The sequence below is a fragment of the Impatiens glandulifera genome, unplaced genomic scaffold (genome assembly GCF_907164915.1).
Source record: "Impatiens glandulifera unplaced genomic scaffold, dImpGla2.1, whole genome shotgun sequence".
Classification (NCBI taxonomy): Eukaryota; Viridiplantae; Streptophyta; class Magnoliopsida; order Ericales; family Balsaminaceae; genus Impatiens; species Impatiens glandulifera.
The window spans coordinates 1,212,505-1,356,683 of NW_025919138.1; the positions used below are offsets into that span (position 1 = coordinate 1,212,505).

A 144,179-nucleotide genomic window follows, 5' to 3' on the forward strand; every position below is an offset into this window, starting at 1 on the left:
TGGTGAGTAAGTGCGTCCTTTAAATACTGGTTTTGGGGCTAACCTATTGTCCGGGCATTAAATGAGATGATATGTATTAACCGCAGGATAAGAGTCTTTGCATAAAATAGGCAGTTTTGCAGGTCTAGGTGTCGGTCATAGGCCTGGACTGTGAAAGATATCAAAAGATCTTCACGTCTTTTTAGGCGCGACCAGGTTTACTCTGAAAAGGCAATGATGCAGAACAGATACCTTTAACCTCTGATAACTATTCCTCTTTTGTTTGAAATTCAAATAATCTGGGGTAGCGTGCTTCCGAACCGGTCAGGTATCAGTTGTTCATCCTGATACGGTTATTTGATGCAAGCACCAAGTAGCCGGTCGGTTTACTCTATCCGATAAACTGGGCGGTTCTTCCGCAAACACCCCGAAGATTCAAAGTTCAACATCTTAGGAAGAATTACCGGTTTGTCTGTCTGAACCGATTTCCCTTTAAGTATCCTTTGTAAGGATTTGGCTAATATCGGTTAAGCCGAGAGTAAGTCTGAATTGAGAAAACTTAGCTTCCTGCAGCGGCTTCGTGAAGATATCGGCTACTTGTTGATCGGTCGGTACGTATTCCAGCCGGATATGCTTCAGCGTGACATGCTCTCGGATGAAGTGATGTCTGATGTCGATGTGCTTGGTTCTGGAATGGAGAACCGGATTGTAGGTGATCGCAATGGCACTTGTGTTGTCACAGAAGATCGGTGACTCTTCGGCTATAATATCGAAGTCCTTCAGCTGCTGTTGGATCTAGAGGAGTTGAGAACAGCAACTTCCGGCCGCCAGGTATTCAGCCTCCGCGGTTGATGTAGCCACCGATGTCTGTTTCTTGCTGTGCCATGAAACCAGTCGGTCACCTAGGAACTGACATGTTCCACTGGTGCTTTTCCTGTCGATCTTGCACCCTGCATAATCTGCGTCTGAGTAGCTTGTTAGATTAAAGGATGAGTCTTTTGGGTACCACAGACCGACGTCAGGAGTGCCTTTCAGATACTTCAGTATCCTCTTTGGGCTGTGTAGTGGGATTGCTTTGGATTTGCTTGGAATCTCCCACACACACCAACTGCAAACAGGATGTCCGGTCTACTCGCTGTCAGGTACAGCAGGGAACCGATCATGCCTCGGTATGCAATCTGATCTACCGATTGACCTTCATCATCTCTATCCAATTTAACGGATGAGCTCATTGGAGTGGCCGCCGAGGAGCATGTGTCCATACCGAATTTCTTTAGCAACTCCTTGGTATATTTAGGTTGACTGATGAATGTTCCTTCCTTGAGCTGTTTAACCTGAAGACCTAGGAAGAAACTTAATTCTCCCATCATACTCATTTCAAATTTGTCAGTCATCATTTTTGAGAACTTGTCACAAAGCTTTGGATCGGTGGAACCGAAAATAATATCATCTACATAAATTTGAACAAGTAGGATATGTTCCTTCTTTTCAAACTTAAACAAAGTTTTGTCCACCGAACCGATGGTGAAATCATGCTCTAATAGAAATGCGGTTAGCGTATCATACGAGGCTCTAGGTGCTTGCTTTAGACCGTATAAAGCTTTGTTCAGCCGGTATACATGGTTTGGAAATGCAGCATTTTTGAAACCGGGTGGCTGTTCAACGTACACTTCTTCACGTAGATCACCGTTCAGAAATGCACTTTTAACATCCATTTGAAAAACCTTAAAGTTTTTGAAAGCAGCAAATGCAAGAAAAATCCTAATGGCTTCAATTCTGGCTACAGGAGCAAATGATTCTTCAAAATCAATGCCTTCTTCCTGTTTGTAGCCTTGAGCCACTAATCTGGCTTTGTTCCTCGTGACCAAACCGTCCTCATTGAGTTTGTTTCTGAATACCCATCTTGTTCCTATGACCGATTGATCTTTCGATCTGGGAACTAAGTACCAGACTTTACTACTCTCGAACTGGTTTAGCTCTTCTTGCATTCCCAAGATCCAATCCGGATCTGACAATGCTTCATCTATTCTTTTCGGTTCAATCTGGGATATAAAAGCAGAGTTAAAATATCCTTCCAGAAGTTGACTCCTAGTTCGAACAGGTTCTGAAGGGTCACCTATAATTTGCTCAGGAGGATGTTTACTATTTCTTCTGAGATTCAGTTCAGGAGTGTCTACCAGGTTACCGTTTGTTTGATCAAGGCTAGACTTGTCGGTAGGCTGAACGAGGTTGTCAGACCGACCGACTCCCTCGGATTGGACCGAAGTGTCAGGTTCCTGTTGTGGAACAGCTTGATCCGGCTGGGTATCAATATTACCCATTAGGTCATGGACAAACCGCCTGAAGACTGGAGTCTCATCTTCACTATCAGAATGAATATCATTATTTTCCAATCTGTTGTGTAGATCAAAGCATGAAGCAGTATTGCTTTCAACCGATTCATCGAAAACAACATGAATTGTTTCCTCCATGGTTGCAGTTCTATTATTATATACTCTATATGCTTTACTTACTGCCGAGTATCCAAGCATGATGCCGGTATCGGTCTTTGCATCAAAAGCGGTGAGTTGGGTTTTACCATTTATATGAATATAACATTTACAACCGAAAATCCTGAGGTACTTGAGTTTAGGAACTCTGTTAAAATAGACCTCATACGGTGTTTTGTTGTGAAATCTGTTTATCAAAGACCGGTTTTGTGTATGGCATGCAGTATTGATAGCCTCAGCCCAAAATTTCTGAGCAATGCCGGAGTCGGCTATCATAGACCGTGCGGCTTCCTTGAGAGTCCGGATTCTTCTCTCGGCCAGGCCATTTTGTTGAGGAGTCCTAGCACTAGACAACTCGTGTCTAATGCCGGATTCATCAAGATATGCAGTTAATGTACTATTAGTAAATTCGGTACCTCGATCACTTCGAATGCTATTGATACGAGTTGATTTTTCATTTTGCAACCGCTTAAGAAGTGTGATCAGGTTTGATACAGTTTCACGTTTAGATGGTAGAAATATTACCCATGTATATCTGGAATAATCATCAATAACTACCATGGTGTAGAGCATACCTCCTAGGCTAATGACCTGAATCGGTCCAAATAAATCCATGTGAAGAAGATCTAGGCATCGGCTTGATTGAATATTTCCATTACTCTTAAAAGATGACCTAGTTTGTTTACCCATCTGGCATGCTGAACAGACCTTATCCTGGTTAAATACTATATCAGGAATACCTTCAACTAGCTTTTTACCGCGAATGTAGTTTAAGGTTTTCATGTTTAGATGGTTTAGTCTCTTATGCCATAGCCAGGTTTGATCAGTCTTAGCTATCATGCATATAGGATGTTCTACTCTTGTTTTCCAGTCTACCTTATAAATGTTACCTATCCTATTTCCGGTTAGTAATACGATGCCTTGAGAGTCCTTAACTAAGCATGCATGTTTAAGGAATTCTACCGTGTATCCGGCATCACACATCTGACTAATACTAAGTAGATTAAAGCGTAGGTTTTCAACTAGAAGTACATTATCAATAGTTAGATTTCCATGGACAATCTTACCCTTGCCCACAGTTTTACCCTTTGAGTTGTCACCGAAGGTAATTAGAGCGCCGGTTACTGATCTGATGTCTATTAGCAAATTGCTATTTCCGGTCATGTGCCTGGAGCAACCGCTGTCCAAGAACCATTCGGAATTTCCTAGCCGTTTCTTTGGATCCTGCAAAATGTACATATTTACAACTGTTTGGTACCCACATTTACTTGGGTCCACATGCGATTAGTCCCTTAGGTATCCAAACCTTGATGAACCGGACAGTCTTCTTTGCTAGGGTTTTAACTGTCCTTTTGGCACTCGGTCTCGTGTATTTCGGTTTTCCTTCAAATGTCCTAAATGATGGTGGTCTTTGGTTCGGTGATCTATAGTTTGACCTACGTGGTTCAGGAAAGTCTTTCTTATATTTGAGAATTTCGGCTTTTCTTTTCTCAAGGTCAAGCCATGAATCGGTTGGGCCAACATAATCGTATTTTAGCTTCTCTTCCCTATAATATGCGGTTTCCTCTTCTTCGGCTGTCCAGGTGCTCTTAAGGAATTTTATAAAGGGGAGGTTTCCTTTTGTAAGCCTTGCTTTCTCTATGGGTTTTCGGTCTTTGGAGCTATTCCCTGTGTATCCTAGACCACGCTTACAACGAGGATGCCTATAGTGTTTGTTCATATCCTTTACTATATCGCTAGATCTCTTATATGCGGCCATCGTATATTGAAATCGGGCATTCTCTTCCTCGGTTAGTTCTATAGTCGGTTCACTAGGTTGTTCGATCTTAGGATCTAACTCGGTTTCTAGGGTGTGGGCATCATCAGGTTGTATAACTTCCGGTTTGGTTATGATAGGTGCTTCTGGTTCTATTGGGATAGGTGCTATGGGATCAGTCTTGATGTTGAGGTGTTTAGGTAACATGGTCAATAGGTTCTTATATTCTTCTACCATGTCATTTAATGCTTCATATAGCTCGTCTTTAGTAAATTCATCATAGGGAGAGTCAAATACCTGTTCATCATTGGCCATGAGGCACGTGAGTTCATCGTCACTGTCACTGCGAGCCCATAGACTTCCTCCATCGTCGGCTATCAGTGCTTTCAGTACCTCACTTCCTTCACCGGCTTGTTGATAGTTGTTTCTGTCATTTTGATAGTCCGGTTTCTGGGTATCCCTCCTTGGTTTCCTGCATTCCCACTTAAAATGTCCCATACAGTTACAGTTATAGCATCTTATATTGGATTTGTCACCATAGTAGTTGTTTGTCGGTTGGCTCCTTTTCATGAACCTCCCAAACTTCTGTGCGAGCATGGCCATGGCGTCCTCAGTAAACTGTTCGGCTGTTCTGATAGGTGCGGGTACAGGAACCGGTATCGGTGCGGGTGTGGGTACAGAAGCAGGTACAACCGGTTCTGTAGATGTGATTAGTGCCCTGGTTGACGTTGAGGCCGAGACTTCCTCTTCGGTTCTGGATTTCATTTCGAATTCGTATGCCTTTAGATCTTCAAATACATCGTATAGTTTCATCTTACGTAGGCTCTTTGACTCCCTCATTACCATTGTCTTTATATCCCAGGCACTTGGAAGAGATCTCAAAGCCTTCATAACTACTTCTTTGCTCTCATACTTCTTGCCCAGAGTTGCTAGTTCATCTAACACACCAGTGAACCGGTCACTGTATTCCTTCATAGTTTCTCCTGGTTTCATTTTGATGCTTTCGAACTTCTGTGTGGCCATCATTATTTTGTTCTCCCTTGTTCTTTCATTTCCTTCAAAGATCTGGATGACCGTGTTCCATGTCTCCTTCGCTGTTTTGCAATCTCTGATCTTGCAATAAGTGTTTCTGTCTACGCTGTTGGAGATCCGGTTTCTTGCATGGTTGTCCAGATTGTTCCTTCTCCTATCTTCAGCCGTCCATTCTTTTCTATCTTTATCAATGAATATCGGTCCTTCGGTTAGAATGGATTCCATTTCATCATCCAAGGTGACTAGGTGCAGGTGCATGCGTGCCTTCCAGTTGGCAAAGTCATCACCTTCTAGCATTGGAGGCCTATCCTAATACATGTTTGCTTGAGTATTGAAACTAACCGCTCTGATACCAATTGTTAGGATCTAGGTCGCCGCTGGTGGACCGGGGGTTGGACCGGTTAGCGGTTCTCACTCGTAGGGTGGTGGTTAATCCGGTTAGAGATTAACACCGGGGTTTCAATACTACACAACCTGTCACAAACCCTTGAACTAGGTTCAAGCGCGGAAGAGGTTTGCTTTCAGGTTGAAGCGGTACACTTGTATGATAGGCGCGGTCGGTTTCGGATGATGAAGATTTGGAGATGGTGGGTCGGTTTCGGTAATCTGGATATTCGGTATGGTTAGTATAGATTCGGTTTGGAGCGGTATGGTTAAGTTAGTCGGTTATATAATGAAGCCTGCAGAAAGTAAATGACACAACAGATTTTATGGATGTTCGGAGATAAAACTCCTACGTCACCCCTTCCTCTCGAAACCGCGAGAAGGATATTCACTAAGGAATACAAGTACAAGCCGATCGAGACTTATTTTCTGCTCGATAATACTCTTACAATTTACACCGAAATTGTAGAACACACTTTGACTTTCAACACTTAGGCTTTCTAGAATAGCACACTGTTATCACTTGTAATAAATGCTCTTAGCTTTCGTTATCCCAATGTATGTCCCGCATTTACTCTTCTGCAACTGCCTCCTTTTATAGGTGAAATATGCCAACGGTCATATTTCACTACCTTGAATCTGATTGGCTGATCAGAGATGCAGTGATTCAGTGTCTCAGAGTTTCAGACCTGCGGTCGTCTCAGACCTGCCGGTCTGTTCTTCCGGTTTGCAAGACAGACCTGCTGGGTTTGTCTTTTACTCAATGTAGGCACTGTCTGTTTGGACAGTTGTCTGTACTTTGAAGATTTCCTTTCTGGCTTATCCCGAAGTAGAAGGATCCGGTAGTACTGTTTTCTGCAGCCTACAGTCTTTCCTCAGACTTGCATGGATATGGAAGTATTCAGTCTGTTTCTTTGGTATCATTCTCAACAGATACCCGAAATGTCTTCTTGTACTGGTCGGCCTCTTGACTTGGCCGAGTGTCTTTTGGTAGTGAGGTAACCGGACTTCTTCCGGTTATTCTTGTCTTGTGGATAATCGGCTGTTTGATGGATCCAGTTTAGAGCTTTGGCCGATTCTTCCTTTGTGCGGTCACGTTCCGAATACTCTTGATCGGTTTGGTAGCTTGACCGGTTAGGTTTCTTCAGTCGGTTCTCTTGTTCATCCGGTCCGGTTCCTTGTTCCTGCATGGAAAGTTTATTTAAGTTAGGTTTGTTCGAACCGGTCTAAATTTATCTAACATCCCCACTGAAGGATTCTCTGAATTCCTTCCATCCCCGGATAATGGCATACAAGAGATGTCCTTCTTCTCGAACTTTCTAATTCCGGTAGAAACTCATGGAGTCAAATCCAAGTTATGCTCTCACATCCAGATTCTTATCGACATAGTCAGTATATCCATCATAGCAAAGGAATCTACTCACTTCTACACAAAGAGAATATTTGAGATGATGATCGCCATAGTCAATGGTATTCCAATAGACTAGTCTCATGTAATCTTTGAAAATCTGAAGAAAATGGTTTCTTCACCAAGAACAACGATCGATTATATTCCACAAATCAGCAACATCCTCCTTTCCTTCAATATCAATCTCGGATCAAGAACATACATGAGATCATCCAATATTTTGACCAAACAAAAGGTCAAAAGTTAGATTCACAGGATAGAGGCAACATAAATTAAAAGGTATAGAATCTAGGACTCTCAAGTTTTACGTTATTTTAGCCTAAGTAAATGTAAACCGGTTATTTTGCCCTAAAAACTGGTTATCTTCTTTGAATCGATATTTTATTAATGAAGTTATTTACTAAATTGCATTTAATACATTTTTTTAAAGGTTAAACCATTAAATGTCTTTGAAATGGCATGTTTAAAACAGTTATTAAGATGTAGTTAATAAATATCTTTTGGATATTAATTATAATCTAAACGGTTATATTCATTTAATTATTACCTTGGGAAAAGACCAATTTTCAAATAAGGCGCCATTTTTGCCGATTTTGGGGGGACGTGGGGTCACATGTTATAAAGTGACGGTTCATTACCTGTTTTGGAAATAAATTATTCAACCGGCACAATATATCATATATAAGGAAGACATGCCGGATTTCAGGATCATATCTTATTTGCTAAACCCTAGAATATCTCTAAAGATCTAAGTTCTCTCTAAAACTATATTCCTTCATTCTCTTCGTTCAACTGTAAAATGGGAAGAGATAATGCCCTGTTTAATCACATTGTTCAGGTGAACTTCAAATGCATAAATCGTGCAAGATCGGTCGAGATGCGGGCATTAATCTAGTCTATTGAGGAATCCAACTTGAGGAACTTTCTGGACGGACCAGAATTCTATTATCCGGATGCGGTTCATGAGTTTTTCAACATGGAGAGGTTAGTAGATGGTTCTATCAAGGCCAAAGTTAACGATGTAGAGTTCACTATCACCGAAAGTCTTTTTGCCGAAGTTCTGAAACTTCCAACAACGGGCCGGGACTTCTCGAAAGAACTTTCTCACACCTCAATATCCAAACTTCAAATGCTATTTTCTGATACCGATATGCATGTACAATTTAACAGGAAGAAGAAGTCCCTGAAGTGCGAATACCGGGTCCTATGCGATATAACTTCTAAAGCGCTTCAAGCAAAATGGGGAAATTTTGACAGCCTAACTCGATCCAAGTTCGACATGATGGGCGCTATTGTGAGAGGAGACCGGATAAACTAGGGTCTTGTTATTTTTGATATTATATGCAAGATGGACACTCCTAAGTCCACCAGAAGTCTTGGCTACGGAATGCAGATCGACTGGATTCTAAATCATCTGAACGTCCCCACCGGTCCAGGTACTCCTTTACCCCACAGTATAATCTTAACCTCTGTTAGCACAGGGAGATATTTTGTTCGAATAAGCAAGACTAAAGAATCGATGTCCGGAGGACCTACAAAAAACCGACTAGCGCAGAAGCCACTAGTGAGAAGACCGATACTGGATCTAAGCTTCCTAATCTAGAAAACCGATCGGAATCAATGCAAAGACTTCAGACTGCCTCCGAGTCTACCGCCAACGCTGGTAGCCTAGCCAAGACAAGACATAAAGAGACAAATGAAATCTCCTCAACTAAACCGAAAACTCAACCTAAGGTAAATATTCTAACTCCACCTCATTTTAATTCCACAACTATTGTTCACTCTCAGAAGGAAGCCTCCGTACTTCCTAATACTCCGATTGAGCCTGTGGTCTTAGAAGCTCAACCGGTAGTATCTGATATTATACAACAAGTTGTTAATGAATCTGATCGGATGGCTGAAACCGATCGGATAAATGCTGTTGATGAAACCGGTCGGATAGCTAAAACCGACCGGACAAATATTATTTATAAAGATGGTCAGATAGCTGAAGGAGATCAAGAAAATGTTGATAAAATCGGTCGGTCATCTCCACCTAAAACCGATTGTCCACCATGCCAGAAACCGATCAGCTAGAAAAGGCATATATCGGTAAAACCAATGTGAACCAAAACAATCAGGAGAAGATCCCAACCGATATTATGGACACTTCGATTTTAACTGAGAAGACGGTCAGGACAGTTGTTCCAAACACCGTCAAGCCAATCAAAGACGATGAAATCCCAGTTCTTCACAAAGATGATGTAAATGCTGAGGAAACTGTTAAACTTATCCTCAAGGTGGTTAATGAGAAAGCAAGTGAAACTATCGATCTCTTCTATGCGTGGGCAAATGCGAGGCTGGAAACGAGTTTCAGTGAGTTATTTTCTAAGATTCCAGAAGAGAAGAAGTGGTCTGCAACAAGTGATCATTTCCTTAACAAACACCTCATCAATGACTGAGGCGTTGCTAAGAAGCAAACTTGTTGAGGTATATGTTAGAAGGAAGGTGTTTCTCCCGATTATTGAAAAACGCGAAGAGGAGTTTAACCTAAAAGGGGCTACGACGAGAGAGGATAAGAATGTAATTATATTACTAAAGGCTGTCATGGAGGATTTTCTAGTAACTATCTCTAAATTTGAAGAAGTGCCCGTAATGGTTTAAGAAGTACCAACGCCTGTACCGGTTGTAGAGGGGCCTATTATTTAAAGTGAAATTAAAACTATTGAAGCCGAGCAGCCATCAATTGAAAAGGTTCAAACATCTAAGCCTATTTCGACTCCATCCGTGGAACGAGAGCTGTTTAATGGGTATGATGTCAAAGGATGATGTATGAAAGAACAATACAATGGTTTCTCTAAACAATCTTCGGAGGAAGTTATTGAAATACAGAAAGTCACTTAAGCCTACAAGTTAGATTCCTATTTGCTAGGGTCAACCTCTAAAGAAGAAGAAAATGAGGATGGGAAAGATACCGCCAACTTAAACCCACTACTTGCCGAAAAAGAAACTGAAATTTCTACCAAATCTTTATCGGGTAAGTCCTCTAATCATAATAACAAAACGAAAGATGATAGTGATGAAAGACTGGCCTACACAGAACGGTCTCTTCAAATCAACTCTCACGGTGTACTACCCTTAAATCTCGTGCTCTTAGCTCAACTTGATCTACCTCTGAAGAAATCCCAAGGCCGGACACTAAGTAGATACTCCAAAACATCTTAGCTCCATGGCAAGCATCTATTGAAGCCCGATTGGCTAAATCAGATAGAGAGCGACATCCTCGTCAAGATCTCACGGTCAGAAATTAGTAAGTGTATGGAAGGAAGTAGGACAGATAAAGCCCATAGTCTGTAATACAGTTTTGCCGTTGAAGTCGTCTCTTCACAACTCTACGAACTTGTTAAGTCTCAAAGTTCCACACAGTGCTCGGTCAAACCGAAGAATACGAAGAAGTGGCAAGAGCTCCGTTGATCACAATGCTGAAACCAACACTAGCAGTCAAACAAATAAGGGCTTCATGTCAAATGGATAGAAGAAGATCTCTCACAACCGGTGGAAAAACTGAAAAGAGGGAGACACTAAATCCTTATCTTTCATCTATCCCTTATCTATTATGTTTTACTTTATATACTTTTGAGATTGAAACATCTAGTTTAAGTCACTAATTCTATTTATCATTATGTTTATTAAACAGGAATGGCTCATGATAAATTTGTTTTTAAATTGCTAGTTTTGATAATTTTAAAATTAAAACAATCAAAAGGGAGAAATTGCAAGAAATAAGATCACTGTTTTTCATAAAACCAAACTAGCTTTGATAATTTATTCTAAACTATCAAAGAGGGATAAATTGTTAGAATCAAAATTAACTTAATATAGTGACCAACGATTACAAAGTTTTGAATATTTAGATTAAATAATCATAAAGGGAGAAATTGTTAGATAAATTAGATAATTAATTAGTAGTAATTAATTATCTAAAGAACTTAACCAAGTTAACTTTGTGCAGGATAAAACTGGAAAATAAAGCTGCTTGGCTTTTCCTTAAAGACAGCTGCAAAATTCGGCAAACCGATATAAAGGAGCGCAACCGGTGTTTCTCTTTGGTTTCATAAAATAGGCGCAACCAGTAATATGATCTGTTATCTACTCGGTTATTTACTTAAAGAAGCGCAACCGGTATTATATCTTCGGCTTTATAAAGATGGCGCAAATCGGTAGTCTGATCGGTTTTATGTTCGGTCATTCACAAGAAGCGGAAACTAGAGTGGATCAGTTCGGTAGTGGAAATCAGCTCTACCGCTCAACAAGTTGATCGGTAGACTTATCAGTTTTATGTTATAAAGCTCAACCGTTAGTATGTCCGGTAGTTTAATCGGTAGTATCTTCAGTCTCTTATACATGAAACGAAATCGGTAAAATGACCAATTTTTACCCTGAGAAGCGGAACTGGTAGTATCCTCACTTCGGTATTATTACATGCAGAATCGGTAGTATCCATCCAACGGTAGTTTGACCGATTATTCACAAAAGGCGCAACCGACATAATGTTTGGTAGTTTGCCCGGTTAGATCCAAGAAGCAGAACCATTTTTATGCTAAAACAGTTTTATACGAAGCGCAACTGGTAGTTTCCTATTCAGTGTTATGCGAAAAAATCTCGGTAATTACGGTGGACAGTGTTCAAATGCTCAGACTGTATTATTTCCATTTTAATATAAGTTTGATGAAACCTTCTTGGGAGTAAATGTTTGCCAGTTTAACCTTAATTGCCATTTCAGTGCAAGTCTGATAAAGTATTTTGAGAGTAATTGCTTGCCATATTAAACAGATAGCCAAATCATTTGAAGACAAATCTACTTGCTGATCCCCTCCTCGGAAATCATTAATCAAATTAATGCCATATTGACTTATTATCAAACAAGATCAGAGGATATCCCAAAGCTATACTACCCCGATCCTCAACCAATCAAATTCAAGAAACGAAGTATTATCAAAGAAATATATCCGTTGAAGAAAAAGAATATGACCGTTATCATATTTCTATTTAAGAGAACAAAGCTCAACCGAATTGAGCACCTTGTACCATTCGCACAAACTTGAAAACCAATGATAACCTTTTGCTCAAGCTTTCAACTTTTACAACTGTGCTCACTTTCATTTCTTTGTGTGTTAGAAACTCAAGTGTATTACAATTTCATCTATTTTGTGTGAGTGATGATTATTGTAAGTTGACATAATCTGTTTCTATTCAATAGAATGAACTTATTAAAAGATCGAAAACGAGTAGTAAATATGTTGGGTCAAATTATTTTGACTAGGTGTTGAAATAATTTAACCACTGAGATTTTGATGATGAAATAACTTATGAGTTTTGATACAGGTGTATTGAAACAATTTGTCATAAGACTTGGATCAAATGAGGGTCATTAGACTGATTTTGGCTTTCATTGCATAAAATTAGACTTACAGTCTAACTCATCGGAGTTAGACGTGTAATTAGATGGATGGTCTAATAGATACACGGAATTAGACGTAAGTCTAATATGTTTGCAATTAGATGGGTAGTCTAATTGATATTCGGAATTAGACGTATAGTCTAACTCATCGGAGTTAGACGTGTAGTCTAATACATTTGTAATTAGACGGGTAGTCTAAATTAGTGGAGTTAGACGTGTAGTCAAATAGAATGTGAAAGTTAGACGTGCGTCTAACTCATTCAGACAAGTCTGAGGTAGAACCGGAATTAGACGTGCAGTCTAACTTAGTGGAGTTAAACGTGCAGTCTAATGGTTATTGAATAATTAGACGTGTAGTCTAATTAATGAAAGTTAGACGTGCGTCTAACTCCTTTAGACAAGTTTGAGGTAGAACCGAAATTAGACGTGCAGTCTAACTCAGTGGAGTTAGACGTGCAGTCTAATGGTTATTGAATAATTAGACGTGTAGTCTAATTAATGAAAGTTAAACGTGCGTCTAACTCCTTCAGACAAGTCTGAGGTAGAACCGGAATTAGACGTGCAGTCTAACTCAGTGGAGTTAGGCACGAGTCTAATGGTTATTGAATAATTAGACGTGTAGTCTAATTAATGAAAGTTAGACGTGCGTCTAACTCCTTCAGACAAGTCTGAGGTAGAACCGGAATTAGACGTACAATCTAACTCAGTGGAGTTAGACGTGTGGTCTAATGGTTATTGAATAATTAGACGTGTAGTCTAATTAATGAAAGTTACACGTGCGTCTAACTCCTTCAGACAAGTCTGAGGTAGAATCAGAATTAAACGTGCTTTCTAACTCAGTGGAGTTAGACGTGCAGTCTAATGGTTATTGTAATTACACGCGAGTCTAATTCTATTAGACCAGGCAGTCTAATAGACATTTTTCTATTAGAAGGAGATGACTTATTTCATTAGTCTGATTTTCACAATCCGTCTAACTGAAATACGTCTAATGCTCAGTTTAAGTAGTACACTTATATCTAGCATTTCACCTACCCACGTGCTATAAATGTACCCTACTTATGCTCCACTCTCTAGTAAAGATTAGTAGAACAACTATATGCATCCAATCAAGGAATGCCACGTAAGAGAATTTTCCTCACATTCTTGTTTTGCAGGTACATCCCTGATGGAATATTCGGCGCACTACCAGTGATGTACGGCCACGATCCTTGTGCTTAGAACCTGCCTTGTACAATGGAGGCTTTCCAATGGAAGAGTTCCACGTATCATTCTCGAAGATTTGACCGTTAACTCCTGCTCAGTATTTAACAAATCTCAAGGACAACGGACAATTTGCCTCACGAATTAGCAAAAAACGAACAAGCAATCTGATTTCGTAGAGAGAGAAACTACTCAATCATCTTGCTTACTGAACTCATACTGTGAAGCTTCTTTCTGATTGTACTGTGTGTGAATCAAGAGAGAGAGCTAGAATCAAAACACCTTTAGCTGAGTGATATTCTTCATCTGGTAATTGAACAGAAAGTGTTCTTTTCAATAGTGAGATAAGTGTGTGTGTAAACTGTATTTGATTCGAACCATATTATAGTGAATCCTTCCGGTGGTTGGAAGAAGGGGTGACGTAGGCGAGTTTCTCCGAACATCCATAAACAAATTGCTGTGTTCTTCATTTCTGTCATCTTTTCATATTTCATCTTGTGCTTCAAACCCAAGTAAACAATTTCGCCTTGAATCTATTTCAAGTGTTTACACAAGTTTGCGTAGAATAGAAAGCGAATTAAATTCCTAACAGGATTTCTTTCAAACTTTTTTTCATAAGCCTTCATCCTTAGCCAGACCCCAATCTCTATCAATAAAGCCGATCCTATCAATTGGTATCAGAGCCCTGTTTCTATTCTCAAGCCTTTCCTGAAATATGTCGACCATACCCAAAGATGCAAGTTCTACAGCCATTCCAACCTTCTCTCGTGAAAACTACATTGTTTGGAAGAAAAGAGTTCGTTCTCATTTCTCTTCTCTTCATGATGACATGTGGAGCGTTGTTATAGAAGGTCCTATCAAGATTGATAAGGAGAAGGCTGACTGGACCGCTGATGAAAAGAGGCAGAACAACCTCAACAACATGGCTCTTAATGTTCTGTACAGATGTCTTGATGACAATATGTTCAACTACATCATCGAATATGACACTACCAAAGAGGTCTATGACAGACTCACTCAACTGTGTGAGGGCACGAGCAAACCAAGGAAAACAAGATCATGGTTGCTACTCAACAGTTCGGCAGCTTCAAAATGCGTCCTGGTGAAACAATGAACGATTTCGACACCAGATTCAGCAAGATCGTCTCCTCTTTGTCCATTCTAGGCAAGACCTATAGCAACCGGGAGCTTGCTATCAAGGTCATGCGTGCTCTTCCAAGAGAATGAGACATAAAGACTATGGCGATGAGAGAATCCAAAGATCATAACAAGATCTCTCTCTTTGATCTCTTTGTTGACCTCAAGGCCTATGAGTTCGAGCTGAACTGTAGGATGGAAGAAGATTAACCCACGTCCGTTATCATTGCCAAGGCGCTAGTGACTTCTGAAGAGCCACCAACCACTCCGGACGTGAAGATGGCAGCTCAGCAGCTGAGCAGCGATGCCATGTCTCTCTTTGTGAAAAAGTTTGGCGACTTCATGAAGAAGAGAAACTCTAACTCAAACTCTTCAAATTCTAATGATAATAGAAAATCTAAAGCTAATGATACTTATTTTAACTGTGGTATTAAAGGTCATTATGCATCGGAATGCCGAAGCCAAAGCGTGAAGATGCCAAGAATGATGGAAAAGAGTTGAAGGCTCTTATGGCTGGTGACGGAAAGAACAGAAGAAGCAACCGTGGCTCGTACTTTTCATCCAGTGAAAGTGATGAAGAAGACATGGCTGGCTTCATGGACACAGAAGATGAAGAAGGAACTCAGGAGACTGAGGTATTTGATTTCTCTTCCGAACGGTTTTCAAGGGAACAACTGGAAGCTGCACATGATGACATGGTCATCGAGTACAGAAAGCTAGCAGAATCTTTAAATGAAACTAAATCTTCATCAGATTTAAATAAACTAAATCTCTGTAAAAGGGAAGAGTCAAATGATTTTGAAAAGAAGATTGAAGAGATCTCATCTGAGAATGAGATAATCAAGGAACAAATTCAAATTATTTCATCTGAAAACAAGAGATTAAACTATATTGTCAGTGCATGGACAAGATCAGGAGATGTTGTTAAATATTAGATCAGCATGTTGAAACCTGCTAGATCTAGATCCGGATTGGGATTTGATAGAAATGATCCTAATCTGTCATGCAAAAAGTCAAAATCAATTGACAAACTTAAGCCAATAAGTTTTGTTAAAGGAAGTGTGACTGATATTGACTCTGATCCTATTCATGAAGAAGTTTCTTTCAAAAATGAAATAGTTTATGTCCCACCAACTGTTAGTTGGCTTAAAAATAAGCTAGAAAAAGCTAATAAGTCTAGTAATTCAAAACCTGACTCTAAGTAAAGGAATTTTAAAAGAAAATCTTCTTCAAAAGTCAAAGGATTAGTGGCTAGAAGGAAGTCATCTGCTAAGACAAAATCTTATGCATTAATTACAATACAAAATGGGAAGTCCATCAGAATAACTCAAATATGGATTCCTAAGGGACTAATTGATCGATGACCCAATTGAGTATGGGTACCAAAATGTGTAAATAGTTTATTTTGTAGATGATGCAGGAGGATCTCAGGAAGGAAGCTAGAAGAGTACTCCTCTAAGTACACAGCTTGGAAGATCAACAATGGCATATGTCATTCTGGAAGAATAAATGTTTTTATTTGTTAAAAATGTTTATGGTCTTTGGACCACAAAAATTATTTATTAAACTCTTAATGTCTGTATTCATAATGAGAGGGAAAAATTTCTTTGGAAGTAAAGATACTCTCTAGACGAATATCCTTAATCAGTCTAATTAGACAAGGGTGTCTAAATGAAACAGTATGTACTTAGACGTATTTTTACTCATAATCTATACATCTAAGTCTATATGTTGAGGTGTTATACCTACGCAATTAGACGTACACATCTAATAGACGTTAGATGTTTTTACGTCATGAGCAAGAGGATGCTCACGTCTAATAAACACACGTCTAACACGTGGTGTTTATGCGGAATTAGACGTACACGTCTAATAAATATTAGAGGATTTTTATAAACACGGAATTAGACGTATGCGTCTAATAGACTCATCCGTCTAATAGACATATGTTATATGGATTTGTGGAGTAAGAAAAACGTCTAACTACGTGCTGATTAGACTGATTAAGGACAACTGTCCCACGTTGAGAGCTATCTGCTTTTCCAGCTCAAAACATCAAACAGTCATCTCTTAATAACATGAAGACACGTGTCTATCAAATTAGAGAAAATGACTAATATACCCTCATTTTTAATGATGACTTCTTGAAAAAGGACGTCTAACATTTATTAATGGGCCATACCCCTAGAATAGACGGTTATTCTGTATTTCCTTCTTTCATCTATATAAGGACATTACTGCATGAATTTGAAAGTTTTCAATCCTTCAAAATTCCTAAGAACCCTATCTTTCTTTGCATTTCTCTCACTAAATCTCTCTGAAATCCTGTGTCGATTCATATTCTTTCGAAAATGGTGAAGAAAATCACTCTCGGTCACTGTACTTTGCTGGTGGATTTTCCATCGGTGTATACGTTTGATCTACCGGAGGTGGTGAAGATGTTCTAAACCCTAGAATATTCTGGGTTAAGGAAGTATCTAGGCGGACCTTTCATCTTCTACGAAGACGAAGTTCACGAGTTCTTTAAAACGACAACTATGGTGGATGATTCCATCGTAGCAACCGTCTACGGAACGGAGTTTTCTTTCAACGAAGCAGTTTATGCGGAGTTCTTTGAACTGCCGACGGAGGGTCATCTATTCGACTTGGTTCTCTCTTCAGAAATCATGGAGGAGATGAAGACAACTTTCTCTGCAGACAGTTCGAAGATCCATGTGAATGGATTCAAAAAGGTATTCAAACCACATTTCATTCTTCTGAACGACGTGGTGGCGAAGGCAATTCAAGGGAAAGCTGGTTTCTTCAATCTCTATAGTCAAGACCGTTTTGACTATATGTGTGCTATCTCAAAAGGGATCTAGGTAAATTGGGCTCTTACCCTTTTTCAGAACTCGTGCTCTATCAGTCAGACGAACAAAGAAAGTATTACATATGCGGCTCAACTAAGTCATTTGTTGAAGCATTTGGGGGTTCCCGTTGGTGAACCGGTGCACATCAACTCTCCAAGAGTATTTACTGCTCTTACAGTGGCTAGCACGCTGACGAGGTTGAAGAACAACCTTGAATCTGCATCTGGTTCTTCCAGTTCCAGACCGGTGGAAAACCTTCCACCTGATCCAAGGCTTCTGCTTCTGTTATATCAACAGGGGCAAAGAGAACCAAAATGGTGAACGAATCGGAGGCCAGTTCCTCCAGTCTGAAAAGTCCAAACCAGAAGGACTCTGAATCTGTTGATTCAAAGTTGAAGCAAGGTCCAGGCGTACTTGCTGTAAATCCAATGTCATCATTATCCACTCCCTCAACCTTTTTGAGGAAACCTTCGAGGTCTTGTGCCTCAAAGGAGAAGAAAACAAGGGCGCCCCGAACGTCTAAATCTGCAAAGGTGAAGTCCTCTAAATCTTTGGCCGCTGTGCCTAAATTTGATGTTCCCATAGTGGAACAAGCTGAATCTATATTCTCTCCTTTGAGAGAATCTGCTGAAGGGCCTGCTATTGATTCAGCCGGTCCAAATGATGAAACTGTTGACAGGATTGAGTCTCCTGTTGTTCGAACTGATCTTGTAGCCGCCGGTGCTACAAAGTCATCGCAACCAGAACAAGGTGCTGTTCTTACCCTTGTGGCTGGTGAACCCATTATTCCAGTTCCTAAAGATTCTTTGGTAGCTGAGAAAGTTGTTCGTCTGGAGCTTCCTGCTGAGCTTTGTAAGAAACCACAATCTGCGTTCGAACTGATGCGCTCCAGAAAAGGGACAGGTGGAATCGTGATTGGTGAACCAAGACCTGTTCTAAAACCTGTAGAGGTTGTTGGAAAAGGCAAAAAGATAGAAACTCAAGTTCCTGAAAAGGTATCGAAGGCAACATGAATCGTTGACCTCATTTTAGATCAAGTTAAAGTTCTTACTGCTGAAAATTGGAAATTTATGAATCTTGGTCCATGGAGAGATTGTCTTCCAAATACAACGATTCTTTGTCAAACGCTGCCGTAACTAAAGAATGGAAGAAGAGGGTGGCAAACGAGAAAAAGTCTTGAAATGGGCAAGAACTTCAGAAGTTGGTGAGGCTCTGAAGAAAAGAGATATGGTAGAAGCTTGCATATTTGGAAAAGCTCTTTTTCCAATTTTCGAAGCCAAGAAAGCTAACTTCAATCCTGATGTGAAAGGAGCTGATGTTGAAATGAAGGTATTGAAGAAGTTGAACGATATATTGGACAGTTATGTCTCTGTTGGTTCTAACACATTTATGGCGCCGATTGCTCTGGCGCAGAACCTCTCAATGAAGAAGAAGCTATGGATATTCCAGATGCTGACAATGATGCTGATGAGCTAGATGCTGCTCTCTTGATCGAATTCGGGAATCTTTCTGCCGAAGAGAGACGCATTCTAGATCAACCCTTCCAAGAAGGTCTTAATGAAGAAGAAGAAAATGTGAATGTCCAAGAGCCTGAACAAGCTCTTGAGATAAATGAAGAAGAAGTTCTTGTGGAAGATGTGACTGAGGAGGCTTTTAAAGCTCTTATTGAAGAAGATGTGATATTAACCCCTGTTGTAAGAACAGAGGGTGTTCAAGAGAAATTGGCCAAGGATACCCAGCCAGAAACTGCCAGAACTGAGGGGGAACCCTCTAAAGAGAAAGTCGATGAAGAAAAAAGTTCCTCATCTGAGGAGGAACAGGATCAGCAAGCAACTTTTGTGAAGCCCCGTCTATTTCCCGACACCATTGTGGGAAATGTTCACGAATACCTTAATAATCCTATTCACTACTCTAGAAATCTGCTTGACAGATTTCAAAGAGCTGAAGATGAAATCTTAGAAGAAGAGCGAGAAGAAGCTGCTAAGAAAGCCAAAACGAATCAGCCAGAGCAATCCTTACAGATTCATACAAACTTTGAGCCTATTCAAAGCATGGCAGTAGAATCTGAAGAAGTCTCGTCTCATGAAGAGTCATCTACCGGAGGAAACAAAGTGTTAAGATCTAAGAGGTCTATGCTCTCATCAATTTAGAAGACCATGTCTTAGACCATGAACTCTAGGGAAGAAGAAAGAGAGATCTTTAACAAGATTTTCACGGTTCTCACTGAGCTGGATAACACTTTGAAGAAGAACACATATGAGACTCATATCGCCAATGTAAACTTTTCAAAGTTTGAAAAGCAACTTGTCAATCGTCAAACCGAATTCTTTGATATTGAAAGACAATTCAATGATGAATGCCACAAGGAAACCTTGGAAGAATTCAGTCTGGTGATGAATCAGATGGTGGAAATTCAAGGGTTTTGAGTAGGAATGATAATGAACGTCAAGAATTTGCTGATTCCATTGTTAGGAAAGGAGGATGCAAAGGCCAATGCTGAATGTGCTCAACCTCGACCAGTTCAAGGAGAGTCAAGCAAAAGAAATGATAGTGTGTCAACTGGTACAAGATCCAGGCGAGCTCCAAGCACTGATGACAATCCTAGGCCAACCAAGAGAGGTGGAGGTCGAAGCGGTGGTGAGCGTGGAAGTCGAAGTGGTGGTGGCCGGAGTAGGATATCCAATGTTGATCAAGGTGGACGTGCAAGTGGTGGTGAACGTGGTGGAAGATCAAGTGCAAGGGGTCGTGGTAGTCGCGGCTATCCTCCCTTCTTCAACATGCTTCCCGGGCAAGAGATGAGTCCAACCGATCCTCGAGTTAAAAGGGAAGAACAATGATATCTCTTCTTTTAATTTATTTAACTTTTCTGAACAATTGTCTTTGATGGTTTTTCGAATACTAGTTTTTGGATGAACGATGTAAGTGAACAAGGGTATTGTTTATTTATATAATGAATGCATGTTTTGATATATGTATGCAGGTTTGCAATTTCTTCATCAAAAATGGGGAAATTGTTGGGTCAAATTATTTTGAATAGGTGTTGAAATAATTTAACCACTGAGATTTTGATGATGAAATAACTTATGAGTTTTGATACAGGTGTATTGAAACAATTTGTCATAAGACTTGGATCAAATGAGGGTCATTAGACTGATTTTGGCTTTCATTGCATAAAATTAGACTTACAGTCTTACTCATCGGAGTTAGACGTGTAGTCTAATAGACGTGTAATTAGACGGATGGTCTAATAGATACACGAAATTAGACGTAAGTCTAATATGTTTGCAATTAGACGGGTAGTTTAATTGATATTCGGAATTAGACGTACAGTCTAACTTATCGGAGTTAGACGTGTAGTCTAATACATTTGTAATTAGACGGGTAGTCTAATTTATGCGGAATTAGACGTGCAATCTAACTTAGTGGAGTTAGACGTGCAGTCTAATAGAATGTGAAAGTTAGACGTGCATCTAACTCTTTCAGACAAGTCTGAGGTAGAACCGGAATTAGACGTGCAATCTAACTCAGTGGAGTTAGACGTGCAGTCTAATGGTTATTGAATAATTAGACGTGTAGTTTAATTAATGAAAGTTAGACGTACGTCTAACTCCTTCAGACAAGTCTGAGTTAGAACCGGAATTAGACGTGCAGTCTAACTTAGTGGAGTTAGACGTGCAGTCTAATGGTTATTGAATAATTAGACGTGTAGTCTAATTAATGAAAGTTAGACGTGCGTCTATCTCCTTCAGACAAGTCTGAGGTAGAACCGGAATTAGTCGTGCAGTCTAACTCAGTGGAGTTAGACGTGCAGTCTAATGGTTATTGTAATTAGACGCGAGTCTAATTCTATTAGACCGGGCGGTTTAATAGACATTTTTCTATTAGAAGGAGATGACTTATTTCATTAGACTGATTTTCACAATCCGTCTAACTGAAATACGTCTAATGCTCATTTTAAACAGTACGCTTGAATCTAGCATTTCACCTACCCACGTGCTATAGCTGTACCCTACTTCTGCTCCACTCTCTAGTGAAGATTAGTACAATAGCTATATGTATCCAATCAAGGAATGCCACGTAAGAGAATTTTCCTCACATTACTTGTTTTGAAGGTACATCCCTGATGGAATATTCGGCGCACTAATAGTGATGTACGACCACGATCCTTGTACTCAGATCCTGCTGTGTATAATGGAGGCTTTCCAATGGAAGAGTGCCATGTATCAATCTTGAAGATTCGACCGTTAGCTCCTGCTCAGTATTTAACAAATCTCAAGGACAACGGACAATCTGCCTCACGAATTAGCAAAAAACGAACAGGCAATCTGATTTCGCAGAGAGAGAAACTACTTAATCATCTTGTTTACTGAACTCATACTGTGAAGCTTCTTTATGATTGTACTGTGTGTGAATCAAGAGAGAGAGCTAGAATCAAAACACCTTTAGCTGAGTGATATTCTTTATCTTGTAATTTAATAAAACGTGTTCTGTTCAATATTGAGCTAAGTGTGTGTGTAAACTGTATTTGATTCGAACCATATTATAGTGAATCCTTCCGGTGGTTGGAAGAAGGGGTGACGTAGGAGAGTTTCTCCGAACATCCATAAACAAACTGCTGTGTTCTTCATTTCTGTCATCTTTTCATATTTCATCTTGTGCTTCAAACCCAAGTAAACAATTCCGCCTGGAATCTGTTTCAAGTGTTTACACAAGTTTGCGTAGAATAGAAAGCGAATTAAATTTCTAACAGGATTTCTTTCAAATTTTTTTCATAAGCCTTCATCCTTAGCCAGACCTTAGTCTCTATCGATAAAGCCGATCCTATCAAAATAAGCCTCGGGTGTTCGACATAAGCATTTTAAACGATATGATTATTCTAGTGAATATCCTTCTCAAAGATTTGAGAAGAAGGGGTGACGTAGGACTTTATCTCCGAACATCCATACAATTAAGTGTTGTCTAAATCGAATACGTGTTGCTACAAGTTGAAACAAACACTTCTGCGCTTGAACTCGGTTCAAGAGTTTGTGATAACTTGTCAAGTATAGAGACCGATATTAATCTCTAATAGGGTTATTATCAACTGGCGTGTGTGTAATCGTTCACCTTAGCGAGAACCCCAGTCTCCTTTTGGCGATTCGATCCTAACATAAGGGTTGAAAGGGATAGGAAAAGACATAAATTTTATAGTTTATGGGCAATCTCTATTAAGTTGTTTATCTTCCCAAATCTTTTGTTAATATATATATAAACTTTTGTTGTTCATTGATTATGTTTATTTTCCTAATCTTCTAAATAAGTTTTAACATCATAAAAAGAGAGAAATTGTTGAGTCAAATTATTTTGACCAAAATAAACTAGGAATTAAGTTTATTTAATGCTGAAATTATTTTGATGATCTATGTTAAACTTAGTTGTGAATAAAGATGAGTGGTCTATTAGTTTTGTGCAGGAACAAATATAAGACAACGCTACATTAGACGCGGTCTAAAGAAAGCTGTATTAGATGTCTTACGTAGTTAGACGAAGTCTGAAGGGAAACATAATTAAACGAAGTCTAACTCCTTCAGACGGAGTTTGAAGGGATACGTTGTTAGACGATGTCTAACTCCTTCAGACGGAGTCTGAAGGGATGCGTAGTTAGACGAGCTCTAACTCCTTCAGACGAAGTCTAAAGGGATGCGTAGTTAGAAGATTTCTAACTCCTTCAGACACAGTCTAAAGGGAAACGTAGTTAGAGGAGGTCTAACTCCTTTAGACGGAGTCTAAAGGGAAGCATAGTTAGACGAGGTCTAACTCCTTCAGACAAAGTATGAAGGGAAGCGTAGTTAGACGAGGTCTAACTTCTTCAGATGGAGTTTAAAGGGACACATAGTTAGACGAGGTCTAACTCCTTTAGACAGATTCTGAAGGGATATGTAATTAGATGAGATCTAACCCCTTCAGATGGAGTCTGAAGGGAAACGTAGTTAGACGAGATCTAACTCCTTCAGATGAAGTCTAAAGGGAAGCATAGTTAGACGGGGCTAACTCCTTCAAACGGATTTTGAAGGGAAACTTAGTTAAACAAGGACTAACTCCTTCAGACGTGGTCTGAAGGGATACGTAGTTAGACGAGGTGTAACTCCTTCAGATGGAGTCTGAAGGGAAGTGTAGTTAGATGACGTCTAACCCCTTCAGACGCAGTATGAAGAAGAACGTCTGATGCCTTGGTTTAGCAGTTGTCTAAAGGAAGCATTCATTTACCCACGATCAATTAGTTGCCCGCTCCATTTCCTTCTTTTCGACTTCTTTCAGCAGTCTGACAAACCAACTAATTCCATCAATGAATGAACACCACGTATGCGAATATCTCTCAACCATATTTCCACTACAAGACAAGATTAGAGGATATTCGGCGCACTACTCATTCAGTACGACCACGATCTAAACATTTAGAGCCTGTTGTACTCTCGTACTATAGGCGGCCTTCCAATGAACACATTCCATGTGTCCTTAAAGAATATTTGAGCGTTGGTGTATCTGAACTATATACGGAAGCAAAAAGACAACAGTCGAAATATCTTACTTCTTCACACATTCGATTCAAGAAATTTTCTGAAATCAAACATCTTTCTTACTACCTAGCTGTGAATATATAGTAATTACATACTATCTTTTCTGTTAGAATTGTCAGTGGTGTAAGTTGAACAAATGTTGCTTTGTTCAACAAAGAGTTAGCTAGATCAGTGAGCTGTATTTTATTCAAAGTATTTAGTGGATATCCTTCCGGTTGTGGAAGAAGAGGTGTCACGTAAGAGTTTTATCTCCAAACATTCATAAAACTCCTAGTGTCTTACTTTCTTCCATTTACATTGAGTTGTTTAAAGATTCAAATCCGATGAACACTTCCGCACTTGAATCCATTTCAAGAGTTTGGAGGATTTTTGAAGAATAGAAACAAATATTAATCCCTCACAATATTATTATCGAAGAGTTTATGATAAGCTGCTAACAATAGTTAAACCATAGTCTCTATTGGTAGCACCAATCCCAACAAATTTTCTCCAAGATTTGAACTAGCGAAATTTCAATAAAAATTTACTTGCCAATGTTTTTTGAAGTGTCTAGTCTTGTCGTACCTGAAACATTTAAAGGGATTCTTAGGAGTATTTGAAGAATCCTAACATGTTTCTTCCTTCTTCAATTTTCCTTTTTTCCAGCTTGATTTCTTCATGAACAATGCAATATCCGACTCCTCCTTTATACTTGTTCAATCCATTTATGCGACCAACGACTCTTGAGATGACAAGAGATTTTCGAACTCATCTTGTGAAGGTTATTGAGCCCAACCTTGAATCGATGTGATGAATGGCATATACTCGGGTTGAAGTCCTTAAACAATATACCTTTTAGTTCGAGCCTTTGAAATTTTCTCATCTAGGTTTAGTTAAAAAAATTATAAGCATATGTTCTTTACTTTATGAAAGAACTACGAGACAATTCTAATTTGCTTCACAAATGACAACTCATATTCAAGAATCTGGAGACGAGCGTCGTTCTTCTTGTTGAAAATATGATCAAGCATTTCCTAGATTTCACGAGTAGATCCACAACCGATGATGTGCTCGAACAAATTGTGGGAGATTGACCTATTCAACACAAATTATGCCTTCGCATTGAGTTTCTTCCACTTATTCGATGTTTCATCATTTTCAGCGACATTTTTAGGAGCTACATCATCGTCGTCTACGAAGAGGTCCCACAAGTCTTCCTCGACTAGGTACGATTCCATACAAGTCTTCCATATTCGGTAGTTTGACTAATTTAAAAACTCCAAACCGAGTCGAGCTATACGACCACCACTTTCCATATCGAATAACAATGATACCTTCTTCACGAATATAACATAAGCTCTGTTACCATGTAACGAACGCACAATCAAGACTTCGATAATCGAACCGTGAAGAAGCTTATTAGAAAAGTGAAAAAAATTTAGAGAGAGAAAAAAACTTCAATGAAATTATTTCTATTAAACTTGTGAAATAAGGACACGATTACAACTTATATATAGTAAAACAAAACCTAGACATTAAATAAGAAACTTGAAGAGTCTCATTTATGAGAGATAATTCCAAGAGACTTGGATAATCCAAGAGACTCTTGAATAATGAAAAGACACATTTATTATTATTATCACTTTAGTTTCTAACATTAATCGAATGAATAAACATACCATAGTTGAATATCGATCACAAACGAAGATGAAGTTGAAATTTCAAAAGAGATAATAGAGAGGAAGAAACCAAAGAATATTTTTTGTTATTATTTATGGTTTTGTTGATGGTGACCTAATAGATGTATATATATGCATGATATTAGGAAATATTTCTAATTTTCAAAAGTATAAAACTATCATAATATTCTATACTTTGAATAAAATATTTCATAAATAAATCACATCTCAATATTCTTCCCTCAAGATAGACATCTTGAAAAAAAGGTATAGATCAGAGATGTTCAAATGGTGGGAAATAAAGAGGTTTAAAAAAATTACTTATTCGAAGTCGATGTTCTTTTCTTTGAAGTTGATGTTTTCATAGAAATCATCTAAGAATTTCTTATCCTTTCTTCAATTGTGTTCATTATCCAAGTCTTTATTGTTGCATCAACCATCCTCCAAAGCATTGTTTCATTAAGATCCTCAAGAATCTTTTAAGGGTCATCGATGAAACATGTTTTCATCTTTGATAGTTGACCAAGACTAAGCTAAATACTAGTACACCATTTGAATTAGTTTAGTTGAGTAATAATTATTGATGTGTGAACAATTGACTCTCCTATATGTAGACAAAGGATCGACTCGATCACTGTTTTTACAATATGTCGTTGATCGCTAATTAATCATGTTGATTTTCGTTCAAATTGAGCTAGGATTTCAGCTAACTATTGTTCGACAACAAATTCCATCTCAAAAATAAATAAAAAAATCTTGAGATTATTAAGCTAAAGAGTTGTTCTCACATTATAGAGTACAACTTTTCATTAAATTATAGATGATTTATTCATGAATTGAGATTATTGTTGTACAATATATGCAATATTATACTTGTTCTAATTTGGATAAAATCATCTTTCAATAAGTCTCCTCAACTTACTCGATTCATTGATAGATTTCAGTGATTTTTCATTTAGTTTGATTCCCATATTTATTGATACATAAATAGATTTCTTTAATTTTTCATGCATTTTGATATCCCTAAATAGGTTCATGGTTAAATTTAAACAACTTTTTTTTTCCAGTTTGATACCCCTTAATGGGTTCATAATTAGATTTCTGCAATTTTTATGTTGATCTCTTTAATGGGTTCATTATTAGATTTATGCAATTTTTATGTTGATCTCTTTAATGAGTTCATAATTAGAATTTTGTAATATTCAATATAGTTTGATACTCCTCAATGGATTTATAAATAAATTTATATAATTTCTCATATAGTTTGATATCATCCATAGGTTCATAGTTAGATTTATGCAATTTTTTATTCAGTTTGATACCCATAACTAAAAACAACATGTATTAACTGCATCTTAAATAATCGTTTTAAGCATGCCGATTCAAAGACATTTAAAGATAATATATATTAAATGCAAGTTTTTAGGAAATAACTTTAATTAATAAAATACCGATTCAAGAAGATAACCGGTTTTTGGATCAAAATAACCGATTTACATTGAAGCTTAAAGGTCCTAGATTCCATCCCTTCTGATTTTCGCTGCCTATATCCTATGAATCCAGCTTTCAACCTTTTCAATGGTCAAAATGTTGGATGGTCTGATAAATGTTCCCGGTCTGAGATTGATGTCGAGGGAAAGAAAAAGGTTGCTAATCTGAGGAATATAACCGATCATTGTTCAAGGAGAGGAAACCATTTTCTTTAGATTCTCAAAAATGACTTGAGACCAGTTGATCGGAGTGCCACAGACTATGGTGATCATCATTTCGAAAATCTTTTTTGTATAAAAGTGGGTAGATTCTTTTGTCAGGATGCTTCTACCGACTATGTCATTAAGGATCTAGATGTGATGACATAGCTTGGATTTGATTTCATGCATTTCTACTAGAATCAAAGAGTTTGAGAAAAGAAAAGACATTTCTTGGATGACATTATCTAGGGATGGAGGAAAATCATAGAAGCCTTTGGTAGGAAGATCAAATATTTGTTTGAAGTCTTCCTCTCCAACCGTGATGGATTTTCCTCTTACCCTAGATACGATTGAATCATTAATGACTCTAGCGTTTGTGAAGAACTCAATGACTTCTTCTTCAAAGATCCTTCGAGATCTTTTAAGAAATTTTCGCAATTCAGTGCTTTCAGAAGTTCAAACACAACTTCGCGAGTTTCTTGGTTTTCAAGAGTTAGGACTGAGTCGAAATCATTAATGAGAGAGGTGCGAGCGGATGTTAGATTCATTTTGAAGGATAAATTTTGAAGAGAGAGTTTTTAGACTTTGTGTCGATCTATTGTAAACTTGTTGTGATTTATTCTTAGATGAGTCGGGCTTTAAATAGGCATAAAAAAACCGATTGAGGGTTATTCGAATAGATCTAGCCGTTATGATGATCATTGAAGAGACATGTCTTTTTACGTTACCTGAGGAAAAACTTTTAGAGCATTGAACAGTAATTGATTTTGTGAAATTTCTTTTCAGAAAATATTTCCAAAAGGTTCATAAGAGTAACTAACCGGTCAAGGTGACCGGTCAATTATCTAGGTGAAGAACCGAACCGATCGGTTTTATGAGAAGCGACCGCTTTTCCTTGAGAGTATGCCCGAATTTCATGAAAATATAGATCATAAATGAAAGTTCAATTTCTTACTTAATTTCAGTAATTTCATTACTACTAATGAAAACAATAGTTAAATAAAGACATTTGCACAATCGGTTTATGAAGAAAAATAACCGGTCTGCTTTCTAAACGAAGACAATAGATAGATTTGAATCCTAACACTACTGATTTGGTGATTCGAAATTCATTTCTTTTCTGATTCTTGCTCTTCAGACCCTTTCGATATACGCTTGTACTCTTTCTTTTATGAGAAGTTGGGATGGATAAAGAATAGCTCCATAACCGAGATAGAGATCGATGTCAAAGAAGAAACCACATAGCTGGGGTGCATAGCCGGTCATTATCTTACCTAAAGAGATTAATTTCTTCAGATTGTCGAAGATTACTTTTGATCAATTTATGGGAATGCCTTTTGTGATGGCAATCATCATCTCAAAGGTCTTTTTAGAGTAAAGATTTGTTGATTCATTGTCCAGAATGTTTATGCCAATAATCTCACTAAGGATCTGGAATTCGGTTTGTAGGAGCGATTTGGCTCCGTGAGTTTCGATTGGTTTTATCGAGTGAGAAAAGTATGGAAGCATTTCATTGATGACCTCACTTGAGAATGAGAAATTAGATAGACCTTTAGATGGAAGCTCGCATCTTCGTGAAAAATATTTTTCACTAAAGACAAATTACTTGCCTTGAACCGTAGCTAGGATAAGGTCTTCCTAAACCACCTTGGCGTTTTTGAAGAATTCAAGAACTACCTCTTATTTAGAGAATAACGATCCTCAAGAAATGGTATTATACCAGTTGCTTCAAGGGAATTAAACATAGAGGAGATCACTTCATCTCCACCAGATAAAACTAATTCGAAGTCTACAAGGAGACTGCTATTGGAAAGAGCTAGATTCATCTTTTCGAGGGTGATCTTTTGAGATATGATAATTTGAAGATTGTAAGTTGTTCGGTGTTGTGAGAACATCATTATATAGAGGAGTGGCAGTTTGGAATACGTCTTAGATATCGTTGGATAAGAGGGGATTTCATTTAATGCGCTAAGAGATGTGTTCATTTTATTTCCAGAAAAGTGATTATTACTAGGATGTTATTCTTTCCAATTTAAACAATGATAGACATAGGTCTTCACGTTGTTTGAGGAATGATTGTTTACTTTTTCACAAGGAATATTTTGAAACAAATACAAATAAACGTTGACCAACTGTCCTATTTTGACTAGAAAACGAGACTACCGAAATTGTCATGTAACTAACCAGTCGATTATCTGTAACTTCGGTTTTAATAAGATCAGTAATTTGATCTTGAAGAAAAACCGCTTCTCCTCGAAATTGGAGAGTTTATCGGGCGATAGTTGTTTAATTAGAAATAACTGATCGGTTCACCGATTTACTTAAGTAGTTCGATTTTGTTTACATTTGTTTCGGTAGAATAATTTACCGATTTCAAAGGAGGCTGTTGACCAGTTTTTTTTGTCTAAGACTTTTTATTCTAAATTTATGCACATAAGAGATAAATGTAAATGTCCGACCGGTTTTCAAAAAATGTTGAAATTTGAAGGAGTCAATCGGTTTTATGAAAAATACCAAAATCATGGTTTTTCTACTAAAATGAAATGTTTGAGAAGCGAGAGCTTCTCCCTGAGATCATGCCCGATTTTTCATGAGTGCAAAGAGAAAAAAGTTCTTCTTTTTGAGGAAGTTTCTCCCTAAATGCATGCCGGTATTTAAAGGAAAAGTTTATTCAATAACAACAAGACCTATAATATTTATAAAAGTGAGTAAACTTAGCCTCCTGGAGTGACTTGGTGAAGATATCGACAATTTGTTGGTCGGTTGACACATATTTCAGTTGAATGTGTTTCTACGTCACATACTCTCGGATAAAATGATGTCGGATATCGATATGTTTTGTCCTTGAGTGCAGCACTGGATTATATGTGATTGCAATGGAACTCATGTTGTCACAGAATATTGGGGACTCTTCAGCTGTAATGCCGAAATCCCTTAGTTGTTTTTGGAAATAGAGAAGTTGAGCACAATAGATACTAGTTGCAAGGTCCGCTTCTGCCGTTGAAATTGCAATAGACGTTTGCTTCTTGTTGTACCAGGACACGAGCCGGTCACCTAAGAACTGACAAGTCCCGCTGGTACTCTTTCGATCTACTTTACATCCTGTGTAATCTACATCAGAATAACTTGTTAAGCTGAAACTGAAATTCTTCGGATACCACAGTCCCACATCTTAAGTGCCTTTAAGATATTTCAATATTCTTTTAATAGCAACGTAATGAGATTATTTAGGATTAACCTGAAATCTCTCGCAAACTCCAACCGCAAATAGAATGTCTGGTCGACTTACTGTTAAATAAATAAGTGATCCAATAATTCCACGATATGCTTTGATGTCAACACTTTGACCATCTTCATCCTTATCCATTTTGATCTAGGAGCTCATTGGGGTTGAGGCAGCATAACAACTTTCCATGCCAAATTATTTTAGTAGCTCTTTTGTGTATTTGGCTTGATTGATGAAGGTTCCTCCTTCAATCTGTCGAACTTGAAGCCTAAGAAGAAGCTCAACTCTCCCATCATACTCATTTCAAATTTGTTAGTCATCATTTTAGAGAATTTATCACACAGTTTTGGATTAGTTGAACCGAAAATGATATCATCTACATAGATCTGTACAAGTAATATGTTCTCATTTTTCTCAAATTTGAATAAGGTTTTGTCTAAAGATCCTATAGTGAAATCACGATTAAATAAGAACTTCGTTAGTGTATCGTACCATGCTCTAGGAGCTTGTTTAAGACCATAAATCACCTTTTCCAATCTATAAACAAGACTAATTAAAACATGATTATTAAAGCTAGGAGGCTGTTCAACGTATACCTCTTCACTTAAGTCACCGTTAAGGAAAGCACTTTTGACATTCATTTGAAAAACTTTGAAACTTTTGAATGCAGCAAATGCTAGAAAGATTTTAATGGCCTCTAGTCTGTAAACAGGAGAAAATAATTCTTCAAAATCAATACCTTCTTCCTGTTTGTATCCTTGGGCCACTACTCTAGCCTTGTTCCTCGTAACTAAACCGTTTTCATTGAGTTTATTTCGAAAGACTCATTTAGTTATAATGACAGATTGATTAGCTGGTCTTGAAACTAGATGTTAGACTTTGTTTCTCTCAAACTGGTTTAGGTCCTCTTGCATTGCTAAAATACAACCGGGATCCAACAATGCGTCATCCACCTTTTTCGGTTCAATCTATAAGATAAATGCAGAGTTTGCATATTTTCCAGCAGTTGATGCCTAGTTCTGATGGGTGTAGAGGGGTTACCTATAGTTAGCTCAGGAGGATGATCTTTATTCCATTTAAAGTTCGGTCCGAAAATGCTTTCTGGCCGACTGATTATTTTATCAAGGTTAGACAGACCGGTAGGTTGAACAGTGTCAGACCGACCAGTTTCCTCAATAGTTTTTGAGGTGTCAACTTCCTGCTGTGAAGCAGCTTGATCTTGCTGAACTTCAGCGTTGTTAACCGGTTGATCATAAACGAATCTTCGGTAGACCGGAACTTCATCTTCACTATCAAATTGAATATTCATATTTTCCAATCCGTTTTATAGTTCAATGGTTGAGGAAGTATTACTTTCAATAGATTCATCAAATACAACATGGGATGATTCTTCAATAGTAAGAGTCCTATTGTTATAAACTCTATATCTTTTACTAACTTTAGAATATCCTAACATGATGCCAACATCTGATTTAGCGTCAAAAGCGGTCAAATAATTTTTACCATTGTTGTGGATATAACACTTACAACCAAAGATCCTAAAATACCGGATATTAGAAACCTTGTCATGATAAACCTCAAAGGGCGTTTTATTAAGACGTTTATTTATCATGGACCGATTTTGAGTATAACATACAGTATTGATAGCCTCTGCCCAAAGATTTTGAGAAACACCCGAATCGGCTATCATAAATCTTGCACCTTCCTTGAGGGTTCAGTTTCTCCTCTCGGCTAGTCCATTTTGTTTAGGAGTTCTAGCACTAGAAAACTCGTGTCTAATACCGAATTCCTCAAGATATGCAGTTAGAATCCTACTAATAAATTCGGTGCCTTTATCACTTCTGATTTTGTTAACACGTACAAAATTTTCATTTTGTACTCTTTTAAGCATCTTAATCAGATTTGGAGTAGCTTGATGTTTGGAGACTAAGAAGATACCCAATTATATCTTGAATAATCGTCTATAATTACCATAGTATAGTTCATTCCTCCTAGGCTAGTTACCCTAATCGGTCCAAAAAGATCCATGTGAAGAATTTCTAAGCATCCGTGGATTGAATGTTTCCCTTACTTTTAAAAGTTAATTTAATTTTTTTGCCCATTTCACAAGCAGAGCATACTTTATCTTTTGAAAATTTCATATTAGTAATGCCTTGAACTAGTTCCTTAGTGCAAATATATATGATTATCTTAAAGTTCAAGTGATTTAATCTTTTATGCCACAACCAATTTTGATTATTTTTAGCAATCATGCATACATAGTTAGAACATTTAACTTTCCAGTCTACTTTGTAAATATTTCCTATCTTATGCCATGTTAACAAAATACTACCCTGTTGGTTCTTAACTAGACATGCTTATTTGTGAAATTCGACGGTGTATCCTATATCACAAATTTGACTAATACTAAGCAGGTTAAAACATAGGTTCTCAACAAGTAACACATTATTTATAGTTAAGTTGCCATGGATAATCTTACCCCTGCCCACAGCCTAACCCTTAGAGTTATCATCGAAGATGATCTTTAAACAGGATTCTTTCACAATATCAGTTAACAACTTGCCGTTTCCTGTCATGTGCCTTAAGCATCCGCTATCCAAATACTATTCCGAGTCCTCCAAGTGTTTAATTTATTTTCTCTGCAAAATACATCATTTACACCCTTTTGGTACCCACATTTAATTGGGTCCACGGTTAATTAGTCTCTTGGGAATCAATACTCGAATTAATCGAATGAATCTCCCTGTAATAGTCTTAATAGTTCTACTTGTATCATGCTTGACATTTCTTTATCTTCCTTTGAATACTTCATTGTATTGTGGTGATGATATTTGGTAAAACTTTTGTGACCTTTTGTCGTTTTCTTGCCCCACCGGCCGGTTGGGTTTCCGTCTCTCAAGGTTAAGCCATCGCGACTTATTAGTTAGTCCTACATACGTTGGTTCCTTTGCCAGTTGTGAATCGTGACTTGCTTCATTGTCGATTGATGTACTCTTCACAAAGCTTATAAATGGAAGTTTGTGTTTACTGAGTTTCAACTCTTTCCAGTTAGAAGAACTAGACTTATTTGGATTGTTGTATTCGTAGCCTAGACCGAATTTGTAATTATAAGTTCATTGATGACTAGTCATCTGGCTCACATCATCTCCAGATTTCTTCCATGCAGCAATAATGTATTTAGTTCTTTCATTTTCTTTAGTCAACAATTGGACTGTCTCCTTGAGCTTCTCATTCTTAGAGGATAGTTCAATCGTTCCACCAATCTGAGAATTTAGATGAGTTGGTACGAGATTAGATAGGTTCCTGCACTCAATGACCATATCATTGAGTGTAGTAATCAAATCTTCTTGGGTGAATTCCTCAAAGGCAAAGTCGAATACCTTTTCCTCGTTTGTCATAAGACATTTGATTCCCTCATCATCACTATCCGAGTCGCTATGAGCCCACTAGCTTCCACCATCATCAGCTAGTAATGCCTTTTGGATCTCCTTGCCTTGACTACTTGACTGGTGATCTTCCCTTTGATTCTGATCGGTTGGCTTTCTATCGTCCCTTCTTGGCTTCCGACATTCCGACCTGTAGTGACGTAAGGTATCACAATTAAAATATCGAACATTAGCTTTGTTACCGTTAGAGTAGTTATAGTTGTATGAGTTGGTGGGTTGGTTCTTCTTCATGAACTTTCTGAACTTCCTGACAAGCATGGCCATTGCATCATCGCTGTACTATTCAGCCAATTTGACATGTACTAGAGCTGTCGGATCCACATAGGTCACAAGAGCTCTAGTAGCTATTGAAGCTGAGGTTTCATCGTAATTTCTTGATTTCATTTCGAACTCATATGCTTTCAGATCTTCAAAGACATCATGCAACTTCATCTTGTGAAGACCCATGGTTTTGACATCCCAAGCGCTAGGAAAAGATCTTAGAGGTTTGACAATCGTCTCTTTGTTGTCGTATTTCATTCCAAGAAGTGAGAGTTCATTTACAATACTTGTGAAACAGTAACCAAATTCCTTTATTGTTTTATCGGGGCGCATCCTTATATTTTCAAACTTTAGAGTAGCTACCATGATCTTATTTTCCTTGGTTCACTCGTTTCCTTCATGAAGCTGGATGACTGTCTCTCACACTTCTTTTGCAGTAGTGCATCCTCTGATATTAGCAAACGTGTTCCTGTCCAAGGTTTTGTAGATGACATTTTTGCTGAGATTATCAAGGTTGTTCCTTCTTCTGTCCTCATCTGTACATTCGCTCATTTTCTTGTCAATCTTTATTGGACCACCAGAGATGATGAACATCATTTCATCGTCTATGGTGGTTAGGTGTAGTTTCATGCGTAACTTTCAATCAATGAAGTCTTCGCTTTCGAGTAGTGGAGCCTTTTCAATGTAAGACATGCTAAGTCTGGTTGCTTGAGTATTTAAAGACCAGCTGCTCTGATACCACTTGTTAGGATCAGGATCGCCGAAGGAGACTAGGGTCTCACTAGGGTGAACGCTTACACACGCGCCAGTTGATAATAACCCTATTATAGGTTAATATCGGTCTCTATACTTCGCAAGTTGTCACAAACTCTTGAACTAAGTTCAAGCGCGGAAGTGTATGTTTCAACTTGAAGCAAATAAAGCACAGTTTAGTTAGCGATAATAGGACAAAGTAAGAAGAGAACAGGACATAGTATTTATGGATGTTCGGAGATAATACTCCTATGTCACCCCTTCTTCTAAAACTTTGAGAAGGATATTCACTTAGAATATTCAGATCATTCATAAATAAAATTCATATGTCACCCCTTCTTCTCAAACATTGAAAAAGATATTCACTCAGAATATTCAGATCATTTACAATGTTTGTCAAACACCTGAGGCTTATTTACTACTCGTTTTCGACTTCTCACTAAGCTTACTCTGTTGAACAAAAACAGATCCTGTCAACTTACAATGCTCACCACTCACATAGAATAGATAAAATTGTGATACACTTGAATTTATAACACACAATGGTTTTAAAGTTTAAACAATTTGATAGTAATAGATGGAAAATAGTGAGCACACTTGTGGAGATTGTCAACAGGATTGCTCTGGTATATCAAGTGCAAAAGATGTTTTTCCAGGTAATTAATCTGGTTGAGCCTTCATCTCTTAAATAGAAAATATGACAACAGTCATATTCTTCTTCAACTGATATATTTCCTTGATGGTACTTCGTTCCTTGAATCTGATTGGTTGAGGATCAGTATAGTACAACTTTAGGATATCTTCTGATCTTGTTTGATAATAAGTCAACATGAAATTAATTTGATAATGATTTCCGAGGAACAAATCAGCATGCAGATTTGTCTTCTACTAATTTGTCTTGTCTGGGGTAATGTGATAAATATCTTCTCCAAGTGAACTGCATTTGACTTATACCGAAAAGGTGGTCTGACTTCATTTGGCAAGCTTCTGCTTCCCAAGAGATTTTATCAGACTTGTACTAAAAAGGTAATAATACAGTCTGGACATGTAAAGGATCCCCTCTGTATTATCGAAATTGTTCTTCCTAACACTAAAAGGGAAACTATCGGTTGTAGTTAGTGTAAGGCTGTCTTAGCATAAAATGGTTCCGCTTCTTGATTCTGACCAATAAAACTACCGATCGGATTACCAATTTCTCCCTTTGTGAATAACCGGTCAAGTTGTCGTTAGCTGGAAATTACCGGTTCCGCTTCTTGGAGTAGAAACTGGTAAACTACCGATTTTGTATAATACCGGATAAATTACCAGGCAAATTACCAATTGCGCCGTCTTTTATGAACAGAAAATACTACCGGTTACACTACTGGTCGGTTTACTGATTCTTCTTCTTGACATATTGTCGATAATTTTTGCCGAACAACTTGCTGAGTGGTAGAGCCGATTTCATCTACCGAACCTATCCACTACCGGTTCCGTTTCTTGTATAAATAGCCGAATATAAAGCCGATCAGATAATACAGATTTGCGACGTCTTTATAGAACCGATGCAATATTCCCGATTGCAATTCTTTAAGTAGATGACTGAATGGATAACTGATCATAGACTAAGGATAATATTGGTAAACTGGCTGAGCGGTAAAACCGATTTCCATTACTGAACCGAACATATAACCAGTTGCTCCTCTTTGATAGATAGTCAAACATAATGCCTATTTGCGCTGTCTTTATAGAACCGAAGGGATAACACTACCGATTGTGGTTTTACCGAATTCTGCATTTGTTCTTTAAGGAGAAACCAAACTTCTTCACTTTTCGGTTTTTCTTTCTCCTGCACAAAAATGAACTTAATTAAGTTCTTTAAATAATTAATTACTTACTAATTGATTATCTAATTTTTCTAAAAATTTATCCCTTTTTAATTATTTAATCTAAATATTCAAAACCCAGTAATCGCTGACGCTCAAGTTAATTTAATTTCTAATAGTTTTCTAATTTATTTAAATTATTTCTTGTGATTTTTGTCTAGATTTTGATTAATGTCATTTAATATAAATAAAAATAAGATAAATTTTGTAAGATAAAATTATTTCACAAAATTGAAATTATTAGAAATCTTTTTCGAACATCATATTGTATTATTTTATGTTAGATTTGTTATTAATACATAAAATGTTTCTCAACTCATTACGATTCATTATATGAACACCTTCTTCATTTTAGAATATTGTAAGAAAATTGGATACTTTTATTTATAATTACAGTGATTTTAGGGTTTAAAAACCAATATTATCGTATACGAAATTACATTTAGTTTTGTTAATATATTTTGGGATATTTCATGTAATTTATATCAAATTGTATTATTAATTATATTTATTTTATTTAATTTAATCTAAAATAATATTTATTTTATAATATAAATGTCATCTTAATTGAATCAAAACTATTACAAACCTTATTATAATATTATACATCATAATTTATTATTTTATGTTAGATATATTTATTTTTAATAAGTAAACTCCTCACAACTCAATATAAATTATTTTAAGACATTTTTATTTCAGTGACCTCTATCAAAATTAGGTACTTGTATTTATTATTTGAGTTTATTTAGATTTAAAAAATTATATAATCTTATTTGAAATTACGATAAATTTTCTAAATTAATTTAAATTATTTCTTATGATTTTTTTTGTCTAATGGAACGATTTTGATTAATGTCATTTAATATAATTTAAAATAAGATTAATTTTGTAAGATAAAAATTATTTCAACTAAATTGAAATTATTGGAAATCTTTTTGGAACATTATATACCATATTGTATAGGAAATTACAATTAGTTTTCTTAATATATTTTGGGATATTTCTTCTAATTTTATGTCCAATTTTAGTATTAAATATAATTATTTCATTTAATTTAATCTAAAATAAGATTGATTTTATAATTTAAAAAACATCTTAATTAAATTAAAATTATTGTAGCATTATTATAATATTATAAATCATAATTTATTATTTTATGATAGATATATTTGTTCTTAACAAGTAAATTCATCTCAACACAATATAAATCATTTTGAGACATTTTCTTTTTCATTTTAGGGATATTATATAAAAATCGGTTACTTATATTTATTATTATATTTTATTTGTGTTTAAAAATTATATAATCGTATTTGAAATTACGATGAATATCTAAATTTATTTAAATTATTTCTTGTGATTTTTTTGTCAAATTAAAAATTTTTGATTAATATTATTTAATTTAATCTAAAATAAATTGAAATTATAAGAATTCCTTTTGGAGGTATATTGTATTATTTTATGTTAGATTTTTTTTATTAATACATAAAATGTTTCTCAACTTATTATGATTCATTTTATGAAAATCTTTTTCATTTTGGAATATTGTAAGAAAATTGGGTACTTTTATTTATAATTACAGTGATTTTAGGGTTTAAAAACCAATATTATCGTATACGAAATTACATTTAGTTTTGTTAATATATTTTGGGATATTTCATGTAATTTATATCAAATTGTATTATTAATTATATTTATTTCATTTAATTTAATCTAAAATAATATTTATTTTATAATATAAATGTCATCTTAATTGAATCAATACTATTCCAAACCTTATTATAATATTATACATCATAATTTATTATTTTATGTTAGATATATTTATTTTTAATAAGTAAAATCCACACAACTCAATATAAATTATTTTAAGACATTTTCATTTCAGTGACCTCTATCAAAATTAGGTACTTGTATTTATTATTTGAGTTTATTTAGATTTAAAAAATTATATAATCTTATTTGAAATTACGATAAATTTTCTAAATTAATTTAAATTATTTCTTGTGATTTTTTTTGTCTAATGGAACGATTTTGATTAATGTCATTTAATATAATTTAAAATAAGATTAATTTTGTAAGATAAAAATTATTTCAACTAAATTGAAATTATTGGAAATCTTTTTGGAACATTATATACCATATTGTATAGGAAATTACGATTAGTTTTCTTAATATATTTTGTGATATTTCTTCTAATTTTATGTCCAATTTTAGTATTAAATATATTTATTTCATTTAATTTAATCTAAAATAAGATTTATTTTATAATTTAAAAAACATCTTAATTAAATTAAAATTATTGTAGCATTATTATAATATTATAAATCATAATTTATTATTTTATGATAGATATATTTGTTTTTAACAAGTAAATTCATCTCAACACAATATAAATCATTTTGAGACATTTTCTTTTTCATTTTAGGGATATTCTATAAAAATCGGTTACATATATTTATTATTATATTTTATTTGTGTTTAAAAATTATATAATCGTATTTGAAATTACAATGAATATCTAAATTTATTTAAATTATTTCTTGTGATTTTTTTGTCAAATTGAAAATTTTTGATTAATATTATTTAATTTAATCTAAAATAAATTGAAATTATAAGAATTTCTTTTGGAGGTATATTGTATTATTTTATGTTAAATTTTTTTTATTAATACATAAAATGTTTCTCAACTTATTATGATTCATTTTATGAAAATCTTTTTCATTTTGGAATATTGTAAGAAAATTGGGTACTTTTATTTATAATAACAGTTATTTTAGGGTTTAAAAAATAATATTATCGTATACGAAATTATTATTAGTTTTCTTAATATATTTTGGGATATTTCGTGTAATTTTATGTCAAATTGTATTATAAATTATATTTATTTAATTTCATTTAATCTTAATTAAGATTGATTTTATAATTTAAAAGTCATCTTAATCGAATCAAAATTATGCTAAACCTGACGGCTCATTGGGATAGATGTAGATGAACAATACCCCAGAAACGTATAGGAAGTTTTCTCTTTGTACGGCTCGATCAAAATGAATTGAGGCTCTATTTATGTATAGAATTCCTATGGAAAATAGGTGTAATTAGACTATGATTTAAGTCCCCTTCCGCCTTTATCCTTCCTTTCTGAAAGGGAAAAACCATTTGTACTCATAACTCAAGTTGGATAATTCTCAAAAAAACTAAAAAAAAAAAAAGAGTTTTCAGATTTCTTTTATTGAGTGGTCTTTAAATCCCTTTCTTTTTACTAAAATTTTATTAAAATTGGAATTCCTCATTCTGGGTCAGTTATTAATACAATAGTAAAGGGTGTTTTCTTGTTCTGGTATCCTTTATCCTTATTTTTAATCATTGGGTTTAGACATGACTTCGGTAATTTTGAATCCTTTCAAAATGGCAGCAACATACCCTTTTTTGTGACCTTTTTCAAAGAATCAGCCAAACATTTGATTCCCTGTGATACACTTTTTGTACCGAAAGCGTTTTCTTAATTCCAAGAATTTTTTCTTTTGGATTGGAAACTTTGGAACCTTTCATTTCTATATCAAAAATATACTTACGAAGTTCTTCTATTTTATAGATTGATATTAACCCTAGATCCTTGCCCTAAGAAATAAGTCAATACTTTATACTCGAGCTCCATCCTATCCTATTTACGCTCCAACCCAACAAAAAGGGTAGTTTAGCAGAACAAGTGATGTCGAGTCAAGAGCACCTTCATTTTGATAATATTATACATTATAATTTATTATTTGATGATAGATAGATTTGTTTTTAACAATTAAACTCATCCCAACACAATATAAATTATTTTGAGACATTTTAATTTTAATTTTAAGGATATTCTATAAAAATCGGTTACTTGTATTTATTTTTAAAGTTTATTTGGGTTTAAAAAATTTATAATCATACTTGAAATTACAATGAGTTTCTAAATTTATTTAAACTATTTTTTGAGATATTTTGTAAAATTGAAAGATTTAAATTAATTTTATTTAATATAATCTAAAATAAGATTAATTTTTTAAGATAAAAGTAATTTCAACTAAATCGAAATTATTTGAAATTACATACTACATTGTATTGTTTTATGTTAGATTTATTATTAATACATAAAATGTTTCTCATTCATTATGATTCATTTTATGAACACCTTTTTCATTTTAAAATATTTTTAAAAAATTGGGTACTTTTATTTATAATTACAGTGATTTTAGGGTTTAAAAAAAATAATATTATCGTAAAGAAAATCAAAATTAGTTTCTTTAATATATTTTGGGATACTTCGGGTAATTTATGTCAAATTGTATTATTAATTATATTTATTTCATTTAATTTAATCTAAAATAAAATTTATTTTATTATATAAAAGTCATCTCAATCAATCGAATCAACATTATTGCAAACCTTATTATAATATTACACATCATAATTTATAATTTTATGTTAGATAGATTTATTTTTAAAAAGTATACTCATCACAACACAATATAAATTATTTTGAGACATTTTCTTTTTCATTTTAGAGATATTCTATGAAAATCGGGTACATGTATTTATTATTAAAGTTTATTTAGATTTTAAAAAAATTATTATCTTATTTGAAATTACCATAAATTTTCTAAATAAATTTAAATTACTCCTTCTAATTTTTTTTGTATAATTGAATGACTTTGATTAATGTCATTTAATATAATTTAAAAAAAGATTAATTTTGTAAGATAAAAATTATTTTAACTAAATTGAAATTATCGGAAATCTTTTTGGAACATTATATACCATATTGTATGTTAGATTTTATTATTAATACATAAAATATTTCTCAGCTTATTATGATTCATTTTATGAAAATCTTTTTCATTTTGGAATATTGTAAGAAAATTAAGTACTTTTTATTTATAATTACAGTGATTTTAGGGTTTAAAAAATAATATTATCGTATACGAAATTATGATTAATTTTCTTAATATATTTTGGGATATTTCATGTAATTTTATATCAAATTGTATTGTAAATTATATTTATTTAATTTCATTTAATATTAATTAAGATTGATTTTATAATTTAAAAGTCATCTTAATTGAATCAAAATTATGCTAAACCTGACAGCTCATTCGGATAGATGTAGATGAACAATACCCTAGAAACGTATAGGAAGTTTTCTCTTTGTACGGCTCGATCAAAATGATTTGAGGGTCTATTTATCTATAGAATTCCTATGGAAAATAGGTGTAATTAGACTATCATTTAAGTCCCCTTCCGCCTTTATCATTCCTTTCTAAAAGGGAAAAACCTTTGTACTCATAACTCAAGTTGAATAATTCTCAAAAAAACTATTTTTTTTTCAGATTTCTTTTATTTAGTGGTTTTAAATCCCTTTCTTGTTACTATAATTTTATTAAAATTGGAATTCCTCATTCTGGGTCAGTTATTAATACAATAGTAAAGGGTGTTTTCTTGTTCTGGTATCTTTTATCCTTATTTTTAATCATTGGGTTTAGACATGACTTCGGTAATTTTGAATCCTTTCAAAATGGCAGCAACATACCCTTTTTTTGTGACCTTTTTCAAAGAATCAACCAAACATTTGATTCCTTGTGATACACTTTTTGTACCGAAAACGTTTTATTAATTCCAAGAATTTTTTCTTTTGGATTGGAAACTTTGGAACCTTTCATTTCTATATCAAAAATATACTTACGAAGTTCTTCTATTTTATAGAATGATATTAACCCTAGATCCCTTCCCTAAGAAATAAGTCAATACTTTATACTCGAGCTCCATCCTATCCTATTTACGCTCCAACCCAATAAAAAGGGTAGTTTAGCGGAACAAGTGATGCCAACTCAAGAGCACCTTCATTTTGATAATATTATACATTATAATTTATTATTTTATGATAGATAAATTTGTTTTTAACAATTAAACTCATCCCAACACAATATAAATTATTTTGAGATATTTTATTTTTTATTTTTGGGATATTCTACAAAAATTTAAAACATTTTTTGAGATATTTTGTAAAATTAAAAGATTTTGATTAATTTTATTTAATAAAATCTAAAATAAAATTAATTTTTTTAGATAAAAGTAATTTCAACTAAATCGAAATTATTCGAAATTACATACCATATTGTATTATTTTATGTTAGATTTGTTATTAATACATAAAATATTTCTCATTATGATTCATTTTATGAACACATTTTTTATTTTGAAATATTTTTAAAAAATTGGGTATATTTATTTATAATTACAGTGATTTTAGGGTTTAAAAAAAATAATATTATCGTATAGGAAATTACAATTAGTTTCTTTAATATATTTTGGGATACTTCGGGTAATTTATATCAAATTGTATTATTAATTATATTTATTTCATTTAATTTAATTTAAAATAAGATTTATTTTATTATATACAAGTCATCTCAACCGAATCAACATTATTGCAAACCTTATTATAATATTACAAATCATAATTTATAATTTTATGTTAGATAGACTTATTTTGAAAAAGTAAACTCATCACAACACAATATAACTTATTTTGAGACATTTTCTTTTTCATTTTAGAGATATTCTATGAAAATCGGGTACTTGTATTTATCATTTGTATTTATCATTAGAGTTTATTTAGATTTAAAAAATTATATAATCTTATTTGAAATTACGATAAATTTTCTAAATAAATTTATATTATTTCTTGTAATTTTTTTTGTATAATTGAATGATTTTTATTAATGTCATTTAATATAATTTTAAAAAAGATTAATTTTGTAAGATAAAAATTATTTTAACTAAATTGAAATTTTCAGAAATCTTATTGTATAATTTAAAGTTAGATTTGTTATTAATACATAAAATATTTCTCAATTCATTATGATTCATTTTATAAAAACTTTTTTCATTTTGGAATATTGTAAGAAAATTGAGTACTTTTATTAATAATTACAATGATTTTAGGGTTTAAAAAATTATAATATCGTATACGAAATTACAACTAGTTTTCTTAATATATTTTGGGATATTTCGTGTAATTTTATGTCAAATTTTATTATTAATTATATTTATTTCATTTAATTTTAGAGATATTATATGAAAATCGGGTACTTGTATTTATTTTTAGAGTTTATTTGGATTTAAAAGATTAGATAATCGTATTTGAAATTACTAAAAGTTTTCTCATTTATTTAAATTAGTTCTTGTTATTTTTGTCTAATCGAATTATTTTGATTAATGCCATTTAATATAATAAAAAATAAGATTATTTTTGTAAGATAAAAATTATTTCAACTAAATGGAAATTATTGGAAATATTTTTCGAACATTATATACCATATTGTATTATTGTATGTTAGATTTGTTATTAATATATAAAATATTTCTCAACTCATTATGATTCATTTTATGAAAACCTTTTTCATTTTGGAATATTTAAAAAAAAAAATGGGTACTTTTATTTTAATTACAGTGATTTTAGGGTTTGAAAAATAATATTACCGTATACGAAATTACGATTAGTTTTCTTAATATAGTTTGTGATATTTCGTGTAATTTTATGTCAAATTGTATAATAAATTATATTTATTTAATTTTATTTAATCTAAATTAAGATTGATTTTATAATTTAAAAATCATTTTAATCGAATCAAAATTATGCTAAATCTTATTATAATATTATACATTATAATTTTATATTTTATGATAAATAGTTTTGTTTTTAACAATTAAACTCATCTCAAAACAATATAAATTATTTTGAGACATTTTATTTTTCATTTTAGGGATATTCTATGAAAATCGTTTACTTCTATTTATTACTAGAGTTTATTCGGGTTTAAAAATTATATAATCATATTTGAAATTACGATGAGTTTCTAAATTTATTTAAAGTATTTTTTTGTGATTTTTTGTCAAATTGAAAGATTTTGATTAATTTCATTTAATATAATCTAAAATAAGATAAAAATAATTTCAACTAAATTAAAATTATTCGTAATTAGATACCTTATTGTATTATTTTATGTTAGATATTTTATTAATACATAAAATAATTCTCTTCTTTTACGAATTCCTTTTTCATTATAGAATATTATAAAAAAAAATTGGGTACTTTTATTTATAATTACAGTGATTTTAGGGTTTAGGGTTTAGGAAATTACAATTAGTTTCTTTAATATATTTTAGGATACTTCGGGTAATTTATGTCAAATTGTATTATTAATTATATTTATTTCATTTATTTTAATATAAAATAAGATTTATTTTATAATATAAAAGTCATCTTAATCAAATTAAAATTATTGCAAACCTTATTATAATATTACACATCATAATTTATAACTTTATGATAGATATATTTATTTTTAATAAGTAAACTCATCACAACACAATATAAATTATTTTGAGACATTTTCTTTTTTATTTTAGAGATATTCTATGAAAATCGGGTACATGTATTTATTATTAGAGTTTATTCAGATTTAAAAAATTATATAATCTTATTTGAAATTTCAATGAATATCTAAATTTATTAAATTATTTATTATGATTTTTTTTTTAAAAAATTGAAATTTTTTGATTAATTTTATTTAATAATTTCAACTAAATTGAAATTATCGGAAATTTTTTTGGAACATTATATACCATATTGTATTAGTATAGGTTAGATTTGTTATTAATACATAAAATATTTCTCAATTCATTATGATTCATTTTATAAAAAAAATTTTCATTTTGGAATATTTTAAAAAAAATGAGTACTTTTATTAATAATTACAATGATTTTAGGGTTTAAAAAATTATAATATCGTATACGAAATTAAAATTAGTTTTCTTAATATATTTTGAAGTCAAATTTTATGTCAAATTTCGAGTAATTTTATGTCAAATTTTATTATTAACTATATTTATTTCATTTAATTTAATATAAAATAAGATTGATTTTATAATTTAAAAGTTATATTAATTAAAAATAGGGTACTTGAATTTATTGTTATATTTTATTTGGGTTTAAAGATATACAATCATATTTGAAATTACAATGAATATCTAAATTAATATAAATTATTTTTTGAGATTTTTTTTTCAAATTGAAATATTTTGATTAATATCATTTAATATAATATAAAATAAAATTAGTTTTTTAAGATAAAAATAATTTCAACTAAATCGAAATTATAAGAATTCTTATTGGAGGTATATTGTATTATTTTATGTTAGATTTGTTATTAATACTTAAAATATTTCTCAACTCATTATGATTCATTATATGGAAATCTTTTTCATTTTAGAATATTGTAAGAAAATTGGGAACTTTTATTTATATTTATAGTGATTTTAGGTTTTAAAAAATAATAATATAGTATACGAAATTACAATTAGTTTTTTTAATATATTTTAGGATATTTAGTGTAATTTTATGTTAATTTGTATTATTAATTATATCTATTTCATTTAACCTAATCTTAAATAAGATTAATTTTATAATTTAAAAGTCATCTTAATCGAATCAAAATTATGCTAAATCTTATTATATATAATCATAATTTATTATTTTAAGATAGATATATTTTTTTTAACAAGTAAACTCATCTCAACACAATATAAATTATTTTGAGAGATTTTATTTTTCATTTTAGGGATACTCTATGAGAATCGGGTACTTGTATTTATTATTAGAGTTTATCTGAGTTTAAAAATTATATAATTGTATTTGAAATTACGATGAGTTTCTAAATTAATTTAAACTATTTTTTTTTGTGATTTTTTCTCAAATTGAAAGATTTTGAATAATGTCGTTTAATATCATCTAAAATAAGACTAGTTTTTTAAGATAAAAATAATTTCAACTAAATCGAAATTATCGGAAATCTTATTGGAGGTATATTGTATTATTTTGTGTTAGATTTGTTATTAATACATAAAATATTTCTCAACTCAATATGATTCATTTTATGAAAACCTTTTTCATTTTAGAATATTTTAAGAAAATGGGTACTTTTATTTATAATTATAGTGATTTTAGGGTTTTTCATTAGTTTTCTTAATATATTTTGGGATATTTCGTGTAATTTTATGTCAAATTGTATTATAAATTCTATTTATTTAATTTCATTTAATCTAAATTAAGATTGATTTTATAATTTAAAAGTCATCTTATCAAAATTATACTATTTCTTATTATAATATTTGTTGGGTCAAATTATTTTGACTGAGTGTTGAAATAATTTAACCACTCATATTTTGATGATGAAATAACTTATGTGTTTTGATACAAGTGTATTGAGATAATATGTTATAAAACTTGGATCTAATAAGGGTTATTAAACCGATTTTGATTTTCATTTGCATTGAATTAGACGTAAGTCTAATAGAATTAGACGTACAGTCTAACTCATCGGAGTTAGACGTGTAGTCTAATAGATGTAAAGAATTAGACGCAAGTCTAATGAATACACGGAATTAGACGTAAGTCTAATAGAATTAGACGTACAGTCTAACTCATCGGAGTTAGACGTGTAGTCTAATAGATGTAAAGAATTAGACGCAAGTCTAATGAATACACGGAATTAGACGTGAGTCTAATGGAATTAGACGTAAGTCTAATATATTCGGAATTAGACGTACAGCCTAACTCATCGGAGTTAGACGTGTAGTCTAATATATTTGTAATTAGACGGGCAGTCTAATTGATGCGGAATTAGATGTGCCAGTCTAATGATCATTTAATAATTAGACATGTAGTCTAATTAGTGAAAGTTAGACGTGAGTCTAACTCCTTCAGACAAGTCTGAGGTTGAACCGGAATTAGACGTGCAGTCTAACTTAGTGGAGTTAGATGTGCCGGTCTAAGGGTTATTGAATAATTAGACGTGTAGTCTAATTAGTGAAAGTTAGATGTGAGTCTAACTCCTTCAGACAAGTCTGAGGTAGAACCGGAATTAGACGTGTAGTCTAACTCCGTGGAGTTAGACGTATTGTCTAATGATTATTGTAATTAGAGGCGAGTCTAATTATATTAGAGTAGGCGGTCTAATAGACGTTTTTCTATTAGAAGGAAATGACTTATTTCATTAGACTGATTTTCACAATCCGTCTAACTGAATACGTCTAATGCTCAGTTTAAGCAGTACGCTTAAATCTAGCATTTCTCCTACCCACGTGCTATAGCTGTACCCTACTCCTGCTCCACTTTCTAGTGAAGATTAGTACAACAACTATATGCATTCAATCAAGGAATGCCACGTAAGAGAATTTTTCTCACATTACTCGTTTGGCGCACTACCAGTGATGTACGACCACGATCCTTGTGCTCAGAACCTGCTGTGTACAATGGAGGTTTTCCAATGGAAGAGTGCCACATATCATTTTTGAAGATTCGACCGTTCTCTCTTGCTCTGTATTTAACCAATCTTAAGGACAACAGACGAAGTATCGGTTTTCAAGCATTAACAAGTCGAACGAATAAGCAATCTGATTTTGCAGAGAGAGAAACTACTCAATCATCTTGCTTACTGAAATCATTCTGTAAAGCTTCTTTCTGATTGTACTGTGTGTGAATCGAGAGAGAGAGATAGAATCAAAACACCTTTAGCTGAGTGATATTCTTCATCTTGTAATTGAACAGAAAGTGTTCTGTTCAATATTGAGATAAGTGTGTGTGTATACTGTATTTGATTCTTATCATCTTATAGTGAATCCTTCCGGTGGTTGGAAGAAGGGGTGACATAAGAGAGTTTCTCCGAACATCCATAAACAAAATGTTGTGTTCTTCATTTCTGTCATCTTTTCATATTTCATCTTGTGCTTCAAACTCAAGTAAACAATTCCGCCTTGAATCCGTTTCAAGTGTTTACACAAGTTTGCGTAGAATAGAAAGCGAATTAAATCCCTAACATGATTTCTTTCAAACTGTTTTTCATAAGACTTCATCCTTAGCCAGACCCCAGTCTCTATCGATAAAGCCGATCCTATCAATTGGTATCAGAGCCTTGTTTCTATTCTCAAGCATCAAGAACCCAAAGCATGTCTTGCATCAATGAAATTCCTCTTCTGTCAAAGGATAACTACGTGTTGTGGATGATAAGGATGCAAGCTCACTTGGCTGCTATTGACTATGATATGTGGAGTGTTATCACCGATGGTCCCATAAAGATTTCAAAGCCAAGAAGTGAGTGGACCACTGAAGATAAGGTGACCAACAACCTGGATAATGTTGCTAAGAACATTTTGTTCCAGTCACTCAATACGAATATGTTTTGTGAGATCAAGTCCTGTTTCACTGCAAAAGAGATATGGGATAAGCTCAACCAGATCCACGGGGTGAATTCTCAAGCAAAGAAGAACCAGAAAGCATTCATTTGCAGTCAGAACAAGTCCAGATGGGCTGACAGTGATTCGGAGGAGCCTCCTGCTGAAAAAGAGAATGACGCTGTAACATGTCTGATGGCAGATGACCAATCTAAGGTAAATGTTATCTCTGCACCAGAATTTACAAATGAGGAGTTAACTAATGCACTCAATGAAATGGCTATTGAGTACAAAAAGTTAGCTGACTCTTTTTATGAAATGAAAGTTAAATATGAATCAACTGTTCTTTCTCCAAACCAAGAATCTGAACCAAAAGTTTTTGATGAAAACTTAACAGAGATCTCATTTGAGAATGAGATGCTCAAAGAACAGATTCAAACTCTTTCATCCGAAAACAAAAGACTGAACTATATTGTCAGTGCATGGACAAGATCAGGAGATGCTGTCAAATATTAGACCAGCATGTTGAAACCTGCTAGATCAAGATTCGGTTTGGGATATAACAACAATGACCCTAATCTGTCCTGCAAAAAGTCAAAACCAAATGACAAGTTTAAGCCTATAAACATTGTCAAAGGAAGTATGACTGATATTGAATCTGATCCTATTCATGAAGAAGTTGCTTTCAAAAATAAAATAGTTTATGTTCCACCAACTGTTAGTTGGCTTAAGAATAAGCTAGAAAAGGCTAATAAATCTGGTAATTTAAAACCTGACTCCAAGTCAAGAAGTTTTAAAAGAAAATCTTCTTCAAAAATTAAAGGATCAGTGGCTAGCAGAAAGTCGTCTGCTAAGTCAAAAACATACGCATTAATTACAACTCAAAATGGGAAGTCCATCAGAATAACTCAAATATGGATTCCTAAGGGACTGATTGACCGTGGACCCAATTGAAGGTGGGTACCAAAAGATTGTAAATATCTATTTATGTAGGTACAAATAAATGAAGGACTGGAGGAATCGGTATGGTATCTTGATAGCGGATGTTCCAGGCATATGACTGAAAACAGACGGCTTCTCACTGATATATCAGACTGCTCTGGACCTAAGATCACATTTGGTGACAACAAAAAGGGTAAGACCATGGGTAAGGGTAAGATTATCCATGGTAACCTAACTATTAATGACGTGCTGCTGGTTGACAATCTCTATTATAACTTAATCAACATTAGTCAACTATGTGATAATGGTTTGTCAATAGACTTTCAAACTCATGCATGTTTAGTTAAAGACCAAGATGAAAGCATTTTATTAACTGAAAGTAGAGTAGGAAACTCATATAAAATAAATTGGCAAAAAGAGACATCTGACTCTATGTGCATGATTGCCAAGAATGACCAGAAATGGTTATGGCATAAACGTTTGAACCATTTGAATTTTAAAACAATCAACAATATTTGTTCAAACAATTTAGTTATTGGTTTACCCAATCTTCAGTTTTCAAAGGACAAGATATGCATTGTTTTCCAGTTAGGCAAACAGGGCAGATCATCGTTCAAAAGCAAAGGGAAATCACAATCTAGTCGTATCCTAGAACTCTTACATATGGATCTTTTTGGTCCAATTCCTGTAAAAAGTATAGGAGGAATGAGATTTGCCTTAATTGTTATTGATGACTTTTCACGTTTTACATGGGTTGCATTTTTACCATCAAAAGATAAAACTGCTGAAAACTTGATTAGGATATTTAAAAGGATTCAGAATCAGAAATCTTTAAATATCACATGCATCAGAAGTGATCAGGGAACTGAATTCACTAACAGATACCTATCATCTTATCTCGAGGAGACTAGAATTAGGAACGAGTTGTCTAGTGCCAGAACTCCACAGCAAAACGGCATTGCTGAGAGAAGAGTGAGAACTCTAAAGGAAGCAGCGAGGTCTATGCTTGCTGAATCAAATGTTCCTTAGAGGTTTTGGGCAGAAGCCATTAGTACTGCTTGCTATACTCAAAACCAATCAATAATCAACAAACGTTTTGATAAAACTCCCTATGAACTATATTATGGGAGAATTCCCACAGTTTCTTACTTTAAGATTTTTGGTTGTAAATGTTTTATCCATAACAATGGAAAGGTTTATTTAACTGCTTTTGATGCTAAAGCAGATGAAGGATTCATGTTGGGATACTCATCAGTAAGCAAGGCTTACAGAGTATACAATAAAAGAACACAGACTGTTGAAGAATCCCTTCATGTAGTTTTTGATGAGCCTGTTGAGAGAAAATCCAATGAACCCATTGATCTTGCTGACAGACTGCAAGCGGCTAGTCTTGAGTCTATAAGTGAAGAAAAAGAAACCTTGGACAAGCGGATGGCTCTATCTGATCCTGTGGCTGATCCGGTTGAAGCTCAACCAGATGTACAAACTCCTGTTCAACAAGAAGTTGAGAGTTTGGATGTCGCGGTGTCACCGGTTCAGATGACTAATCCCCTTGGTTCCAACTTCAGATGGAACAGAAATCATCCACCAGAACTGATAATCGGAAATCCTTTTTCTCCTCGAAGGACAAGACTTCAACTGATGGATGAAATGGCCAATTCTGCATTTATTTCTCAAATTGAACCAAAGAAGATTGGTGAAGCTATAGTTGACCCAGATTGGATCAATGCTATGCAAGAGGAGCTAAACAAATTTGATAGAAATAAAGTGTGGTATCTTACTCCTAGACCAACTGATAAGTCAGTCATAGGAACAAGATGTGTATTTAGAAACAAGCTTAGTAAAGATGACTTAGTCATTAGAAACAAAGCTCGTTTAGTTGCTCAAGGATACAGACAAGAGGAAGGTATTGATTTTGATGAGTCTTTTGCACCAGTTGCAAGACTATAGGCAATCAGAATCTTTCTAGCATATGCATCATTTAAGAACTTTAAAGTCTTTTAAATGGATGTGAAAAGCGCATTTTTAAATGGAAAATTAAGTGAAGAAGTATATGTTGAGCAACCCCCTGGTTTCGTAGATCATGTTTTGCCAAATAATGTTTATAGGCTTAACAAAGCATTGTATGGTCTAAAACAAGCTCCTAGAGCTTGGTATGACACTTTAACCAATTTCTTATTTGATCATGATTTTGTTGTTGGAACAGTGGATAAAACCTTGTTTAGATTTACTAAAGATTCTCACATATTACTTGTTCAGATATATATGTTGATGACATTATTTTTGGGTCAACTAACCCCAAACTGTGTGAGAAATTTGCCAAGCTGATGCAGGATGGGTTTGAAATGAGCATGATGGGAGAACTTACATTCTTCCTTGGGCTTCAGATCCGTCAGCTGGAAAACGGAACTCTCATCAACCAGGCCAAATACACCAAAGAATTGTTAAAGAAGTTTGGTTTGGAGAACTGTTCTGCTGCAGCTACTCCAATGAGTTCTTCAGTTAAATTGGAAAAAGATGAAGGTGGCCAAAGTGTCGATGTAACAGCATATAGAGGACTCGTCGGTTCTCTGCTATATGTAACTGCTAGCAGGCCAGACATTTAATTTGTTCTTGGTGTTTGTGGCAGATTTCAGGCTGATCCTAAACTCTCTCATTTTACTGCTGCCAAACGTATTCTTAAATACTTAAAGTGAACTCAAAATGTGGGACTGTGGTATCCGAAGGATTTCAGTTTCAATTTAATAGTTTCTCAGATGCAGATTATGCAGGATGCAAAATTGATAGAAAAAGCACAAGTGGAACTTGCCAGTTCCTTGGAGATCGTCTAATCACATGGTTTAGCAAGAAGTAGACGTCAGTCGCCACGTCTACAGCAGAAGCAGAGTATCTCGTAGCTGGTAGTTGTTGTTCTCAAGTTTTGTGGATTCAACAACAGCTCAGAGACTATGGGATTGAGGCTGATGAATCACCAATTTTCTGCGACAACACAAGTGCTATCGCAATCTCCTACAACCCAGTTCTGCATTCTCGGACAAAGCATATTGAAATCAGGCATCATTTCATCCGAGAACACGTCAATCAGAAGCAAATCCGTCTTGAACATGATCCTACAGATCAACAAACTGCGGACATTTTCACGAAATCTCTACCGGAAGCTAAGTTTTCTCATTTTAGAAACATGCTAGGTCTTGTTGATCTTGATTGATGCGATTACATGCATAAATTAAGGGGGAACATATTGTTCAAAACACAATTGAACAGATATGAAAGACTGAGGTCTTAATTTGTCCTAAGGATTCAGAGTTTTAAGAAACACAGCTACTTAGACAATCGTCTACTTTTGCAGTTTCATCTTCATCTGAAATCATCGTCTTGGTAATTTTAACCTGCATGGTTAGACGGATACGTCTAATAGATGATTATACATTTTTACGTCATGAGCAAGAGGATACTCACGTCTAACCAGACACGCGTGTCTCACATGCTGTTATTGCATAATTAGACGTACACGTCTAATAGACTGATTTTCAAAAAGAAGTTGAAAATGTTAAAAGGAAAATAAAACGTCTAACTACTGGTGTAATTAGAATCTTCATCTTCTGGCTTTTCGGACAGCTGTCTTTTAATGATTTCTGTTTAAGTCTTCTTTCCCGCCGAAAAATAAATCAGTCATTCCTCAAAAGAATTGAAGACACGTGTCTCTCAATATACAAGGAATGACTAATATTTCAGACAACTTTTGCTTGTACACTTAGTATTAAATGTTCTGTTTCATGCTAACATTAAATGCTGTGTTTATTTGGAATTGTCTTTTGAAATTCTTGACGGTAGGAGCAATCATTAGTTTTCTTCTACATGATTAAAACCCTGATATTGTTAGGATCATTCACTCTAAGAAATAGAAGATCCTCGAAATCAATCTCTCTTTCTCTCTTTAGAAGTGGAATCGTTCAAACCCTTGTTCATCAAATCAAAATGCAGCCCTTTCGACCAAAATCGATTCAAGTGGACTTTCAATCCTTATCCACTCTTCAATCTCCGGGCATGCATAGGATGTTCGAATCATTAAAAGCTTATGGGCTGAGAAGATTCCTCACCCCTCATGAAACCTATCATGAACAGCTAGTCAACGAATTCTTCGAAACCGCTAGCTTCTATCAAGAGTGTTATTGTTGGAGCCGTAATGGGCCAGATGGTCTGGATCACAGAAGAATCTTTTGGTGCATTTTTTCATCTCCCAAAAGAAGGTATTGATGATTTCTCAACCACTTCTCCTAATCTAATGATTACGATGATGAAAGTCTTTTCCGATTCCCCTGAAGTAGATATTCATGGAAAGAAAAAGCTCATGAAGGTTGAATATACTCTCTTAAGCGATATCATATCTAAATCCCTTCTGTCTAAAGAAACCTCATACAAGTATTGTACAAAAGTCTTTCAAATAATGGTGGCTATCACCAGGGGTGTTCTGGTGAACTGGACAAGCTTCCTCTTCGGGAATCTTGTCAAAATGGTTGTCGCTAGGAAGAATATTTTCGGATTTGACGGTCCTCTCAACTCCTTTCTTTGTTCTCGTCTGAACGAACCCGGTTAGAGGTAGATTACATTCAAAGGGTGGAAACGCTTAAGTCTAAGAAAAGGAAAAGTGAAGACTCCAACTCCCCTCTAACTGCAGTCTTAGAGATCTCTTAGGTTGAAGTCTATCCTTTCCAGAAGTCATGACCAGGAAGAAGAAGAAGACTAGTGATTAAATGTCTTTTTGAAGTTATTTTGAATATTTTCACGATGTTTTTGGTAAACTTATTTTGGTTATTTTGAACAATATCTTGAGTGTTTCTTCTGAAAACACTCACATGTGATTAATTTGGATGTTTTTGAATGATTACTTGCATGCTTTTTGTTTATTTGATGAATGCATGTTTTGATATAAGTATGCATGTCTGTAATTTCTTCATCAAAAAGGGGGAAATTGTTGGGTCAAATTATTTTGACTGAGTGTTGAAATAATTTAACCACTGATATTTTGATGATGAAATAACTTGTGTGTTTTGATACAGGTGTATTGAGACAATATGTTATAAAACTTGGATCTAATAAGGGTTATTAGACCGATTTTGATTTTCATTTGCATTGAATTAGACGTAAGTCTAATAGAATTAGATGTACAGTCTAACTCATCGGAGTTAGACGTGTAGTCTAATAGATGTAAAGAATTAGACGCAAGTCTAATGAATATACGGAATTAGACGTAAGTCTAATAGAATTAGACGTACAGTCTAACTCATCGGAGTTAGACGTGTAGTCTAATAGATGTAAAGAATTAGACGCAAGTCTAATGAATACACGGAATTAGACGTGAGTCTAATGGAATTAGACGTAAGTCTAATATATTCGGAATTAGACGTACAGCCTAATTAGACGTAAGTCTAATAGAATTAGACGTATAGTCTAACTCATCGGAGTTAGACGTGTAGTCTAATAGATGTAAAGAATTAGACGCAAGTCTAATGAATACACGGAATTAGACGTGATTCTAATGGAATTAGACGTACAGCCTAACTCATCGGAGTTAGACGTGTAATCTAATATATTTGTAATTAGACGGGCAGTCTAATTGATACGGAATTAGATGTGCCAGTCTAATGATCATTGAATAATTAGACGTGTAGTCTAATTAGTGAAAGTTAGACGTGAGTCTAATTCCTTCAGACAAGTCTGAGGTAGAACCGGAATTAGACGTGCAGTCTAACTCAGTGGAGTTAGACGTGCCGATCTAATGGTTATTGAATAATTAGACGGGTGGTTTAATTAATGAAAGTTAGACGTGAGTCTAACTCCTTCAGACAAGTCTGAGGTAGAACCGGAATTAGACGTGCAATCTAACTCAGTGGAGTTCTACGTACCGATCTAATGGTTATTGAATAATTAGACGTGTAATATAATTAGTGAAAGTTAGACGTGAGTCTAACTCCTTTAGACAAGTCTGAGGTAGAACCGGAATTAGACGTGCAGTCTAACTCAGTGGAGTTAGACGTGCCGGTTTAATGGTTATTGAATAATTAGACGTGTGGTCTAATTAGTGAAAGCTAGACGTGAGTCTAACTCTTTCAGACAAGTCTGAGGTAGAACCGGAATTAGACGTGTAGTCTAACTTAGTGGAGTTAGACGTACCGTCAAATGGTTATTGTAATTAGACGCGAGTCTAATTCTATTAGACCAGGCGGTCTAATAGAAGTTTTTCTATTAGAAGGAAATGACTTATTTCATTAGACTGATTTTCACAATCCGTCTAACTGAAATACGTCTAATGCTCAGTTTAAGCAGTACGCTTGAATCTAGCATTTCTCCTACCCACGTGCTATAACTGTACCCTACTCCTGCTCCACTTTCTAGTGAAGATTAGTACAACAGCTTTATGCATCCAATCAAGGAATGCCACGTATGAGAATTTTTCTCACATTATCCATTTTGCAGGTACATCCCTGATGGAATATTCGGCGTGCTACTAGTGATGTACGACCACGATCCTTGTGCTCAGAACCTGCTGTGTACAATGGAGGCTTTCCAATGGAAGAGTGCCACGTATAATTCTTGAAAATTCGACCGATATCTCCTGCTCTGTATTTAACCATTCTTAAGGACAACAGACGAAGTATCGGTTTTCAAGCATTAACAAGTCGAACGAACAAGCAATCTGATTTTGCAGAGAGAGAAACTACTCAATCATCTTGCTTACTGAACTCATTATGTAAAGCTTCTTTCTGATTGTACTATGTGTGAATCGAGAGAGAGATCTAGAATCAAAACAGCTTTAGCTGAGTGATCTTCTTCATCTTATAATTGAACAGAATGTGTTCTGTTCAATAGTGAGCTAAGTGTGTGTGTAAACTGTATTTGATTCTTATCATTTTATAGTAATTCCTTCCAGTGGTTGGAAGAAGGGGTGACGTAGGAGAGTTTCTCCGAACATCCATAAACAAACTGTTGTGTTCTTCGTTTCTGTCATCTTTTTATATTTCATCTTTTGCTTCAAACCCAAGTAAACAATTCCGCCTTGAATCCGTTTCAAGTGTTTACACAAGTTTGCGTAGAATAGAAAGCGAATTAAATCCCTAATAGGATTTCTTTCAAACTGTTTTTCATTAGCCTTCATCCTTAGCCAGACCGCAGTCTCTATCGATAAAGCCGATCCTATCAATATTATACATATAAATTTATTATTTTATTATAGATAAATTGTTTTTAACAAGTAAACTCATCTCAACACAATATAAATTATTTTGAACCAAGAGTTAAGGAGTGGAATATTATTATTTCTAAAACGCACCTAGAGAGAGAAATTTTCTCAAGAGATTTTTTTTCTCACATCGGGCACGACCGACACATCAACGCCGTCGGAGCTTCTGACGTCACAATGATCTCAAATTTCTCCAACAGGTGCGTCTCTTTCCTCCCTACAATCTGACCGAAGGAATTTCAATTTGAACGGAGGAATCAGGAGAAATCGCGATAATAGTTTCTGAATTGGATATTTAGGTCGTTGTTGGTACGATCAGCACAATCGGTACAATTGGCACGATCGACACATTTGGCACGATTGGTACGAACAACACAAACGACACTGATTCTCGCCGCGACCGCGCTTCTACATCGGATGTCGGCCGCCATCCTCCAACACCTTTGATCGGTTGTCGTGCGCCCTTTGGAACGTGTTCTGTTGTGCAAGAAACGGTCACGGTCATCTTCTCTTATCATTGACCGGAGTATTTCGTCCAATCCCCTTCTGCAGAGACTTGATGTCGAATCGGCGTCGGTCGCCCTCCTCTTCTCAGTTTTCGTTTATAGGTTAGTTCGAACCTCGGTCGGGACATCAAACCACACCGCGAGGCGCAGGTAGGTCTCGATTGAACTTCTTTCTCGCCGTTTGAATCAAGTGTTCGGTCTGGAGGAAGCTTTCGTAGATACAAACTATTCCAAAATTGCTTAAACCCTTTCTTGTTTGAGCAATTATCTTCAAGCCCCTGTTCTGGTGCGATTGGTTTCCAATCTTGTTGTTTGCGCCTACCCTTAGCTTTAGAATTCTAACCTTTGTGGCTCCTTTGTGATTTTTTGTCTAATTGAATGATTTTGATTAATTTCATTTAATATAATTTAAAATAAGATTAATTTTTTAAGATAAAAATTATTTCAACTAAATTGAAATCATCGGAAATCTTTTTGGAACATTATATACCATATTATATTATTTTATGTTAGATTTGTGATTAATACATAAAATATTTCTCAATTCATTACGATTCATTTTATTAAAACTTTTTCTATTTTAGAATATTATAAGAAAATTGAGTACTTTTATTTATAATTATAGTGATTTTAGGGTTTAAAAAATAATAATATCGTAATTTATTAAAAACTATATTTATTTCATTTAATTTAATCTAAAATAAGATTTATTTTATAATTTAAAAGACATCTTAATTAAATCAAAATTATTGTAAACATTATTATAATATTATATATCATAATTTATATAATTATCAAAAGTCATCTAAAGGGAACCGTAATTGGACGTGTCATCTAATCCCATTAGACCAGATGGTCTAATAAATCTTGCTATTAGACGTGGGTGTCTAGTTTTATTAGACTTGTCAGTCTAAGTGAAAAAACGTTCAATGCCATTCTTAAGTAGTTGCTTGAAGCTAGCATCCGTCTACCCACGATCAACTAGTTGTTTGCTACTCCTACTCCACTTTTCAGTGCAGATCAGTATGACAGCTAGTTGTAACCAATTAACTAATGCCACGTAAGCAAATATTCTTCCCACTATTTGTTTCTTGCAGGAATATCTTAGAAGAATATTTGGCGCACTAACAGATTGATACGGACACGAAACTAGTTCTTAGAGTCTGTTGTACCTGTGTATTATGGAGGCGTTTCAATGGAAGTTTGCCACGTGTCATTAAAGAAGATTTGACCGTTGGTTTCTGCTCTCTATTTAAAGATTCTCATGGACAACGGAAGAGCGGCGAACTAGAGAATTACAAGCGAACAAACAAGTTAATACACGAATGGACTTCTTTCTTGCTTACTGTGTGTACATCAAGAGAGAGAGATAGAATCAAAGTTGAACAAAGTTTGTTCTGTTCAACAGTGAGCTAGTCTTGAAACTTTATTTGATTCTATGAAACGTATAGTGAATCCTTCCGGTGGTTGGAAGAAGGGTGACGTAGGAGAGTTTTGCTCCGAACATCCATAAACAACTCTTTGTGTCATTTACATTCTGTCATCTTCTCATTCTTTGGTTCTTAACTTCAAACATGAGCAAACGTTTCCGCACTTGAATCGTTCAAGAGTTTGCAAGGGTTTGTGAAGAATAGAAAGTGATATAAATCCCTAACAGGACTTCTATCAACTCATTTATCCGAAGTCGTCATCAATAGTCAGACCCCCGTCTCTATCGATCACGCCGATCCTATAAATTGGTATTAGAGCCCTATTTCTATTCTCAAGTTTTCACTAAGAATTTCGACCTTAACCAAAGATGCTAGTGCTACCGCAATCCCCACATTCTCAGGGGAAAACTATATTATATGGAAGAAGAGATTTCGTGCTCATCCCTCTTCTCTTCATGACGACATGTGGAGTGTTATTAGAGATGGTCCCATCAAAATCGATAAGGAGAAATCTGAATGGACTAGAGAAGACAAGAGGAAGAATAACCTGAACAATATGGCATTAGACGTTTTGTATAGATCTCTTGATGATAGTATGTTCAACTACATCATTGAGTGTGATACTACTAAGGAGATCTGGGACAGACTTACTCAACTGTGTGAGGGAAATGAGCAAACAAAAGAAAAGAAGATCATGGTTGCCACTCAACAGTTCGACAGTTTCATAATGCGTCCCGGAGAAACGATGAACGAGTTCGACACAAGGTTCAGCCAAGTTATCTCCACTCTATTTATTCTCGGCAAGACCTATAGAAACAGGGAGATCGCTATCAAGGTCATGCGTGCTCTTCCAAGGGAATGGGACATAAAGACGATGGCCATGAGGGAATCCAAAGACCTCAACAAGATCTCGCTCTTCGATTTGTTCGCTGATCTCAAGGCGTATGAGTTCAAGTTGAACTATAGGATTGAAGAAGATCAATCGACATCCATTATCATTGCCAAAGAGTTGGTGACTGCTGAAGAGCCACCAGTTGATCCTGATGTGAAGACAACGGCTCAGCAACTGAGCAACGATACTATGTCTCTCTTTGTGAAGAAGTTTGACGACTTCATGAAGAAGAGCAACTTTAACTCAATCTCTTCAAATTCTAATGATAATAATAAATCCAAAGTTAATGTTAAGTGTTTTAACTGTGGCATTCTAGGTCATTATCAATCAAAATGTCTAAAACCAAAGCGTGAGGAAAAGAAGAAGGATGAAGAAAAGGAGCTGAAAGCTCTTGTGGCAGGGGATGGGAAGAACAGACAAAACTATAGTGATTCTTACTTCTCATCCAGTGATAGTGATGAAGACGAGGTTGCCTTTTTCATGGCAAGAGAAGAAGAAGAGAATCAAGAAACTGAGGTATTTGACTTCTCTTTTGAAAAGATTTCAAGGGAACAACTGGTAGCTGCACTAGATGACAAGGTCATGGAGTACAGAAAGCTAGCAGAATCATTAAATGAAACAAAATCTTCACCCAAAGTGTCTTAACCGGTTTTATCTTAAACTCATGAATCAAATGTTTTTGAAAAAAAAGTAGTAGAGATCTCATCCGAGAATGAGATGCTCAAGGAATAAATCCAAACATTCTCTTCTGAAAACAAAAAGATTAAACTATGTTGTTAGTGTTTGGACAAGGTCTGGAGAAGCTGTCAAATATCAGATTAGTCTGTTAAAAGCTATTGGATATAAATCCAGTTTAGGATTTGATGGCAATGACCCAAACTGGTCCTGCAAAAAGTCAAACTCAGCAGTTAACAAGCTTAAGCCAATAAGCTTTGTTAAATGGAATTTAACTGATATTGAATCTGACCACATTCATGAAGAAGTAGCTTTGAAAAATGAAATAACTTATGTTACGCCGACTGCTAGCTGACTGAAAAATAAGTTAAAAAGCAGCCAACAAGTTTGGCAATCTAAAACCTGACTCAAAGTCAAGGAGTTTCAAAAGAAAATCATCTTTAAAAGCTAAGGGATCAGTGAATAGCAGGAAGGCATCTGTTAAGTCAAAATAATACGCATTAATCACAACACAAAATGGGAAATCCATCAGAATATCTCAAATATGGATTCCTAAGGGACTAATTGATCGAGGACCGAATTGAATGTGGGTACCAAAGTTTGTAAATATTTTCTTGTGTAGGTGATGCAGGAGAGCTGCAGAAAGGAAGCATGGAGCATACTCTTCTGAGTATATATTTTAGGAGATCAACAATGGCCTTTTCCATTTTAGAGGACTAAGTCTTTTATGTATTAAAAATATTTTTGGTCTTAAGGACCTCAAAACATTGGTTCATTAATTTTGTACATGCACAAAATGAGAGGGAAAATTTATCTTGGAAATAAAGATACACTCAGACAAAAGGCCTTAATCGATCTATTAAACGAGGTCGTCTAAGAGAAAAATCATGTACTTAGACGTATTTTTACTCACACTCTATGCATCTAAGTCTGTGTGTCTTGGTTGATAACCTGCACGATTAGACGTATACGTCTAATAGACGTTAAACGTTTTTATGATAAGAGCAATTGGATGCTCACGTCTAACCAAACACACGTCTAATATGTGTTGTTCATGCGTAATTAGACGTCGACGTCTAATAGACGTTAGACGTTTATAAGACACGTGATTAGACGCTTGCGTCTAATAAACCCATGTGTCTAATAGATGTTTAGATTTCATAGATTGGTGTAGTAAAAAAACGTCTAACTACGTGTGTATTAGACCAATCAAGGACAGTTGTCCCACGTGATGTGATATTTAATTTTCCCGCTCAAACAAAAACATAGTCATCTCCGAATAACATGAAGACACGTGTCTCTCAAGTTAAGAGATAATGACTAATATACCCCCAAATTAATGATGAATTTTTGGAAAGGACGTCTAATATTAATTGATGGGCCATACCCTAAGAAAATATGACAGTTATCCTATGCGACTCTTGGGAGTCTATATAAGGACATTCTACATGAGATTGAAAAATCTTTTTCTCTCTCAAAATCTCTTAAGAACCCAAGATTTGTTCGATTTTTTCTCTAAGAAACTCTTGTTTATCTTGTGTTTGTTCGTATTCTTTCAAAATAGGAAACAAGAGAATCACACTTGGTCATTGTACTCTGCAGGTTGATTTTCCCTCCGTCTACATGTTCGATCAGCAATATGTGGTCGATATGTTTAGATCCCTTAAATATTCCGGTCTTTGGAAATACCATGGTGGGCCATTCATATTCCACAAAAAAGAAGTGAAGGAGTTCTTCAAATCGGCGACAATGGTCGGCGATTCCGTTACTGCAACGGTGAATGATACATAAGTCTCTTTCAACGAAGCATCCTATGCGGAGTTCTTCGAACTTCCATCGGAGGGGCACACTTTCAACTTGAATCTGCCATCTGAAGTCACTGCATAAATGAAGAAGGTTTTCTCTGCCAATGGCTCGGAGATTTGACTAAACGGGAGTAAGAAAGCTCTCAAACCCCACTTTATTTTTTTGAATGAAGTGGTGGCTAAAGCGCTTCAAGGGAAGGCGTGTTCTTTCCATCTGTATAGTCAAGACCGTTTTGACTATATGTCGACTATTTCCAAAGGTATTCAGGTCAACTAGGCATCAACTATGTTAGATAAATTAGACCGGTTAAAATAAGAACTTAACAAAAACAAATTTCCTGTGCAGGAACGGTCAAGAACATTGAACGGTCAAGAATTTGACCGGTCAAGAATCCAACCGTCAAAGAATCTAACCGGTTAGAAGAAGAAGCACATGATGTATCCAAAACCGGAAAGCTATCTGGTTAACCTGAAGCTATGAACAACCGGTAGACATCCTAAACCGAAATGTATCCAACCGAAAAACCGATGAAGAGACTACTTAGAGAAAGAAACCAAGAATATCAAACTAAGTACAGCTTACAAATCAGTGCAAACAGATACTTTGAGTATCTGCGGAAGATGATACCAAAGGAACAGACTGTGACAATGCCATATCCATACAAGTCCAATGATACTCTGCAGGCTGCAGAAGATTGCCTGAAGAGATCTTTCCACTCTGGGATAAGTTAGAGGCGCAACCTTCCAGGTGCAGGCAACTGTCCAACCGACAATTACTATATTAAGTAAAAGACAAATCTAGTCAGTTTGACCTACGCCTTGGAAGCTTAAACCGCCAGTACTGCAACACTGAACCTCTGCTCAACCAATCAGATTCAAGGATTACCCTGAAGGTATCCGTTGAAGAAATGTGACCGTTGGCACATTTTACCTATAAAAAGAAGGAGCTGAAGTGGAGTAAATACAATTTTTTGAAGATACAAGAAGTTACAAGTGACAACAATTAAGAGTTCCAACAACCCAAGTTACAAGTTGTGTTTATCTCTCTAAGATAAAAGCTTAAGTGTGCATTTGAAGTGGAATTACAATTTCTGTGAGAATTGTACGAGTGTTTATCGAGCAGCAAATAAGTCTCGATCGGATATTGTGTTTGTGTATTCCTTAGTAAATATCCTTCTCGCGGTTTCGAGAAGAAGGGGTGACGTAGGATTTTTATCTCCGAACATCTATAAAAACCTGAGTCTTGTTCTTTACTCTCTACCGGTTCTACGTTCTAACCAACTCACTCTAACCGACTTACATTATTCTAACTGATTCACTAAACCTTAAACCGACCCCCTTAATTTCCAAACCGATACCATCCAGATTCTATCTTTATTCATCATGTGTGTGTGTTGCTTCAACCTGAAACAAACCACTTCCGCACTTGAACTCGGTTCAAGGGTTTGTGACAGTTTGTGTAGTATTGAAACCTGGTGTTAATCTCTAACCGGATTAAACACCAACCGTTCAGCGTTGAGTGAAAGTAATAACCGGCCAGACCCCAGTTCGCCAGCCCTGACCTAGATCCTAACAATTGGTATCAGAGCAGTTAGTTTCAATACTCAAGCAACCCGAAGCAAGCAAGCATGACTTTCGAGAAGCCTCCAATGCTAGAAGGTGATGATTTCGCCAACTGGTAGATATGCATGCACTTGCACCTAATCACTATGGATGATGAGATGCCGCTCATTCTGTCTGAAGGACCGGTAATAATTGATAAGGATAGAAAGGATTGGACAGCTGAGGATAAGAGGAGAAACAATCTGGACAATCACGCTAGAAAACATATCTTCAACGGTTTGGACAGAAACACCTTCTATAAGGTCAGAGATTGCAAAACCTCAAAGGAAGTATGGGAAACGGTGATTCAACTTCATGAGGGAAATGAAAGAACTAGGGAAAACAAGATAATGGTGGCTACCCAAAAGTTTGAAAACATTAAGATGAAGCCAGGAGAAACCATGAGGGAGTACAGTGACCGGTTTAAAAATGTGATAAACGAGCTATCAACCCTTGGAAAGAATTATGATAACAAGGAAACTATCATCAAAGCTTTAAGATCTCTTCCGAGTGCATGGGACATAAAGACGATGGTGATGAGGGAATCAAACTACCTAAGCAAGATGAAGCTACACGATGTATTCGAAGATCTGAAGGCATATGAGTTTGAAATGAGATCTAGGGTTGAAGATGAAGCATCAGCCTCAACCGCTACTAAGGCATTAGTCACATCCATGGAACCGATTGCTCCTGCACCGATCAGAACCGCTGAACAATTCACTGAGGATGCTATGGCAATGCTTGCACAGAAGTTTGGTAGATTCATTAAGAAAAGCCAACCGATAAACAACAACTATAACTACGGTGATAAATCTAATATTAGATGTTATAATTGCAATTGTTTGGGACATTTCAGGTGGGAATACAGAAAACCAAGACGGGATGACCGGAAACCGGATGATCAGAACCAAAGAAACAACAACTACTCACAAACCAGTGAAGGAAGGGAAGTTCAGAAAGCACTGATAGCCGATGATGGAGGATGTTTATGGGCTCACAGTGACATCGATGATGAACTCACCTGTCTCACCAATAGTATTCAACCTAATGAAATCTTAGAAACCGAGGCAGCACCTGAACTATCCTCTGAGACTGAACAGCTCAAAGAGTCAGTTCAAGAGTTGACCGAAGAGGAAGATGCACGAACCCGGTATCGAATAGCCGCATTGAAAAGATCCAGTAAAATGGTGAACCAGTTGTCTAAGTATAAAAGACATCCCAAGTGCAAATTTGGTCTTGGATACAAAAACAATAAATCTGACAACCGGAACCATTCTGACAAGATGAAGCTCACAAAAGACAATCTTCCCTTTGTAAGATTTGTCAAGAGCTCTTCAACCGACGAAAGTGACTCAAAACCGGAAGAAGAAGAAATAACCTATGTAAGTCCAACAGAATCCGAAAAATGGCTTCATCCTGAGAGAAGGAAAGCCAACCGGCCAAAAGGTAAACAAACCGATCCACGACCACATAAAATAAATCAAAGGCCACCACAAAACAAGGCACTCTTAGGAAAACAGAAAGATGTCAGACCGAATACAGGGAAATTAGTTAGAACCATAACCGGGTAAATTGTACGACTTATTAAAGTCTGGATACCCAAGGGACTAATCAATTGTGGACCCAAGTAAATGTGGGTACCAAATAGTTGTAAATATGTATATTTTGAAGGATATGAAGAAACGGCTAGGAAAATCTGAGTGGTACCTGGACATCGGTTGCTCCAGACACATGACTGGAAACAACAACCTTCTAACTGACATCATAATAGAAACCGGTGTAATGATTGTCTTCGGTGACAGCTCAAGAGGTAGAACTGTGGGCAAGGGTAAGATTGTCCATGGTAATTTAACAATTGATAATGTACTTCTAGTTGAAAATCTACATTTTAACCTGCTAAGTATTAGTCAGATGTGTGATGCTAGATATACTGTAGAATTTCTTAGGCATGCATGCTTAGTTAAAAACTCTCAGGGTAACACACTACTAACCAGAAATAGTTTAGGAAATAAATACAAAGTAAACTGGAAAAATGAAGTGGAACATCCTGTTTGCATGGTAGCTAAAACCGATCAAACCTGACTATGGCATAAAAGGCTAAACCATCTAAACCTTAAAACCTTAAACTATATCCGTGGTAAAAAGCTAGTTGAAGGAATTCCTGATATAGTATTTAATAAGGATAATGTGTGTTCAGCATGTCAAATGGGTAAACAGACCAAATCAATCTTTAAGAGTAAATGACACATTCAGTCTAACCGATGTTTAGATCTTCTTCATATGGATTTATTTGGACTAATTAGGGTCACCAGCCTAGGTGGTATGATTTACACTATGGTGGTTGTTGATGATTACTCTAGATATAATGGGTCACATTTTTGGCATCTAAACGTGAAACTGCATCAAATTTAATTACATTGCTTAAGCATTTACAAAATGAAAAATCAACACGCATAAATAGCATTAGAAGTGATAGAGGAACCAAATTTACAAATAGTACTCTAAATGCATTTCTTGATGAATCTGGCATTAGACACGAGTTGTCTAGTGCTAGAACTCCTCAACAGAACGGCCTAGCTGAGAGAAGAAACCAAACTCTCAAGGAAGCCGTAAGGTATATGGTAGCCGATTTAGGTGTTGCTCAGAAATTTTGGGCTGAAGCTATCAATACTGCATTTTATACACAAAACCGGTTTTTGATTAACAAATTTCACAACAAAACACCATATGAAGTGTATTTTGATGGAATTCCTAACGTTAGGTATCTTAAAATTTTCGGTTGTAAATGTTACATTAACATTAATGGCCAAAACTACTTATCTGCTTTTGATGCAAAATCCGATATTGGGATCATGCTAGGTTACTCAGTAGTTAGTAAAGCATATAAAGTATATAACACTAGAACTTTAACCGTGGAAGAATCTCTTCATGTTGTATTCGATGAATCGGATGAAAGTAACACTGCATCATCCTTTGATCTACACAACAGATTAGAAAATAATAATATCCATTCTGATAGTGAAGATGAGGTTCCAGTTTTCAGACGGTTTGTCCATGACCAAATGGGTGTTGTTGAAACCCAGCCGGATCAAGCTGCCACACAGCAGGAAGCTGGCACCACGGTTCAAATTGAGGAAATCGTTCGGTCTGACACTATTGATCAACCTACCGATATGTCTAGCCTTGATCAAACAAACGGTGATTTGGTAGACACTTTTGAACCGAATCTCAAAAGGAATACAAATCATCCTCCTGAGCTTATTATAGGTGACCCTTCAAAACCCGTCCAAACTAGGCGACAAAAACTGGAGGAATATTTTAATTCCGCCTTCATATCCTAGATTGAACCGAAAAGGGTGGATGAAGCATTGTCGGATCCGGACTGGATCTTGGAAATGCAAGAAGAGTTAAACCAGTTTGAGAGTAATAAAGTCTGGTACATAGTCCTTAGACCGAAAGATCAACCGGTCATAGGAACAAGATGGGTATTCAGAAATAAAAGAAGACGGTTTGGTTACGAGGAACAAAGCTAGATTAGTGGTACAAGGATACAAACAGGAAGAAGGCATTGATTTTGAAGAATCATTTGCTCATGTAGTTAGAATTGAAGCCATTAGGATTTTTCTAGCCTTTGCTGCATTAAAAAATTTTAAAGTTTTCCAAATGGATGTTAAAAGTGCATTTTTAAATGGTGACCTACGTGAAGAAGTATACGTTGAACAACCACCCGGTTTTAAAAATGTTGACCTGCCTAATCACGTATATTGTCTAAATAAAGCACTGTACAGTTTAAAACAAGCTCCTAGATCTTGGTATGATACATTAACCGCATTTCTAATACATCATGATTTTACAATAGGTTCAATGGATAAAACCCTATTTAAATTTGAGAAAAATGGACACATACTACTTGTTCAAATTAATGTGGATGATATCATTTTCGGATCAACCGATCCTAAGCTGTGTGATAAATTCTCAACCTTGATGACTAACAAATTTGAAATGAGTATGATGGGAGAATTAAGCTTCTTCCTAGGCCTTTAGGTTAAACAACTCAAAGGAGGAACTTTCATCAGTCAGCCCAAATATACAAAGGAACTTCTAAAGAAATTTGGGACTGACACATACTCATCCGCCGCCACTCCAATGAGCTCATCAATCAAGCTGGATAAAGATGATGACGGTCAGGGAGTAGACTTGACCGCCTATCGTGGAATCATCGGTTCACTCCTATACCTGACAGCAAGTAGACCGGACATACTATTTGCAGTCGGAGTGTGTGGAAGATTCCAGGCTAATCCAAAACAGTCTCACTATAAAACCGCTAAACGAATTCTAAAATATCTAAAGAGAACCCTTGAAGTCGGTCTGTGGTATCCAAAGGACTCATCCTTTAACCTCACAAGTTATTCTGACGCAGACTATGCAGCTTGTAAAGTTGACAGAAAAAGTACCAGCAGAACATGCCAATTCCTAGGTGATCGGCTTGTTTCATGGCACAACAAGAAGCAAACATCGGTTGCTACATCAACCACAGAGGAAGAATATCTGGCAGTCGGAAGTTGTTGTTCACAACTCCTATGGATTCAACAACAACTGAAGGACTTCGGTATCACCGCTGTAGAGTCTCATATTTTCTGTGACAACACAAGTGCTATAACAATCACGTACAATCCGGTTCTACACTCTAGAACCAAGCACATCGACATAAGGCATCATTTCATCCAGGAACATGTCATGCAGAAGCACATCCGGCTAGAATATGTATCAATCGATCAACAAGTAGTCGATATCTTCACAAAGCCTCTGTAGGAAGCTAAGTTTTCTTACTTCAGAAACATCCTCGATTTAACCGATATTAATCAACTCATTTCTTAAACCTTTAACCTTTAAAGGGAAAAATCGGTTCGGACAGACAAAACTGGCAGTTCTTCCTAAAATACCGGAAACCGATTTTTACCATTGTATTTATTGAAGATCCGCTTTGTCTATCAGTTATAGTAAACCGACCAGTTACTTAGTACCTAAACTAATTAACTGCATTGGGACCAATGAATGAAAACCAACCGGTTTGAATATAAAATATTCTGGAATATTTGGCTTCCTTACAAAAATGGAACAATTGTCTGTGTTTAGACGTATCTGTTCTGAAAAGATACCTTTTCAAAACAAAGGAGTCATGCGTCAAAAGACGTGAAGATATGATATCTCTCACTGTCCAGGCCTACGACTCACACTCTTAGGCTGTAAACACTCATAATTCATGCAAGATGTTTTATCCTATAGTTAATAAACTAAATTACCTGTTACCCTCTGGATAATACTGATCACCTATATCACCTTCTAACTAATATATAAGTTAGATGAATCTCAAACAAATATTCACAATATGAACCTGTCATATAACTAAGACAAAAATATCTCAGTTCCAAAACATCCTTCAAGTTGATTTTAACACGACAAATGGGACACAAGACTACGAGTTATTCAAAATGATTAAGTCCCTAGAAAGCATCGGTCTGAAGTCTTTCCTAGATGACAAACATGTCATCTTTCCTGAGACCGTAATCGAATTCTTCCATAATGCTAGAGTCTTTCGTGGTACGCCATTTTTTGATACTCTTATCCAGTCTAAGGTAAGAGGAACGGTGTTTGACTTCTCCGATAGGGATTTCGCTCGGTGCTTCGACCTTCCGAAGGAAGGTCTTACTGACCTAAATGTTTCGGCTGAACAGAAAGCTGAGATATCTCTGGAATTTTCTCGCTCTAACTCTCCAGTCGATGACCACGGAGCTCGGTCATCATTGAGGGATGAATATCATCTCCTCAATGACATCATCAGTAGGGCCATCCTGGGAAAAGGATGTCACCAACACCTACTACACCACAATTTTCAACATCATGACCGCCATCACAACTGATACTCCGGTCAATTGGTCTAGGCTGTTGTTTGACATACTGATCTGGATGATCAATACCCGTCATACAGGCTTTATTTCTCAAATCAGCTCTCTACTCAACGAACTCGGGGTTTCGCTCTGTCTAGGCGAAGGGCTGAACCAATCCTAGTTTTTGACCAGGGATTCCGCTGATTCCTTCTATGTGCGGTTCGAGAAAGCTTGGAAGAAGAAGAACAGAAACATCGCCTCTTCCGGTCATTAAAAAGTCACTCCTTCGGACAACCGGTCATTTTGCTTCACGCACCGGTTGTATTTTTATCCTACTCAATTATGTCTCCTTCCGGTCTAATTCATGTTTTCTTCGGTCTAATGTAATCCACTTTTCATTAATGAAAATCTAGTAATTTTGAATTCCAACAACATGGGAAATTACACAAACTTAGTTAGTTCCCAACTAGATTCTTAGCCTCGGTCTCCGTAACCGGTCAAAAGTGCCACTTCCCAAGGCGTTTTGAAAACATAAATATTCCCCAGCATTAATGAGACAAAAAGGAATATTAACATTAAATGCTCCTACTTTCCCTCCTATTTCAAATCTATTTAAGAAACCTCTCCCTTTCATCCCAACACATCTCAAAACAACATACCTTAATTCTCTATCTCTTTAAGCAAAATCTGAAAAACGTCTCATCGCACTCTTAGAAACTATCTATACATCGATTTCGATTATGTACTCGACATGGAAGACGTCGAAACAAGGGAATTAATCTTTGAATCCCTAGTCGAAACCGGACTTCGTGATTTTCTAGAAGAATCCGGACCTTTATTTATTCAAGAGGTACTGGAATTTTTCAACAATGCATATATGTTCAACGGTGCCATTGTCTCCACCGTGAAAAACAATGTCATCGTTCTCCCTGAGAGCGGACTCGTCGGGATGTTTAATCTCTCAACTAGGGGGTTCTCGGACTTTCCTTCAAGGGTGGGCAGGGCAGCGATTGATTACGCTGAACTGTTCTCCGGATCCGAAATACCGGTGGAAAATCACGGCCTTAACGCCAATCTTGCTCCCCACATCCAACTCCTGCATGAGATCGTTAACCGGTCGATCATCTGCCAATCTCCAAATCAAAACAACTCTAGAAGAGCTTTCGACATGATGACCTATATCGTCAGCTCAACCCCCATCAACTGGGCATCGGTCATCTTCAACAACTTGAAGACCATTGTCGAAACGAAGAAACAGTTCGGCTATGCTCCTCACTTGAGCCGGGTCATTCGGGCCTGCGTCCCAAATCTTGGACCGGGTACACCGATAAACCTCTCAAATGTCCTCAACGAGGAAGTGGCGAAAGACAAACTCTCTAGAATGATTTAGGTTCTATGATGGTTAATCTTACCCTTGTATTTGTATTTCAAACCGATTTTTATATCGGTTCTATCATGTCCTTCTTCGTTAATCGAATATGAATTTAAATTATAAAGTTCAAAAATCGGTTCAAAATTACAAAGTTCAAATATCGGTTTAAACTCTTCACCGGTTAAATCGCTTACCGACTTATTATTTACCGGTTAAATTAAATCATCGCTTCCTTAATTATCGGTTAAAAGATTAACCGCTTTAATAACTTCCCGCCCAAAGGTTGCCGCCCAAAGGCTTACTGCCAACACATTTTGGAGGGAAAATTGGCACCCTTTCTTGATGTGACGGCTCGCGTCGGTTCGCAATCCAGGGCGCAGCCTATAAATACCTTCATTCGCATTTTTATTTGAGAGGTAATCGAGGAATTTTGTTAGGATACCATCATGGTGTGGCAAAAGAAAATGAAGGAAAGAGCAAAGAAATCCAACTGGTTGATTGAGTGAAAAACTGAACTCTACGATCCAACGTCTTACAGCCGTTGAAGATAACTACGGCCTGACCGATCAACTGTTCAGCTCCACAACACAAAGAACTAGAAATCTGGAGAACGGTCTTGCTCAAACCGACCAGCGACTCGTTTTAATGGATCAGAGGCTAATGGCTCTTGAAGAGGGTCACAACAATACCACCCAACAACTTACGACACCGGATCAAAGGATGGCATTTCTTGAAGAGGGTTTGTTCCAATCCGGCAACCAGGCCGATTCAATGCTTGAAAGAATGGCATCGCTTGATGAAAAGCATGCCTAGACCCAAGCCAAGCTACAAGCGATCTCCGAATAGCTGGCGGAGATGATCGCGGCCAAGCTAGCAGCCGACGAAGCGCTTGAGAAAGCAAACGAGATCGCGGCTCAAAAGATACAACAAGTCGAAGATGAGAAAATACGGCTTCAGAAGGAAAGGGAACAGGCGGATGCAGACCTGGCCAAACATGTTCAGGTGATAGAAGATGCCGCACCGGAACAAGCGGTTCAGGCGATTGAGGACGCGGCTCGGCTAATTCAACAACACTTTATAATAGAAGATATCGCCAATGCAAATAAGAAATCAAAGGCGGGTGCTCCATCAACCGGTCCGACAACTAGAAAGAGAAAGATCTCCAAGAAAGCAGCAACTAAACACACTAAACAGATGTTGGATGACATTGCGGAACCGACCAATGCTCCCCCTTTCAACCCGGCTCTACCAGAAGATGAAGAGGTTGAGGAAGAAGAGATACCGCTGAACAAAAGAGCGCGAGGTCTTGATGTGATTCCACTCAGATCAGTTCCCTCACAAGAATCACCATTCACCGGAACCTCGAGCGGTCAAACATCTGCCTCCGGATTTTGGCGTCGATCCTTGCAATTCGGGAAAGGGAGTGATGGCTGAATACCTACTCGAGAGATATATGCATAAGAAGAGGGAATAGAGTTTTTATTTATCTGTTTCTAATGTTATCTTTATTATATTTCCTACTTTTATATATAAAGTATTTTTGGAAACCGGCCTACGTTTTACTTCTTACATGGTTTTGAATATTTTAAATAAAATAATCAAAAAGGGAGAAATTGATAAGATAAATTTTTTCTAAAAAAATTTTTTTTTTCTAAGTCTTTTTCAAAAATCCGGTCAAACAAACTTTAAACAACCGGCCTACGTTTTACTTCTTACATGGTTTTGAATATTTTAAATAAAATAATCAAAAAGGGAGAAATTGTTATATAAATTAGACCGGTTAAAATAAGAACATAACAAAAACAAAATTCCTCTGCAAGAACGGTGAAGAACATTGAACGGTCAAGAATTAGACTTGTCAAGAATTTGACCGGTCAAGAATCCAACCGATCAAAGAATCTAACCGGTTAAAAGAAGAAGCAGAGGATGTATCCAAAACTGGAAAGCTATCCGGTTAACCTGAAGCTATGAACAACCGATAGACATCCTAAACCGAAATGCATCCAACCGGAAAACCGATGAAGAGACTATTTAGAGAAAGAAGCCAAGAATATCAAACTAAGTACAACTTACAAATCGGTGCAAACAGATACTTTGAGTATCTGCGGAAGATGATACCAAAGGAACAGACTGTGACAACGCCATGTCCATACAAGTCCGATGATACTCTGCAAGCTGCAGAAGATTGCCTGAAGAAATCTTTCCACTCTGGGATAAGTTAGAGGCGCAACCTTCCAGGTGCAGGCAACTGTCCAACCGACAATTTCTATATCAAGTAAAAGACAAATCTAGCCGGTTTGACCTACGCCTTGGAAGCTTAAACTGCCAGTACTGCAATACTGAACCTCTGCTCAACAATCAGATTCAAGGATTACACTGAAGGTATCCGTTGAAGAAATATGACCGTTGGCACATTTCACCTATAAAAAGAAGAAGCTGAAGAGGAGTAAATGCAGTTTTTTGAAGATACAAGAAGTTACAAGTGACAACAATTAAGAGTTCCAACAACCGAAGTTATAAGTTGTGTTTATCTCTCTAAGATAAAAGCTTAAGTGTGCATTTGAAGTGGAATTACAATTTCTGTGAGAATTGTACGAGTTTTTATCGAGCAACAAATAAGTCTCGATCGGATATTGTGTTTGTGTATTCCTTAGTGAATATCCTTCTCGCGGTTTCGAGAAGATGGGGTGACATAGGAGTTTTATCTCCGAACATCCATAAAAACCCGAGTCTTGCTCTTTACTCTCTGTCGATTCTACGTTCTAACCGACTCACTCTAACCGACTTACATTATTCTAACCGATTCATTAAACCTTAAACTGACCCCCTTAATTTCCAAACCGATACCATCCAGATTTTATCTTTATTCATCCTGTGTGTGTGTTGCTTCAACCTAAAACAAACCACTTCCGCACTTGAACTCGGTTCAAGGGTTTGTGACAGTTTGTGTAGTATTGAAACCCGATGTTAATCTCTAACCGGATTAAACACCAACCGTTCAGTGTTGAGTGAAAGTAATAACCGATCAGACCCCGGTTCGCCAGCCCCGACCTAGATCCTAACAAACTTTGTACCTAAACCTATGCTCTGTGATCAATCAAGAGAATAAAGAAAGTGTAAACTTTGCTGTTCAACTGAGTCGTCTGTTAGAACATTTAGGGGTCCCCATGGGGGATTCTGAGCCGATCAACTCTACCCGGGTGTACAATGTCTTCAATATTGCTCACACCCTTGTCCGAATGAAGAATAACAAGGAATCGTTCTCGGGAGCATCAAACCAACAGACAAGAAGAAGGTCTGTTACTCATTCCAAACATCCAGCGGCTTCTATCTTGTCTATAGGAGCCAAAAGATAAAAAATCGTCAATGAATTAGAGTCTAGTTCCACTAGTCTTAAGACTTCTTCGAAGAAAGACTCTAGAATAGTCAATTCTAGAGTTAAGCAAGGTCCCGTCGATCTTGCTGCTATTCTCATGTCTCCCCTGTCTCCAGATGTGAGTCAGTTAAGAAAGCTCTCCAAGTCCTCTTTTCAAGAGGAGATAAATCAAAGGCGCCCAGGACGTCTATGTCTGTAAAAGCATCATCGAAGGTAACCCCTTCCCTATCTCATGTCAAAGTGCCTAAATTTAATGTTCCTGAGTTGGAACAAGATAAGTCTATTTTTATTCCTGTTGAGGAATCTTCTACCGGGCCAACTGTTGAGCCAGTTGGTCTAAATACTGAAAATTTTGACAGGACTGCGTCTCCTGTCCGTCAACCCGATCTTGTAGCTGCTAATGCTACAATGTCTTTTGGACTAGAGTAAGGTGCAGTTCTTACCCTTATTACTGGTGATGCATCTGAAAAGACCCTTTCTATTCTAATCGAATAACCCCCTATTTCAAATCTTGTCCCAACAGAGTCCGTAGTGACTAGAAAGCTTGTTTAGTCAGAACCCACGCCAAGACTCTTTTGTAGACCCCTTTCTGCTAATGAGTTAAGGTGTTCCACAAGAAAGTCTGCTGGAATCACGTTTGGGGAACCAAGGCCTACTCCAAAGCCTGTGGGGTTATTAGAAAAGGGAAGGATGTTGCAACCGATTTTAATGAGGAGGTTTCTGAAGCAACCTGCATTGTTAATCTTATGTTGTACCAGGCCAATATAATTGATGCTGAAAAGATTGAGATCTTTGATACTTGGGTCTTGAACAGAATGTCTATTAAGTATGATGAGGTCATCAAGGGTAAAGGCATAAGCAATCAATGGTTGAAGCTAGTCAACATTGAAAACAGAGTCCTAAAATGGGCTAAGACATCGGGAGTTTATGAAGCTCTTAAAAGAAAATAGCTAATTGAATAAAATTTGACAGGAAGAGCCCTCTTTCCGATTCTTCAAGCTAGAAGATCTAATTTCAATCCTCTTGAGTGGAATACTAAGGCAGAGGAGAAAGCTCTGAAAAGACTACACGAGATTATGCAAGATTTCATTTCTACCATTGTTATGTACGTTCATGGATCAAATTGCTCAAGGGTTAGTCCATTTGGAAGTTCCTTAGATGAAGATGAACTTATGGATCTGTCCGATGATCGTGATGTTGCTGAAGATGAGCAAGCTACTATTCTTTTTATAGAATTGGGAAAATTTTCAGCTCAGAAAAACATCTAATGGCTCAACCCAGAATTGAGCAAACTGTGGAACCTGTTCAAACCAACCCTATTTTCGAAGAAGAAGAAGAAGTCATCAAGGAACCCGTTCAATCTCTTATTACCCATGAAAAGGAAGTGTTGGAGTCCCCTATTCTCGAAGTAGAGGAATCTCTAGAGAAGGAGGTTGAAGTTAGTCAGCCTGATGTAAATTGATCTGAGGGGGAACCCTCAAATGAAAAGGAATCATAAGAGAGTTCTTCATCTGAGGGGGAACAAGCTAAAAATGATGAATCTTCAGAAGGACTTCCATTGTCTCAATGTTTCCTCTAGGATCTCCCAAGCCTCGACCATTTCTTGATATCAATGCTGCGAATATTCATGATGATATTGTCAACCTTCCTCATCATTCAGGCGATTTGTTAGATAAGATTCACAAGGTATGTGAAGAAATTTTGGATGATGAAGAAGAAGGAAAGTATGAAAGTGATTCAGAGAAGTATGGACCCGAGCAATCAATGCAAGTTCACACCCATATCAGTCCCATTCAGACTACTCTAGAAGATTCTCAATAGATTTCATCTAATGAAGGATCATCTGATGATGGTACAAAGCTTATGAAGTCTATGACATCATTGATGGGAACTCTTCAGAAGAATATGGCTGTAATGGAATCCAATATGGTGAAGATTATGAAGACTTAGAAAGAAAACAAGAAGGAATTTTCCAATCTTATTAAAAACCATAATGAGATGGAGTAGACACTAAAGAAGAACACGTACGAGATTCATATCCTCAACAAGTCATACACCAAATTTGGAAAGAACTTCTTCAAACAGAAAACCGATTTGCTCGACTATGAAAGGGAAAAGGTCGTTGAACTCCATAACGAAGTTATGGATGGAATTAGCTTGCTTCGTGATCAAATGGTTGAAATTCAAGGCAATATGAGCAGAGCTGATGCTGAGAGGTTGGAACAGAATGATTCCTTTGCAAGGAAGATTCAAGCTGAAGAAGATGCTAAATCGGCTACCGAGAAAGAGAAGAATCTCATTACTCAAGGCGATGACAATAGCGGTAGAAGAGGTGGTGGTGTTTCAACAGGCACCAGATCAAAGCGAAAGCCAACCGGTGATGATAACATTAGGCCAATCAAAAGGGGCGGAGGACATAGTGGCGATCGCAGTGGTAGAAGTAGTGGAGGTGATAGTGGTGGCAGAAGTGGTGGAAGTGGTCGTGGTGGTCGTTCTCTCCCTCTGTTTCGAAACCTTCTAACTGGTAAAGAATTCAGTTGTCAAGGATCTCGCTACCCAATCGAACCACTCGTGAAAAGGGAAGATAAATAATCTATTTTCTCTTAAACTATCTTCTGTTAGTTTGTGAACTTGGTTCTTTAAACTTGGTTTCTGAATATTGGTTTTTGGAAATTGTTTCTGTAAGATTGGTGAACAAGTTTGACTCTTTCTTTTATATGATGGATGTTCATTTTGTTAACTATGCAAAGTTTTAACATCATCATCAAAAAGGGTCAAATTAATTTGACTAAGGGTCAAAGTATTTTGACTAATGGAATTTTGATGATGTGTTGGTATAAAACTTAATCTAAGCCGACAAATTGTTTTTGGTGCAGGTGTATCGAAAACATGTTTTATTAAACTAAGTCTGAATGAGGTTCATTAGACTGATTGGCTATTAGACGCATAGAGTTAGATGTGTAGTCTAATAGACGTAGTTAAACGTGCATTCTTACGGATAGGTAGTTAGATGTGTAGTCTAACTGATACGTAGTTAGACGTGTAGTCTAACAAATACATAGTTAGACGTGCATTCTAACGGATACGTAGTTAGACGTGCAGTTTAACAGATACGTAGTTAGATGTGCAGTCTAATAGACATAGTCAGACGTGTAGTCTAATGGATACGTAGTTAGACATGCAGTCTAACAAATGTAGTTAGACATGCAGTCTAACAGACGTAGTTAGACGTACAGTCTAACAGATACGTAGTTAGACGTGTAGTGTATAGACATAATTAGACGTGCAGTCTAACAGATACGTAGTTAGACATACAGTCTAACAAACGTAGTTAGACGTGCAGTCTAACAGATACGTAGTTAGACGTGCAGTATAACAGATACGTAGTTAGACATGCAGTCTAACAAACGTAGTTAGACGTACAATCTAACGGATACGTAGTTAGATGTGCAACGTAGTTAGACGTGCAGTTTAACGGATACGTAGTTAGACGTGCAGTCTAACAGACGTTGTTAGACGTGTAGTCTAACAAATACGTAGTTTGACGTGCAGTCTAAGGGATATGTACTTAGACGTGCAGTCTAACTAACGTAGTTAGGCGTGCCGTCTAACAGATACGTAGTTAGACGTGCACTCTAACAGATGAGAGTTAGACGTGTAGTCTAACTGTTGTAGTTAGATGTACCGTCTAACATATACGTAGTTAGACGTGCAGTGTAACAGATGAGAGTTAGACGTGCAGTCTAACTCATTCAGATTAGTATAAAGGGAACCTTTTTCCCCAAAAAAAAGGGAACCTTAATTAGACGTGTTCTCTAATAACATTAAACTAGGTGGTCTAATGGGTCCTGATATTAGACGTGGGCATCTAATTTCATTAGTCTTGTCAGTCTAAGTGAAACCGTCTAATGACATGCCTAAACAGTTGCTTGAAGCTAGCATCCGTCTACCCACGATCAACTAGCTGTATGCTACTCCTGCTCCACTTTTCCGTGCAAAGCAGTACGACAGCCAGTTGCAACCAATTAACTAATGCCACGTATGCAAATATTATTCCCACTACTTGTTTCTTGCAGGAATATCCTAGAAGAATATCTGGCGCACTACCAAATTGGTACGGCCACGATCCTGGTGCTCAGAGTCTGTTGTACTTGTGTACTATGGAGGCGTTCCAATAGAAGTTTGCCACGTGTCATTACAAAAGATTCGACCGTTGGTTCCTACTCTCTATTTAAAGATTCTCAAGGACAACGGACGAACTGCCGGAATTAGAGAGATATCAATCTATCAGTCGTTGAACACTGAACTTACTCAAGAATTGCTTTCTTGCTTTACTGTGTGTTTATCAAGAGAGAGATAGAATCAAAGTATTGTCTAGCTGAGTGATATTCTTCAATATACTGTAAGTTGAACAGAGTCTATTCTGTGCAACAGTGAGCTAGCCTTGCAACTGTATTTGATTATAAGAAACGTATAGTGAATTCTTCCGCTAATTGAAAGAAGGGATTACGTAGGAGAGTTTTGCTCCGAACATCCATAAACAAATCTTTATGTCATTTACATTCTGACATCCTTCCTTCTTTGGTTCTTAGCTTCAAACATGAGCAAACATTTCCGACTTGAATCGTTCAAGAGTTTGTGAAGAATAGAAAGTGATATAAATCTCTAACAGGATTTCTATCAACTCGTTTATTTAAAGCCGTCATCAATAGCCAGACCTCCATTTTTATCGATCACGCCGATCCTATCACGTGTCTCATAAACGTCTAACGTCTATTAGACGTCGACGTCTAATTACGCATGAACAACACGTATTAGACATGTGTTTGGTTAGACGTGAACATCCACTTGCTCTTGTCATAAAAACGTCTAACGTCTATTAGACGTATACGTCTAACCGCGCAGGTTATTAACCAAGAAACATAAACTTAAATGCATAGAGTGTAAGTAAAAATACGTCTAAGTACATGCTTTTACTCTTAGACAACCTCGTCTAATAGACCGATTAAAGCATTTTGTCTTCGTGTGTCTTTATTTTTAAAATAATTTTTCTCTCTCATTTTGTGCAAGAAAAAAATGAACAAACAAATGTTTTGAGGTCATTAGGACCAACAAAATTTTTAAAACATAAAAACACTTAATCCTCTAGAATGGAAGAAGCCATTGTTGATCTCCTAAGATGTATACTCAGAAGAGTATTCTCCATGCTTCCTTCTTGCAACTCTCCTGTATCACCTACACAAGAAAATATTTACAAACTTTGGTACCCACATTCAATTGGGTCCTCGATCAATCTGTCCCTTAGGAATCCATATTTGAGTTATTCTAATGGATTTCCCATTTTGTGTTGTGATTAATGCGTATGATTTTGACTTAGCAGACGCCTTCCTACTAGCCACTGATCCTTTAGCTTTTGAAGATGATTTTCTTTTAAAACTTCATGACTTTGAGTCAGGTATAGATTGCCAGAGTTTCTGGCTGCATCTAACTTATTTTCCAGCCATCTCACAGTCGGCAGAACATAATTTATTTAATTCTCCAACGCTACCTCTTCATGAATCGGATCAGATTCAGTATCAGTCACACTTCCTTTAACAAAATTTATTGGCTTAAGCTTGTCAGTTGCTGAGTTTGACTTTTTGCAGGACGGTTTGGGTCATTGCCATCAAGTCCTAAACCGGATCTAGATCCAGCAGGTTTCAACAGACTGATATGATATTTGATAGTTTCTCCAGACCTCGTCCAAGCACTAACAATATAGTTTAACCTTTTGTTTTTAGAAGAAAGAATTTGAATTTGTTCCTTGAACATCTCATTCTCGGATGAGATCTCTACTACTTTCTTTTCAAAAACATTTTATTCTTGGGTTTGAGACAAAATCGGTTGAGACACCTTAGATGAAGATTTTGTTTCATTTAGAGATTCTGCTAGCTTTCTGTACTCTATGACCATGTCATTTAGTACAGCTACCAGTTGTTCCCTTGAAAACTTTTCAGAGGAGAAGTCAAATACTTCAGTTTCTTGTGTATCTTCTTCTTCTTCTCTTGCCATGAAGCAAGCAACCTCGTCTTCATCACTGTCGCTAGATGAGAAGTAAGAATCACGATGGTTTCGTGTATTCTTCCCGTCTCGTGCCATAAGAGCCTTCAGCTCCTTTTCATTGTCATTTTTCTTCTCTTCACGTTTCTGCTTCCGACATTCCGATTGGTAATGACCTAAAATGCCACAGTTATAACACTTAACATTAGCTTTGGATTTCTTATTATTATTAGAATTTGAAGAGATTGAGTTATAATTGCTCTTCTTCATGAAGTCGCCAAACTTCTTCACAAAGAGAGACATAACATCGCTGCTAAGCTTCTGAGCTACTGTCTTCACATCAGGAGCGGAAGGAGGCTCTTCAGCGGTCACCAACGCTTTGGCAATGATAATGGATGTGGATTGATCTTCTTCAATCCTTGAGTTCAACTCTAACTCATAGGCCTTGAGATCATCAAACAAATCAAAGAGCGAGATCTTGTTGAGGTCTTTGGATTCCCTCATGGCCATCGTCTTTATGTCCCACTCCCTTGGAACAGCACGCATGACCTTGATAGCAATCTACATGTTGCTATAGGTCTTGCCGAGAATAGATAGAGTGGAGATAACTAGGCTAAACCTTGTGTCGAACTCGTTCATCATTTCTCTGGGACGCATTTTGAAGTTGTCGAACTATTGAGTGGAAACCATGATCTTGTTTTCCTTTGTTTGCTCATTTCCCTCACACAATTCGGTAAGTCTGTCCCAGATCTCCTTGGCGGTATCACAATCGATGATGTAGTTGAACATACTGTCATCAAGAGATATGTACAGGACATCTAAAGCCATGTTGTTGAGATTGTTCTTCCTCTTGTCTTCATTGGTCCATTCGGATTTCTCCTTATCGATCTTAATGGGACCATCTGTGATAACACTCCACATATCGTCATGAAGAGAAGATAGATGAGCACAAACTCTCTTCTTCCACACGATATAGTTTTCTCTTGAGAATGTGGTGATTGCGGAAGCACTGGCATCTTTGGTTATAGTTGATATTCTTAGTGAAAGCTTGAGAATATAAACAGGCATCTGATAAAAATTGATAAGATCAGTGTAATCGATATAGACGGGGGTCTGGCTATTGATGACGGCTTAGGATAAACGATTTGATAGAAATCCTATTAAGGATTTAAATCACTTTCTATTCTTCACAAACCCTTGCAAACTCTTGAAAGATTCAAATTCGGAAGCGTTTTCTTAGGTTTGAAGCTAAGAACCAAAGAATGAGAAGATGACAGAATGAAAATGATATAACTGTTTTTTATGGATGTTCGGAGCAAAACTCTCCTACGTCACCCCTTCTTTCAACCACCATAATGATTCACTATACGTTTCTTAGAATCAAATACAGTTGCACGACTAGCTCAATGTTGAACGTAACAGACTCTGTTCCACTTATAGTATATTGAAGAATATCACTCATCTAGACAATACTTTGATTATATCTCTCTCTCTTGATGTACACATAGTAAGCAAGAAACCAGTTCGTTCGTGTATTAGCGTGTTTGTTCGCTTGTAATTCTCTAGTTGGCCTCTCTTTCGTTGTCCTTGAGAATCTTTAAATCAAGAGCAAGAACCAATGGTCGAATCTTCAATAATGACACGTGAAAATCTTCCATTAGAATGCCTCCATAGTACACAGGTACACCAGACTCTGAGTACTAGGACCGTGGCCGTACCAATCTGGTATTGCGCCAAATATTCTTCTAGGATATTCCTGCAAGGAACAAGTAGTGGGAAGAATATTTGCTTATGTGGCATTAGTTAATTTGTTGCAACTGGTTATCCTACTGCTCTGCACTGAAAAGTGGAGTAGGAGTAGCATACAACTAGTTCATCGTGAGTAGACGGATGATAGCTTCAAGAAACTGCTTAAGAATGGCATTAAACGTTTTTTCATTTAGACTAACAATTCTAATGAAATTAGACGCCCACGTCTAATAGAAGGATCCATTAGACTACCTGGTCTAATGGGATTAGACGACACGTCTAATTACGCTTCCCTTCAGACAAATTTGAAGGAGTTAGACTGCACGTCTAACTCTCATCTGTTAGACTACACGTTTAACTACACCTCTTAGACTGCACGTCTAACTACATCTCTATTAGACTGCACGTTTAACTACGTATCTGTTAGAATACACGTCTAACTATGTATCTGTTAGACTCCACGTATAACTACGTATCTGTTAGACTGCACGTCTAACTACGTATCTGTTAGACTGCACGTCTAACTACGTATCCGTTAGACTGCATGTCTATCTACGTATCCGTTACATTGCACGTCTAACTACATATCCGTTAGACTACACATCTAACTACATATCTATAGACTACACGTCTAACTATGTTTGTTAGACTACACGTCTAACTACGTATCTGTTAGACTGCACGTCTAACTACGTATCTGTTAGACTGCACGTCTAACTACGTATCTGTTAGACTACACGTCTAATTACGTATCTGTTAGACTGCACGTCTAACTACGTATCTGTTAGACTGCACGTCTAACTACGTATCTGTTAGACTACACGTCTAACTACGTATGTTAGACTTCATATTTAACTACGTCCGTTAGACTGCATGTCTAACTATGTCTATTAGACTGCACGTCTAACTACATATCTGTTAGAATGCACGTCTAACTACGTCTCTTAGACTACACGTCTAACTACGTCTGTTAGATTACACGTCTAACTACGTATCTGTTAGACTACACGTCTAACTACGTCTATTAGACTGCACGTCTAACTACGTATCTGTTAGATTGCACGTCTAACTCAATGCATCTAATAGCAAATAAGTTTAATGAACCTAATTCAAACTTAGTCTAGTATAACATGATTTCGATACACCTGCACCAAAAAACAATTAGACGACTTAATTTAAGTTTTATACCAATTCATCATCAACTTTCCATTAGCCAAAGTACTTTGACCCTTAGTCAAAATAATTTGACCCAACAATATGAGATCAACATTCTCATCAAAACCTACTCCAAATTCGAAAAGAATCATTTCAAACGGCAGTCCAAAAGGTTTGATTGCGTAAGGGAATTCACCATTGAACTTCATCAAGAAGTTATGGCTGGAGTGAGTTTGATTCAAGGTCAAATGGTTGAGTTCACCAATCATATGAATAGAGCCAATGCCGAGCGAATGGACCAAGTTGATTCCTTTGCAAGACAGATTCATGCTGTTGAAAATGCTGAAGATGCTGCTAATAAAGAGAAGAGCCTCATTTTCCTTGACGTTGATAATGTTAAAAAGGGGGAAGGAAGTTCAAGAGGCGGTGGAAGCCGTAGAGGAGATGTTTTGACCGGCACAAGATCCAAGAGAAAACTAGTTGATGAATGAGGTTGCAGACCAAACAAGAGAGGTGGAGATCGCAACGTTGACTGTGGTGGTCGAAGTGATGGAAGAGGTGGTCGTGGTGGCCGTTCTCTCCCTCCATTTCAAAACCTCTTGTCCGGTGAAGGGTTTAATTACCCAATCGTGAAAAGGGAAGACAAATAATCTCTTTTCTTTTAAATTATCTTTTGTTGGTTTTTGAGCTTGGTTTTTGGAATATTGTTCGTTGGAACTTATTTGTGTAGTTTGCGAACAAGTATCACACTTTCCTTAATTTGATGGATGCATATTGTTGGGTCAAATTATTTTGACTAAGTGTTGAAATAATTTAACCATTGAGATTTTGTTGATAAAATGACTTTTGCATTTTGATGCAGGTGTATCTAAATCATATTTCATAAGACTTGGCTCTAATGAGGGTCATTAGACCGATTTTGGCATTAGATGCACAGAATTAGATGTGCAGTCTAACTCAGCGGACTTAGACGTGCAGTCTAATGAATACATAGAATTAGAACGTGTAGTCTAACTCGTGGAGTTAGACGTGTAGTCTAACTCGTGGAGTTAGACGTGCAGTCTAATAGATCTTGGAATTAAAAGTGCAGTCTAACTCGCGGAGTTAGACGTGCAGTCAAATGGATCTTGGAATTAGACGTGCAGTCTAACTCGCGGAGTTAGACGTGCAGTCTAATGGATCTTGGAATTAGACGTGCAGTCTAACTCGCGAAGTTAGATGTGCAGTCTAATGGATCTCGGAATTAGGTGTGCAGTCTAACTCGTGGAGTTAGACGTGCAGTCTAATAGATATCGGAATTAGACGTGCAGTCTAACTCAGCGGAGTTAGACGTGCAGTCTAATATATTTGGAATCAAACGTGTAGTATAATGTATACGGAATTAGACTTATAGTCTAATGTATATGGAATTAGACGTGCAGTCTAACTCAGTGGAGTTAGACGGGCAATCTAATGGAATGTGAAGGTTATACGTGAGTCTAACTCCTTCAGACAAGTCTGAAGTAGAACCGAAATTAGACGTGCAGTCTAACTCAGTGGAGTTAGACGTGCAGTCTAATGGTTTGTGTATAATTAGACATGTAGTCTAATTAGTAAAGGTTAGACGTCAGTCTAACTCCTTCAGACAAGTCTGAAGTAGAACCGGAATTAGACGTACAGTCTAACTTAGTGGAGTTAGACGTGTAGTCTAATGGTTATTGGATAATTAGACATGTAGTCTAATTAGTGAAAGTTAGACGTGTAGTTTAACTCCTTCATATTAGTCTGAAGTGATTGTAATTAGATGTAAGTCTAATTCCATTAGACCAGGCGGTTTAATGGATTCTGCTCGTAGACAGGGATGTTTGATTTCATTAGACAAGGGCGTCTAATTGAAATACGTTTAATGCTCAGCTTAAGCAGTATGCTTGAAGCTAGCACCCGCCTACCAACGTGTTATAGCTGTACCCTACTCCTGCTCCACTTTTTAGTGAAGATTAGTACAACAGCTATATGCAACCAACCAACGAATGTCACTTAAGAGAATTTTCCTCATATTACTTGTTTTGCATGTATATCTCTGATGGAATATTCGATGCACTACCACTGGTGTACGACCACGATCCTTGTGGTCAGAACCTGCTGTGTACAATGAAGGCTTTCCAATGGAAGAGTGCCACATATCATTCTAAAAGATTCGACCGTTAGCCCCTTCCCAGTACTTATCAAATCTCAAGGACAACGGAAAATATGCCTCACGAACTGCTAGATTTTACAAAGAGTCAATCTACAATTCTACTTGCTATTCCAGAGAGAGAAATCAAGCCCCTTACCGTGAAGCTTCTTTCCTGATTGTACTGTGTGTGAATCAAGAGAGAACTAGAATAAAAAACACCTTTAGTTGAGTGATATTCTTCATCTTATAAATTGAATAGAGTGTGTTATGTTCAATAGTGAGCTAAGTGTGTGCAAACTGTATTTGATTCAAATCACATTATAGTGAATCCTTTCGGTGGTTGGAAGAAGGGGTGACGTAGGAGAGTTTCTCCGAACATCCATAAAAAACTGTTGAGTTCTTTCATTTCGGCCATCTTTTCATCTTTCATCTTGAGCTTCAAACCCAAGTAAACAATTCCGCCTTGAATCTGTTTCAAGTGTTTCCAAGTGTTTGCGTAGAATAGAAAGTGAATTAAATCCCTAACAAGATTTCTTTCAAACCGTTTTTCACAAGCGTTCATCAATAGTCAGACCCCGTCTCTATCGTTAAAGATGTGTAGTCTAATAGACTCGTAATTAGACGTGCAATCTAACTCGTGGAGTTAGACGTGCAATCTAATAGAACCGTAATTAGACGTGCATTCTAACTCATGGAGTTAGACGTGCAAGTCTAATGAATTGTGAAAGTTAGACGTGCAGTCTAACTCCTTCAGACTATCTGAAGTGGAACCGTAATTAGACGTGCAGTCTAACTCGTGGAGTTAGACGTGCAGTCTAATGAAAGAGAAAGTTAGATGTGCAGTCTAGCTGGTGAAAGTTAAACGTGCAGTCTAACTTATGAAAGTTAGACGTGTAGTCTAACTCCTTCAGATTAGTCTAAAGTGATTGTAATTAGACATAAGTCTAATCCCATTAGACCAGGTGGTCTAATGGATTCTGTTATTAGACGGGGACGTTTGATTTCAATAGATGAAGTTGTCTAAATGAAATACGTCTAATGCCTTGCTTAAGTTGTTGCTTGAAGCTAGCACCCGCCTACCCACGTACTATAGATGTACGCTACTCCTGCTCCACTTTCTAGTGATGATTAGTACTACAGCCAGATGCAACCAATCAACCAATGACACGTAAGCGAATATCCTTCCCACTACTTGTTTTGCAGGTAAATCTCTAAAGAATATTCGGCGCACTACCTGTTGTGTACGGCCACAATCCTTGTATTCAGAGTCTGCTATGTACTATGACGGCTGATAGGATCGGCTTTATCGATAGAGACGGGGTCTAGATAAGGATGAAGGCTTATGAAAAATGGTTTGTAAGAAATCCTGTTAGGGATTTAATTCGCTTTCTATTCTACGCAAACACTTGTAAACACTTGAAACAGATTCAAGGCGGAATTGTTTACATAGGTTTGAAGCACAAGATGAAATATGAAAAGATGATAGAAATGAAAGAACACAGTAGTTTGTTTATGGATGTTCGGAGAAAGTCTCCTACGTCACCCCTTCTTCCAATCACCGGAAGGATTCAGTATAATATGGTTCGAATCAAATACAGGTTACACACTCACTATTGAACATAACACTTTCTGTTCAATTACAAGATGAAGAATATCACTCAGCTAAAAGTGTTTTGATTCTAGCTCTCTCTTGATTCACACACAGTACAATTAGAAAGCAGCTTCAAAGTATGAATGTTCAAAGTCTTGGATTCAGTAAGCAATAAGATAGAACAGTTTCTCTCTTTGTAAAATCCGATTGCTTGTTCGTTGTGTAAGGCTCATTGTCCGTTGTCCTTGAGATTTATTAAATACTGAGCAGGAGCTAACGGTCGAACCTTTTAGAATGATACGTGGAACTCTTCCATTGGAAATCCTCCATTATACATAGCAGGTTCTGAGTAGAAGGATCGTGGTCGTACATCACTGGTAGTTTGCCGAATATTCCATCAGGGATGTACCTACAAAACAAGTAATGTGAGGAAAATTCTTTTACGTGGCATTCCTTGGTTGGTAGCATATAGCTGTTGTACTTATCTTCTCTAGAAAGTGGAGCAGGAGTAGGGTACAGCATTAGCACATGGTTAGGTAAAATGATAGATTCCAGCATACTGCTTAAACTAAGTATTAGACGTATTTTAGTTAGAGGGATTGTAAAATCAGTATAATGAAATCACACATCTCCTTAAAATAATAACGTCTATTAGACCGCTTGGTCTAATAGAATTAGACTTCCGTCTAATTACTATAACCATTAGACTGCTCGTCTAACTCCACTAAGTTAGACTGCACGTCTAATTCCGGTTCTACCTCAGACTTGTCTGAAGGATTTAGACGCACATCTAACTTTCACTAAATAGACTACACGTCTAATTATCCAATAACCATTAGACTGCACGTCTAACTCCAATGAGTTAGATTGCACGTCTAATTCCGGTTCTACCTCAGACTTGTCTGAAGAAGTTAGACGCACGTCTAACTTTCACTAAATAGACTACACGTCTAATTATCCAATAACCATTAGACTGCACGTCTAACTCCAATGAGTTAGATTGCACGTCTAATTCCGGTTCTACCTCAGACTTGTCTGAAGGAGTTAGACGCACGTCTAACTTTCATTAATTAGACTATACGTCTAATTATCCAATAACCATTAGACTACACGTCTAACTCCACTGAGTTAGACTACACGTCTAATTCCGGTTCTACCTCAAACTTGTCTAAAGGAATTAGACGCACGTCTAACTTTTATTATTAGACTACACGTCTAATTGCAAATTTATTAGACTACACGTCTAACTCCGATGAGTTAGACTGTACGTTTAATTCTGAATATCTATTAGACCATCCGTCTAATTACAAGTCTATTAGACTACACGTCTAACTCTGGTGAGTTAGACGGTACGTCTAATTTCGAACACATTAGAGTTACGTCTAATTCCGTGTATTCATTAGACTTACGTCTAATTCTTTACATTCATTAGACTACAAGTCTAACTCCGATGAGTTAAATTGTACGTCTAATTCTATGCATTCATTAGAGTACACGTCTAACTCCGATGAGTTAGACTATACATTTAATTCTATGCATTAGACTTACGTATAATTATGTGTATCTACTAGACCGTCCATCTAATTACACGTCTATAAGACTACACGTCTAACTCCGATGAGTTAGACTGTACGTTTAATTTTATGCATTGAGTGCAAAAAAAATGGTCTAATGACCCTCATTAGAGCCATGTCTTATGAAATATTATTTCTGTTTGGATCAGGGTCGCCCTTGGAGGACCGGGGTTCCAGTTTTGGAAAGGGTTGACCGCTTACAACAACACAACACGCTCTGATTGGTGATAGTCCGGTTAAAGACTACAACCGTTCTCAACAGTACGCAAACTGTCACAGACTCTTGAACCGGGTTCAAGGCGGAAATGTCTGTTTCAGTTTGAAGCAACACACATGACTTGGATATGGTTTATGAGGAGTCGGTTTAAGGAGTATGTATAGACCGGTTTTGATTATAGGAGTGGGATTATATTTCGGTTAGTATAGTTTGGTTTTAGAGTAAATAAGCAGGAAATAAGTAAAAAACACAAGACATGATTTTTTATGGATGTTCAGAGCAAACCCTCCTACGTCACCCCTTCTTCTCAGATTATGAGAAGCATCTCCAATAACTTTCAACGTTACAACACTTATAATGTCGGTCGAGCCTAACTCGTTACTCGCCGGTTACACCAATTCACTCTTGATGTAATACAATAACAAAATACAATAAAGCTTTCGGAAAATGAAACAATAGTTTTGGATCGCGCATGAGATTTCTTTCTCTCTCTTAAGATATTTCAGAACCGTAATAAATGAAGTCGCTTCGTCTTCCTTTTATAGTAAATAAGATCCCAACGGTCATCTTCTTCTCTCACCGTGGGATTGTTCAGTTTTGAAACCATGTCGGTTCAGAGATGTTGCGTGTACGTTTCATTTTTCTGACACTTGGCAAGCATGCATATATCGGTCAGGTAATGATGACGTAGCCGGCTTGCAGTCTTGGACACGTGTCAGACATGCACCTTCCGGCTGTCTGATTCAGATCTTTTGATCAGAAGATCATCATTGTTTTTATCGCATGCTTCTGATCTAGATCTTATCTTCTTGCATTTCCCAAGAAACATTTGTTTCGTCATATTACGTCATCTTGTATTTCTAAGTTTCCGGTTGATCCTTTCATAATATGGTCCGACTGGAGTATGAACTTTTCTTTGCTAGCCGGTCTATTTAAAATGTTGAAGCCGGTTCTTCTTGATCATGACTTGATCATCTGGAGTCGGACTACTTTGATGTATTCTTCAGCTGGTTTATGCAGTCTTCAGCCGGTTTATACGACTTGGTCTGTTCCTGCACATGAGAGTTAATAGTAGTTTAGTTTTCTGGCCAGTTCAAAAATTAATTGACTTAATTTTTCTATCAATTTCTCCCTTTTTGATTATTTAGAATAAATATTCAAAAATCGTAATGTGTGGCCGGTTCAAAAATTAATTTACTTAATTTTTCTATCAATTTCTCCCTTTTTGATTATTTAGAATAAATATTAAAAAATCGTAATGTGTGGCCGGTTTTGAAAAATGTGTTTAACAATTTCTCCCTTTTTGATGTTTTTCAAAGAAAAAATTCAAAACAAGTTGGTTTTTCAAAAGATGCTTAGTATAATCATAAATTTCAGATGTTAAGAAAAATGACTGAGTTTTGAGACAAAACATCCATAAATAACATAAATAAGTTGTTCATAAGAAGATAAGCTAAGGATCAGATGATCCCCCCTTTTCTTTTTCCCTTTACTTGTCCTTCTCCTACTTCCATTCTCTTTCTCTTCTTTCCGCGTTAATTTTCCATCCGGTAAATACACTTGATATACTGGGATTTCGCTGATTGAACCAGAAGACACCACCTACTGTTCTGGGTGGACGAGATGATTGGGCAACTGTCGGACCGGAACTTGGAGATGCGGTTGATGAATCAACTGCTTTCATCTTCCGCGGGTGTAGTTGTGCAACGTCTTCTTCCTCTTCTTCATTCAGAGGTTCATTGAGCTGACCAGCCGGTTGATGATCTTCAATACCGCTTCGTTCCACCTGTTGTATCAAACTTGCAATCTGCTTTCTTTTATTCTTGTTTCTTGTTTTCATGGAGTGCGAAGCTTGTGCTGGTGTGGATTCCGGTTGAGTAACATTTTCCTCCTCATCGACTTTCTTGGCCAACTCGTGGTCCTTGTCTTCGGTTTCCTTTCTTAACTGTTCTTTGGCTTCTTCTTCGGCTTGAATTCTGCGAGCTATTTCGGCATCTAAACGAATCTGCTCTTGAGTTCTATCCGCTTGCAACTTAGACAACTCCTCAATCTGAGCTGCCATAGCTTGTATCATTTCAAGAAGGGGTGCGGTTGCCATTTCAACAAACTTGTCAATCATTGTCTTGATGGATGTTTGAACCGTTTTGACGATTTCAGAGTGAATGGATGCCAAGACCGTTTCAACTAGGTCGGCTTGAATGGTTGCAATTTTGGCGTCCGTGGCGATGCTATACTCGTTAAGGGAGCTGATAATTGTATCAATGACAACTTCCTTTATTTGCTCAAGTCCCAGAGTCTGATCAGTCTGCGATGAAAATCTGCTTCGGTTATCCTCGTGTTCAGTTTCATGCATTTGATGCCCCTTTTGCCGGTTTTCTGCCGACTTGGAAGATTCTCCGGTATTGAAGATTGGTCTACTTTGAAACTGATCGGCATGTAGCAGAAGCTGTCTGCAATTTTCTCTCCATTCTTCCTCTAGCCGGTCAACATTGCTTGCGAGATCATCTCTCACTTTCTGAAACCGCTCAATCATCTTTAGTTCAATCGGAGTTAATTCCGCTCCTTCTGCCTTCTTTAGTGCATCGTTTACTTCTTGTAACTTGGCATATTCTTCCATCATAGGTGTTTTGGCGTATGTGGCCTGGATGACTTCGGTACCTGTTACTTTGAGAGCTTCCTGTTCTAGTGCCAAGAGTTTCTCCCAATATTCATTGCCGTTGAAGTCAGGGATCATGTCGGAAAGTTTCGTTTCACATTGTATCCTTACCCATAAGTGATAAGGGGTGGCCAACTCTTCAGCCTCCTTATTCATATCCCGGATGAAAGATTGGAAAATTGCTTCTTCTTCTTTCTCTGAGATAGGTGCCTCGGCTTCGGGTAAGATTTCAGACTGTTTGGGGCCGGTTTACAGTGCACTTTCTCCTCTCACCGGATAATCCTCAATTATAACTTTTTTTCCTTTGTAAACCTGAGATGGACCTTCAGGTGTGATAGATGGATTGGTCGGCCCATCTTGAGCCAGTTTAGGATTTGATTCGGTTGGAACAGATTTGTCCCCAACCGAACCGGATGGTTCCTTTTCTTCGTTGTTTCCCTCCTGAGCTGGAGGGGTGATGTTTTCGGAGTTGGCCGTTTCTTCGACCGGATGAATTTCAGTCTGACCGGTTGCTCTAACCTGAATAGTTTGCTGGAGAAGACTTGTTACATCATCTTCGGTTTCATGGGTAACATTTTGGACTACGTCCTCTATGACCTCTGAGGTTTTCAATCCCACATCGTCGATTATATCGTCGAGATTTTTGGTTGGAGATTTAGAGTTTTTGGGATTGAATACTAACCTTCTTAGCCGAATTCTCCTTTGACTTGGAATGAGTGTCTTGGCTCCCCAAGGATTCGGCTTACCTTGATGAAGGAGGATCGGCCACGTTCGGATGGACTGTGTTGAGACGAATCGGCTGAAGTAGTTGTTCAGTTGGTTTCGGTGATTGCTCCGAGGATAGAGTTTTCTCGGAGTCTTCTGGTTTCTTGCAGCTTTTCTTCGCCGATTTCTTTACCCTTCCCCTTTTCTACGGGACTTCGGTTTGTTTAGCCTTTCCCTTTGAATCGGCTTGTTTGGAGCTCTCACCGACTGGTGCAGCCGGACGGGCTTCTTTTGCGGACTTGGCCCTTGTAGCTTTCGGCTTAGCAGTTTTCTTACTCATGTGTTCAGAGGTTAAAATATTACCAGATGAAAGTGGTTCACCTTCACCGATTTCGACTTGAAGGAACCGCAGAATCTTCCCAATCTGCATGGCGTATGCTTGAACCCGACCGTTCATTTTTACCACCATTTCGCAGAACTGTTCGAACAGAACACTTCCCCAGTCAATCTTGTCTCTACGGACAATCGCCATCAACATTTGCAGTTTCAGCTTTATCAGGTTATCGAAGTTTCCTCCTTTACCCTGAAGGGGTTTAGATATGATATCCATCAGCCATCTGAACTCTGGCTTATGTTTGTTCTTCCGGCTGGAGTGAGACACTAGATCCGTGTCATCACTTGAAATTGCTAGCCGAACCGCGTTAGATTCCGCATCCGATAAACTTGTTTTGAAATCTCTCCCGGTATTTGGCAAACCGAGAGCTTCTGAAAATACTTCTTCCGTTATATTTACTTCTTTGCATCACACGGTGGCTGAGACTGTGCTGTTCGTCAGAGTCGCCGTTCCTAGAAACTCTTCAACTTCTGACGGATGCACAACGAACGGGCCAAAAATATAGGTTTCTAACCTAGAATCACTTAAGGATTTAAGCACAGCTTTGTGTTCTTCTGCAGCTTGTTCGTCGATGTCGTTGAAATTGACCTGCAAGATGTATTTGAATAGTGATTTATCTGATTCCATAGTGAGATGATGCAATGAAGAAGATGAAGATTAGAGAAGATTAGATTGCCGGAAGTTGTGTGAGTTTTTAGAGAGAGAAAGCGTGAACAAATAATGAATTATTTCTGTCTTATATAGGGAGCGGTTTTGAACGGTTAGGAAGTTGAACCGTCACTTCATTCATCGTTTTGGCGCCAATTTTCCCTCCAAAAGTTACTACAATAACTTTAGGCGGTAATTGCAGAGAATAACTATGGGCGGTAATATTGTGGGCGGTAAACCGTGAGCGGTAAATTTTGAATTTTCAGATTTGTTTTGATATTTATTTCCTTAACCGAAAATTTTGTTAACCGGAAGCATTGGTTAACCGAAAGTCTTTATTTACTCAGATCAGAACCGGAGAGAAACTTATGTGAAAAACCAGAGAATTAAAGATATGAAGTTCTTATATTAAGCCGAAACAAAAGGAAGTGAAGTGGTTATCTGGTCGTAGAACAAAATGACCAGGATAACCAGAAAGTACATAAATTCAAAAAAATCGAGCCACTCTCCCTCGATAATTCTGTCAACCCACTCATCCACGGTGTTGCTAGTCCGTTCCTCAATCCTCGATATCCATCTATTCAGCATGGGTCGAGTCATGGTGTTGGCCGGTCCGACAGGAACACCGGGTCTATGGTTGGAGAGATGAACTTGTAGGTATCGGCTGATTTGGGGAGCGAAAATAATTCTTCCCCTTGGAGCTGAAACGAGTTTTTTCAAATTATTGAAGAGATATGAGGCCCAGTTTATGGGCGATTGTCTAACGATTGCGATCATGATGTCGAAAGCCTCCCGGTTATAGTTTTGGTTGGGCATTCGGCCCATGATAGCCCACTGGACCAAGTCATGAAAGACTTGGTATTGGGGTGCGAGTTCATCCTTTTCACCGTAGTCATCAACCGGATGAATGGAGCTGGAAAAGATGAAGACATAGTGTTCTTTGCCCGGAAAATGCGGTGTTGGGAAATCCGAAAATCCTTCGGATGGAAGTTAGAAGAAGTAGGCAAAATGCTCCTTAGTGAGCCGAAAAAAAAAAATTTCGTCAATGATGGTCCTGATGCTGCCATCATCAAGTATATGCCCATTGTTGAAAAACTCAAACACCTCCTCTTCGAGGATGGTGTCTGAACCCTCAAGAAAGTGTTTCAGCCTAGATTCTACGATCGGTGAAAAGATTGTTTCTTCAAACCTAGAATTCAACACTTCATAGAACTCGACGATAATGGTGTTTCTCATTTCAGCATTCATTTTTCAAGAGAGGATTTGAACTAAGAATGAATAAGTTTTGAGGATTCGAGCTTAGAGAGAGAAGAGAATATTTGAAGTGTAATTTGCTGAAGGAGGATGAAGTCCCCTTTTATAATGCAGGCGGTTGGTTGCATTTAATGAGAATATTTGAAAAATCAGACCGTTTATGTATGGTCATAAAGGCTTATCGATTTTCAAGGGAATAATAGATTGTCTAGTCTATTCGGATTAAGCATTCTTCTTGGAAAGCAAACAATTCATTTTTCAAGACTGATTTGATTTTATTTGGTGTAGCGCATTTAATGTCTTTTATTTCTTTAGGATTTCTTTGGTTTTGACCGAAGAGGAAAGAAAGGATTTTCATTAAAGAAACGTACCAAACCGGTAGTACAACAAAATTACCGGTTTGATGATTGAGAAATGAGGAAAAGATTAGACATTTGATGATCCGGCAACCTGATTCTTCTTAACTCTTGTTGCTTCCCACCGGTCGATTAGCTCCTGGATTCTCTCCTTCATGAGCACGTGCTTCGGGTGGAGAGTGACAAAGGGCCCGGAATGAATGTCCAAGCTTGCACAGAAACCGCTTAGCTGAGGAGCGTAGCCGGTTTTGTTTGAGAGAATCATATTCTTCAGGTTGCTGAAGATGATCCAGGAATAGTTTACCAGTGTCCCGACTGTGACGGCAATCATCATTTCGAAAAGCCTCTGGGTATAGTAGTATCTATTCCCTCTACCCAGAACAGACTTTCCTAGTATCTCACACAGAATCAGGTAATTGTGAGAAAGTTGACTCTTAGCACCCCAGGGCTTAACCGGGATGTTGGAGTTGGAGAATCGATGACACATTTCTTCAATGGTCACCGGGGAGTAAGTGAAGTCGGTTACCCCTTCAGTGGGTAAATCGCAATATTCAGCGAAATCCGTCTCGCTGAATAGAAAAGATTGACCATAGACTCGTGCCACGATAATGTCTCGGTGCACTTCCTTTGCCGTTTCGAAGAACTCATCGACTACCAAGTAGTCGATGATAAATTTGTTCTCTAAAAATCCACTTAGCCCGCTTCTTTTAACGGCTAAGAACATGTCTTTGATGTCATGGTCTTCATATTGATATATGGAGTTGAAATCGGCCAGCAGAATTTTCTTGGCGAGTGGATCAGAATTCATGTTCATGTGATAGGTTTAGTTCAAGAGATTTTGTGAATAGTGAATTTTGTGAAGTGTTGTGAAGAGTGAAGGGTTGTTTATATAGCCAGGGGTTCGGCTAGGTTAGTAGGTTAAGCATTCTTAGTGATGTCATTGGCTAATTAATAGGATTTAACTTGTTGAAGTGTATAATGTTTATTTCCAATGCAAAATTAATCATTACTAAAAATTATCATGATGACAATAAATCTATTGACAAGATGTTAGTCTCCCTCTCTTGATGATGGACACGTGTCGTCATCTCGATTGAGGTAAACTGTTTTATTAATTATAGGCTTCATTTATCAAGTTGTGCATGAAAACGTGGTTAGCCGTCCCAAGTTAACTGGAAAAATTCAGTTTTACCGAAACTATGATGCATTTTTACTAATTGGTTTTCCGTGACCGGTTTTAATTGGATATCTTATTCCGGTGTCAAGAAATATTGAATCACATCAACATTTATTCAGCTTTGGATTAAACTTATCCGTTTTTACCATGTCATTTGAACCGTTTAGTATGTATACATGTGGTTTGATAATTATGAAGTTATCAGGCATAACCGGAGACTTCCTCCCGGTTGGCATCCTTGAATGTTTAATGTCCTATTTGGATATGGTTTGAGAAGTTAGCTTCTCCCTGAACGCATACCCCGGTTTTTCATGATAATGTATGTAGACAACATGCATGGATGATCATGGTATAAGTTGCTTGCTATCAGTAAGTCCTAAAATATTTCTGAAATGAGAGAACTTAGCTTCCTGTAGCAGTTTGGTGAAGATGTCAGGTACTTGTTGCTCAGTTGAGACGTATTCCAGCCGGATGTGCTTCTGTTGAACATGCTCCCGGATGAAATGATGTCTTATAACAATGTGTTTCGTTCTTGAGTGCAACACCAGATTGTATGTGATCACTATTGCACTAGTGTTGTCACAAAATATTGGTGATTCTTCAACTGTTACGCCAAAGTCTCATAGTTGCTGTTGGATCCAGAGGAGTTGTGCACAGCAGCTTCCGATTGCTAAATACTCTACCTCTGCGGTTGATGTTGCAACTGAAGTTTGCTTCTTGTTGTTCCATGAGACAAGCCGGTCTCCCAGGAATTGGCATGTCCCACTTGTACATTTTCTATCGATTTTGCAGCCTGCGTAGTCTGCATCTGAGTAACTTATGAGATTAAAACTTGAATCTTTTGGGTACCAAAGTCCAACATCTTGAGTTCCTTTAAGATATTTTAAGATTCTTTTAACCGCGGTGTAATGTGATTGCTTCGGATTGGCTTGAAATCTCCCGCATACTCCAACCGCAAACAGGATGTCCGGTCGGCTGACTGTTAGGTAGAGCAGAGATCCAATCATTCCTCGATATGTCGTGATGTCGACGGCTTGATCATCCTCATCTTTTTCTAGCTTTACGGAAGAGCTCATTGGTGTAGCCGCCTCAGCACATGTGTCCATTCAAAATTTCTTCAGCAGTTCGGCTGTGTACTTTGGCTGGCTTATGAACGTTCCGGTTTCTATTTGCTTAACCTGAAGCCCTAGGAAGAAACTCAGTTCTCCCATCATACTCATTTGAAATTTGACAGTCATCATTTTTGAGAATTTATCGCATAACTTTGGATCGGTTGATCCAAAAATAATATCATGAACATAGATTTGAACGAGTAATATATGTTCCTTTTTCTCAAATTTGAAAAGTGTTTTATCGACTGAACCTATTGTAAATTTGTGATCAAATAAGAATTGCGTTAATGTATCATACCAGGCTCTTGGAGCCTGTTTCAAACCATAAAGGGCTTTGTTTAGCCGGTAACATGATTTTCGTATTCTGAATTTTTGAAACCTAGAGGTTGATTAACATACACCTCTTCATTTACTTTACCGTTTAGAAAAGCGCTTTTAACATCCAATTGAAAAAACTTTGAAATTTTTGAAAGCTACAAATGCTAGAAATATTCTAATGGCCTCAAGTCTAGCTACAGGAGTAAATGATTCTTCAAAATCAATGTCTTCTTCCTGTTTATAGCCTTGAGCCACTAACCGGGCCTTGTTCCTCGTAACTAAACCGTCTTCATTGAGTTTATTTCTGAATACCCATCGTATTCCTATAACCGGTTTGTTTTTCGGTCTAGGGACTAGGTACCAGACTTTATTTCTCTCAAACTCGTTTAGCTCCTCTTGCATTTCCAGGATCCAGTCGGGATCTGACAACGCTTCATCCACCTTTTTCGGCTCAATTTATGATAAGAAAGCTGAGTTTTCATAGTGTTCCAAATTTTGTTGCCTAGTTCGGACGGGTGAGGATAAGTTGCCTATTACTAGTTCAAGAGGATGATTTTTGTTCCTTCTGAGGTTTATCCGAGACGTGTCTTCCAAGCGTTCGATTGTCTAATCAAGGTTAGACTGATCGGTAGGCTGAACAGAGTCAGACCGACCGATTTCTTCAGTTGGAGCTGAAGAGTCAACTTTCTACGGTAAAACAGCTTGAACAGGCTGAGTTTCAACATCAACCGCTTGATCATTGACAAATCGTCTATAAATCGGAACCTCATCTTCATCATTAGAATAGATATTGAAATTTTCCATTCTGTTGTGAAGGTCGAAGGGTAAGGCAGTATTTCGTTCAACCGATTCATCAAAAACAACGTGAGATGTTTCTTCAACTGTTAAAGTTCTAGATTTATAGATTCTATACGCTTTACTTACAGCTGAATATCTCAACATTATTCCTTCATCGGATTTAGCATCAAAAGCGGTCAAATAATTTTTGCCGTTGTTGTGAACAAAAGATTTACTACCAAAAATTCTGAAATACCGTATGTTTGGAATTAGATCATAGTATATCTCAAAGGGGGTTTTAGAAAAACGTTTAGTTACTAGAGACCGGTTTTGAGAATAGCATGCGATATTGATAGCCTTGGCCCAAAATTTTTGAGCAATACCCGAATCGGCTATCATTGACTTTGCGGCTTTTATGAGAATTCGGTTTCTTCTTTCAGCCAGGCCGTTTTGTGGAGGAGTTCTAGCACTAGACAACTCGTGTCTAATAACGGAATCATCAAGAAAAGTAGTTAACTTGTTGTTTGTAAATTCGATTCCTCTATCACTTCTGATTTTGTTCACCCGAATAGATTTTTCATTTTGTATTCTCAAAATCAGTTTAATCAGATTTGGTGTTGCTTGATTTTTAGAAGCTAAAAATATTACCCAAGTAAATTTAGAATAATCATAATTGACTACCATAGTATATTGCATGCCTCCTAGACTTGTTACCCTAACCGGACCAAACAGATCCATATGCAAGAGTTCTAAACATCGTTCGGATTGATGATTTCCTTTACTTTTGAAAGAAGACTTTATTTGTTTACCCATTTGACATGCAACACATACTTTATCTTTTGAAAACATGACATTTGGAAAACCGTAAACTAATTCCCTAGAACATATGAAGTTTATTGATTTGAAGTTCAAATGGTTTAGTCATTTGTGCCAGAGCCAGTTTGGGTCATTTCCAGCTATCATGCATACAGGATTTTCAAACTTAGTTTTCCAATCAACTTTGTAAATGTTTCCCATCCAGTTTCCAGTTAATAGAAGATCATTTTGATGATCTTTAACTAAGAATGCATTTTTATGAAACTCAACTTTGTATCCTACATCGCACATTTGACTTATGCATAACAGGTTGAAATGCAAGTTTTCTACCAATAATACATTATTTTTAGACAGGTTACCATGGACAATCTTACCATTGCCCATAGTTCTACCTTTTGAGTTATCATCAAATGTGATAACTGCTCCGATTTCATAAGTGATATCAGCCAGTAGTCCACTGTTACCGGTCATGTGTCTTGAGCATCCACTGTCCAGATACCATTCCGAGTTCCTTAGCCGGTTGCTCCTCCTAACCTGAAAAAAATAAATATTTACACGTTTTTGGTACCCACATTTAGTTGGGTCCGTGGTTGATTAGTCCCTTTGGGATCCAGACTTGGATAAGTCGGATCACTTTCCCGGTATTGGTTCTTATGGTATTTGGCTTAACTTCTTGATTTTTTCCCAAGAATGCCTTATATTGAGGTGATGAGTGGTTTTGATTTTGAGGTGCACTTGTTTTGTTTCGTTTATCTTTTGACCAGTTGGCTTTCCTTCTCTCAGGATGAAGCCATTTTTCCGATTCAGTTGGACTTACATATTTTAGTTCCGGTTTTATGACATTTTCTGCCTCATTATTGGTTGAAGAGCTCTTGACAAATCTTACGAAAGGAAGATTGTCTTTTGTGAGTTTCATCCCGTTAGATTGATTTGGTTTGTTTGATTTGTTTTGTTTGTATCCAATACCAAATTTACAGTTAGGATGCCTTTTATATTTGCACATCTGATCTACGGCTTTACGGGATCTTTCCCAAGCAGCCGTAATATACTGTGTTCGTTCATCTTCTTCAGTTACCGGTTGAACTGTCTCCTCATTTTCTAAGGATAGTTTAGCCGGTTCATATACTGTGGTTTCGCATGGCTCACCAGCGGTACCACTTTACTCTACGGTTTTATGTTCCGCCTGAGTCGGTATATAAGTAGATATGTTTCTGAACTCAGTGACCATTTCGTTGACTGCAGAAATCAGATCTTCCTTAGTAAATTCATCAGAAGAGAAATCAAATACCTCTTCGTCGTTTGCCATGAAGCATGTTACTCTCTCTTCATCATTCTCATTGTCGGAGTACGCCCATTCACTTCCACCGTCGGATGCGATGAGTGCCTTTTGTATTTCCTTTCCTTCATCGGTTTGTTGGTTGTCATTCCTTCGGTAATCGTTCTTTTGGTTGTCATTTCTCCGGTAATCATTTCCTTGATAGTTGTTACCTTGATACCGGTTACCTTGATAATTGTTGCCTTGGTAGTTGCTTTCCAGTTTTCGATCATCTCTTCTTGGTTTCCTACACTCTGACATGAAATGTCCAAAACCATCACGGTTATAACATCTTTTATTTGATTTATCAACATAATTATAATTAAAACTGTTGTTAGATGACGGTTGGTTCTTCTTCATGAATCTCCCGAATTTCTAAGCTAGCATCGCCATCACATCTTCACTGATTTGGTCAGCGTTTTTGACTAGAGCCGAAGCGGTTGATACATGGACCACCGGTTCCACCGATGTAACCAGAGCTCTGGTTGCGGTTGATGTAGATGCCTCGTCTTCTATCCGAGACTTGATCTCGAACTCATATACTTTTAGATCTTCAAACACATCATGCAACTTCATATGCCCGAGATTGCTTGACTCCCTCATCACCATGGTTTTGATATCTCATGTGCTTGGCAGTGATCTTAGAGCTTTAATAATTACTTCACGGTTATCATATCTTTTTCTGAGAGTTTGTAGCTCGTTGACCACACTGGTGAACAAGTTGTTGAATTCTTTCATGTTTTCTCCCGGTTTCATCCTGATATTCTCATATTTTTAAGTGGCCACCAAGATTTTGTTCTCTTTTGTTCTTTCGTTTCCTTCATGGATCTGAATGATCGTTGCCCAGGCTTCCTTTGCATTTTCACAATCTGATATTTTGTTCAGTGTGTTATCGTCTATAGCCTTGTAGATGTGTCTCATGCAATGGTTGTCCAGGTTACTCCTTCTTCGATCTTCAATTGTCCATGCGTCTATCTCCTTGTTGATCTTTATTGGCACTTCCTTCAGAACTCTGCTCATCTCATCATCCAGCGTAATCAGGTGAATATACATCTGTTTCTTCTAGCTACTAAATGCTTCACTGTTTAGCATTGGTGGCTTGTTGCTGTGGGTCTTGCCTCCCATCATCTTCGGTTGCTTGAGTGTTAAGAACCTCGCTCTGATACCACTTGTTAGGATCGGGGTCGCCCTTGGAGGACCGGGGTTCCGGTTTTGGAAAGGGTTGACCGCTTATAACAACACAAAACGCTCTGATTGGTGATAGTCCGGTTAAAGACTACAATCACTCTCAACACTATGCAAACTGTCACAAACTCTTGAACCGGGTTCAAAGACGGAAATGTCTGTTTCAGTTTGAAGCAACACACACGACTTGGATGAGGTTTATGAGGAGTTGGTTTAAGGAGTATGTATAGACCGATTTTGATTATAGGAGTGGGATTATATTTCGGTTAGTGTAGTTCGGTTTTAGAGTAAATAAGTAGGAAATAAGTAAAAGACACAAGACAGGATTTTTTATGGATGTTCGGAGCAAACCCTCCTACGTCACCCCTTCTTCTCAGATTATGAGAAGGATCTCCACTAACTTTCAACGTTACAACACTTATAATGTCGGTCGAGACTAACTCGCTACTCGCCGGTTACACCAATTCCCTCTTGATGTAATACAATAACACAATACAATAAAGCTTTCGGTAAATGAAACAATAGTTTTGGATCGCGCGTGATATTTCTTTCTCTTTTAAGATATTTCAGAACCGTAATAAATGAAGTCGCTTCGTCTTCCTTTTATAGTAAATGAGATCCCAACGGTCATCTTCTTCTCTCACCGTGGGATTGGTCAGTTTTGAAACCACGCCAGTTCAGAGATGTTGCGTGCACGTTTCATTTTTCTGACACTTGGCAAGCATGCATATACCGGTCAGGTAATTATGACGTAGCCGGCTTGCAGTCTTGGACACGTGTCAGACATGCACCTTCCGGCTGTCTGATTCGGATCTTCGGATCAGCAGATCATCATTGTTTTTATCGCATGCTTCTGATCCGGATTTTATCTTCTTGCATTTCCCAAGAAACATCTGTTTCGTCATATTATGTCATCTTGTATTTCTAAGTTTCCGGTTGATCCTTTCGTAATATGGTCCGACTGGAGTATAAACTTTTCTTTGCTAGCCGGTCTATTTGTAATGCTAAAGCTGGTTCCTCTTGATCATGACTTGATCATCTGGAGTCGGACTTCTTTGATGTATCCTTCAGCTGGTTTATTCAGTCTTCAGCCGGTTTATATGACTTGGTCTGTTCCTGCACATGAGAGTTAATAGTAGTTTAGTTTTCTGGCCGGTTCAAAAATTAACTTACTTAATTTTTCTATCAGTTTCAATACACCTGCATCAAAACTCATAAGTTATTTCATCATCAAAATCTCAATGGTTAAATTATTTCAACACTTAGTCAAAATAATTTGACCCAACAATTTCCCCCTTTTTTATGAAGAAATTGCAAACCTGCATATGTATCAACACATGCATTCATCATATAAATAAACAAAACCCTTGTTCACTTACATCAAACATTCAAAACCAATATTCAGAGAATTATCAGAGAAACATTGTTTGAAATACTTAAATAGAGTATAAGAAAAGAAATTATTGTTCTTCCCTTTTAACTCGTGGATCGGTTGGACTCATTTCATGACCGGGAACCATGTATAAGAAGGAAGGATAGCTGCGGCCACCACAACCGCCTCCACTTGATCTACCACCACATTCCCCACCGCTGGCACGACCACCTTGATCAACATTGGAAAGCCTACTCCGGCCACCACCACTTCGACCTCGACCTCTCTTGGTTGGCCTAGGATTGTCATCGGTGCTTGAAGCTCGCCTGGATCTTGTACCGGTTGACACACCATCGTTTTTTCTACTTGACTCACCTTGAGTTGGTCGAGGTTGAGCACATTCAGTATTGGCCTTTGCGTCCTCCTTTGCTTGAAATTTCCTAACAATGGAGTCAGCAAATTCCTGACGTTCATTGTCATTTCTACTCAAGCAGCCCTGAATTTCCACCATCTGATTCTTCACCAGACTGAATTCTTCCAAGGTTTCCTTGTGGAGTTCATCATTGATTTGCCTTTCAATGTCCAATAATTCAGTTTGACGATTGATAAGTTGCTTTTCAAACTTTGAGTAGTTTATATTTGAGACATGAGTCTCATACGTGTTCTGCTTAAAGATGTTGTCCAACTCTTTGAGAACTCTGAGAATTTCAACAAAGTCCTTTCTTTCTTCTTCCTGATTTTTCAAGGACTTTACCATGCTCTTCTGAAGAGATGAGAGCACCGAAGACATAGATTTTAACATCTTGTTGCCACCAGCAGAGTTTCCTTCATTTGATGAATTTTCTTCAGACTCTACTTCCATACTTTGAATCGGCTCAAAGTTTGTATTAATCTGCAAGGATTGATCCAGTTGATTCTCCTCGGCTTTCTTAGCAGTTTTATCTCGCTCTTCTTCTTCTATTTCTTTTTCTACTCTTTGAAATCTCTCATACAGATTTCCAGAGTAGTGAATAGGTATATTGATGTTTTCGTGAACATTTCTCACAATGGTGTCGAGAAATAGACGAGGCTTCTTATATGTAGCATTTTGATCCCGTGCCTCCTCAGATGAGGAACTTTCTTCTTCAGCATTCTTTTCTTTGGAGGGTTCCCCCTCAGATCTTGCAGTTTCTAGCTGAGTAACCTCGACCACTTTCTCTTGAACAACCTCTGTTCTCGCAACAGGGGTTATCATCACATCTTCTTCAATAGGAGCTTCAACAGCCTCCTCAATCATATCTACTATAAGAACTTCTTCTTCATTTAACTCAAGATCTTGTTTAGGCTCTTGGACAATCACTTCTTCTTCTTCTTCATTCGGACACTCTTGAATAGGTTGATCTAGAATGCGTCTCTCTTCGGCAGAAAGATTCCCGAATTCGATCAAGAGAGCAGCATCTAGCTCATAAGCATCATTCTCAGCATCTGGAATATCCATAGCTTCATCATCATTGAGAGGTTCTGCGCCAGAGCAATTGGCGCCATGAATGTGTCCAGAAGCTACAGAGACGTAACTGTCCAAGATATCGTTTAGCTTCTTCAAAACCTTCATTTCCACATCAGATCCTTTCTCAACAGGTTTGAAATTAGCCTTTCTGGCTTCGAATATTGGGAAAAGAGCTTTTTCATACAGACAAGCTTCCACTAAATCTTTTCTCTTTAGAGCCTCAGCAACCTCTGAAGTTCTTGCCCATTTCAGAACTTTCTTTTCGTTTGCCACCCTCTTCTTCCATTCTTTCGTTATAGCAGAGTTTGAAAAAGATTCATTATACTTAGAAGACAATCTCTCCAGAGACCAAGATTCATAAATCTCCAGTTTCTCAGCCGTAATAACTTTAACTTGCTCTAAAATGAGGTCAACAATCCTTGTTGCCTCCGATACCTTTTCAGGAGCTTGAGTTGCGATTTTCTTGCCTTTTCCAACAACCTCTACGGGTTTTGGAGTATGTCTCGGTTCACCGATCACGATTCCACCTGCCTGTCTTTTGGAACGCATCAGTTCGAATGCTGATTGAGGTTTCTTACAGAGCTCAGCAGAAATCTCCATACGAAAACTTTCCCAACTACCAATGAATCTTTAGGAACTGGAACAAAAACTTCTTGTTTAGTAGATTGACCAGCAACAAGGGTAAGAACAACACCTTGTTCTAGTTGAGATGACTCTGTAGCACCGGCGGCTACAAGATCAGTTTGAACAACAGGAGACTCAATCCTGTCAACAGTTTCATCATTTGGACCGGCTGACTTAACAGCAGGCCCTTCAGCACATTCCCTTAAGGGAGAGAATACAGATTCAGCTTGTTCCACTACTGGTATATTAAACTTAGGCACAGCGGCCAAAGATTTGGAAGACTTTACCTTTACAGATTTAGACGTGCGGGGCGCCTTCATCTTCTTCTCCTTTGAGACACAGGATCTCGAAGGTTTCCTCAAAAATTTTGTGGGAGTGGTGGATAATGAGGACATTGGAGTTACAGCAAGTACGCCTGGACCTTGCCTTAACCTTGAATCGACAGATTTAGAGTCCTTCTTGTTTGGACTCTTCAGACTGGAGGAACTGGCCTCCGATTCATTCATTGTTTTCGTTCTCTTTGCCCCTGTTGACATAACAGAAGTAGAAGGCTTGGATCGGGTAGAAGGTTTTCCACCGGTTTGGTAAATAGAAGCACCAGATGCAGATTCAAGGTTGTTCTTCAACCTCATCAGTGTGTTAGCCACTGTAAGAGCAGTAAATACTCTTGGAGAGTTGATCTGCACCGGTTCATCAACTGGAACCCCTAAATGCTTCAACAGATGACTCAGTTGAGCCGCATGTGTTATACTTTCCTTGTTTGTCTGACAGATAGAAAAACATAAGTTCTGGAAAACGGTATGAGCCTAGTTTACCTGGATTCCCTTTGAAATAGCACACATATAGTCAAAACGGTCTTTACTATAGAGATGGAAAGAGCCAGATTTCCTTTGTAGCGCCTTTGCCACTACATCGTTCAGCAGAATGTAATGTGGCTTAAACACCTTCTTGGGTCCATTGACATGGATTATTGAACCGTCGGCAGAGAAGGTTCACTTCATCTCCTCCATGATTTCTGAAGATAGGATCAAGTCGAATAGATGTCCCTCCGTCGGAAGTTCAAAGAACTCCGCATAAACTGCTTCATCGAAAGAGAACTCCATTCCGTTGACGGTTTCTATGATGGATTCACCCACCATAGTTACAATTTTGAAGAACTCGCGAACTTTGTTTTCGTGGAATATGAACGGTCCGCCTAGATACTTCCTTAGCCCAGAATATTCTAGGGTTTGGAACATCTCCACCAACTCCGGTTGATCGAACGTATACACCGCTGGAAAATTCACCTGCAAAGTACAGTGAACTAGAGTGATTTACTTCACCATTTTCAAAGGAATATGGAACGACAAAAGATTTCAGAGAGATTTAGTGAGAGAAATGCAAAGAGAACTAGGGTTCTTAAGAATTTCGAGGGATTGAAAGCTTTCAAACTCATGCACTAATATCCTTGTATAGACAGAAGAGAGAAATACAGAATAACCGTCTCTTTTTAAGGGTATGGCCCATTAGTAAATGTTAGATGTCCTTTTTCAAGAAATCATCATTAAAAATGAGGGTATATCAGTTATTTTCTCTAAACTTGAGAGACACGTGTCTTCATGTTATTAAGAGATGACTGTTTGATGTTTTGAGCGGGAAAAACAAATAACTCTCAATCGTGGGACAGCTATCCTTGATTAGTCTAATCGGCACGTAGTTAGACGTTTTTCTTACTCCACAAATCCGTATAACAAAACATCTATTAGACGGATGAGTCTATTAGACGCATACGTCTAATTCCGTGTTATAAAAATCCGTCTAATGTCTATTAGACGTGTACGTCTAATTTCGCATAAACACCACGTATTAGACGTGTGTTTTATTAGACGTGAGCATCCACTTGCTCATGATGTGAAAACGTCTAGCGTGTATTAGACGTGTCCGTCCAATTGTGTAGGTATATCACCTCAACATGTAGACTTAGATGAATGGATTTTGAGCAAAAATACGTCTAAGTACACACTGTTTCTTTTAGACACCCTTGTCTAATTAGATCGATTAAGGATATTCGTCTGGAGAGTATATTTAATTCCAAAGTAATTTTCCTTCTCAGTATGTATATGGACATAAGAATGTAGTAAATAATTTTTGTGGTCCAAAGACAAAAAACATTTTGAAAAAATAAAAACATTTATTCTTCTAGAATGGCAAATGCCATTGTTGATCTTCCAAGCTGTGTACTCATAGGAGTACTCTTCTAGCTCCCTTCCTGCAATCCTCCTGCATCACCTACAAAATAAACTATTTACACATTTTGGTACCCATACTTAATTGGGTCCTCGATCAATTAGTTCCTTAGGAATCCATATCTGAGTTATTCTGATTGACTTCCCATTTTGTGTATTGATTAATGCATAAGATTTTGACTTAGCAGATGACTTCCTGCAAGCCACTGATCCGTTAACTTTTAAAGAAGATTTTCTTTTAAAACTCCTTGACGTAGAGTCAGGTTTTAGATTGCCAGACTTATTGGCTTTTTCTAGCTTATTCTTAAGCCAGCTAACAGTCGGCGGAACATAAACTATTTTATTTTTGAAGACAACTTCTTCATGAATAGGATCAGATTCAATGACAGTCACACTTCCTTTGACAAAACTTATTGGCTGAAGTTTGTCATATGGTTTTGACTTTTTGCATGACAGGTTAGGGTCATTGCTATCAAATCCCAATCCGGATCTAGATCCAGCAGGTTTCATCATGCTGATCTGATATTTGACAGCATCTCCAGACTTTGTCCATGCACAGACAACATAGTTTAACCTTTGTTTTCAGATGAAAGGGTTTGAATATGTTCCTTGAGCATCTCATTCTCAGATGAGATCTCTTCAATCTTCTTTTCAAAATCATTTCACTCTTCTCTTTTAGACAGATTTGGTTTATTTAAATCTGATGAAGATTTAGTTTCATTTAAGGATTCTGCTAGCTTTCTGTACTCGATGACCATGTCATCTAGTGCAACTACTAGTTGTTCCCTTGAAAACCTTTCGGAAGAGAAATCAAATACCTCATTCTCCTGATTTCTTTCTTCATCTTCTCTTGCCATGAAGCAAGCCACCTCTTCTTCATCACTTTCACTTGATGAGAAATAGGAGCCACGACTGCTTCCTCTGTTCTTTCCGTCACCATCCATAAGAGCTTTCAGCTCTTTTCCATCATCCTTGGTATATTCACGCTTTGACTTTCGGCTTTCCGATGCATAATGACCTTTAATACCACAGTTAAAACAAGTAACATTAGCTTTAGATTTTCTATTATCATTAGAATTTGAAGAGTTTGAGTTAAAGTTGCTCTTCTTCATGAAGTCGCCAAACTTCTTCACTAAGAGAGACATGGCATCGCTGCTCAAGTGTTGAGCTGCCATCTTCACGTCCGGAGCGGTTGGTGACTCTTCAGCAGTCACCAGCGCCATGGCAATGATAACGGACGTGGGTTGATCTTCTTCCATCCTACAGTTCAGCTCAAACTCATAAGCCTTGAGGTCAACAAAGAGATCAAAGAGAAAGATCTTGTTAAGATCTTTGGATTCTCTCATCGCCTTAGTCTTTATGTCCCATTCTCTTGGAAGAGCACGCATGACCTTGATATCAAGCTCCCAGTTGCTATAGGTCTTGCCTAGGATAGACAGAGAGGAGACGATCTTGCTAAATCTGGTGTCAAAATCATTTATTGTTTCACTAGGACGCATTTTGAAGCTGTTAAACTGTTGAGTGGCAACCATGATCTTGTTTTCCTTGGTTTGCTCGTTGCCCTCGCACAGTTGAGTGAGTCAGTCCCAGACCTCTTTGGCAGTATCACATTCGATGATGTAGTTGAACATGCTGTCATCGAGAGATCTGTACAGAACATTAAGAGCCATATTGTTGAGGTTGTTCTGCCTCTTTTCATCAGCGGTCTTGTCAGCCTTCTCCTTATCAATCTTGATAGGACCTTCTGTGACAACGCTCCACATGTCATCATGAAGAGAAGAGAGATGATGTTAGGATGTAGGTCGTGGCTGGGGAACCGTGGTCTTGCCGGTTTAGTACTTTCACTCTACGGTTTGGTGTTTAATACAGTTAGAGATTAACACCTGGTTTCAATACTACACAGGCTGTCACAAACCCTTGAACAAAGTTCAAGTGCAGAAGTGGTTTATTTCAGACTGAAGCAATACACGCACACAGGATGAATAGGCCTGGATTTGGGTGGAGTCGGTTTAGGATTCAGTAATTCAGTTTAGGTAATGCATAATCGATTAGGGCGGAATAAGTCGGTTAGTATGAGTCGGTTAGAACGCAGCGCCGACAGAAAGTAAATAACAAGACTGGTTTTTATGGATGTTTGGAGATGAAACTCCTACGTCACCCCTTCTTCTCGAAACCGCGAGAAGGATATTCACTAAGGAATACACAAACACAATACGATCGAGACTTATTTGCTGCTCGATAAACACTCGTACAATTTTCACCGAAATTGTAATCTTACTTCAAATGCACACTTAAAACCTTGAATCTTGTAGAGAGATAAGCTTGTAATTAATGATTCTTGTAGCTGGTAGCGCTGGTTGTTATTAGAACTTGTAGCTGCTTTTACTCCTCTTCAGCTCCTTCGATTTTAGGTGAAATGTGCCAACGGTCACATTTCTTCTCCTTGAATTTGATTGGTTGAGCAGAGGTTCAGTGATTCAGACCTGGAGGTTTAGGCTTCCAGTGCGTAGGTCAAACCGGATAGGTTTGTCTTTTACTTAATGTAGCACTGTCGGTTAGACAGTTGTCTGCACCTGGAAGGTTGCGCCTTTGACTTATCCCAGAATTGAAAGATCTTCTTCTGTACTCAATGACCATGTCATCTAGTGCAACTACTAGTCGTTCCCTTGAAAACCTTTCGGAAGAGAAATCAAATACCTCAGTCTCCTGATTTCTTTCTTCATCTTCTCTTGCCATGAAGCAAGCCACCTCTTCTTCATCACTTTCACTGGATGAGAAATAGGAGCCACAGCTGCTTCCTCTGTTCCTTCCGTCACCAGCCATAAGAGCCTTCAACTCTTTTCCATCATCCTTGGCATCTTCACGCTTTGGCTTTCGGCATTCCGATGCATAATGACCTTTAATACCATAGTTAAAACAAGTAACATTAGCTTTAGATTTTCTATTATCATTAGAATTTGAAGAGTTTGAGTTAGAGTTGCTCTTCTTCATGAAGTCGCTAAACTTCTTCACTAAGAGAGACATGGCATCGCTGCTCAGCTGCTGAGCTGCCATCTTCACATCTGGAGCGGTTGGTGGCTCTTCAGGAGTCACCAGAAGCCTTGGCAATGATAACGGACGTGGGTTGTTCTTCTTCCATCCTATAGTTCAGCTCAAACTCATAAGGCTTGAGGTCAACAAAGAGGTCAAAGAGAGAGATCTTGTTAAGATCTTTGGATTCTCTCATCGCCATAGTCTTTATGTCCCATTCTCTTGGAAGAGCACGCATGACCTTGATAGCAAGCTCTCGGTTGCTATAGGTCTTGCCTAGGATAGACAGAGAGGAGACGATCTTGTTAAATCTGGTGTCAAAATCATTCATTGTTTCACTAGGACGCATTTTGAAGCTGTTAAACTGTTGAGTGGCAACCATGATCTTGTTTTCCTTGGTTTGCTCGTTGCCCTCGCACAATTGAGTGAGTCTGTCCCAGACCTCTTTGGCATTGTCACATTCGATGATGTAGTTGAACATGCTGTCATCGAGAGATCTGTACAAAACATTAAGAGCCATATTGTTGAGGTTGTTCTGCCTCTTTTCATTAGCGGTCCAGTCAGCCTTCTCCTTATCAATCTTGATAGGACCTTCTGTGACAATGCTCCACATGTCATCATGAAGAGAAGAGAGATTATGTTAAGATCTAGGTCGTGGCTGGGGAACCGGGGTATGGCCGGTTTAGTACTTTCACTCGACGGTTTGATGTGTAATCCAGTTAAAGATTAACACCGGGTTTCAATACTACACAGACTGTCACAAACCCTTGAACCGAGTTCAAGTGCGAAAGTGGTTTAGTTCAGACTGAAGCAATACACGCACACATGATGAATAGGCCTGGATTTGGGTGGAGTCGGTTTAGGATTCAGTAATTCAATTTAGGTAATGCTTAATCGGTTAGGGCGGAATAAGTCGGTTAGTATGAGTCGGCTAGAACGCAGCGCCGGCAGAAAGTAAATAACAAGACAGGTTTTTTATGGATGATCGGAGATGAAACTCCTACGTCACCCCTTCTTCTCGAAACCGTGAGAAGGATATTCACTAAGGAATACACAAACACAATCTGATCGAGACTTATTTGCTGCTCGATTAACACTCCTACAATTTTCACCGAAATTGTAATCTTACTTCAAATGCACACTTAAAACCTTGAATCTTGTAGAGATAAGAATGTAATTAATGATTCTTGTAGCTGGTAGCGCTGGTTGTTATTAGAACTTGTTGCTGCTTTTACTCCTCTTCAGCTCCTTCTTTTATAGGTGAAATGTGCCAACGGTCACATTTCTTCTCCTTGAATCTGATTGGTTGAGTAGAAGTTCAGTGATTCAGACCTGGCAGTTTAGGCTTCCAGTGTGTAGGTCAAAACGGCTAGGTTTGTCTTTTACTTAATGTAGCACAGTCGGTTAGACAGTTGCCTGCACCTAGAAGGTTACGCCTCTGACTTATCCCAGAATGGAAAGATCGTCTTTAGGCGGTTTTCTGCATCCTGCAGAGTATCCTCAGACTTGTATGGATAGGGCAATGTTACAGTCTGTCTCTTTGGTATCATTTTCCGCAGATACTCAAGGTGTTTGTTTTGCACCGATTTGTTGATTATACTTAGTTTGATGTTCTTGGCTTCTTTCTCTAAGCAGCTTCTTCATCGGTTTTCTGGATTGATGCACTTCGGTTTATAATGTTTATTGGTTGTTTGGGTTAACCGAATGACTTCAGGTTTTTCATAGCTTCAGGTTAACCAGATGACTTCCGGTTTTGGTTACATCTTTTGCCTTGTCTTCTAACCGGTCTTGTTTTCCTGATTTGTTAGGTTCTTAGCCGGTTGAGTTGCTTGACCGGTTGGATTTCTTGACCGATCATGTTTCTTTAACCGTTCCTGCACAGGAAGTTTGTTTTTGTTAAGTTTTATTTAACCGGTCTAATTTTATCTAACAGATGAGCACGAACTATTTTCTTCCAAACAATGTAGTTTTCTCAAGAGAAAGTTGGAATGGTTGTAGCACTGACATCTTTTGATATGGTAGACATATTTCAGGAAAGGCTTGAGAATAGAAACAATGCTCTGATACCAATTGATAGGATCGACTTTATCGATAGAGACGGGGTCTGACTTAGGATGAAGGCTTATGAAAAACGGTTTAAAAGAAATTCTGTTAGGTATTTCATTCGCTTTCTATTCTACGCAAACACTTGTAAATACTTGAAACAAATTCAAGGCGGAATTGTTTACTTGGGTTTGAAGCACAAAATGAAATATGAAAAGATGACAGAAATGAAAGAACAGAGCAGTTTTTTTTATGGATGTTCGGAGAAACTCTCCTACGTCACCCCTTATTCCAATCACCAGAAGGATTCACTATAATATGGTTCGAATCAAATACAATTTACACACACACTTAGCTCACTATTAAATAGAATACTTTCTGTTCAATTACAAGATGAAGAATATCACTCAGTTAAAAGTGTTTTGATTTTAGCTCTCTCTTGATTCACACACAGTACAATCAGAAAGCAACTTCAAAGTATGAATGTTCAAAGGCTTGGATTCAGTAAGCAAGAAGATAGAACAGTTTCTTTCTCTGTAAAATCTGATTGCTTGTTCGTTGTATAAGGTTCATTGTCCGTTGTCCTTGAGATTTATTAAATACTGAGTAGGAGCTAACCGTCGAATCTTTTAGAATGATACGTGGCACTCTTCCATTGGAAAGCCTCCTTTATACACAGCAGGTTCTGAGTACAAGGATCGTGGCCGTACATCACTAGTAGTGCGCCGAATATTCCATCAGGAATGTACCTGCAAAACAAGTAATGTGAGGAATGTTATCTTACGTGGCATTCCTTGGTTGGTTGCATATAGCTGTTGTACTAATCTTCACTAGAAAGTGGAGTAGGAGTATGGTACAGCTATAGCACGTGGATAGGTAAAATGCTAGATTCAAGCATACTGCTTAAACTATGCATTAGACGTATTTCAGTTAGACGGATTGTAAAATCAGTCTAATGAAATCACACATCTCCTTTAAATAATAACGTCTATTAGACCGCCTGGTCTAATAGAATTAGACTTACGTCTAATTACAATAACCATTAGATTGCTCGTCTAACTCCATTGAGTTAGACTGCACCTCTAATTCCGGTTCTACCTCAGACTTGTCTGAAGGAGTTAGACGCACGTCTAACTTTCACTAATTAGATTACACGTCTAATTATTCAATAACCATTAGACTGCACGTCTAACTCCACTGAGTTAGACTGCACGTCTAATTCCAGTTCTACCTCAGACTTGTCTGAAGGAGTTAGACGCACGTCTAACATTCATTAATTAGACTGCACGTCTAACTCCACTGAGTTAGACTATACGTCTAATTCTGAATATCTATTAGACCATCCATCTAATACCAAGTCTATTAGACTACACGTCTAACTCTGGTGAGTTAGACGGTACGTCTAATTTCGAACACATTAGACTTACGTCTAATTCCGTGTATTATTAGACTTACGTCTAATTCTTTACATTCATTAGACTACAAGTCTAACTCCGATGAGTTACACTGTACGTCTAATTATATGCATTCATTAGACTACACGTCTAACTCCGATGAGTTAGACTGTACGTCTAATTCTATGTATTAGACTTACGTCTAATTCCGTGTATCTACTAGACCATCCGTCTAATTACACGTCTATTAGACTACACGTCTAACTCCGATGAGTTAGACTGTACGTCTAATTTTATGCATTGAGTGAAAAAAATCGGTCTAATGACCCTCATTAGAGCCAAGTCTTATGAAATATTGTTTCAATACACCTGCATCAAAACTCATAAGTTATTTCATCATCAAAATCTCAGTAGTTAAATTATTTCAACACTTAGTCAAAATAATTTGACCCAACAGAGGTGTTCCAATGGAAGAGTTCCACGTATCATTATGAAGATTCGACAGTTGGTACCTGTGCCTTATTTAAAGATTCTAAAGGATAAAGGACAATCTCTCGAGCATTCAATCTATCATTCGCATTCTGAGAAGAATTCCTGAAATCAAGCTCTTGAACATTCAAACTGTTAGCTGCTTTCCTAATTGTACTGTGTGTTATTCAAGAGAGAGTTATAATTAAAGCATCGTTTTAGCTGAGTGATATTCATCATATTGTAAGTTGCATAGAGTCTGTTCTGTTCAACAGTGAGCTATTCGTGCAAACTGTATTTGATTCAAAGCATATTATAATGAATCATTCCAGTGGTTGGAAGAAGGGGTGACGTAGGAGAGTTTGCTCCGAACATCCATAAACAAACTGTTGTGTTGTCCATTTCTATCATCTTCTCATTCTTGATCATAAGCTTCAAACCTATGTAAATATTTCCGCACTTTATTCTGTTTCAAGTGTTTACAAGGGTTTGCGTACAATAGAAAGTGAATCAAATCCCTAACAAGATTTCTTTCAAACCGTTTTTCATAAGCCTTTATCAATCGCTAGACCCCCGTCTCTATTGGTAAAGCTAATCCTATCAATTGGTATCAGAGCTCTGTTTATATTCTCAAGCTCAATGATCCTGAATCATGTATATCATCAATGAGATCCCTATTCTGTCAAGATATAACTGTGAATATTGGATGATGAGAATGCAAGCTCACTTGGCTGCCCTTGATTATGATATGTGGAGCGTCATTATTGATGGCCCCATAAAGATTTCGATGCCAAGAAGTGAGTGGACTACTGAAGACAAGATGACCAACAACCTGGACAATGTGGCCAGGAACATTCTGTATCAGTCGATCAACATAAACGTTTTCTATGTAATCAAGTCCTGTTCTTCTGCTAAAGAAATATTGGATAAGCTTAATCATATCTATGTTAGAAACGGTCAAGCAAAGAAGGATCAGAAAGTTTTCATGTGTGTTGAAAATAAATCCAAATGGGCTGATAGCGACTCAGAGGAGTATCCTGCTGAAAGAGAGACTGAAGCGGTTACATGCTTGATGGCAGATGACCAATCCAAGGTAAATAATGTTTCTACACTAGAATTTACAAACGAATAGTTAACTAATGCACTCAATGAAATGGCCATTGAGTACAAAAAGTTAACTGATTCTTTTTACGAAATGAAAGTGAAATATGAATCAACAGTTCTATCTTCTAACAAAAATTCTGAATCAAATATTTTTGACGAAAACTTAGCAGAGATTTCATCTGAGAATGAGATGCTCAGAGAACAGATTCAAACTCTTTCATCTGAAAACAAGAGGTTAAACTATGCTGTCAGTGCATGGACAAGGTCCGGAGATGTTGTCAAACATTAGATCAGTATGTTAAAACCTGCTGGATTTAGATCTGATCTAGGATTTGACAGCAATGACCCTAACATGTCCTACAAAACGTCAAACTCAGCAAATGACAAGCTTAAGACAATAAGTTTTGTTAAAGGCGTTCTGACTGACAGTGAATCTGATCCCATTCGTGAAGAAATAGCTTTTATGAATGAAATTATTTATGTTCCGCCGACTGTTAACTAGCTAAAGAATAAATTAGAAGCAGCAAGCAAGTCTAACAATCTAAAACCTGACTCAAAGTCAAGGAGTTTTAAAAGAAAATCTTCTTCAAAAGTTAAGGGATCAGTGGCTAACAGAAAGTCGTCTGCTAAGTCAAAATCATACGCATTAATCACAAAGCAACATGGGAAATCCATTAGAATATGTCAAATATGGAATCCTAACGGACTAATTGATCGAGGACCCAATTGAATATGGGTACCAAGTTTGTAAATAGTTTATTGTGTAGGTTATGCAGGAGGATTGCAGGAAGGAAGCATGGAGAAAACTCTCTTGAGTATACAATTCAGAAGATCAACAATGGCTGCTGCCACTTTAGAAGAATAAATATTTTTCTATGTTTTTGTATTAAAATATTTTTGGTCCGAAGGATCTAAAAACATTTGGTAATTCATTTTTGTACTTGTAAAAAATGAGAGGAAAAATTATTTTGAAAGTAAAGATACTCTCGACACGAATGACCTTAATCGGTCTATTAGACAAGGGTGTCTAAAGGAAATGGTTTATACTTAGACGTATTTTTGCTCACAATCTATACATCTAAGCCTATATGTCGTGGTTTAAAACCTATGCAGTTAGACGTACACGTCCAATAGACGTTAGACGTTTTTACGTCATGAACTAGAGGATGCTCACGTCTAACCAAACACACATCTAACACGTGGTGTTTATGCGTAATTAGACGTACACGTCTAATAGACATTAAACGTATTATTTACAACACGTAATTAGACGTATGCGTCTAATAGACCCATGCGTCTAATAGACATTTAGTTTTATAGATTTGTGCAGCAAGAAAAATGTCTAACTGCGTGCTTTTTAGACTGATCAAGGACATCTGTCCACGTGAGAAGATATCTGACTTTCCCGCTCAAACATTAAAACAATCATCTCATAATAATATGTAGACACGTGTCTTTCAAGTTAAAAGAGAATGACTGGTATACCCTCTTTATAATGATGACTCTTTGGAAAGGACGTCTAATTTTAAATGATGGGCCATACCCCTAGGAAAAACGACGGTTATTCTATATGACTCTTGATAGTCTATATAAGGACATTCTTGCATGAGATTGAAAGCTTTTTGTTAGGATCTAGGTCGCGGCTGGCGGACCGGGGTCTGGCCGGTTAGCGCTTTCTCTCAACGATTAGTATTTAATCCGGTTAGAGATTAACACCGGAGTTTCAATACTACACAAACTGTCACAAACCCTTGAACCGAGTTCAAGTGCAGAAGTGGTTTGTTTCAGGTTGAAGCAGCACACACACAAGATGAATAGAACCGGATTTGGATAAAGTCAATTTTGAGTTGATGAGTCGGTTTTTGGGATTCAGTATGTCGGTTTAAGTAGGATCGGTTAGAATGTAAAGCCGGCAGAAAGTAAATAACAAGACAAGTTTTTATGGATGTTCGGAGATAAAACTCATACGTCACCCCTTCTTCTCGAAACCGCGAGAAGGATATTCACCAAGGAATACACAAACACAATCCGATCGAGACTTATTTACTGCTCGATAACACTCGTACAATTCTCACCGAGATTGTAATCTCACTTCAAATACACACTTAAGCTTTTTAATCTTAGAGAGATAACACACGATTTGTAACCTAACTTGTTGAAAACTCTCAGGATTAGTGACTGCATTTACTCCTCTTCAGCTCCTTCTTTTATAGTTGGGATGTTTCAACGGTCACATTTCATCTCCTTGAATCTGATTGGTTGAGCAGATGTTCAGTAATTCAAACCTAGCGGTCTAGGCTTCCAGTGTATAGGTCAAACCGGCTAGGTTTGTCTTTTACTTAATATGGCAATTGTCGGTTGGACAGTTGCCTGCACCTGGAGGATTGCGCCTCTGATTTATCCCGGAGAGGAAAGATCTTGTCGGACGATCTCCTGCAGCCTACAGCTTATCCTCAGACTTGTATGAATATGGCAATACTATGATCTGTCCTTTTGGTATCATCTTCAACAGATACTTAAAGTATCTATTTGCACCGATCGATTGTTTAAGTTAACCGGATGACTTCCGGTTTTGGCTTTCTCTTTTTGACTGGTCTTGTCTTCCTGATCGGTTAGGTTCTTGGCCGGTTGTATTGCTTGACCGGTTGAGTTACTTGACCGATCCTGATTCTTTAACCGTTTTCCTGCATAGGAAGTTTATTTTGTTAAGTTCTTATTTTAACCGGTCTAATTTATCTAACAATTTCTCCCTTTTTGATTATTTTATTTAAAATATTCAAAACCATGTAAGAGTTAAGATGTAGTCCGGTTTCTTTAAAGGTTCATTTGGCCGGATTTTTGGAAAATGACTTCGAAAAATTTTTCGAAAAATTTTGAGAAAAATTTTGTCTTAAAAGGATTTATCTTATCAATTTCTCCCTTTTTGATTATTTTATTTAAAATATTCAAAACTATGTAAGAATGGAGAAGTAGACTGGTTTCCAAAAATACTTGATATATATATATATAAAATTATACTAAGTTAAACATAGGTAATATAGAATTAAAGAAAAACTTCTATCTCTTTTTCTTGGGCAGGTATTTTTCCAGCATTTGTTCAGTCGTCATCCCATTGCCCGGCTTGCAAGGCTCGACACTAGGTCTGGAGGAGGATCCTTGACCGCCTGAAGTGCCGGTGAAAGGTGAAGTCGATGGAGCAACCGATCTTAGTGGGGCCACTTCGAGACCTCGCGGTCTTTTGAACAACGGTACAGTTCCGTCCTCGAGTTCGTCATCTTCTTGCGAAACCAGGTTGATTGGAGGATCAACAACCGTTTCAGCCACGTTGTCCAAAAACGTTGAAATTGCCGCCTTCTTGGAGGGAGCCTTTCTTTTTCTGGTAGCCGGACCGGATGAAGAAGCAGCCGCCTTTGATTTCTTATAAGCTTCGGCGAACTCATCGAATGCTAGCTGTTGGCCGATCAGTCGAGCCGCATCTTCATTTTGCTGAATCGCTATGGCCGATGCAATGTTTTCTACCGTTTGTATATGTCCAGCCAGGTCCGCATCCGCCCGTGCCGTTTCCTTTTGAAGCCGGACTTGCTCGTCCAGGGCATCCTGAATCTTCTGAGCCGCGACCTCATTTGCTTCCTCAAGTGCTTTGTCGGCTGCCAGATTTGTCGCTATCATCTCCGCCAGTTGTTCGGTGACCGCCTTTAGATCGGCCTCGGTTTAGGAATGCTTCTCCTCAAGCGACGTCATTTTCTCAAGTGAGGATCCGGTCTGGACACCGGATTGAGACAGATCCCCTTCAATCTTGTTCAGCCTTTGATCGGTTGTGATTAGGTGTAGTTCTGCCAAACTGACCTTTTGGCTAGTATGAACGATATCGGTCTCCAACTTCTTAGTTACGGTCTCCAATATCTTAGTTCAGTCAGTTGTGTCGCTTAATAAAAGATCGGTAAGACCGTACTTGTCCTCAACGGACGTAATCCGTCCAACCGCGACTTCTAGCTGTTTATTGGTAGACTCAATCATCTCGATGGATTTAGTCGCGGTTTCTTTTATCTTCTTTTGCCACGGCAGGATGGCGGCATTGACAAATTCCTCGATTAGATCCTTTACCCTTTCTTCTGTTACAACCGGTACCGATTCATTGTCGGTTTGAAGAGATACGTGCTGATCAGTGGGAGGTGTACTTGTCCCGAGTTCGGTGTCGTTGATTATGGGGTCCCGTTGAGGAGAGATATGCTCGTCTTCGTCCGGATTCGGACCGCCATCTTTCTCAGGATTAGATCTGGAGAAGGTTGAAGCCTCTTGGTGCTCGGGTTCCGCTTCCAACCGTGCCAACTCATCGGTCAATTCCTGTTTTTTGACCGTTAGCATATCCAGCACTAGGATCTCGAACTGGGATTCCTCCGTTCTCGGGATGTGTTTTTCTTGAAGAAGTTGGATATGCTCGGTGAGTCCTAGTAACCGGGCATGCGGTTCGACCATCTTACTTCTTCGAAGAGCGGTTAATACACTCTTATCCTTTGTAAGGTTGATGACCTCCGTTTCCATCTCAACCAATTTTTCGTATCTTTGGTCAGCGGGATGATCCGGTAGCATGTTGGTGTAGAAGATATTCTGCCGGTTCAGAGCCCATTGAAAATAGATGTCGCTCGCAGCGTGGGCCTAAATGTAAATCTCCTTCATGATTTGTTTGACGAGGTCCTCGCCCATTTTCCGAATGTTTTCATCCGTGGTTTCCGGTTGCCCAGTCGGACCGGATTCAACATTATCATTTCTAGCCGATTGTTCCTCGACCACCTTCCCTTTCCCTTTGCCAGACCGATCCTCCTCGGTTTGGTGTGAGAGAGTTCGGCCAGAGCTGGAAGCCAAGTTTTCCGTATTGAGGTTGTCGGACTGAGGATTAACGACCCGGTCGGTTGCTTATCTGCCTTGCTTCCAGATTTTTCTTTTGCCGGAGCCTTTTTCTTTTTAGCTGGTGTCTTTCTTTGGCCGCTTGCATTGCCGGAGACCTTTGTTTTGCACTGCTTTACCTCCGGTCTAATAAAATTATGAGATTTTATGATTTTGCTGGGGGAGATGAAGACACCTGGGTCGGTGTCAGCGTTGAAATGGCACATCAGTTTGCCGAGTGGAACTGCGTATCCCCATGACCGTTTGGATGTTGGATCCACCATCTCACATAGGTTGGAGAAAATCACCTTGGCCCAGTTGATTTTAGTGTCGTTGACTAAACCGGCAATCATATCGATCTTTATTTGGGTGAGGCTATCATAGTTGCCTCCTCGTGCTTGAACCGACTTAGTTAGAATCTCGCATAGCGGTCTAAGTTCCAGTTTGAGGGAGGTTTTCTTGCCGGACACCGCTATTGGTACCAAAGTATCCGAAACATCCCGGCAAACCTCTTGGAATGTTGCCTCGTTATTAACCACCGAGAAGTCGCTCCCCTCGGTTGGTAGATGGAGGACATCAGCATCCGACTCCATGGTGAGATTGAACAGCTTTCCGCCGACTGTTGCGGTTATCGTTCCTTCGCTGAGTGCGGCGGTTTGGAAGAATTCAGTAACCGCTTCTTGATACAAGATGAACGTTCCGTTCAAGAAGTGTTCAAGACCGGATTCAGTAAGTTGGGTTAACACTCGTTTAGCTTCCGCCGATCTATTTGCTCGAATTTCATCGAAGTCGACCTGGACGATGTGAGTAAAAAGCACGGATTCGCGACCCATTGTGAGTTGAAGAGACCGATAGATCAAGAGCGTGAGAGATTTGAAAGCTAGAGAGAGAATACCGTTTCGCGTAAGAATGAGGTAAAATGACTAAGGACCATATTTATAGTCGCGGGTTGGAATTTCAACCGCCGCGAACTGTCACATCAAGTTTGGGCAGGAATTTCCCCTCTAAAATGACTTTGGGCGGCAAGCGATTGGCGGGAAATTTAAGCGGGAGTTTGATGCGGTTATGAAGCGGTTATTTAATGTAACCGTTCTATTGATGAGACGGCTATTTAACCGGTGATGAATCGGTAACCGGTTGAACTTTTAGACCGATTTTTAATTTGCGATTCTGAACCGAATTTTTAACTCATTGGTTTAAATGATCATTTGATTAAAAAGGAAGGACATAATAGACACCGATACAAGGATCGGTTTAAAGTACATAAAATACAAGATTATAAATTAAGTAACGATTATTTTGGAGAGTTTGTCCTCCACTATTTCCTCGTGGAGAACATTTGAGAGGTACGTCGGGGTACCCGGTCCAAGATTTAGATGATGTGTACGAAGGAACTGGCTTATGTGGGGGCATAGCCGAAACCTTTCTTTGTCTCGACCATGGTCTTCAGGTTATTGAATATGACCGATGATCAGTTGATGGGGGTGTTGCTGATGATGTAGGTCATCATGTCGAAGACTTTCCTAGAGTAGTGTTGGTTCGGAGATTGACAGATGATAGATCGGTTGACGATCTCGTGAAGGAGTTGGATGTGATGGGCGAGGCGTGTTTTCAGACCGTAGTTCTCCACCGGTACTTGGGTTCCGGAGAACAGTTCCGCATAGTCAACCGCTGCACTCCCCACTCGGGATGGGAAATCAGAGAACCCTTCAGTGGGCAGATTGAACATCCTGGAGAATTCACTTTCGTGAAGAACAAAGATGTGGTTTTTCACTACGGAAGTAATGGCATCGCCGGAATTGGCTGCATTATTAAAGAATTACATTACCTCTGGAATGTACATGGGTTAGGATTCTTCGAGAAAGTCACGAAGGTCGGTGTAAATGAGGGATTCAAAGAGGATTTCCTTCACTACAAGATCCTCAATCTGGAGGACGGAGTCGAAATCGATGCATAGATAATTTCTTAGAATACGGTTAGACATTCTTTCAAAGTTTTGCTAAGAGAGAGAGAGAGAGTTTAAGAAGTTATAAGTTGTTTGGAGGTATGCTGAATGGAAAAGGAGGTTCCTTATATAGATTTGAGATTTGAGGGAAAATAGGAGCATTTAATGCTAGTATTCCATTTTGTCTTACTAGTGTTGGGAATATTTATGTTTCCAAAACTCTTTGGGAAGGAGTTACTTTTGACCGGTTGCGAAGCTCAAGGTAGAGAATCTAGTTAGAAAGTAACTAAGTTTGTGTAATTTCCCATGTAGTTGGAAATTGAAAGTTAATTTTCATTAATGAGAGTGGAGTTACAACAAACCAAAAGAAATACATAGATTAACTGAAAAGATCATAATGAAGTAGGATGACAATACAACCGGTGCGTACAGCAAAATGACCGGTTGTAAGAAGGAGTGACTTAATTGCCGGAGGAGTTGAGGTGTCGGTTCTTCCTTTTCCAGGCCTTCTCGAACCGCTCATAGAACGAGTCAGCAATTTCCCTAGTGATGACCTGGGCCTGGTTCAGCCCTTCGCTCGGACAAAGTAGAACCCCGAGTTCCATGAGTAGGCAGCTGATCTGGGGAATGAGGCCGGTATGGCGAGTGGTGATCATCCAGATCAAGACATCGAATCGCACCCCAGACCTGTACTTTGAGCTGAGTCGAAATCATCTTGGAGAATGTTTTGAAACTGAGACATTTTTGTCTTAGTGAGAGGATAAATTGATGCTTGTGAATATTTTGTCTGATGTTTGCCTAACTTATATATTAGTGGAGGGATGATAATATTATCCAGTATGTAGTAGGTGATTTGATCTATTAACCACAGGATAAAACATATTGCATGAAATAAGCATGTCTACAATCTAGGATGTGAGTCATAGGCCTGGACGGTGAAAGATATCATATCTTCACGTCTTTTAAGGTATGACCATTTTTCTTTGTAAAGGTATCTTTTCAGAATAGATACATTTAAACAAAGATAATTGTTCCAATTCTGTTTAGAAGCCAAATAATCCAGAGTACATTATTTCCAAACCGGTTGGTTTTCAGTCATTTGTCCCGACGCGGTTAATTTGTGTAAACACTAAGTAACCGATTGGTTTACTGTGACTGATAGACAAAGTGGTTCATTAATAAGTACCTTGTTGAATTCGGTTTCCGACAATTTAGGAAGAACTGCCGGTTTTGTCTGTCCGAACCGATTTTCCTTTTAGAGAATGAGATTTTAAGAAATGAGCTGATTAATATCGGTTAAGCCGAGAATGTTTCTGAAGTGAGAAAACTTAGCTTCTTGCAGGGGCTTTGTGAAGATATCGACTACTTGTTGTTCTGTTGATATGTATTCCAGCCGGATATGCTTCAACATAACATGTTCCCGGATGAAGTGATGCCTTATGTCGATGTGCTTGGTTCTAGAGTGTAAGACCGTGATAGGATCGACTTTATCAAGAGAGACGGGGGTCTGGCTAATGATGAAGGTTTATGAAAAACAGTTTGATAGAAATCCTGTTAGGGATTAATATCTCTTTCTATTCTACGCAAACTTGTGTAAACACTTGAAACAGATTCAAGGCGGAATTGTTTACTTGGGTTTGAAGCACAAGAGGAAATATGAAAAGATGACAGAAAAGAAGAACACAGCAGTTTGTTTATGGATGTTCCGAGAAACTCCCCTACGTCACCCCTTCTTCCAACCACCGGAAGGATTCACTATATGATGAGAATCAAATACAGTTTACACACACACTTAGCTCACTATTGAACAAAACACTTTCTGTTCAATTACAATAAAATGAAGAATATCACTCAGCTAAAGATGTTTTGATTCTAACTCTCTCTCTCGAGTCACACACAGTACAATCAGAAAGAAGCTTTACAAAATAACTTCAGTAAGCAAAGAGATTGAGTAGTCTCTCTCTGCAAAATCAGAATGCTTGTTCGTAAGATTGGTTAAGGCAAAATTCGGTGTTTCATCCGTTGCTCTAAGGATTGATTAAATACTGAGCAGGAGCTAACGGTCGAATTTTTAAGAATGATACGTGGCGCCATTTCATTGGAAAGCGTCCATTGTACACAGCAGGTTCTGAGCACAAGGATCGTGGCCGTACCGAACTGGTAGTGCGCCGAATATTCCATTAGGGATGTACCTGCAAAACGGGTAATGTGAGGAAAATTCTCTTACGTGGCATTCCTTGATTGGATACATATAGTTGTTGTACTAATCTTCACAGGAAAGTGGAGCAGGAGTAGGGTACAGCTATAACACGTGGGTAGGAGAAATGCTAGATTTAAGCGTACTGCTTAAACAGAGCATCAGACGTATTTCAGTTAGACGGATTTGGGAAAATCAATCTAATGAAATAAGTCAACTCCTTCTAATGAAAAACGTCTATTAGACCGCCTGGTCTAATATAATTAGACTCACGTCTAATTTACATAACCATTAGACGGGTACGTCTAACTCCACTAAGTTAGACTACACGTCTAATTCTGGTTCTACCTCAGACTAATCTGAAGGAGTTAGACCCACGTCTAACTTTCAATTAATTAGACAACTCGTCTAATTAGTCTAACCATTAGACCGATACGTCTAACTCCACTAAGTTAGACTGCCCCGTTTAATTCCGGTTCTACCTCAGACTAATCTGAAGGAGTTAGACCCACGTCTAACTTTCAATTAATTAGACAACCCGTCTAATTAGACTAACCATTAGACCGACACGTCTAATTCCACTGAGTTAGACTACCACGTCTAATTCCGGTTCTACCTCAGACTAATCTGAAGGAGTTAGACTCACGTCTAACTTTCAATTAATTAGACAACACATCTAATTATAATAACCATTAGACTGGCACGTCTAGCTCCACTGAGTTAGACTGCCACGTCTAATTCCGGTTCTACCTCAGACTAATCGGAAGGAGTTAGACTGCCACGTCTAATTACGTCTAATTCTTTACACATCTATTAGACTTACACGTCTAACTCCGATGAGTTAGATTGTACGTCTAATTCTATTAGACTCACGTCTAATTCCGTGTATTCATTAGACTACCCGTCTAATTCTTTACACATCTATTAGACTTACACGTCTAACCCCGATGAGTTAGACTGTACGTCTAATTCTATTAGACTAACGTCTAATTCTGTGTATTCATTAGACTACCCGTCTAATTTTTTACACATCTATTAGACTTACACGTTTAACTCCGATGAGTTAGACTGTACGTCTAATTCTATTAGACTCACGTCTAATTCCGTGTATTCATTAGACTACCCGTCTAATTCTATGCGAATGGAGATCAATATCGGTCTAATGACCCTCATTAGATCCAAGTCTAATAACATGTTGTCTCAATACACCTGTGTTGAAACTTATAAATTATTTCATCATCAAAATATCAGGGGATAAATTATTTCAACACTTAGTCAAAATAATTTGACCCAACAATTTCCCCCTTTTTGATGAAGAAATTGCAAACCTGCATACATATAACAAGACGTGCATTCATCCAATAAATAAACAAACAACTTGTTCACTTACACCAACCATTCAAAAGAACCAGTATTCGAAAAGCTTATCAAAAACCATGTTCAATAAAGTTAAACAGAGTAAAAGAAGAGAGATCATTGTTCTTCCCTTTTTACTCGGGATCGGTTGAACTCATTTCTTGCCCAAGAAGCATGTTCATGAAATGAGGATAGCCGCGACCACCATGACCTCCAGCATTCGATCTTCCTCCACGCTCAGCAACACTCCCACGTCCACCTTGATCAACATTGGACAACCTACCTCGGCCGCCACCACTTCGACAACCACCTCTCTTGGTTGGCCTAGGATTGTCATCAGAAATTGAGGCCCGCCTGGATCTAGTCCCGGTTGACACACCATCATTCCTCCTACTTGACTCACCTTGATTTGGTCGAGGTTGGGCACCTTAAGCATTGCCTAAAGCATCTTCCTTTGCTTGAAACTTTCTGGCAAGGTTCTCGGCAAAAGCTTGTCGTTCATTGTCATTTTTGTTCATGCATCCTTGCATTTCTACCAGCTGAATCTTCACCGAACTGAGTTCATCCAAGGTTTCCTTATGGCGTTCGTCATTGATGTGCCTCTCAATGTCAAATAGTTCAGTTTGGTGGTTGAATCTTTTCTGTTTAAATTTTGAAAACATTACATTCGAGACATTTATCCAGCTCAGTTAGGATCTTGAACATATTGCTGAAATTCGCTCTTTCCTCTTCCCTGGAGATCATTGACTGACACATGGTCTTCTGCATTGAGGAAATCATAGACCTCATAGATCTTAACAATTTATTTCCTCTAGCGGATGGACCTTCGTGAGAAGACACTTCTTCAGACTCTGCAGCAAAACTTTGGATAGGCTCAAAGTTTGTATGAACCTGCAAGGATTGCTCAAGCTGATTAACTTCAGCATCATTAGCCGCTTTCTCTTGTGCCTCTTCATCGTCAACTTCTCTTTGGGCCCTTTCAAATCTTTCGAGCAAACTTCCAGAATAGTGACGGGGAGTGGTTATGTTTTCGTGAACACTTCCCACAACACCATCAGGAAATATGTAGGTTTTAACAAACTTTGGTTGCTCATCATCTTTTTTTAGAGGGTTCCCACTCAGTTCTTGCAGTCTCTAGCTGAGTTACCTCGGCTAGTTTCTCTTGAGCATCCTCTGTTCTCGCAACAGGTGTTACAAGCACATCTTCTTCAATAGAAGCTTTCGAAGCCTCCTCAGCTACACCTTCCAAGATTACCTCTTCAGCATTTGTCTCAAGAGCTTGTTCAGGCTCTTGAACATTCACCATTTGTTCATCTTTATTAGGAAGCTCTTGAACGGGATGATCTTGAATGCGTCTCTCTTCGGCAGAAATATTCCCGAATTCGATCAGGAGAGCAGCATCTGATTCATCAGCGTTTGGGATGTCCATGGCCTCTTCTTCGTTAAGCGGTTCTGCGCCAGAACAATCGGCGCCATGAATGTATCTGGAAGCAGCAGAAACATAGCTTTCCATGATATCATTCAACTTCTTCAGCACCTTGACCTCAACATCAGCTCCTTTTGCGTCAGGATTGAAGTTTGCTTTCCTGGCTTCATAGATTGGAAACAGGACTTTTCCAAGAATGCAAGCTTCTACCAGTTCTCTTTTGTTCAACGCTTCACCCACATCTGAAGTTCTTGCCCACTTCAGAACGTTCTTCTCATTTGCTACTCTCTTCTTCCATTCTTTTGATATGGCAGTATTGGACAGAGAGTCGTTGTACTTAGATGACAGCCTCTCAGTACGCCAGGAATCATAGATTTTTAATTTTTCAGAGGAGAGAACTTTTACTTGATCCAGAATGAGATCAACAATACCTCTTGCTTCAGATACCTTCTCAGGAGCCTGAAACGCAATGGACTTCCCTTTTCCAACAACCTTTACAGGTTTTGGAGCTGGTCTTGGTTCACCAATAACAATTCCTTGTGTCCCTTTCCTGGCTCGCAACAGTTCGAAGGCCGATTGAGGTTTCAAACAGAGCTCAGTAGGAAGCTCTCTAAAAACGATCTTTCCAACTACTAAGGAATCCTCGGAAGCAGGAATGAAGGGTTCACCAGCAACGAGGGTAGAAACAACACCTTGTTCTGGTATAGACGACTCTGTAGCATCGGCGGCTACCTGATCAGATTGAGTAACAAGGGACTCCGCCCTGTTAATAGATTCAACATTTGGACTGGCTGACTCAACAGCAGGCCCTTCAGCAGATTCTCTCAGGGGAAAGAAAACAGATTCAGCTTGTTCCACTTCGGGAACAACAAATTTTGGCATAGCAGCCAAAGACTTAGAAGACGTTACCTTAGCGGAGTTAGACGCGCGGGGCGCTTTTGTCTTCTTCTCCTTTGATGCACAAAACCTCGAAGGTTTCCTCAAGAATGTTGAGGGAGTAGATAATGATGTCATCGGGGTTGCAGCAAGTACGCATGGACCTTCCTTCACCCTTGAGTCGACAGATTCCGTGTCCTTCTGACTTGGACTTTTCATGCTGGAGGAACTGGCCTCCGATTCATTTACAGTTCTGGTTCTCTTTGCCCCTGTTGACATGATAGAGGCAGAAGGCTTTGATCGGGTGGAGGACCTTTCGCCAGTCTGGAAACTAGAGGCCCCAGATGCAGACTCTAGGTTGCTCTTCACCCTCAACAGAGTGCTGGCCACCGTAGAGGCAGTAAAAACTCTTGAAGAGTTAATCTACGCCGGTTCACCAACAGGAACCCCCAAAAGCTTCAACAGGTGGCTCAGTTGAGCCGCATTGGTGATACTCTCCTTGTTCGTCTAGATGATGGAGTAACACAAATTCTGAAAAAGGGTATGACCCCAGTTCACTTGGATTCCTTTGGAAATGGTGCACATATAGTCAAAACGGTCTTGACTATAGAGATTGAATGAGTCGGCCTTCCCTTGCAGCGCCTTTGCCACTACGTCGTTTAGGAGAATAAAGTGGGGTTTAAATACCTTCTTATATCCATTTACATGGATCTTAGAACCGTCAGCAGAGAAGGAAGTCTTCATTTCCTCCATGATTTCAGAAGAGAGCACCAGGTCGAACAGATGACCCTCCGTTGGAAGTTCAAAGAACTCCGCATGCACCGCTTCATCAAAAGAGATCTCCTTTCCGTTAACGGTTGCTACGATGGAATCATCCACCATAACTGCCATTTTGAAGAACTCGCGAACTTCATCTTGATAGAAGATGAACGATCCGCCCAGATACTTCCTCAATCCAGAATATTCTAGGATTTGGAACATCTTCACCACCTCTGGCTGATCAAAGGAGTACACCGATGGAAAATTCACCTGCAAAGTACAGTGACCTAGCGTGATTTTATTCACCATTTTGAGAGAATATGAATCGATATGATATTTCAGAGAGTTTTAGTGAGAGAAATGCAAGAAAACTAGGGTTCTCAGAAATTTTGAGAGATTGAAAGTTTTCAAAATCATGCAGGAATGTCCTTATATAGATGAAAGATGGAAATACTGAATAATCGTCTATTCTAGGGGTATGGCCCATTAATAAATGTTAGACGTCCTTTTTCAAGAAGTAATCATTAAAAATGAGGGTATATTAGTCATTTTCTCTAAACTTGATAGACACGTGTCTTCATGTTATTAAGAGATGACTGTTCGATATTTTGAGCGGGAAAAGTAAATAGCTCTTAGCGTGTGACAGCTGTCCCTTATCAGTCTAATCGGCACGTAGTTAGACGTTTTTCTTACTTCACAAATAACATAGTGTCTATTAGACGGATGAGTGTATTAGACGCATACGTCTAATTCCGTGTTTATAACAAATCCGTCTAATGTTTATTAGACGTGTACGTCTAATTCCGCATAAACAACACGTGTTAGACGTGTGTTTATTAGACGTGAGCATCCTTTTGCTCAAGACGTAAAAACGTCTAACGTCTATTAGACGTGTCCGTCTAATTGCGTGGATATAAAATCTCAACATATAGACATAGATGTATGTATTGTGAACAAAAACACGTCTAAATACATACTTTTTTTACACCTCCTTGTCTAATTAGACCGATTAGGGATATTCGTCTAGAGAATATCTTTAATTCCAAAGAAAATTTTCTTCTCAAAAATGAATATGGACAAAAGAGTTTTATAAACAATTTTTGTAGTCCAAAGACCAAAAATATTTTTAACAAATTAAAAACAATTAATCTTCCAGAATGGTGAGTGCCATTGTTGATCTTCCAAGCTGTGTACTCAGATGAGTACTCTTCTAGCTTCCTTCCTGCTATCCTCCTGTATCACCTACAAAATAAACTATTTACAAATCTTGGTACCCATACACAATTGGGTCCTCGATCAATTAGTCCCTTAGGAATCCATATTTGAGTTATTCTGATGGATTTCCCATTTTGTGTTGTGATTAATGCATAAGATTTTGACTTAACAGATGACTTCCTGCTAGCCACTGATCTTTTGACTTTTGAAGAAGGTTTTCTTTTAAAACTCCTTGACTTAGAGTCAGGTTTTAAGTTACCATACTTATTAGCCTTTTCAAGCTTATTCTTAAGCCAGCTAACAATTGGTGAAACATAAACTATTTCATTTTTAAAAGCCACTTCATCATGAATATGATCAGATTCAATGTCAGTCATACTTCCTTTGACAAAATTTATTGGCTTAAGTTTGTCATTTGGCTTTGACTTTTTGCAGGACAGGTTAGGATCATTGCTATCAAATCACAATCCGGATCTAGATCCAGCAGGTTTCAACAAGCTGATCTGATATTTGACAGCATTACTAGACCTTGTCCATGCACAGACAACATAGTTAAGCCTTTTGTTTTCAGATGAAAGAGTTTTAATCTGTTCTTTGAGCACCTCATTTTCAGATGAGATTTCTTCAATTTTCTTTTCAAAAACATGTGATTCTTTCTCTTTAGTCAAATTTGATTCATTTAAATCTGATAAAGATTTAGTTTCATTTAGAGATTCTGCTAGCTTTCTGTACTCGATGACCATTTCATCTAGTGCAGCTACCAGTTGTTCCCTTGAAAACTTTTCGGAGGAGAAATCAAATACCTCAGTTTCCTGAGTTCTATCCTCATCTTCTCTGGCCATGAAGCAAGCCATGTCTTCTTCATCGCTTTCACTGGATGAGAAGTACGAGCCACGGCTGCTTCCTCTGTTCTTTCCGTCACCGGCCATAAGAGCCTTCAGCTCTTTTCTATCTTCCTTTGCATCTTCACGCTTTAGCTTCCAGCATTCTGATGCATAATGACCTTTAATACCACAGTTAAAAGAAGTAACATTAGATTTAGATTTTCTATTATCATTAGAATTTGAAGAGTTTGAGTTAGAGTTGCTCTTCTTCATGAAGTCGCCAAACTTCTTCACAAAGAGAGACATGGCATCGCTGCTCAGCTGCTGAGCTGCCATCTTTACGTCCGGAGCAGTTGGTGGATCTTCAGCAGTCACCAATGCCTTGGCAGTAATAACGGACGAGGGTTGATCTTCTTCCATCCTACAGTTTAGCTCGAACTCATAGGCCTTGAGTTCAGCGAAGAGATCAAAGAGAGAGATCTTGTTCAGATCTTGGTATTCTCTCATTGCCATAGTCTTTATGTCCAATTCCTTGGAAGAGCACGCATGACATTGATAGCAAGCTCCCGGTTGCTATAGGTCTTGCCTAAGATGGACAGAGAGGAGACGATCTTGCTGAATCTGGTATCGAAATCGTTCATTGTTTCACCAGGGCGCATTTTGAAGCTGTCGAACTGTTGAGTGGCAACCATAATCTTGTTTTCCTTGGTTTGCTCGTTGCCCTCACATAGTTGAGTGAGTCTGTCCCAAACCTCTTTGGCAGTGTCACATTCGATGATGTAGTTGAACATACTGTCATCGAGAGATCTGTACAGAACATCAAGAGCCATGTTGTTGAGGTTGTTCTGCCTCTTTTCATCAGCAGTCCAGTCGGCCTTCTCTTTATCAATCTTGATAGGACCTTCTATGACAACACTCCACATGTCATCATGAAGAGATGAGAGATGAGCACGAACCCTTTTCTTCCAAACAATATAGTTTTCGCGAGAGAAAGTTGGAATGGCTGTAGCACTGGCATCTTTGGGTATGTTAGACATATTTAAGGAAAGGCTTGAGAATAGAATCAAGGCTCTGATACCAATTGATAGGATTAGCTTTATCAATAGACGGGGGTCTGGCTAATGATGAAGGCTTATGAAAAACAGTTTGATAGAAATCCTGTTAGGGATTAATATCTCTTTCTATTCTACGCAAACTTGTTTAAACACTTGAAACAAATTCAAGGCAAAATTGTTTACTTGGGTTTGAAGCACAAGATGAAATATGAAAAGATGACAGAAAAGAAGAACACAACAGTTTGTTTATGGATATTCGGAGAAACTCTCCTACGTCAACCCTTCTTCCAACCACCGGAAAGAGTCACTATATGATGAGAATCAAATACAGTTTACACACACTTAGCTCACTATTGAACAGAACACTTTCTGTTCAATTATAAGAAGATGAAGAATATCACTCATCTAATGGTGTTTTGATTCTAACTCTCTCTCTCGATTCACACACAGTACAATCAGAAAGAAGCTTCACAAAATAACTTCAGTAAGCAAAGTGATTGAGTAGTCTCTCTCTGCAAAATCAGAATGCTTGTTCGTAAGATTGGTTAAGGAAAAATCCGGCGTTTCGTCCGTTGCTCTAAGGATTGATTAAATACTGAGCAGGAGCTAACAGTCGAATCTTCAAGAATGATATGTGGCGCCCTTTTATTGGAAGCCTCCATTGTACACAGCAGGTTCTGAGCACAAGCATCGTGGCCGTACCGAACTGGTAGTGCGCCGAATATTCCATCAGAGATGTACCTGCAAAATTGGTAATGTGAGGAAAATTCTCTTACGTGATATTCCTTGATTGGATGCATATAGCTGTTGTACTAATCTTCACAGGAAAGTGGAGCAGGAGTAGGGTACAACTATAGCACGTGGGTAGGAGAAATGCTAGATTCAAGTGTACTGCTTAAACAGAGCATCAGACGTATTTCAGTAAGACGGATTTGGGAAAATTATTCTAATGAAATAAGTCAACTCCTTCTAATAAAAACGTCTATTAGACCGCCTGGTGTAATATAATTAGACTCGCGTCTAATTTACATAACCATTAGACAGGTACGTCTAACTCCACTGAGTTAGACTACATGTCTAATTCCGGTTCTACCTTAAACTAATCTGAAGGAGTTAGACCCACGTCTAACTTTCAATTAATTAGACAACCCGTCTAATTAGACTAACCATTAGACTGGCACGTCTAACTCCATTGAGTTAGACTGCCCCGTCTAATTCCGGTTCTACCTCAAACTAATCTGAAGGAGTTAGACCCACGTCTAACTTTCAATTAATTAGACAACCCGTCTAATTACACTAACCATTAGACCGGCACGTCTAACTCCATTGAGTTAGACTGCCCTGTCTAATTCCGGTTCTACCTCAGACTAATCTGAAGGAGTTAGACCCACGTCTACTTTTCAATTAATTAGACAACCCGTCTAATTAGACTAACCATTAGACCGGCACGTCTAACTCCACTGAGTTAGACTGCCACGTCTAATTCCGGTTCTACCTCAGACTAATCTGAAGGAGTTAGAGTCACGTCTAACTTTCAATTAATTAGACAACACATCTAATTATAATAACCATTAGACTGGCACGTCTAACTCCACTGAGTTAGACTGCCACGTCTAATTCCGGTTCAACCTCAGACTAATCTAAAGGAGTTAGACTCACGTCTAACTTTCAATTAATTAGACAACCCGTCTAATTCTTTACCAATCTATTAGACTTACACATCTAACTCCGATGAGTTAGACTGTACGTCTAATTCTATTAGACTCACGTCTAATTCCGTGTATTCATTAGACTACCCGTCTAATTCTTTACACATCTATTAGACTTACACGTCTAACTACGATGAGTTAAACTGTACGTCTAATTCTATTAGACTCACGTCTAATTCCGTGTATTCATTAGACTACCCATCTAATTCTTTACACATCTATTAGACTTACACGTCTAACTCCGATGAGTTAGACCGTACGTCTAATTCTATTAGACTCACGTCTAATTCCGTGTATTCATTAGACTACCCGTCTAATTCTATGCGAATGGAGATCAAAATCGGTCTAATGACCCTCATTAGATCCAAGTCTAATAACATGTTGTCTCAATACACCTGTATTGAAACTTATAAATTATTTCATCATCAAAATATTAGGGGATAAATTATTTCAACACTTATTCAAAATAATTTGACCCAACAGACCGGATTGTATGTGATTTCTATGGCACCTGTGTTATCACAGAATATCGGAGACTCTTCGGTGGTGATACCGAAATACTTTAGTTGTTGTTGAATCCATAGGAGTTGGGAACATCAACTTCTGGCTGCCAGATATTCAGCTTCTGCGGTTGATGTGGCAACCGATGTCTGTTTCTTGCTGTGCCATGAAACAAGCCGATCACCTAGGAATTGGCATGTTCCGTTGGTACTCTTTCTGTCAACTTTACAACCTGCATAGTCTGCATCTGAGTAACTTGTGAGATTGAAAGATGAGTCCTTTGGATACCACAGACCGACTTCAGGTGTTCCCTTTAAGTATTTCAATATTCGCTTTGCGGCTTTGTAGTGAGACTGTTTTGGATTAGCCTGGAATCTTCCACACACTGCAACCGCAAATAGTATATCTGGTCTACTTGCTGTCAGGTATAAGAGAGAACCGATGATTCCTCGGTAGGCCGTTAGGTCTACTGCCTGACCGTCATCATCCTTGTCCAATTTGATTGATGAACTCATTGGAGTAGCCGCGGAGGAGCATGTGTCCATCCCAAATTTCTTTAGAAGTTCCTTTGTGTATTTAGGTTGACTTATGAAAGTTCCTCCTTCGAGCTGTTTAACCTAAAGCCCTAGGAAGAAGCTTAATTCTCCCATCATACTCATCTCAAATTTGTTAGTCATCAAGGTTGAAAATTTATCACTTAGCTTAGGATCGGTTGAACCGAAAATGATATTATCCACATATATTTGAACAAGTAGGATATGCTCATTTTTCTCAAATTTAAATAGTGTTTTATCCACCGAACCTATGGTGAAACCATGTTTTAACAGAAACGCGGTTAGTGTATCATACCAAGCTCTAGGAGCTTGTTTTAAGCCGTACAATGCTTTGTTTAAGCGGTATACGTGATTAGGTAGGTCGGCATTTTTGAAACCGGGTGGTTGTTCAACATATAATTCCTCACGTAGGTCACCATTCAAAAATGCACTTTTAACATCCATTTGAAAAACTTTAAAATTCTTGAATGCAACAAAGGCTAGAAAAATCCTAATAGTTTCAAATCCTAGCTACAAGGGCAAATGAATCTTCAAAATCAAGGCCTTCTTCCTGTTTGTATCCTTGTGCCACTAATCTGGCTTTATTCCTCGTGACCAAACCGTCTTCATTGAGTTTATTTCTAAATACCCATCTAGTTCTTATGACCGGTTGATCTTTCGGTCTAGGGACTAGGTACTAGACTTTATTACTCTCAAACTGGTTTAACTCTTCTTGCATTCCCAAGATCCAATCCGGATCTGACAATGCTTCATCTACCATTTTCGGCTCAATCTGGGATATGAAAGCGGAATTAAGGTATTCCTCCAGGATTTGTTACCTAGTTTGAACAGGTTTTGAAGGGTCACCTATAATTAGCTCAGGAGGATGATTAGTGTTCCTTTTGAGATTCGGTTCAAGAGTGTCTACCAAATCACCGTTTGTTTGATCAAGGCTAGACATATCGGTAGGCTGAGTATTAATGTCAGACCGACCGATTTCCTCAGTTTGAACCGAGGTGTCAGCTTCCTGCTGTGTGGCAGCTTGATCCGGTTGGGCTTCATCATCACCTATTTGTTCATGGACAAACCTTCTTAAAACCGGAACCTCATCATCACTATCAGAATGGATATTGTTATTTTCCAGTCTGTTGTGTAGATCAAAGGATGATGTAGTGTTACTTTTAACTGATTCATCAAATACAACATGAAGAGATTCCTCTACGGTTAAAGTTCTAGTGTTATACACTCTATAAGCTTTACTAACTGTTGAGTAACCTAGCATGATCCTAATATCGGATTTTGCATCAAAAGTAGATAGGTAATTTTTGCCATTTATGTGGATGTATCATTTACAACCGAAAATTTTAAGATACCTAAGGTTAGGGATCCTATCAAAGTACACTTCATATGGTGTTTTGTTGTGAAACTTGTTAATCAAGGACCGGTTTTGTGTGTAACATGCAGTGTTGATAGCCTCAGCTCAGAATTTTTGAGAAACACTTGAATCGGCTATCATGGACCATGCGGCTTCCTTGAGAGTTTGGTTTCTTCTCTCGGCCAGGCCATTCTGTTGAGGAGTCCTAGCACTAGACAACTCGTGTCTAATGTCGGATTCATCAAGAAATTCATTCAAGGTACTATTTGTAAATTCGGTTCCTCTATCACTCCTAATGTTATTTATGCGTGTTGATTTTTCATTTTGTAAACGTTTAAGTAGTGTGATTAAATTTGATGCGGTTTCACGTTAGGAAGCCAAAAATATTACCCATGTATACCTGGAATAATCATCAACAACTACCATAGTATAGAGCATACCGCCTAGGCTGACGACCCTAATCGGTCCAAATAAATCCATGTGAAGGAGATCTAAGCATCGGTTAGATTGAATGTGTCCTTTACTCTTAAAGGTTGACTTAGTTTGTTTACCCATTTGAAATGCTGAGAAGACCTTATCCTTATTGAATATTATATCAGGAATTCCTTCAACTAGCTTTTTACCACGGATATAGTTTAATGTTTTCAGGTTTAGATGATTTAGCCTTTTATGTCACACCCAGGTTTGATCGGTTTTAGCTACCATGCAAACAAGATGTTCTACTTTATTTTTCCAATCTACCTTGTATATATTTCCTAACCTATTTCCGGTTAGTAGTATGTTCCTCTGGGAGTTTTTAACTAAGCATGCATGTTTCAGAAATTCTATAGTGTATCCAGCATCACACAACTGGCTAATGCTTAGCAGGTTAAAGTGCAGGTTTTCAACAAAAAGTACATTGTCAATTGTTAAATTACCATGGACAATCTTACCCTTGCCCACAGTTCTACCTCTTGAGTTATCACCGAAGACAATCATTGCACCGGTTTCTATTTTGATGTCGGTTAGAAGGTTGTTGTTTCCAGTCATGTGTCTGGAGCAACCGCTATCCAGATACCATTCAGAGTTTCCTAGGCGTTTCTTCATATCCTGCAAAATATACCTATTTACAACAATTTGGTACCCACATTTACTTGGGTCCACAAGTGATTAGTTCCTTAGGTATCCTGACTTTAATAAGTCGGACAACTTTCCCGGTTATAGTTTTGACTAGTTTTCCTGTACTCGGTTAAGCGTCTTTCTGTTTTCCTAACAGTGCCTTATTCGGAGGTGGACTTTGTTTTATCCTATGAGGTCGTGGATCGACTTGCTTACCTTTGGGTCGGCTGGCTTTCCTTCTATCGGGGTGAAGCCATTTTTCGGAGTCAGTTGGACTTACATAGGTTATTTCATCGTCCGGTTTTGAGTCACTTTGTCCCTCATCATTGGTTGAAGAACTCTTGACAAATCTTACAAAGGGAAGGTAGCCTTTTGTGAGTTTCATTTTGTCCGAATGGTTCTGGTTTACAGATTTGTTGTCTTTGTACCCAAGACCAAGCATGCACTTGGGATGTCTCTTATACCTAGACATCTGGTTCACCATTTCACTAGAGCTTTTCCATGCGGCTATTCGATACCGGATTCGGGCATCTTCCTCTTCGGTCAGCTCTTGAACTGATTCCTTGAGCTGTTCGGTCTTAGAGGATAGTTCAGGTGTTGTCTTGGTTTCTAGGGTTTTATCAGGTTGGATGGTTTTTGGTTCGGTCAAGGTTCGTGCTATGGGGTCGGTTCTAAAGTTGAGTTGGGTTAGTATTAATGTTAATAGGTTCTTATACTCTGCTACCATGTCTTTCAGTGCATTAAATAACTCATCTTTAGTAAATTCTTCACAGAGAGAATCAAATACATGTTCCTCATTTGCCATGAGACATGTGAGTTCATCATCACTGTCACTGTGAGCCCATAAGCTTCCTCCGTCATCGGCTATCAGTGCTTTCTGAACTTAACTTCCTTCACCGGTTTGTTGATAGTTATTTCGGTGGTTCTGATTGTCCGGTTTCCGGTCGTCCCACCTAGGTTTTCTGCATTCCCACCTGAAATGTCCCAAACAATTGCAATTATAACATCTAACATTAGATTTATCACCGTAGTTGTTGTTTGTCGGTTGGCTTCTTTTCATTAATCTGCCAAATTTCTGTGCAAGCATTGCCATGGCATCCTCGGTAAATTGTTCAGCGATTCTGATTGGTGTAGGAGCAACCGGTTCTATGGATGTGACCAATGCTTTAGTAGAGGTTGAAGCTGAAACTTCATCTTCAATCCTAGATCTCATTTCAAACTCATATGCCTTAAGATCTTCAAATACATCGTGTACCTTCATCTTGCTTAGACAATTTGATTCCCTCATCACCATCGTCTTTATATCCCATGCACTTGGAAGAGATCTTAACGCTTTCATAATGATTTCCTTGTTATCATACTTCATTCCAAGAGTTGATAGCTCGTCTATCACATCTGTGAACCGGTCACTATACTCCATCATTGTTTCTCCCGGTTTCATCTTAATGTTTTCAAACTTTTGGGTAGCCACCATTATCTTCTTTTCCTTGGTTCTTTCATTTCCCTCATGAATTTGAATCACCGTTTCTCATATTTCCTTTGCGGTTTTGCAATCTCTGACCTTACAAAACATATTCCTGTCCAGACCGTTGATGATGTGGTTTCTAGCATGGTTGTCTAGATTGTTTCTTGTTCTGTCTTCTTTTGTCCATTCCTCCCTTTCTTTATCAATCTTTACCGGTCCTTCAGTCAGGATGAACTGCATCTCGTCATCCATGGTGATTAGGTGCAGGTGGATACGTGTTTTCCAGTTGACAAAATCGTCACCTTCTAGCATTAGAGGCTTATCGAAAGACATACTTGCTTGAGTATTGAAACTAACACCTCTGATACCAATTGTTAGGATCTAGGTCGCGGCTAACGGACCGGAGTCTGGCCGGTCAGCGCTTTCTCTCAACGGTTGGTGTTTAATCCGGTTAGAGATTAACACCGGAGTTTCAATACTACACAATCTATCACAAACCCTTGAAGCGAGTTCAAGTGCGGAAGTGGTTTGTTTCAGGTTGAAGCAGCACACACAGGATGAATAGAACCGGATTTGGATAAATTCGGTTTGGAGTTGATGAGTCGGTTTTTGGGATTCAGTAAGTCGGTTTAAGTAGGATCGGTTAGAATGTAAAGTCGTAGAAAGTAAATAACAAGACAGGTTTTTATGGATGTTCGGAGATAAAACTCCTACGTCACCCCTTCCTCTCGAAACCGCGAGAAGGATATTCACTAAGGAATACACAAACACAATCCGATCGAGACTTATTTACTACTCGATAACACTCGTACACTTTTTCTAACTTAAGATTTCTAAGAGCCCTGGATTTCTTTGCCTCTCTCTCTCAAAAATCTTTGTTAATCTTGTGTCTGTATATATTCTACTGAAAATGGGAAACAAGAGAATCACGTTGGGTCACTATACTTTGCAGGTTGATTTCCCGTCGGTCTACTCTTTCGATCAGTAGGAAGTGGTCGATATATTCAAAACCCTCTTGTATTCCGGTCTCGAAAAATATCTGGGCGGTCCGTTCATCATTCATGAGAAGGATGTTCAGGAGTTCTTCCAAACTGCAACAATGGTGGACGATTCCATCGTAACAACTGTTAACGGTACAAAAATTTCTATCGACGAAGCCTCTTATGTAGAGTTCTTCGAACTTCCGTCGAAGGGTCACACTTTTAACAAGCTTCTAACACCGGAAGTAATGGAAGAAATGAAGAAGATTCTATCTACCGATGGCTCGGCGATTCATCTGAATGGAAGTAAGAAAGTCCTTAAACCACAGTTTATTTTGCTAAATGATGTGGTGGCAAAAGCATTTCAAGGGAAGGCTGGATGATTCAATCTCTATAGTCAAAATCGATTTGACTATATGTGTGCCATTTCAAAGGGGATCCAGGTCAACTGGGCTTTAACATTATTTCAGAATCTTTGCTTCTCTATCAACTAGGAGAACAAACAAAGTATAACCTTTGCTGCACAACTAAGCCGTTTGTTGGAGCATTTGGGGGTTCCGATGGGTGAACCCGAACCGATCAACTCGACTAGGGTGTATATTGTTTTCACATTCGCCAACACCATAGTCAAAATGAAGAACCTTACATAATCGCCTTCAGGTGCTTCTAGTCAATAGACAGGTGGAAAATCTGTTACCCGATCCAGACATCCATCCACTTCCATCCTGTCGACAGGAGCAAAGAGATCCAAAACAGTCAACGAATTAGAGGCTAGTTCTACTAGCCTAAGAAGATCTTCAAAGAAGGATTCTAAAACAGTCGATTCCAGAATCAGGCAAGGTCCAGTTGAACTTGCCACCATTCCCATGTCTCCCATGTGTCTGGCTGCCAATCAGTTGCGGAGATCTTCAAGGTCATCTGTCTCAAAAGGTGACAAGTCAAAGGTGCTTCGTGCGTCTAAATCAATGAAGGCATCATCAAAGGTAACCTCTTCTAAATCTCTGGCCGATGTGCCCAAGTTTGATGTTCCTATGATGAAACAAGATAAATCTGTTTTTGTTCCTGAAAAGGAATCTGCTGCAGGGCCTACTATTGAGTCAATTGGTCCAAATATTGAGAATATTGACAGGACTAAGTCTCATGTTCAACAACTTGATCTAGTAGCCGCTGGTGATACAGAGTTTGCTCAACCAGAACAAGGTGCAGTCCTTACCCTTGTTTCTGGTGACATTGTTGAAAAGGAATCCTCTGTTTCTGTCAGAGATCCTTCCTCTTCAAATTCCATTTAAAAAGATTCCATAATAACCGGGAAGGTCCCTCAAGGAGAGCTTCCTCCTAGATTCTTCAAGAAACCGCAATTTGCTTATGAATTGATGCGTTCCACAAGGTAGTCTTGTGGAATTGTTTTTAATGAACCAAGACCCTCTCCAAAACCTGTTGAGGTTATTGGAAAAGGGAATGATGTCGTAACAGATGTAAATGAAGATGTTTCTGAGGAAACATGCATTGTTGACCTCATGATGAATCAAGTTAAAACCATAGCTACTGAGAAGATGGAAATTTTTGACTCGTGGATCCAGAACAGAATGTCAATCCAGTTTGATGAGGTCATCAAGGGTTCAGGAATAAGTACTCAATGGCGTAAGCTTGTAGCAAATGAAAAGAAAGTTCTCAAATGGGCTAAAACTCCGGAGGTGTCTTAAGCTTTGAAAAGAAAAGACCTTATCAAAGCATGTTTGAGAGGAAGAGCTTTATTCCCTATCCGTGAAGCCAGAAAAGCTAATTTCAATACAATTGAGAAAGGTGCTGAAGTGGAAGCGAAAGTTTTAAAGAGGTTAGACGAGATCATGTATAACTATCTTTCTGTAGTCACTCGATATGTTGATGGAGCTAATTGCTCATGAGTTAGCTATTTTGTTATTTTCTCCGATGAAGATGAACCAATGGATTTCTCTACTGATCATGCTGATATAGATGAGTAAGCTACTGCTCTTCTGATAGAGTTTGGAAATGTTTCTGCAGAAAAAAGACGTTTACTGTCTCAACCCGTTGTCGAGCAAGATAAGGAGCCCGTTCAAGAGAATCCATCCTTAGAAGAAGAAGAAAAGATTATTCTAGAGCCGGTCCAAGCTCTTGTAACTCAAGAGGAAGAAATTGTTGGGGAGATCGTTCAAACTCTTAATGAAAAAGAGGTAGTGAAATCCCCTATTGTTAGAACAGAGGAAACTCAAGAAAAGGAGGTTGAAGTTAGTCAGCCAGGGATTTTCAGATATGAGGGGAACCTTCAAATGACAAAGATGCTGTAGAGAATTCCTCATCTGAGGGGGAACATGATCAAAATGATAGAACTGTTAAGCCTCTACCATGTTGGAAACCTCTATGAAAATATTCTCAATCCTCTTCCTAGTAAGGGTAATCTATATGAAAGATTTCAGAGAGTAGAAGAGGAGCTGGAAGAAGAAGAGCGGAATCGAACTGGAAATGAGTCTGAGAAGGATGAACCGGAGCAATCCCTGTAGATTCACACCGAAGTTAACCCTATTCAGAGCATGGCAGTAGATTCACAAGATAATTCATCCAATGAAGGATCCTCTATTGATGGTACCAAGCTTCTAAGTCGATGACATCTCTTCTTACCTCTCTTCAGAAGAATGTGATAACTATGGGATCAAATATGGTAAAGATTTTGAAGACCCAGAAAGAGGACAGAAAAGAATTTGTTGAATGTGTCAAAATACTAAAAGAGTTGGATAATACACTGAAGAAAAATACTTATGAGACTCATGTCTCAAATTCAAATTTCTCCAAATTTGAAAAGCAGCTCTTCAGTCGTCAATCGGAAATGATGAGTCTTAAAAGACAAATCAATCATGATAATCATTGTGAGATCATGGAATCAATGGAATTATTTAAGAGTCAGATGATTGAAATTCAAGGTAGCCTGAGAAGATATGATGGTGAAAGGTTGGATTATGACGACTCCATTGCAACGAAATTTCAAGAGAAAGAGAATGCGAAAGCTGCTAATGAAAAAGAACAAACTCGTATCACCGAAGGTGAGCCTAGTAGAAGAGGTAACGGTGTATCAACCGACACCAGATCTAAGCGAGCGCCAATAAACGATTAAAATCCAAGGCCAACTAAAAGAATTGGAGCTCAAAGCGGTGGTTATCACGGAGGCCGAAGCAGTAGTAGTGGTCGTGGTGGGCAATCTGGTAGTGATCGCGGAGGTCGTTCCAGTGACGGTGATCGTGGTGGTAGATCCAGTGGAAGCGGTCGTGGTGGACGTGCTCTTCCTCCTTTTCAAAACCTACTAACTGGTAAAGGGATGAGCTATGAAGGAAATCGTTTTCCTATCAATCCTCGAGTGAAAAGGGAAGAACTATAATCTCTTTTCTCCTACTTTGTTAAGTTTTAAACTGTGTTTTTGGAATATCGGTTTTTGAAAGTGATTATGTGTAATGGATGAAAAAGTTTTACCCTGCATTTATATGATGAATTCTTAATTTGATATCAATGAAAGTTTAAATCTTATCATCAAAAAGGGGGAAATTGTTGGGTCAAATTATTTTGACTAAGTGTTTAAATAGTTTGACTATTGGAATTTTGATGATGAAATGATGTGATAAGATCGACTTTATCGATAGAGACGGCGGTCTGGCTATTGATGAAGGCTTATAAAAAATGGTTTGAAAGAAATCTTGTTAGGGATTTAATTCGCTTTTTATTTTACGCAAACCCTTGTAAACATTTGAAACAGAATCAAGGCGGAATTGTTTACTTAGGTTTGAAGCTCAAGATGAAGAATGTGAAGATGACAGAAATGAAAAGACACAGCAGTTTGTTTATGGATGTTCAGAGCAAACTCTCCTATGTCACCCCTTCTTCCAAACACCGGAAGGATTCACTT

At 37.6% G+C, this 144,179-nt stretch overlaps 1 protein-coding gene across 1 annotated transcript; it reads left to right on the forward strand.

The window, feature by feature from the left end:
- The first annotated feature begins 76,399 nt into the window (after nucleotides 1-76,399).
- On the forward strand, nucleotides 76,400-77,724 carry LOC124917528 (keratin, type I cytoskeletal 10-like). The gene is made up of 4 exons (XM_047457939.1): nucleotides 76,400-76,574; nucleotides 76,712-76,902; nucleotides 76,954-77,061; nucleotides 77,140-77,724. The coding sequence occupies exons 1-4, from the start codon at nucleotides 76,400-76,402 to the stop codon at nucleotides 77,722-77,724; spliced, it is 1,059 nt and encodes a 352-aa protein (XP_047313895.1).
- The last annotated feature ends 66,455 nt before the right edge of the window (nucleotides 77,725-144,179 follow it).

What these genes read in the sequence shown, in the direction of transcription:
- LOC124917528 (XM_047457939.1), top strand. Translation starts at nt 76,400, where the DNA reads ATGGCTCAACCCAGAATTGAGCAAACTGTGGAACCTGTTCAAACCAAC. An exon ending in GACCCGAGCAATCAATGCAA is followed by an intron (nt 76,903 to 76,953) that starts GTTCACACCCAT and finishes GATTCTCAATAG; the next exon opens with ATTTCATCTAATGAAGGATC. An exon ending in CTGTAATGGAATCCAATATG is followed by an intron (nt 77,062 to 77,139) that starts GTGAAGATTATG and finishes GAGATGGAGTAG; the next exon opens with ACACTAAAGAAGAACACGTA.